Source organism: Manihot esculenta, chromosome 6 (assembly GCF_001659605.2).
Source record: "Manihot esculenta cultivar AM560-2 chromosome 6, M.esculenta_v8, whole genome shotgun sequence".
NCBI lineage: Eukaryota > Viridiplantae > Streptophyta > Magnoliopsida > Malpighiales > Euphorbiaceae > Manihot > Manihot esculenta.
In genome coordinates, this window is record NC_035166.2 from 26,562,533 (window position 1) to 26,705,798 (window position 143,266).

The 143,266-nt window shown below is 39.0% G+C and overlaps 9 protein-coding genes across 18 annotated transcripts; 5 read left to right on the plus strand and 4 right to left on the minus strand.

The window, feature by feature from the left end:
- Window positions 1–27,347: 27,347 nt before the first annotated feature.
- On the minus strand, window positions 27,348–31,768 carry LOC110617456 (protein YLS7). 2 transcript variants are annotated; one of them, XM_021760228.2, is made up of 4 exons: window positions 31,505–31,768; window positions 30,233–31,071; window positions 28,903–29,177; window positions 27,348–28,483 (listed from the first exon to the last, which is right to left on the minus strand). In XM_021760228.2, the coding sequence occupies exons 2-4, from the start codon at window positions 30,816–30,818 to the stop codon at window positions 27,674–27,676; spliced, it is 1,671 nt and encodes a 556-aa protein (XP_021615920.1). In that variant the 5' UTR covers window positions 30,819–31,071; window positions 31,505–31,768; the 3' UTR covers window positions 27,348–27,673. The 2 variants fall into 2 exon arrangements, with proteins under 2 accessions (XP_021615920.1, XP_021615919.1); XM_021760227.2 differs by having other exon boundaries at window positions 31,395–31,767.
- A 1,964-nt stretch (window positions 31,769–33,732) lies between these two features.
- Window positions 33,733–37,594, plus strand: LOC110618094 (ATP-dependent Clp protease ATP-binding subunit CLPT1, chloroplastic). The gene is made up of 6 exons (XM_021761140.2): window positions 33,733–34,066; window positions 34,167–34,193; window positions 34,282–34,391; window positions 35,823–36,002; window positions 36,832–36,959; window positions 37,032–37,594. Exons 1-6 carry the CDS (start codon window positions 33,861–33,863, stop codon window positions 37,062–37,064), a joined length of 684 nt encoding a protein of 227 aa, XP_021616832.1. The 5' UTR covers window positions 33,733–33,860; the 3' UTR covers window positions 37,065–37,594.
- A 2,982-nt stretch (window positions 37,595–40,576) lies between these two features.
- LOC110617284 (cleavage and polyadenylation specificity factor subunit 1) lies at window positions 40,577–58,356 on the plus strand. Of its 4 annotated transcripts, XM_021759978.2 has the most exons (26): window positions 40,577–41,180; window positions 41,413–41,559; window positions 41,706–41,859; window positions 42,359–42,494; window positions 43,511–43,656; window positions 43,970–44,065; window positions 44,188–44,240; window positions 45,415–45,546; window positions 46,433–46,484; window positions 46,581–46,700; window positions 46,847–46,981; window positions 48,078–48,206; window positions 48,501–48,578; window positions 49,868–50,008; window positions 50,438–50,532; window positions 50,916–51,112; window positions 52,402–53,183; window positions 53,339–53,419; window positions 53,541–53,606; window positions 53,695–53,772; window positions 54,208–54,438; window positions 54,683–54,814; window positions 54,989–55,165; window positions 55,607–55,792; window positions 56,463–56,845; window positions 57,749–58,356. In XM_021759978.2, the coding sequence occupies exons 1-26, from the start codon at window positions 40,858–40,860 to the stop codon at window positions 57,861–57,863; spliced, it is 4,365 nt and encodes a 1,454-aa protein (XP_021615670.1). In that variant the 5' UTR covers window positions 40,577–40,857; the 3' UTR covers window positions 57,864–58,356. The 4 variants fall into 4 exon arrangements, with proteins under 4 accessions (XP_021615670.1, XP_043813335.1, XP_043813334.1 ...); XM_043957400.1 differs by lacking the exon at window positions 56,463–56,845 and having other exon boundaries at window positions 57,749–57,891; XM_043957399.1 differs by lacking the exons at window positions 56,463–56,845; window positions 57,749–58,356 and adding an exon at window positions 56,357–56,460.
- Window positions 58,357–64,646: 6,290 nt separating this feature from the next.
- On the plus strand, window positions 64,647–66,346 carry LOC110616772 (protein PSK SIMULATOR 1). The gene has a single exon (XM_021759254.2). It carries the CDS (start codon window positions 64,879–64,881, stop codon window positions 66,283–66,285), a length of 1,407 nt encoding a protein of 468 aa, XP_021614946.1. The 5' UTR covers window positions 64,647–64,878; the 3' UTR covers window positions 66,286–66,346.
- Window positions 66,347–68,916: 2,570 nt separating this feature from the next.
- LOC110617640 (probable aminotransferase ACS12) lies at window positions 68,917–73,599 on the minus strand. Of its 5 annotated transcripts, XR_006351049.1 has the most exons (7): window positions 72,733–73,599; window positions 72,511–72,645; window positions 71,710–71,870; window positions 70,388–71,609; window positions 69,810–70,082; window positions 69,285–69,546; window positions 68,917–69,216 (listed from the first exon to the last, which is right to left on the minus strand). XR_006351049.1 is itself a non-coding variant. In XM_021760567.2 (4 exons), the coding sequence occupies exons 1-4, from the start codon at window positions 73,183–73,185 to the stop codon at window positions 70,754–70,756; spliced, it is 1,605 nt and encodes a 534-aa protein (XP_021616259.1). In that variant the 5' UTR covers window positions 73,186–73,599; the 3' UTR covers window positions 70,266–70,753. The 5 variants fall into 5 exon arrangements, 1 of the variants encoding a protein (XP_021616259.1); XR_006351050.1 differs by having other exon boundaries at window positions 68,917–69,507; XR_002488408.2 differs by having other exon boundaries at window positions 68,917–69,546.
- Window positions 69,296–70,667, plus strand: LOC110617641. Its single transcript, XM_021760568.2, has 2 exons — window positions 69,296–70,114; window positions 70,362–70,667. Exons 1-2 carry the CDS (start codon window positions 69,296–69,298, stop codon window positions 70,467–70,469), a joined length of 927 nt encoding a protein of 308 aa, XP_021616260.1. The 3' UTR covers window positions 70,470–70,667.
- A 3,684-nt stretch (window positions 73,600–77,283) lies between the features above and the next one.
- Window positions 77,284–79,669, plus strand: LOC110618208. The gene is made up of 7 exons (XM_043957796.1): window positions 77,284–77,443; window positions 77,731–77,883; window positions 78,271–78,409; window positions 78,515–78,617; window positions 78,929–78,982; window positions 79,175–79,272; window positions 79,405–79,669. Exons 1-7 carry the CDS (start codon window positions 77,284–77,286, stop codon window positions 79,496–79,498), a joined length of 801 nt encoding a protein of 266 aa, XP_043813731.1. The 3' UTR covers window positions 79,499–79,669.
- A 5,225-nt stretch (window positions 79,670–84,894) lies between these two features.
- On the minus strand, window positions 84,895–91,651 carry LOC110616736 (LRR receptor-like serine/threonine-protein kinase ERL1). Of its 2 annotated transcripts, none has more exons than XM_043957208.1 (27): window positions 91,235–91,651; window positions 90,577–90,715; window positions 90,422–90,493; window positions 90,223–90,294; window positions 90,038–90,109; window positions 89,860–89,931; window positions 89,711–89,782; window positions 89,524–89,595; window positions 89,311–89,382; window positions 89,147–89,215; window positions 88,945–89,016; window positions 88,784–88,855; window positions 88,636–88,707; window positions 88,486–88,557; window positions 88,341–88,412; window positions 88,178–88,249; window positions 87,999–88,070; window positions 87,852–87,923; window positions 87,697–87,768; window positions 87,507–87,578; window positions 87,354–87,425; window positions 87,182–87,253; window positions 87,017–87,090; window positions 86,780–86,911; window positions 86,365–86,703; window positions 85,660–86,045; window positions 84,895–85,536 (listed from the first exon to the last, which is right to left on the minus strand). In XM_043957208.1, exons 1-27 carry the CDS (start codon window positions 91,443–91,445, stop codon window positions 85,177–85,179), a joined length of 3,078 nt encoding a protein of 1,025 aa, XP_043813143.1. In that variant the 5' UTR covers window positions 91,446–91,651; the 3' UTR covers window positions 84,895–85,176. The 2 variants fall into 2 exon arrangements, with proteins under 2 accessions (XP_043813143.1, XP_021614905.1); XM_021759213.2 differs by having other exon boundaries at window positions 85,675–86,045; window positions 91,235–91,645.
- A 3,932-nt stretch (window positions 91,652–95,583) lies between these two features.
- On the minus strand, window positions 95,584–99,038 carry LOC110616471 (cysteine and histidine-rich domain-containing protein RAR1). Its single transcript, XM_021758837.2, has 6 exons — window positions 98,806–99,038; window positions 97,895–97,897; window positions 97,680–97,762; window positions 97,050–97,210; window positions 95,996–96,201; window positions 95,584–95,898 (listed from the first exon to the last, which is right to left on the minus strand). The coding sequence occupies exons 1-6, from the start codon at window positions 98,905–98,907 to the stop codon at window positions 95,803–95,805; spliced, it is 651 nt and encodes a 216-aa protein (XP_021614529.1). The 5' UTR covers window positions 98,908–99,038; the 3' UTR covers window positions 95,584–95,802.
- Window positions 99,039–143,266: the final 44,228 nt, after the last annotated feature.

Sequence of the window (143,266 nt, forward strand, 5' to 3'; positions counted from 1 at the left end):
AGAATTTAAGTAAAAAAAAAAAAAAAGACAAGTATCATATAAAACTCTTTGACTCTAATATTCTTTGAGTGATTGGATATCCGAAAGATTGGCACCAATAGTGTTTCCAAGAGATACATGATATAGAAAAACAATCCGTGATTCCATTGGCAAAGAGAGCATCGAGAGTCCAACATGTAAAAACTAACAAGCACACAATCAACCATTAAAAAAAAAGCAACAAGAGAAGAAGAAAGAGAAAACAAAGAGAATTCTCGCAAAAGCCGCATATGGGGAGAAAAACCCACTCTTTGGGTAAGGGATCGGACTATCCCTTACCTAATTCGAGTAAGATACAGTTGAACACAGTTGGCAAACATTATGGACAATTACTGTAGAAAAAGGAAAAAGAGAGAGAGGAGAAAAGAGCTCTCGAGCTCGAGAAAGAAAATTTACGCGTGAATAAACATTATTTTGTACCAAATGACCCAAATACTGTTAAGTTTGCATTAAATTGCAATTTACATTTGTTAGAGTTGCAAAACTACTGATACTAATAACTGGTAATAGGAAAATATACAAGTGTATGTTATAACAATTGTCAAAGACACAAAGCTTACTACATCATATAATTAGAAGCCTTAGGTAGAAGTTGTTACTTCCCTCCCAATGACAAGGGAGAAGGAGAAGGGGAAAGGAAAGGACGGAAGGATGAGATTCAATAGTTGATGCTCCCCATTTATGTCGCTAAAACACATTTGCAAGTCCAAACTAAACAAGTAGATGAAAAGACTTGTTAAAGTGTGAACATAATTTGCACATAATTAAAAAATATTACATAATTATAGACTAATTGATACTAACTAATTGATATGTGATTCTTATGAGTTGCCTTAATAAGATCTTATAATATGTACATAAATACACTTACTTCAATAGAGAAAATACACACAATATGTAACGCCCCGGAAATCCGGACCGCTACCGGCGCTAGGATTCAGGTCGGCTTAAGGCCGCCGGAACCCGTAGCAAGCCTACATACATCCTGTTTACCTGTTTAATCCCATACATGATCAACAAACATACATAAGAATTAAAAACTTTTCTTTTTCTTCATACACCAAACTCAACCTGTGCATGCACTGTATTCATCATATACATAAACATTAATCCCTCTGTGGGATCTCATCAAAGCCTCAAGGGCTATACATCATATGGTGAGTTGGTTTACATCAATATCAAAACACAAGATCATGTACATACCAAGGGATTAACATATACTATGGTCAAGCACAACTCTATCCTCAACAACATAATTACATTCTTATCATTTGTCATGTCCACATACTCTAGCTATTACATACATATGACTTTTCTCTTCTTTTCTTCTCTATCAATCCCGTACCTGCAAACCTGGGGGTTAGGGGAGAGGGGTGAGCTAAAAGCCCAGTGAGCAGAAACTAAAAACATTATATTAAAATTCATGCTTTCATGGAATGCATCATATCACAAACAATTCACATCAAGGGTGAACCTGTCACCAATTAGTCCCAACATAGTCTCGTGCCAGGCCGTAGCATGGGGTCCTGGTCTTCCTGTCATAACATATATAAAGCCTCGTGCCAGGCCGTAGCATGGGGTCCTGGTCTTCCTGTCATACATACATAAAGTCTCGTGCCAGGCCGTAGCATGGGGTCCTGGTCTTCCTGTTATATCATATATTAAGTCTCGTGGACTAATTGGATCATACAGCATTCACCCACAACCACAAAATAAAATGCAATGCGACATATTCGTGAACTAATGCAATCAGCCTATTACATGTCATCATGATGCATGAAACATGCTCAGAACATTTAATTGCTTGATTTAAAACATTAAGCTTGTTTCCACTCACCTCTGGCTAGCTCTGACCAGACACTGAAGCAGCTCACTCACTGCTGGGGTCCTCGGTTCCTCGGGTCCGAACCTACACAGGTGGACTCCAATGAGGGACCAAACATATATAAACACAACTCTAATATATCCCCAAAAACCCCCTAAAACATCATGAAAACATCACAGAAAATATGCATGAAATGGCTGAACAGGGCACCTTCGGCGGCACCTTCGGCGGCCGAAAGCCCCAGACAGAGACGAAACTCAGCTAGGTTCGGCGGCACCTTCAGCGGCCGAAAGTGCCAGACAGAGACGAAAGTCTCTTTTCGGGGGCACCTTCGGCAGCCGAAAGCTGCCTCCACAAGGGGGGTTCGGCGGCCGAAACTCCCTTCGGCTGCCGAACCTGGTTTCTGCCAAACGGCAGAAACTTGGTTCGAATGAACCTCCTGCCTCCCAAAACCATAAATCATGCATATTTCTCAACTAAAACACACATACAAGTTCCTAGGGGCCTCAAACATGCATATACCCCATCTACAACACTTCATTCACACACAAACAAGCTACATTGCTCAAAAATCACAACTTAAACCCATAAACCTACACATGAACTAAACATGCCTTTAATCCCCAAAGATCTTCATAAAACTTGTGTCAAGCATAAAAAGAGTTCAAGATCGACCCTTACCTCTTGAAGATCGAGAGTAGAGGCGATCTAACTTGGAGTTGGAAGAGATTTAGCTCCTTGGGTCTCCAAGCTCAAAACTTGCTCAAAACTCGATTCAAAAGCTTAAAAACTTCAAAGCAAGATGAAAACTTGTTAAAACCATGAAAGATCTAGAGGAAACACTCAAGATCGAGGGAGGAACGGTGGAGACTCACCTTGGCCGACAATGGGAGAGAAAAAGCTCGCCCGTGCGGACCAAGGGGACCCTTTTATAGTGGCTGGCCAGGCCACGTTCGGGGGCCGAATGTGCCTCCGCATCCATGCAATGTTCGGCGGCCGAACATAAGGTTCGGCGGCCGAACCTGCACCTCCCTCACTTAGACTTTCGGGGGCCTAACGTGCCTCCCAAAGTCCATGCATGTTCGGCGGCCGAAAGTGAGTTTCGGCGGCCGAACCTGGGTTTTTCCTTAAAGAATTTTCATGCAAAAACTTATTTAAAATCATACTTAAAACATTAAAATACATGAAAACATTTTATAAAAACATGCTTTTACCCTTCTAGAGGTTTCCGACACCCAAATTCCACCGGACGGTAGGAATTCCGATACCGGAGTCTAGCCGGGTATTACATTCTCCCCCCCTTAAGAACATTCGTCCCCGAATGTTCCTCAACTAGTACATGCATAGCGAAACAAACATAACATACACACATATAGCACATGGAACACATCTCAACTAACCTTAGAAGAGGTGGGGGTACTGCTGGAGCATGGACTCCCGGGTCTCCCAAGTGCATTCTTCCAAATTGTGGTGGTTCCAAAGGACTTTCACCATCGGGATTTCCTTGTTCCTCAACTTTCTGATCTGAGTGTCAAGAATCCGCACTGGCTGTTCAACATAAGTGAGATCCTCTTGGATCTCCACATCAGGCTCGCTAAGAACCTTGCCCGGATCTGACACGAACTTCCTCAACATGGAAACATGGAAAACCGGATGGATTCTCTCCATAGAAGCAGGCAAGTCCAGCTTGTACGATACATTCCCAATCCTTTGCAGGACTTCAAAGGGTCCAATGTACCGCGGAGCTAGCTTACCCTTCTTACCAAATCGAACCACCCCTTTCATCGGAGACACCTTGAGCAATACTAGATCCCCCTCCTGAAACTCTACCTGTTTCCTGCGGATGTCTGCATAACTTTTCTGCCTGCTGGTGGCAGTCTTTATCCTTTCTCTGATAATGGGCACCACCCTGCTGGTGATCTCAACAAGCTCAGGCCCTGCTAAGGACCTCTCTCCAACCTCTTCCCAGCAAACGGGTGACCTGCACTTCCTCCCATACAAAGCTTCATATGGAGCCATCCCTATGCTAGCATGATAGCTGTTATTGTAGGCAAACTCCACCAAAGGTAGATGTTGCTTCCAAGAACCGCCAAAATCTAGCACACACATTCTGAGCATATCTTCTATGGTCTGGATGGTCCTCTCTGACTGTCCGTCTGTCTGTGGATGGAAGGCAGTGCTAAAATCCAACCTAGTACCCATAGCACTCTGCAGACTCCGCCAAAACCTGGAGGTAAACTGGGGCCCTCTATCTGACACTATAGATACCGGGACCCCATGTAGTCTGACAATCTCCTCAACATACACCTGCGCTAACTTATCCACAGAGTAGTTGCTCCTAACTGGAATGAAGTGAGCAGATTTGGTGAGTCTGTCCATAATCACCCATATGGAGTCTAGTCTGTTGGATGTTGCCGGTAACCCCACTACAAAGTCCATAGCTATGTTCTCCCATTTCCATTCTGGAATAGGTAGCGGGTTAAGCATTCCAGCCGGCTTCTGATGTTCCAGCTTCACCCTCTGACATATTTCGCAGGCTGACACGAATTGTGCCACTTCCCTCTTCATAGCTGGCCACCAATAAACCTTCTTTAGATCTTGATACATCTTGGTGGCTCCAGGGTGAATGCTGTATCTTGCATTATGAGCCTCTCTCATAATGTCTCCTTTAAGCCCGATGTCATCTGGTACACATAGTCTGTTCCTATAGCGGAGGATCCCCTTATCATCGAATCTGAACTCACTATCTTTGCCTGACTGAACAGTCCTGGCAATCTTCACTAACTCTGGGTCCTCGTGCTGTTTCTGAGCCACCTGCTCCAGAAACACGGGGGTTACTTTCATCTGTGCAATCAAAGCACCTGTACCAGACAACTCCATCTGTAGACCCTCCTCAATGAACTTATAAAATTCCTTCACCACCGGTCTCCTCTCTGCCGTGATGTGGGATAGACTGCCAAGTGATTTCCGGCTTAAGGCATCAGCTACTACATTAGCCTTACCCGGATGGTACTGTATCTTACAATCATAGTCACTGAGCAGTTCTACCCATCTCCTCTGCCTCAAGTTCAAATCTCTCTGACTCAAGATGTGCTGCAGGCTCTTATGATCTGTGAAGATCTCACATTTTACCCCATAGAGGTAATGCCTCCACATCTTGAGGGCAAAGATAACTGCTGCCATCTCCAGATCGTGTGTGGGGTAATTCATCTCATGCCTCTTTAGCTGTCTAGAAGCATAAGCGATCACCCTACCATTCTGCATCAACACACAACCCAAGCCTACTCTGGATGCATCACAGAATACTGTGAAGTCCTCATTGCTGGTTGGCAGAGCTAACACTGGTGCTGAAGTCAACCTCTTCTTGAGCTCCTCAAAGCTTTCTTCACATCGATCGGTCCACTCGAACCTCTGATTCTTTCTGGTCAATCTGGTTAAAGGAGCTGCAATTTTGGAGAAGTCCTGTACGAACCTCCTGTAATAACCAGCCAAACCCAAGAAACTTCTGATCTCTGTCACTGAGGTGGGTCTGGGCCAGTTAGTCACAGCCTCTACTTTCTTGGGGTCTACCTCTATTCCATTCTCTGACACTATATGCCCCAAGAATGATATGCTCCTTAACCAGAACTCACACTTGGAGAACTTGGCATACAAGCCATGTTCCCTCAAGGTCTGCAAAACTATCCTCAGATGATGGGCATGCTCCTCTGCATTCCTGGAATACACTAGGATATCATCTATGAAGACAATAACGAAGTGATCCAGGTATGGTCTGAATATTCTGTTCATGAGGTCCATGAATGCTGCAGGGGCGTTGGTTAACCCAAACGGCATTACAAGGAACTCATAGTGCCCATATCTGGTCCTGAAGGCCGTCTTTGGCACGTCCTCCTCTCTGATTCTCAACTGATGGTACCCGGATCTCAGATCTATTTTGGAGAAACAACCCGCTCCTGCTAGCTGGTCGAATAGATCGTCGATCCTTGGCAATAGGTACTTATTCTTGATGGTGACTTTGTTCAACTGCCTGTAGTCGATACAAAGCCTGAGGGATCCATCCTTTTTCTTCACAAAGAGTACTGGAGCACCCCAAGGTGAGGTACTCGGTCGGATGAAACCCTTGTCTACCAGTTCCTGCAACTGTTCTTTTAACTCTTTCATCTCGGCTGGTGCCATCCTGTAGGGAGGGATAGAGATCGGTCTGGTACCAGGCATTAACTCAATTTCGAACTCTATCTCCCTAGCAGGTGGTAACCCTGGCAGCTCGTCTGGGAAAACATCTAAGAACTCACTCACCACAGGCACTGAGGCGGGCTCTCTAACATGACTATCCAACTCCCTCACATGAGCCAAAAACCCCTGACATCCCCTCCTAAGCAACCTACGAGCCTGAAGAGCTGATATCAGTCCTCTAGGTGTACCCCTCTTGTCTCCTCTGAAGACGACCTCTGACCCATCCTGACATCTGAACTTAACTACCTTGTCCCTGCAGTCCAAGGTAGCACCATGGGTAGATAGCCAATCCATCCCTAGAATGACGTCAAAGTCTGTCAAATCTAGAACCACAAGGTCGGCGGACAAGCATCTTCCCTCTATAAAAACTGGACTACACTGGCAGACTGACTCTGCAACTGACGGGTCACACTTGGGTCCACTGACCCATAGGGGACACTCTAACCCAGAGACCATCAACCCTAACCTCTGAACGGCTCTCGGTGCAATAAAAGAGTGAGATGCACCCGGGTCCATTAATGCATACACATCAGAACACCCAATGATGAGATTACCTGACACCACGGTGTTGGATGTGTTAGCCTCCTGCTGTGTCATGGTGAAGATCCGTGCTGGAGCTGATGGACCTTCACCTCTGAATCCTGCTGAGGAAGAAGCTGACCCTCTCCCTCTGCCTCTGCCACTGGCCTGTGTAGCAGCTGGAGCTACTGGCTGTGCCACACTTCCTGAAGCTGTCTGCTGTGTCTGTGCCGTAGGAACTGCTTTAGGACATTGCCATGACATATGCCCCTCTTGCCCACATCTGTAGCAGGTCGTTGTCCCAAACCGGCATAAACCCCTGTGTGGCCTACCACACTTCGCACAAGCTGCATTATCTGCCCCAGAACTAGAACCACTGCCAAATCCCAGACTAGACTTGACCTTGTTCCAGAACTTATTCTTCTTACCCTTGGGCTTACCCCATCTCTTACTGCCTGAAGCTGCTGCACTCAAGGTAGAGGGATCTAACCTTCCCCCACCCGGAGTTTTAGAACCAGAAGCTTGTGCCACTGTCTGTTTGACTGTCCCCTGAACGATGGCACTAGCCTCCATTCTCCTAGCCATGTCTACTATGGCGTGAAAACTCTCTCTATCTGCTGACTGTACCAAGGAGGAATACCTGGGATGGAGCTTCATGATATACCTCCTCGACTTCTTCTGGTCTGTGCTAAGGTCTTGCCCAGCAAAAGGCAGCAACTCCATAAACCTGTCAGTATATTCGTCTACACTCATGTCATCGGTTTGCCTCAACTGCTCGAATTCTATCATCTTTAATTCCCTTGAACTATCAGGGAAAGCCCATCCTGCAAATTCATTAGCGAACTCCTCCCACGATAGGCTATCCACCCTCGGCTTCACATAGTTTTTGAACCACTCACGGGCCTTTTTGCATTTCAAGGTGAAACCAGCCATCTGAATGGCTCTACTATCATCAGCTCCGATCTCCTCTGTGATCATCTTGACCTTCTCCAAATATACGAACGGGTCATCACCTGACTCAAACTGGGGAGCACCCAACTTCATGTAATCTGTCATTTTAGCCTTACTTCCCCCAGATGAGCTAGGCTGAGGTATCTGGGTATCTGGGCATGTAGGTGCTGGTGGTGGTGGAGGTACAGCATCCCCCGGAGTGGGGTTTGCTGGATTTGGATAGTATGGTGGAGGTGGGTACACTGGGTACTGTGGATATGGTGGGTAGTATGGTGGGTATGGCATCTGTGTGGGGTAGGGGTTAAAACTAGGGTAATCCGATGTACCTCCCATCGAATACCCGGGATTTTGGGTGTAGGGCGGATAGTGAGGTGGCTGAACAAATCCCGAGGCCTGAGTGCCTCCTTGGGATTCTCCCATACCCTCTTCTGACATACTGACGCCCAAACTGCCATCCCTCCTTTGATCAACATCCATCTGATCCCCCATATCCTCTGACATACCTCCCTGCACTGTTCCTCTGACTGATCTGCTTCTTCCCAGATCTAAAGACCTTCTAGGGTCTCTCACTGCTCGGTCCCTGTTGGACCTACTTGACATTGCCCTAGGCAATGTTGAAGGACGGGCATCAATGCCCTCGTCCTGAGGTGGTATTCCAGTCAATCGTGCAGATCGACGGGTTCCTCTCATCCTGTTTTCTGAGAAACAGTAAACATCACATAAACATTAGCATTAAATGGTTCATGTCGGCAAGCATGAACCTCACAGCTACATTACACACATAGCATATCATCATGGCATATCATACAATCATAGCAAGACAGGACTCTACATCCTATCCTAGTGGACATGATTTTTGCCTATTGTGCTTGACCTTCTATAACTTCTATGAGCCCGACACTCTAGGTCCGACCATATGAACCTAGGGCTCTGATACCACTCTGTAACGCCCCGGAAATCCGGACCTCTACCGGCGCTAGGATTCAGGTCGGCTTAAGGCCGCCGGAACCCGTAGCAAGCCTACATACATCCTGTTTACCTGTTTAATCCCATACATGATCAACAAACATACATAAGAATTAAAAACTTTTCTTTTTCTTCATACACCAAACTCAACCTGTGCATGCACTGTATTCATCATATACATAAACATTAATCCCTCTGTGGGATCTCATCAAAGCCTCAAGGGCTATACATCATATGGTGAGTTGGTTTACATCAATATCAAAACACAAGATCATGTACATACCAAGGGATTAACATATACTATGGTCAAGCACAACTCTATCCTCAACAACATAATTACATTCTTATCATTTGTCATGTCCACATACTCTAGCTATTACATACATATGACTTTTCTCTTCTTTTCTTCTCTATCAATCCCGTACCTGCAAACCTGGGGGTTAGGGGAGAGGGGTGAGCTAAAAGCCCAGTGAGCAGAAACTAAAAACATTATATTAAAATTCATGCTTTCATGGAATGCATCATATCACAAACAATTCACATCAAGGGTGAACCTGTCACCAATTAGTCCCAACATAGTCTCGTGCCAGGCCGTAGCATGGGGTCCTGGTCTTCCTGTCATAACATACATAAAGTCTCGTGCCAGGCCGTAGCATGGGGTCCTGGTCTTCCTGTCATAACATATATAAAGCCTCGTGCCAGGCCGTAGCATGGGGTCCTGGTCTTCCTGTCATACATACATAAAGTCTCGTGCCAGGCCGTAGCATGGGGTCCTGGTCTTCCTGTTATATCATATATTAAGTCTCGTGGACTAATTGGATCATACAGCATTCACCCACAACCACAAAATAAAATGCAATGCGACATATTCGTGAACTAATGCAATCAGCCTATTACATGTCATCATGATGCATGAAACATGCTCAGAACATTTAATTGCTTGATTTAAAACATTAAGCTTGTTTCCATTCACCTCTGGCTAGCTCTGACCAGACACTGAAGCAGCTCACTCACTGCTGGGGTCCTCGGTTCCTCGGGTCCGAACCTACACAGGTGGACTCCAATGAGGGACCAAACATATATAAACACAACTCTAATATATCCCCCAAAAACCCCCTAAAACATCATGAAAACATCACAGAAAATATGCATGAAATGGCTGAACAGGGCACCTTCGGCGGCACCTTCGGCGGCCGAAAGCCCCAGACAGAGACGAAACTCAGCTAGGTTCGGCGGCACCTTCGGCGGCCGAAAGTGCCAGACAGAGACGAAAGTCTCTTTTCGGGGGCACCTTCGGCAGCCGAAAGCTGCCTCCACAAGGGGGGTTCGGCGGCCGAAACTCCCTTCGGCTGCCGAACCTGGTTTCTGCCAAACGGCAGAAACTTGGTTCGAATGAACCTCCTGCCTCCCAAAACCATAAATCATGCATATTTCTCAACTAAAACACACATACAAGTTCCTAGGGGCCTCAAACATGCATATACCCCATCTACAACACTTCATTCACACACAAACAAGCTACATTGCTCAAAAATCACAACTTAAACCCATAAACCTACACATGAACTAAACATGCCTTTAATCCCCAAAGATCTTCATAAAACTTGTGTCAAGCATAAAAAGAGTTCAAGATCGACCCTTACCTCTTGAAGATCGAGAGTAGAGGCGATCTAACTTGGAGTTGGAAGAGATTTAGCTCCTTGGGTCTCCAAGCTCAAAACTTGCTCAAAACTCGATTCAAAAGCTTAAAAACTTCAAAGCAAGATGAAAACTTGTTAAAACCATGAAAGATCTAGAGGAAACACTCAAGATCGAGGGAGGAACGGTGGAGACTCACCTTGGCCGACAATGGGAGAGAAAAAGCTCGCCCGTGCGGACCAAGGGGACCCTTTTATAGTGGCTGGCCAGGCCACGTTCGGGGGCCGAATGTGCCTCCGCATCCATGCAATGTTCGGCGGCCGAACATAAGGTTCGGCGGCCGAACCTGCACCTCCCTCACTTAGACTTTCGGGGGCCTAACGTGCCTCCCAAAGTCCATGCATGTTCGGCGGCCGAAAGTGAGTTTCGGCGGCCGAACCTGGGTTTTTCCTTAAAGAATTTTCATGCAAAAACTTATTTAAAATCATACTTAAAACATTAAAATACATGAAAACATTTTATAAAAACATGCTTTTACCCTTCTAGAGGTTTCCGACACCCAAATTCCACCGGACGGTAGGAATTCCGATACCGGAGTCTAGCCGGGTATTACACAATATTGCCCAATTGTTCCTTGTCTTGTTACATGGTATTAGAGTCTCTTGGCTTATTTTGAAATTTTATTTTCTGGTTTGTTTTGAAATTTTATTTTTTGGGTCTCCTTAGAGAAGAAGGTTGTCCTATTTGAATCACCTCTTCCGGTGATTATATCATCTCACCACCACCACCCCAGGAAGAAATGCATGTGCATTTTTGGCCGATCCTCAAAGACGGGTGATCGGACAGCAAGCGAATGGGTCTCACGTACCGTTTGTTAATTCTGCTGCAAATTTCACATGCCAGCGAGTGGAGGCGCATGGAATGTTTGTTGGACCTCCCGTTTTATCTTCTACATCTGCCTCAACATTTTCAGCCATCCTTTGGTGCTTTTTTTGTCATTGGACTTTGCTAGTTAAATGTTCTACCTTTCAGGTATTGGTACAACACCATTTTTGGTTTTTTATTTTTTTGTGTTGTGCTAGCTATTGTTTGAAGGCAGGTATTGTGCATTGTTTGGATCTGAACATTTGATCATTTGTGTGATACTCTTCTTGTTGTGAATCTTAATATAGATATAAGTAGTAAGTCTTATATTACTATAATCATCCTATTGCCTACTACAAAACATAGATTGAAAGGGTTCACTTCTATACCTACTATTGTTGAGGCAGGTAAACTTGCCTTATCTCCTCTTCACACAAATGGATAATTGATTTTGATGTCACAAATCACATGACAGATAATTCTCATACTTTTGCCAATTTTCGATCTCATAAAACACAATTCCTATTATTATAATTGATAGATAAACCTATAATGTTGAGGGGTATGGGACTGTTAAACCTACTTCTTCTATTACCCTATTATATGTGCAAAGTTTACCTAATATTGCTTTTAATTTAATCTCCGTGAGTAAACTTATCAAAGACCTAAATTGTTATGTCTCTTTTTTTTTATCATAGTCTCATTTAGGATCTTGTGACGAAGCAAATTATTGGTAAAAGACACATATCAGGGTGTCTCTATATTTTGGATATATGAGTATCTCAGTCTGTTGCCTACTCTAGTGTCATATTTCCATTCAAAGCACATTGTCAATTGGAACATCTTTCTTTACCGATTTTGAAGAAGCTATACCATCAATTCATGTGGTATCTTCACTAGAGGGTGAGTCATGTCATCATCAAAGCTCTTTAAGTCCTAAAGTCAACAAACAAGTTGAGTATCCTTTTGAATTAGTTCATTCGGATGTTTAGAGACCATGTTCGGTTGGGTCTAAAATTGGATTCAGATATTTTGTCATTTTTGTGGATTAACTCTCTAGAATGACTTGGATTTATTTTATAAAACATTGTTCAGAAATGTTTTCTCATTTCTATGCCTTTTATGCTTAAATTAAGACTCAATTTAATGTTTCTGTATAAATTTTGCGAAGTGACAATGCTAAATAATATATGTCAGATTCATTTCAGGATTATATGACTCAACATGGTATTCTTCACCAATCATTATGGTAGATATACTCGCTCAAAATAGGGTAGCTGAAAGGAAGAATCGACATCTCCTTAAAACTGCTCGAACTTTATTGTTTCTAATGCAAGTTCCTAAGAAATTACAGTTGATGTTGTCTTTACTGCATGCTTCCTCATTACCACATGCCCTTCACAGTACTAAATAGTAATATTCCTTATAATGTCCTCTTTCCTAAGAAGTCATTATTTCCTCTGAAAACACGACTTTTTGGCAGCACTTGTTATGTTTGAAATGTTAGACCTCATTTGACTAAATGTAATACCCGGCTAGACCCCGGCATTGGAATTCCTACGTTCCGACGGATATCTCCGTTGGAATCCGGGATTTAAGGATGTCGGAGCCTTCCCTAAGGGTATAAGAGAGGTTTTTATCCTCACCTCCCCTTATGTTTAAAGCATGTTTTAAAGGGTTTAAGTGAGTTGTATGGCTTGGTTTTGGGTGTAACCATGAGTTGTGCATATGTTGATCATATGTGATTTGATGATGTTTGAGGTTACTTGTGGGGTTTGAGCTAGTGTTTAGGCCCCTATATGCATGAGATATGATATGTGCTAGTTGTGGAAAGTTGGCATGCGTGAGATGGGTTTTTTTAGGTTTGTGGAGGCTGTTTGCATAAAGTAGAGCAGGGTTCTGCCTTACTGGCAAACCCAGTTTCAGCCGTCGAAGGAAGGTTCGGCCGCTGAACATGCCGCCGAAGGTTAGTGACTTTCGACTCTGGAAGGTCTTTCAGCCCCCGAACCTACCGCCGAAAGACCCCTGTCCAGCCTTCCTTTACCCATTTTTCCATGCATGCTTATGATGTTTTAGAGGGATTTTGGGGAGATGTTCAGAGTCATGTTAGAGTATGTTTGGTTCTCATTTGAGTCCACCTGTGTAGGTACGGACTCGAAGAACCAAGGAGGCCCACAGAGTTAGAGTTACAGAGACTGTTACAGCAGTTGTCTGAGGTGAGTAGAACAGAACTATATTTTTAAGTTAATGAATGTTTCAGCATGATTCATGCATCATAAATGCCATGTTTATGATAGGATGTATTGCATTGCATTAGTATTCACAAAGATGTTGCATTGCATTATTTGCTGTTGATGTGGATGGACCAAGGCGACCCCAATAGCCCAAGATCTGTCATATACTGTACGACCTGTGTGAGCTCCTTAGGGGGCCGGGCATTAAGCTTAGGTAAGTCCTGTGTGAGCTCCTTAGGGGGCCGGGCACTATGAGATGTGATGAAAGTCCTGTGTGAGCTCCTTTGGGGGTCAGGCACCGACAGAGGGAGTTTTGAGGTCATGTCCAATCCGTTATGTGAAATGTTTGTGCTGTGGCGCATGTCATGATAGCATGGTTTAAATGTTTTATTATTCTACTCACTGGGCTTTAGTAGCTCACCCTTCTCCCTAACCCCCATGTTTTCAGGGCCTTAGAGAAAAGACAAGAACGGCAAGGGTAAAAGCATATGTAATAGTATAGAATAGTGGACATGATGTATAGTACAGAGTTAAGGTAATGTATAGAAAATGTTGTAACAGTTACGTACAGTATAGAGTATAGACTTGTGCTTGGCCCTAACGTAAGTTTATCCCTTTTTGTACATATTATGTTTTATGTTTTATGATGCATGATGATGAGAATTAAGCTTGGTGTATAAGTATGACCCAACTGAAGCATTGGATGAGGGCTCCAGTAAGGGGTTTTATGTTTACAGGAACTGTATGGTACCACAGTAGGTATCACTCTCAGAGTGCATGCAGTATATGTAAAGTCCAAGCTTAGTATTGTGAAAAAGTTCAAAATTTTATGGAAATGTTTGATCATGTATGGGATTTATCAGGTACACAGAGTTCAGGATAGGCTTGCTACGGGTCCTGGCAGCCTTAAGCCGATCTGGATCCTAGCGCCGGTAGCGGTTCGGGCCGTTACAGAGGGGTATCGAATTTCGGGCTGTTACACTAAACTTGATCCTAAAGCTTTAAAATATATCTTTTTGGATATTCTCGTCTTTAGAAGGGGTATCAGTGTTACTCTCCAGAACTCAACAAGTATCTGGTCTCAACACATATAGCCTTTTCCGAGCAAATTCATTTTTATCCTGTTATACAAACCACTACTAGTCAAGAGGAGGACAATAAGTGGCTCATCTATAGAATCACATTTAATGGTGGAAACTCCTCAAATGTGCCTTCTGCTGCACCATTTGATGGTGACATTCCTCCTAGTATTTAATCTCCTGTTAAATTATCAGTTATTTAAGTTTATTATCACAGACTAGTACCTAATGATATATGTCCTGCACCAGAATCTTTTTTGTCATCGGATCCACCACCGAGTGATTTTGACCTTCCCATTAATTTTCGTAAAGGTAAATGACAGTGTAAGTCTACCTATTTTGTTGCTAACTTTCTTTCTTATGATCACATATCTCCTTCTTCTATCTCCTTAATTATCTCTCTAGATTTCATTTTTTCACCTAAAACAGTTAAAGAGGCCCTGACCCATTCTGGATGACGTGATGCAATGTTTGAGGAGATTAAGGCTCTAGATGAAAATCATAATTGGAAATTAGATGATTTACCCTCTACCATCAAAGTCAATCCAAATGATTTCGTAGCGAGACTTAAGACCCTTCTGTTGTCCCTTGAGGCAACCCAAGAGGGGGGGTGAATTGGGTTTATAAAAATTTAAAGGCAAAGACAAGGAATTAGAAGAGAATAGGGAAAAGAAAAATCAACACAATGATTTATAGAGGTTCAGCTATCCAAGCCTACGTCCTCTCCTCAAGTCCACCTTGAGAGTTCAACTCCACTATCAAATCTTCTTTGGGTGAAGATCAAAACCCTTACAATCTTAGAGCAAGCCTTTGCTCTTTACAAATCTCCTTTTTCACTCAAGAGCAATACTTTGCTCAATGCCACACTCACAACAATAGAATCTCTCAACAACCTTTACTTACTCAGAAAAGCCAACCAATTACAACTCAAAACAAGCTTTCAAGAAATTAATGCTTTGGCTCAAGGTTTTGAGAGAGAGAGAATGAAAAATGCTATAATCTCAATAAATATTTGCTTAGATGGTTGTTGTTACCCCTTAACATCAAAAGCAAGTTGTATTTATGGTTCTATCATAAATATGGCCGTTGGGGATGCATTAAATGCAAATAGAGCCGTTTATGTTCAGAAATAACCGTTATACCGTGCCCAGAAAAACTCAGGTTTGGCGGCCTAAGCTTAGAGTTCGGCGGCCGAACCATTTGAGGTGAAGAAACTATTCCTTTAAAAAAGAACTTTCGGCGGCCTAAAGTCAGAGTTCGGCGGCCGAACTTGGGTGACTTTCGTCTCTGTTCCTCTCTTTTGGAAGCCGAACTTTAGGCTTCGGAGGCAGACCCAAAACACACTTTCGGCGGCCGAAGGTTAAATGTTCGGCTGCCGAAAGTGTGGGACTTTCGTCTCTGTCCCTCACTTTCGGAAGCCGAAGGTTACACTTTGGGAGCTGGTTGAAAAACCCACTTTCGGCGGCCGAAAGTCAATGTTCGGCGGCCGAACATAGGGGACTTTCGTTTCTGTCCCTGACTTTCGGAAGCCGAAGGTTGTGTTTAGGGGGCACAAAAAATCCTTCTTTAAAACTTTGAAAAATCATAACTTAGGCTACAAAAATCCATTTTTCAATCCTATATTTTTAGAACTTTCATTTTGATGAAAAATAATTTCAAAATCACTTCTTTTGGAAAATTTCATTTTGATCCCTGAAAGTCAAGTACTTAGAAAAATTGGCCATATCTAAAAGAACTTTTAGAAAAGAAAGAACCTTGAGCCATCACAATCAATTACTTGAAATTCACAATGAATAGAATATAACAAAGCATAAACAAAAATAATTTCTTATCCCTTTCTTGTGGTATGCTTCCATATTAGGCACTTTTCACTTTTGTGACAGAAGCAATTTCATTTATTTCAATAGGGGACCTGCAAGCTCAATACAAACACCTTTAAAGATAATTAGTAGCACACCAATTTGTTTATTAATCATCAAAACAAGGATTAGGACATTTAGGTCCAACAATCTCCCCCTTTTTAATGATGACAAACAATTGGTAAACAGTAGGATAATAATCATAAGTGTAGTGTGTGTATTTGAAAAATTTCTCCCCCTTAATGTGCTCCCCCTGTCAAAAATACTTTATGCCATATTTAAAAAGTGAGAAGGCACATAAGGGAGGTTTTGACTCAATGCAATGCTATGAGATGTGATGGATCCTATATGAATGAATGAGTCCCAATAAAAATGCATCTCAAATGAAGGAGCTGTAAATACACACAATATCCACAATCCAAGTGAGAGAAAAATATTTAATCCAAAAGAGTCAAACAAAAAAAGTCAATATCCATAAAAATCATCAAATATGTACATAAGTAATATTATCTCTCCCCCTTTTGACATCATAAAAAAAAATACCACAATATCAAAAGGAAAAGAACAAAAACAACTAGAGAAACAACAAAAAAAAATCACTGAGGAGGCTGAGGAGGTGGCACTCCAGATGACTACTGAAGGAAGTGTAAAATCTGACTCTGCTGCTCGATCATGGTCTGCTGCTGGTCTGTAAGTCGTGCTAACTGCTGCTCCATCTGAGTCTGGCGATCAGACATCTGAGCAACCTGCAACTCCAAGCGACCCATGGCATCATACAGATCAGATGCAGTCCGAGAAGATGTACCCGGCTCGGTGGACCGCCCGGTACTAGTATCGCCTCTGGGAGCTCGCTCTGTCTCAAGGTCAGCAGGAGAAACATCATCTGACTCCTCATTAGAATCATCATGTGGCTGTGCTGCTTCGTGTGCTGCTCTGCGGGCTGCAAAATCTCTCCTAGAATTATAAAATTCATCGCCTCTTCTAACCAGACCCATATGGTGGAGGGTAGCCTCAGTGTAGGGGATGTACTCACTAGACAATGGTAAGGCAGACTCTGTGCCAGGGTCAACCCCTAGGGCTCGGAGAAGAAGAGTAAGATGACGACCAAAAGGAAGACAGCCCCTACTCAGCCTGAGGGAGTCAGCTATAGTGTGAATCATGATATGGGGAAGGTTAAGAGCACGACCCTCTAGCAGGCAGGATACTACAAACATGTCAGAGTAGGTGAGAGCAGTCCTATGACCCGCTCTAGGGAGAACCTCATATGTGACAATGTGGTGAACAACTTTAGGGAGGGTGGTGAGGTCACAGGCCATAAGCCTAGAGGGTGCCTCACGGTCTGCGTCTCCTGTAATGACCCTAGTCTGGTGAAGGGAAGAGACCTCACCAGTGATCCACTTATGAGTGGTAGAGACAACAGCCCCAGAATTGGGGATACCTAGGTGACGAGCAATGATGTCAGGAGTGAGGTAAACTCTCTGACCATTTACAAAACTGACTAGGTGAGGGGGAGTGTGACGGGTGAAGGTGTGTAGGTTTGCATAGAACTCCCTAACAATCCTAGGGTGGGTGTCTGATGGAGTGATAAGAAGGTGCTCCCATCCCTGGACAATGAAGGGCTCTAGGAAACCCTGAGTACGAAAAAGCCGAATGCTGTTGGGATGAACTGTTCTCCCAGGATGAACAAACCTGAGAGAAAAAGGCTGAAAAGCAGGATCACCCTCTCTGACTACAGGAAACTCAAAGGGTGGAGAGGCAGAAGGGTCTGGGGAGGGAGACCTAGGAGGCTGCCTACTAGACTGACCTCTAAAGTATGGGTGTCTACGGGCTGTGGATTTTCTACCCATTTAACCCAAACAACAGCTACAGAGGCATATGAACAAAAAAGAAAAACAAGATTAACTATAAGCAACAAAGCACAAGACAGCCACAAGACTCAGCCCATAAACAAATAACCCAGCTAACATAATAGAAAGAAAAACAAACCAAACAAATAACCCAGCTAACATGTATAATAAAGATAGCAAAAAAAAGGTATATATATACCCAGCTAATCAGAGATCAACAACAAAAAATAGGCAGAGTATATGTATATAACCAGCTACTTGTTGTTCAGCTAACAGAGAGCAACAAAACAGAGAAAAAATAGGCAGTTTAAAAAAAATAAACATAGCTATCAATAACCCAGCTAATCAGTTACTGCAAAAAAAAAGCCTACATTCAAAACCAAAAAAAAATTCTGATGCTTCATAATATGCAGAACTAAAAAAAAATTGTAAACCAAACAAACCAAATAACCCAACCCAGCTAACAACAGCATATATATATAAAAAAATATACTCAGCAGATTCTAAATACCCATATCAACAAAACATAATAAAATCACAACCCTAAAGATCAAATCAACAGAAAAAAAATAAACAAAAATAAAGAAAAATAGAAAGAGAAAAACAAAACTTACCCAAATGAAAAAGTTCGAAATGGGTTCCGTGGGAAGAAACGAAGCTGATTTTTGGTGTTTCAGAAAGAAAAACAGAGTAAAAATGGAAGTTTTTGAGGAAAATGGGGCTCAAAACAGGTGATTTGGGAGAGGGAGACGAAGGGAGCTACGGGGGAGAGAGAGAAAGCTTCGGCGAGAGGGAAAGGACGCGCGAGGAAGATGATGAGCTGTCGCGGGGGGTTTTTAAGGGACGCGCAGTTTTGGCGGCCGAACTAATCTTCGGCGGCCGAAACTGGGCAGATTTAGGAGGCCGAACTTAAACTTCGGCGGCCGAACTTCACAATGTTCGGCGGCCGAAAAAGAGAAAAGAAAAAAGACAGAAAATATCCCGCTTTTCATATTGCCCTTGAAATTGAAGGTTAGGGGGCCGAAAGTGCCTCCGAACCTGGAATTTTTGGGCTTCCCCTCCCCTTTTTTTTTATTTTTTAAGAAAAATTAAAACTATATCAAACAATTTTGACATGCTTTCAAAAAGATACAAAAAAAAAAAAAAAAAAAAAAAACACTCAACAACCACCATCTAGCATTCCCAATTCCCTTTTAATGAAGTTAAATCTTTCTTCATTTAAAGGTTTAGTGAAAATATCAGCTAGTTGGTTGTTTGTATCCACAAACTCAAGAACAACATCACCATTTAACACATGATCACGAATGAAATGATGTCTAATGTCAATATGCTTAGTTCTAGAATGTTGAATGGGATTCTTGGTTAGATTGATTGCACTTGTATTATCACATTTAATAGGAATGTGATCAAGAGATACTTCAAAATCTCTTAATTGTTGTTTAATCCAAAGGATTTGACTACAACAAAGACCCGCCGCCACATATTCGGCTTCGGCGGTTGATAGTGCAACCGAATTTTGTTTCTTGCTACACCAAGAAACAAGAGATTGTCTTAGAAGTTGACAAGTACCCGAGGTACTCTTCCTATCAAGAATGCTTCCGGCAAAGTCGGCATCCGAGTAGGAATATAAACTAAAGGATGAACTTCTAGGATAAGGATTTGACTACAACAAAGACCCGCCGCCACATATTCGGCTTCGGCGGTTGATAGTGCAACCGAATTTTGTTTCTTGCTACACCAAGAAACAAGAGATTGTCCTAGAAGTTGACAAGTACCCGAGGTACTCTTCCTATCAAGAATGCTTCCGGCAAAGTCGGCATCCGAGTAGGAACATAAACTAAAGGATGAACTTCTAGGATACCATAACCCCAAATGCAATGTGCCATGTAAATATCTAAGAATGCGTTTAACGACATGCAAATGAGACTCTTTAGGACATGATTGAAAACGTGCACATAAACATACGGAAAACATGATATCCGGTCTAGATGCGGTGAGATATAAAAGGCTTCCGATCATACCTCTATAGAGCTTTTCATCAATAGGCTTACCCTTTTCATCATTGTCAAGCTTGGTGTTTGTGCTCATTGGAGTTCTACTTGGCTTGCTATTCTCCATTCCAAACCTTTTGATTAGCTCCTTTGTGTATTTGGCTTGGTTGATGAAGATGCCATCCTTAGCTTGTTTGATTTGAAGCCCAAGGAAGAATTTGAGTTCTCCCATCATGCTCATCTCAAACTCACTTTTCATAACTTTTGAAAACTCTTCACACAAACACATATTAGTAGCACCAAATATAATATCATCAACATATATTTGCACTACAAGGATGTCATTTCCATGATTTTTGACAAAAAGAGTTGTATCCACTTTGCCTTTTGAAAAACCATTTTGCAAAAGAAAATTACTTAGTCTTTCATACCAAGCTCTAGGAGCTTGTTTTAAACCATATAAAGCTTTAGACAATTTAAAAACATGATTTGGAAAGTCATGATTTTCAAACCCCGGAGGTTGCTCAACATAAACCTCCTCCTCAATAAAACCATTTAAAAAGGCACTTTTCACATCCATTTGAAAGAGATTAAAATTCATGTATGATGCATATGCAAGCAAGATTCTAATGGCTTCGATTCTAGCTACGGGGGCAAAAGTTTCATCATAGTCTATGCCCTCCTCTTGGTTATAGCCTTTAGCTACCAACCTGGCTTTGTTTCTAATGATATTGCCATCTTCATCAAGCTTATTTCTAAACACCCATTTGGTGCCTATAGTGGGGTGATGTTTTGGTCTAGACACTAAGGTCCAAACCTTGTTCCTTTCAAATTGGTTGAGTTCTTCTTGCATAGCAAGAACCCAACTCTCATCACCAATAGCCTCATCTATAGATTTAGGCTCTATATGAGATATGAATGCAATATTATTACATACATGTCTAAGAGAGGATCTAGTAGTTACCCCTTGTGATGTATCACCAATTATTTGATCCTTGGGGTGATCCTTCTTGTAGGCCCAATCCTTTGGCAAGTCATGTTAGACTCCTTGACTTTGTGTAATTTGCATTTGTTGCTCTTGAAGTCCAACTTCATCTTCCTTTGCCTCTATTGAATCCTCCTTGGGTTGACTTTGATCTCCATGAGGTTGAGGATCTTCAATGGTCAACTCATCAAGGTTACCTACAAGATCATCATCACAAGATACCTCCTTTCTAGGAGCAAAGGGATTAGATTCATCAAAAACAACATGCATTGACTCTTCAACTATCAAGGTTCTTTTATTGAATACTCTATATGATTTACTAGATATAGAGTATCCTAAGAATATACCTTCATCGGTTTTGGAATCAAATTTGCCTAGATTATCCTTATTGTTTAATATGAAGCATTTACAACCAAAAACTCTAAAATAACTAACTCTAGGTTTCCTTCCATTCCAAAGCTCATAAGGAGTTTTATTTAAGAGAGGTCTAATTAAAACTCTATTTGAAACATAACAAGCCGTATTTATGGCTTCCGCCCAAAAATAAGTAGGTAAATTATACTCTCTTAACATAGTCCTCCCTATATCTAAAAGAGTTCTATTTTTTCTTTCAACAACACCATTTTGTTGGGGAGTCCTAGGAGATGAAAAATTATGAGTGATCCCTAACTTATTGCAAAAAGTTTCAAATTTTTCATTTTCAAATTCTCTACCATGATCACTCCTTATAGAAGAAATTTGAAAACCCTTTTCATTTTGAACTTTCTTTGTAAAACTTTTAAAAGTATAAAAACAATCATCCTTATGAGCAAGGAACACAACCCAAGTATACCTAGAGTAGTCATCAACTATTACAAACCCATAATGCATGCCACCAAGACTAGCTACTCTAGTTGGACCAAATAAATCCATATGCAAGAGTTGCAAAGGTCTAGAAGAGATTACCTTATTAATAGCTTTAAAGGAACTCTTAACTTGCTTACCCATTTGACATGCATCACATACTTTGTCCTTTTCATATTTGATCTTTGGAAGACCATCAACTAGCTCATCTCTGCTCAAATTTTTGATGAGATCTATGCTAGCATGAGAAAGCCTTCTATGCCAAATCCAAGAGTTATCACTAATAGACACAAAGCACTTCAAATCTAGGTTAGTCATAGCTTGTAAGTCAATAAGATAAATATTTTCAACTCTTTCACCAACAAACAATATTTTGTTATCCGACATTCTAGAAACAAAACATGATTTTGGTTCAAAGATAACTCTACAACCTTTATCACATAATTGACTTACACTTAATAAATTATGCTTCAAACCATCAACTAAGAGAACTTTATCAAGAATAGGAGAGTTTTCCTTACCAACTTTACCTATACCAACAATTTTACCTTTTCCATTGTCTCCAAAGGTTACTTGTCCACTTCCGTCTTTCTTTTCAAGAGAGATGAAGTGACTTGAATTTCCGGTCATGTGCCTTGAACATCCACTATCTAGATACCATTTGCTTTCAATTTTTGAGGATTTCAAGCACACCTAAAAGAAAGAATTCAAACACTTTTAGGTACCCAAATGTACTTGGGTCCTTGGGGGTTAGTCATTCCACTATCCAATTTCCATATGCTACCATATCCAAGATGCAATTTTCTAATAGAGCACTTATAGTTGGTATGACCAAACTTGCCACAATAGTGACAATGACCATTGAACCTTCTTACTCTAGGTCCATAGGTGAGTGAGTGTGTTTGAGTTCTCATGTGGCCATTTCTCCTTTGCTTATTAAAAGCATGTGAGCAAGAGATATGATTAGAGTGGTGATTTTGTGAACTAGAAGTGTGTGTTCTATAATGATCATTTCTCTTATATGCAAATTGCCTAGGTGTGTGTCTTATATGAGTGTTGTAACTAGTGAATTGGTGTACATGTGCATTCCTTGTAGGTGCATTCCTCATAAACATATTGCTACTAGAAACTTTAGGCACATTTCCATTTGAGCTAGAAACCGTAGGTTCATGTGAGTTAGTAGCTTTAACAAAAACGGTTTTAGAAAAGTTTGCTTGAGTTGATTTATCATAGCCAAGGCCATACTTGATGCTAGGAGACCTTTGAGAGTCTAAAATTTCATCAAGTTTGTCCTTGCCTTTTAAAAATTTTGAAAGAGAATTTTTCAACTCAAGGATTTCATTTTTCAAATTTTTATTTTCTAGTGAGAGCTCATCTAAGGATTTTTGTAAAGAATCATTTGAGGGTAAAGGTTCCTTAGGTGAGTTCTCACTTTCCTTTTTAAAGCTAGCTAACTCACATTTCAAAATTTTATTTTTCCTATGACTCTTTTCAAGCTCATCATTCATCAATTTTAAAGCACCTACAAGTTCATCATATGAAAACTCAACATCATCATCATTTAAAGTAAATTCATTAAGAGTAGTTACCTCATCGGAGCTTTCCTCTAGAGCCATGAAGCACATGTTGGCAATTTCATCACCATCCTCCTCTTCTTCGGTATCACTTGACTCATCCCATGTTGCTTTGAAGGCCTTCTTCTTGAACTTCTTGATAGGCTTCTTCAACTTGGGACAATCCACTTTGTAGTGACCCGGCTTATTACATTCATAGCAAATGACTACTTCCTTTTTGCTTGATTCACCCTTTTCCTTTCTAAAATTCTTCCTTGAGATGAACCTTTTATTTTGGAGAAGCAACTTCCTTATTCTCCTAGTTACCAAAGCCAATTCTTCCTCACTTATCTCTTCTTCTTCCTCACTAGTATCTTCGGAGGCTACCCTTAGAGAAATGTTCTTTTTCATCTTGCTAGGTTCCTCCACTTGCTCTCTCTTTAGAGTCATCTCATAGTCAATGAGATTCCCCAAGAGTTCATCCAATTGCACTTTGGTCAAGTCTTTGGCATCCTTTAAGGAAGTTACCTTTGGTAGCCATTCTTTAGGTAGACATCTAAGGATTTTCTTCACCAACTCTTCATTTGTGAATGTCTTCCCAAGAGATTTCATCCCTCCAATGATCTTAATGAACCTATCATACATTTGACTAATAGTTTCATCGGATTTCATCTTGAACAACTCATATTGATAGATGAGGGATTCCATCTTGTTTTCCTTGACTTGATTGGTACCTTCATGAGTGACAACCAAAGCATCCCAAATTTCCTTGGCGGTGGACTTCATGCATACTTTGTTGTACTCACTTCTACTAAGGGCACAAAACAAGATGTGAATGGCTTTGTCATTGAGGGCTACCCTTCTCTTCTCTAGCTCACTCCATTCACTCTTAGGTTTTTGCTCTTGATTTCCATCAATGAATCTTGTGGGAAAGAAAGGACCATTCTCTACAATGTCCCACAAATCAACTCCTTCCGATTTAAGAAAATAATACATTCTATTTTTCCAATATAGAAAGTCATTTCCATCAAAGAAAGGTGGTCTCACAACCGATTGACCTTCTTGAGAATTGAGGGCTGCCATTTGATCTTTACTCCAAGATAATTATATCTTCAATATAGGGAGACTTAGCTCTGATACCACTTGTTGTCCCTTGAGGCAACCCAAGAGGGGGGGTGAATTGGGTTTATAAAAATTTAAAGGCAAAGACAAGGAATTAGAAGAGAATAGGGAAAAGAAAAATCAACACAATGATTTATAGAGGTTCAGCTATCCAAGCCTACGTCCTCTCCTCAAGTCCACCTTGAGAGTTCAACTCCACTATCAAATTTTCTTTGGGTGAAGATCAAAACCCTTACAATCTTAGAGCAAGCCTTTGCTCTTTACAAATCTCCTTTTTCACTCAAGAGCAATACTTTGCTCAATGCCACACTCACAACAATAGAATCTCTCAACAACCTTTACTTACTCAGAAAAGCTAACCAATTACAACTCAAAATAAGCTTTCAAGAAATTAATGCTTTGGCTCAAGGTTTTGAGAGAGAGAGAATGAAAAATGTTGTAATCTCAATAAATATTTGCTTAGATGGTTGTTGTTACCCCTTAACATCAAAAGCAAGTTGTATTTATAGTTCTATCATAAATATGGCCGTTGGGGATGCATTAAATGCAAATAGAGCCGTTTATGTTCAGAAATAACCGTTATACCGTGCCCAGAAAAACTCAGGTTCGGCGGCCTAAGCTTAGAGTTCGGCGGTCGAACCATTTGAGGTGAAGAAACTATTCCTTTAAAAAAGAACTTTCGGCGGCCTAAAGTCAGAGTTCGGCGGCCGAACTTGGGTGACTTTTGTCTCTGTTCCTCTCTTTCGGAAGCCGAACTTTAGGCTTCGGAGGCAGACCCAAAACACACTTTCGGCGGCCGAAGGTTAAATGTTCGGCGGCCGAAAGTGTGGGACTTTCGTCTCTGTCCCTTACTTTCGGAAGCCGAAGGTTACACTTTGGGGGATGGTTGAAAAACCCACTTTCGGCGGCCGAAAGTCAATGTTCGGCGGCCGAACATAGGGGACTTTCGTTTCTGTCCCTGACTTTCGGAAGCCGAAGGTTGTGTTTAGGGGGCACAAAAAATCCTTCTTTAAAACTTTGAAAAATCATAACTTAGGCTACAAAAATCCATTTTTCAATCCTATATTTTTAGAACTTTCATTTTGATGAAAAATAATTTCAAAATCACTTCTTTTGGAAAATTTCATTTTGATCCCTGAAAGTCAAGTACTTAGAAAAATTGGCCATATCTAAAAGAACTTTTAGAAAAGAAAGAACCTTGAGCCATCACAATCAATTACTTGAAATTCACAATGAATAGAATATAACAAAGCATAAACAAAAATAATTTCTTATCCATTTCTTATGGTATGCTTCCATATTAGGCACTTTTCACTTTTGTGACAGAAGCAATTTCATTTATTTCAATAGGGGACCTGTAAGCTCAATACAAACACCTTTAAAGATAATTAGTAGCACACCAATTTGTTTATTAATCATCAAAACAAGGATTAGGACATTTAGGTCCAACACCTTCTTATCACTAAAGGCTATATACAAACCTATGGCATTGACTATTCTGGCACTTTTCTCTTGTGGCTAAAATGGCCTTAGTTCGCTTGTTCATCTCCCTAACTATTTCTCAACATTGGCCTTTACACCATAAGATATTAAGAATGCATTTTTACATGGTTACCTTCAAGAGGATATGTATATGGAATAATAACCTAGATCTGTTGTTGAAGGAGAGTATGAAAATATTTGCCATTTGAAGAAATCTTTGTATGGTTTGAAGCAAAGTTTCCATGTATAATTTGGCAAGTTCAGTAAAATTGTTCAAGAAATTGGGTTGAAAAAAAGCAAGTGTGACTATTTAGTTTTCTATAGAAGTTCAGATATTGGTATTCTTCTCGTTATTGTGTATTAATGACATTGTTATTACAGTGAATTATAGTACATGAATTTCTTCTCCCAAATCCTTTTTGCTTGCAAGTTTTCATACCAAAAACTTAGGTTAGCTTAAATATTTATTTGGAGTCAAAGTCTTAAGGAGTTAAAAATAATTTTTCTTGTCTCAAAGGAAGTATATCCTTAACTTACTTATTGAAACTGAAAAGTTAGAAGCTAAACCTTATAGTATCCAAAGAGGTACAGGAGGTCGGTTGGAAAACTAAACTATATTGTGGTGATGACTCATCCATGTATTGTTTTTGCAGTAAGCGTTGTAAGCCAGTTCAGGTCTGCAGTTGAGTGTTTTTCAGATGTTGATTGGACAGCATCCAAAAGTGATAGAAGGTCAATTCACTAATGTGTATTTATTGGAGGAAACCTAATGTATTGAACAAGTAAGAAGCAAAATGTAATATTCAGATCCAGTGCCAAGTTAAAATACAGGATCATGATTCAATCCCCTTGTGAGATTTTATGGATATATCATCTACTTAAAAAAATTGATTTAGATGTTAATTAAGCTGCTTTTCACATGGTTTCTAACCCAATATATCAAAAACGGACTAAGTATATTGAATTTGATTGCCATTTCATTTGTAAGAAAGTTTAAAAAAAAATTAATTTCCACTGATTATATAAAGATAAGGGAGCAACTAGTTATACGAAAATAAGAGAACAACGAGATAATCTACCCACCAAAATATTAAATAAATCTCAAATATAATATTTTTCTAATAAATTGGACATAATAAATATCTGGAGAGTAATAGAATGTGAATATAATTTATATATAATTAAAGGAGATTACATAATAATTGATACTAATTGATTAATAAAAAATTCTTATAAGTTGCTTTAATAAGACTTGTAATATATATATAAACAGAAAATACACAGTTGAGTTATTCCTTAGTAACTCTGAACAACAAATAAGGAAAACTCAAAAACAACAAAACTTCTCATTAATTATTTGTCATCGCGTTACAAACAAATAGCTCTACAAGTAAATACGAATCCACTCTGGATCATAGAACATAATGGAGCCTTATAAGCCTTACAATACCCCATATCCTGATCAATTCCAAAGCCATTTCATCTATATTTCCCTCTCAAAGAACTAGGCTAACCCTGATCCTACAGTAAATTGGATCTCACTGAAAAATTATCCTACAACAAATTGAATCTCACTGAACAAATCATCTTCCAGTCTGAAGCACATGCATGCAAGCTGTCTGGCAATAGAAAAAACAATAATCTCACAGGGAAGTGCTTCGATTGCCCTCAAATTCCCTTCTTATAATTTCAAGGACAAATTCATTCCATGTATCAACAGGGCCTGGCATGCACCAGTGTAAGCAATCCTGTGGTGGGGGCCTTCCATCTGGTCCACGTTTTGTGATTTTATTTGGATCAAGACTCCGGTATGGACCAGGATGCCCATCATGGCGATAACTGAAAGGTTCAGTGATATCCATCAACCTCAACTTTGACTTATTTGTTGCCTTCTTAATTGCGCGATCAAAAGCTGTTACCTGTTTTTTGTGCATTACATCTGTAAAGCCATTTTCCACCAACTCTCCGAGAGCAAGAGGTTTCACCTTTCCAGTGCATGACCCCCCAGTATTCCAGGCTCCACCTTCGTAATGATCAGGTGAAAAAGAACGCAAAATGGTCAGCCCATTGTAATTTGGATGGGTAACAATGGATGTAAGAATTGTCTCTGTAGATATTCCAAATGCTTCAATATTGTTGATCTTCATTGAACGAGACTTGTCTGGCCACCACAGCTGTCCTCCCACAATTTCATTGTTCAAGATATAGACAGATTGCTTGGCAAACCAATGGCCAGAAGAAAGAACTATCACATCATAACTTGGGATGAACTCCATGAAATCCTCATCTGGAGCATCAAGGTGGAGCTTGACAATGCCTTCTGGAGCAAAGTCAAAAGGTTCTGATGTTTTATGCACAAGCCAAGACGACCATATTCGTACTATCATAGTAGATGTTGACTTGAAGAAATATCGCTGCATTCGTTTGTTCCCACGGTTTTTGGGAACTTCTACCTGAATATATTTCAGAAATCCCTTTATAAGTTCGATATCCCAAACTGGCATGAGCAAAAAAAATGCACGCTAATTTTTTTTCTCCATTGATATGTAAGAAGCATTTCATTTCATAGGAACGTCAACTAATCAAACTTATCAATTTTTATCCTTTCTTTTTTAAAAAGAGACATTTTAGCGAAGAAGGGCAACAAAGTTTAATAATCAGGAATATCTCCAATTGGCATTGCTGCAAAATTGTGGAAATTCCCACCTCATGCCCCACACTTACCATTAAAACTAGGAGACATATTTTCAGTCATATACAGAAACTCAGTTCACAAATATAAAATATTCCTAAATCAAGATAAATACCCACACCCCTAATATGAGACAAACATTACCAATGGAGCAACATCACAGGAAATAAGTGTACTTGCCTGCCAGAGAAGGCACAACATTGATTCCATCTGGTTTCGGGCAACAGAATCGCCAATGAAAGCTAGGGTCTTCCCTCTCATCAATTCCAAAAACTTCTTGGCATCAAATCGTGGAAGTTGACACTCAGAGGGTTTCCAACGCCAATTCTCATAATCCTTGTCAGGTCTTCCATTCCCCTGGCAGTTCTGCATCTGCGTAAGGACAGGGCATGTGTTGTTTGTATAGGATGGTCCCTGAGAATCAAAGAACCAAGTTCCATGGTACAGATCACAACCTACAGATTAACAATTGAAAGAACAAATTAGAATCTCAAATGATAAAGAACTAGAATGAAAAAGAGAATAACTCGGCGTAAACTTTCTATATACAAAAAAAATTTCAGAAGAAATAATTTTTATCTGAACTTTTTTTTTTGCATAGAAATTGAAAAAATGAAGCCATTTTTTTTCTATTCAGTTCTATACCTTTGACATCTATGAAGCAAAAATCTTTATGGTGGACATGCTTTGATGCGGTTGACAAAGTAAAACAAGCCCAGGATATGACAATACATTGTTTTGTTCTTCAGGCATTAATTTTAATGCAGCAGATAATTCAAGGACTGCTAATTGCTATTTGAAAAAACAGCTCTCACTCACAGGTTGTCAAAATTTTAGCAGGCCCCAGGAAAAGGGTACATGGCATGAAGAAGAATGCATATGCTACACCAAAGAAGATGGCATATAGAAAGCAAAAGGCTTAAACAGATGGCTAGTATACTTTATTAATATGTGATACATGATAGCAGTACTTTCATCATCCTTTAATGCTTCGCGCAGTCCCCATCCCTTGCCTGGTTTTTAAAGTAGCACGTGAGAGTTGAGACTTCGCATTTTGCAGGAGGTCAACACCATTAAGCCTCAAGTCCATTGAACTTACAAGTACAACTCTATTTGTTATTAAAAGTTTATATATTTTGATACCATTGTCAAAGTATGTTCAATACATAAGTATGACAACTGATAGAAAATCTACCCATTACCAAAAGAAAGGGGGAAAAAAAAAATCCCCCCCTCTGCGCTGAAAAAAGGTATTCCACTTGTGAAGAAGAGGGAAAAAACATATAATAATGAAACAACCCGATTCCACCATTGGACAGTCAATGAAGTATTAGCTGGAAAATCAATGCAAGGCAGTTAGAAAAATAAATCATATCAGCAAATAAACATAGAGAGACTCCACCACGCATGTAAACATAATCAGCCAATTTTTAAAATTTCTAAAAAAATGCTCCAATAACAAATATAGATATTACTATAAGATAGCATTAGATTTATAACAAGATGGTACCAGAATCATCTGAACTGATCGGGGTTGCATTGCTGGACACATCCGATAAAGCTGGCTTAGCCTCTGATTTGGAATCTGAAGAAGAAATACCGGGGCTAGTTTGATCTGATCTTTTATCTACAGTACCAGAATTATTAGACACAACATTTCCTTCAGCACCAGAAGCAACTGAACTGCCCTTCTCCCTGACCCCCTCTTCTTGTCTGGCATTGGCATTGGCATTGGGAATTTGTAGATCAGATTCCAACGTCCTACTATTCTTATCTATGCCATTAATACCACTAGAATTAACACCAGTAGAACTAATGGGTACTCCTAAACCAAGTCCAGAAGAGGACTCACTATTGATCACATCTAAAGTACTGTGGAGGCTTTCATTCCCAGGAAAGACGGGCAACGCCAATTTATTTGAGTTATCAACACCATAAAAATACCCACGGACAGTGGAGCCAATGGGGTAAGAAACCAGAAGCAAAGAACCAAGAACCAAGAAAATGGCAAGGCCTCCAACTGAGGCTGCCATAGAAGAAAGTGATCGCGGTAATGCGACCAATCCCGGAACACCCTTTGGTGAATCCAGATTCATGGCTTTCCAAATCAGGTATAATCTATAATGGACATGCGGTTTATGAAAAGTTCAAACGAAGTAACTAATCTTCATACTTATTGTTTTCATAGTTGCAACCACCTTCTAAAAAATGATCGCCAAAACCACCAAATCACACAGTACTTAAATAGAATAAGGCTTCCAAAACTAGACTAGCAGCTGCAAAAAAAGGAGTCGCAGCAGCTTTAATCCTCAATTCAACGATCAAACACAAGAAATCGCCTCCAGTAGCCTGAGAAAGCAAAATAACACGGCGTTTAACGAACAAAAACAGAATTCAATACAGCATTTAATGGGAAAAAAGGTAAGAAGAAGCAGAAGAAGAAGAAAATCACTATAAATCGTTATAAGGAAAAATACTTGAGCGACAATTATCAAAGGGAATAGAATCTGATGTCACATATCAAATCCTAATACACAGAATTCTACACACGTAATCCAAACAAATCCTTCAAATACGCTTTCAATAAGTTATTCAATTACCCAACGTCCAAATCACTACACATGGAACAAACAACAACCCTTCTTTTTTCTTTTTGGGTAAAAAAGAATTACCTTTCACTAAAAAAAAAGGTGAGATTAAATGCTGAAATGAAGCTCGATAATCTTTGAAGAACGAATTTAAAATCCCAAGAAGAAAAGAAAATTCAAACGGAGAAGTTGACCTGCTACTGATAGATTTCCGGACTTGGTCGAAGCAAAAACGGAGACTTGTTGTTTTATGATGTGCAGGTGTTATTGGAGTATAGCTAAAGAAAGAGGAAGGATCTTGGATCGGGAGAAGGAGTAATTTTAATTATTGATGAATGACATAGAATTCTGAGAAAAATTATGCGAGATTGCGTGAATGATGGAGAGTTTCAATCCTGCTCTACTCCTTCTGCATCTCACTTCTTTTCTTGCCTTTAATCTTCAAGTTGAGAGTGGGAGAAAGCGTGGGCGGCGTACTCTTTACAATTACTAAAGTGCCCCGGGTTTGGCTTTCCACTTTTTCTTTTTGTTTTTTGAATTTTTATTATTTTTTGTGTGTATTGGTTCTTATGTTCACTGCACCGCCACCCTGCTTGTGCCCGTCTCCACTGTCCAAATGAAGAAATGAAGTAAATTAGCTCAAGTCTCAACTACTCCGATTCCTTACTCTTGTTTTTTTCTTTTCTTTTTAATGCACTCCGATCCCTTACTTGTCTGTCTGTCTTCCCTTTTTTTAATTTTTTTTTTTAATTCTTATCCGAATATGAGAGCGTTTTTATTTGAAACAAGAGTGAAATATATATTTAATAGTTTATTTTGATTAAATTTTAAATTAATTTCGCCGAAGTTTCCAACGTTAGACAGCGATATTTGATTTAAATTGAAAAAATCGATCGAATCGAATTAATTTTAAAATTTAATTTAATTTTTTATTTAATTTAATTCGATTTGATTTTTAATTTTAAAAATTTTAATTTTTTCTGTTCGATTCAATTTTGATAAAAAAATAATAAAAAAAACCGAACCGAACCGAATAGTGATAAAAATATATTATTTTCAATAATAATCTAAAGAAATTAAATTATACTAAAATTAAAATATTTTAATTAAATTTTAAAATATTAAAAATAAAGTATAAAAAATAAAAAAAAATTAAAAATTGAAAGATCAAACAGAATCGAATTGAACCGAATCAGACCGGTTCGATTCGATTCGATTTTTGATCAAAATTAATTCGATTTAATTTTTATAAATACTAAAATTTTGATTTTCAGTTTATTCGATTTGATTCAATTTTAAATCAAACTGACCAAATGAGCAACCCTATCCAACACTGTGTTTAGGACATTTTTTTAAAAGAGGAAAAAAGGAAATTAAAAAATAAAAAATTATTTTTTGTTTAGATGTTAAAAAAATAAAATCACTTTTTAAATAACAAAATACTTATTTTGCTACTTGTTTTTATAATTAAAATAAATAAATAATTTTAATTATTTACTATTTAATTGAGAAAATTATTTATGAGGCATACAAACTATTTCTTTTTTTATTTTTCACTTTTTTATTTTCTTTACTTTTTCAAATTAGGTGAAATTTAAATCAAATTGTATAATGAAAAATCATATAACTGAATTTAACTTTTTTTCTTTTTTTTTCATCTGAGGACTTTCACTAATAAAAAATATCCTTTTATTTTATAATTTTTATTCATTTTTTTCTTTTAATTATTTTAAAAGTATTATTTATTTTTTATATTATAATAATATATAAATAGACTATTATAATTTATTTAATTTTATTTTTAAAAAGTTTATTAATATATTTCTTAATATTTAATAAAATTTAATATTTTTTAAAATAGATATACTTACAAAATTTATTTTTTAATATATAAAAAATAAAATGATAAAAATTATGAAATAAATAAAATATAAATAAAATTTTTTTTCTTATACTATGTAATTAATAAATAATTAACATTATAAATAATGAAAAAACACCAGAGTTAAAGATAAGCACTGGAGAGCGTGTTAAAAAGAAAAGAAATGGCTGTCATGTCAGGCAACAGTGACGGTAAAGGTGCTGGAAGTTCAAAGTTACCGCGTGGTAAGAAAAAAAATGATAAAATAAAAACAAAAACATCCTTCAATGACCACTGTCGTTGAGCGTCGTGAACCGTGCAACTTGTTTCTCTGAAACTGTGCAGCGTGGCTGTCAGAGCGGGACCCACGCAGCAGCTACAGCGCACAAGTGAGGACCCAGATCATTTCTGGATCCACTGGCCCAGTTCTTTCCAGTGGCCTGCTGTACTGGTTGGGCTCGTCATCTTTGAATGAGTCCCAGGGCCTCCCACTAAAAGGCCCGGAAACTTGTGAAGGGCCAGCCAATTTTCCTTTGACGCGGCGTACATCATCCCTTTGAACGCAGCTGTAGCCTCTACTTCTGCTTCAACAAAACTGCGAGGGGAAGGGGGAGAACAAAACCCGCCCATAAAGCCAATCCCGTAAAACCCCAAATCAACTTACTGATAAAAGCCTCAGGTACTTGCTAATGGCAAGTCAGACTTTCTCATTTCTCCCAATTTCACTTCCCCCCTCCCAGATTTGCAACGAAAAACCACAGCACTCTTCGTTGATACTTCCATTGAGTTCCTTTTACGGTAACAAAATTGTTATTAGTAAATCCAATTTGAGCAATTTCGTTCTCAAGAGTCATGGCTCGACGGTTGCCACAGTGTTGTCAAGTCTCCCGACTAAGTGAGTCTCGATTCTGCTCTGTGTGTGTTTGTTGTTTGTTTTCTGATGATTGGGGTTAAGAAATTTAACTTTATTCTTTATTTTTAATTTTTCTTTGTAGGAAACACCCTTCAGAGAAGATCCCAAAGTGCGTTGTCTGAACACTTAGTCATTTGGTTATGTATTTGTGAAGCTTGGTTAGTGGTTTGATTAAATAACTATTTGTGAATGATTAGATGGTCGGCGAGGGCGATAAGGTCGTTTGGTTTGGGGAGATTGGAGGCCAGGAAGCTCAAGTATCCAAATACTGGAACTGAAGCGCTTCTAATGGGGATTCTGATTGAGGGTTAGTAACACTTTCTTAGTGATTAACTACCATTTTTGTAGCTATCTGTGCTAAACTAATCGGGGGAGTGGAGAGTAGAATTCTCCTTTTTTTTTTTTTTTTTTTTTTCTTTTTCAAGCTATGATGTTCTCCAAACTAAACGCATATTGCTGAAGTGAAGTGTGACTTGACCATCATTGTTTTGTGGCTTCCAAACTTATTCCACTTCAGTAATGGGAAATGATAATTAAGCTATTCTCATTTTGTGAAATTGGGATATCTCTGGGATATCTCTCTAACAATATTCAGCATCTAATACCTAGTGAAAGGATGAAACAGTTGTCATAAATACCTTGCCAGTCGAGAGAAGGCCAATATGAGTACTCTATGGTTAAGTAACATAAACATAATGGTTATGATGCCTCAGAAACTTGGAATAGAATTGAAATCTTTTAATTCTAGATGCATTTATCTTCAATAACTCAATGTTGACTAGATATATAAAGTTACGTTTTGGAAAATATGGCATGTACATAAAGTTTTAGAGATAAAGTTGAATATGGTTTGAAACGGATATAGTTAAATATTTTAATTTTGGTGTAAATGTGGATGATTAGTATAAGTTTTTGTGTTGAGATTAATGAAATGTTATGAAGTGTTTGATCTGAATTGAAATTGTGTTGATGTTGAAAGAAGTTTGGGGGTTAAGGTTGAAATTGATAGAAGTGTGATATTACTTTTCACATGTGGTATTAAGTCCATATTTTAGGCGAAACTCTGTCGGATTTTTGGTTAAAAAATCCATGATTTACATGATATAAAATAAAGGAAAAATAAGAGAATTGTTACAGAATGTAATGTCTCCGACTCAGTTAATTAAATAACCGGGTAGGGGTGTTACAAGATATGCTATTAACATTATTGAATCCCGCATCGGTTCGGTTTGAGATGAGACAGGGATAGGGGTAATGTGCGTCTTATAAGGTATTGGGCAATAAGGGGGAGTTAGGTTTGATTCAAATTTAATATAATATTAGAGCCTTCTAGCCAATGCCAATGTTGGGTCTCTCATAAGTATTTCACACTTCAGTTTAGTTCTGAATGTAAGGGGTGTGTTGAATTTCATATTGGTTTGGAATAGGAGTATTGTGCCCTTATAAGGGTATTGGGCAATCCTCAGTTAGCTTTTGGATGAGTTAGGCTGCCCAAATTTAACAACCATGGATTTGTCATGTGTACTTTTAGACGTCTTTTGTGTTTACTTTGATTTTAATTTGATTTGCTTATACGCTGAATGTTTTACCATTAGCTAGATTTTAAAAATCCATCTAACTTAGTTATTGACAAAGTAAGATTTACTTTGTAACAAAGTTAGCTATAGAAACTCCCATATTCTTAATGTTTTATATCTCCTTAAAAGTTTTTATTGAAACTTTAGATGTTCATTTGCAGGAACAAGTCCAGCTGCAAAGTTTCTAAGGGCTAATGGGATCACTTTTCTCAAGGTCCGTGAAGAAACTGTAAACTTGCTTGGGAAATCTGACTTGTATTATTTCAGCCCTGAGCATCCCCCATTGACTGACCAGGCTCAGAGAGCCCTTGATTGGGCTGTTGATGAGAAACTAAAGTCGGGTGTGTTATAATTTCTTCAATATCTTGACTGTGAAACTTCTGATAGTCTGTTTCTTACATATCTTGCAATGCGTATGTGCACGAAATTAGTTGCAGAAAGGGGATCCTGATTTTTGAAATCTAATTTGACTGGAAATATGTAGTTTTTGATGTAGATAAAATGTTATTTAAAATGTAATCTTGAGTTTTTAGGAACAGAAAATTGCTCCATCACGCACTTGAATCGGTTGATATATGTATTTTGGATCCTTTAGAGGTTTCATGACCCCCTGTTCAATCATGTTTAGCATTTTCAATTTATGGACACGATGTTTATGGAAAATATTGTGAGGCTTGGGTGAAATATTGAATGTAAATACAAAATAAATTATTAATTGTGGGATTATCATAATAGGAGATGGAGATTCCCTATAATTTGTGTTTGCTTTTTGAGTTTCTGGGTCACAATTGCATAGATCAAGTAACTCTTAAGTTAATTTGTATTGCATGCAAGTCAAGGGTCTTTCAAATTTCCTTTTTCCCATTTTGTCCAACAATTTCTCCAGACTGGTTCATGCAAAATCTTTTACTGGGTGTTTTAAATTTATTCAATTGTCTAATCTCTGTATTGTGTGCTAGTGGTATGTTGTTTTGGATGATACTATTGATGTTTTTCAGCTTCCCTTCATTTTTCCCCTTAGCTTTTCTACATTAAAGAGTCGGCATGAGCGTACTTATGGTGACTCAGATACCTTATGCATGATGTGTTGATGCTGCATGTGCAAACATTTAATTCTTAATGTTTGCATCTTTTGTATCTTGTTACATTGTTCTGTTGTGTAAATGACAGGTGATGGTGGAGAAATAACCACTGCTCATATTCTTCTTGGGATTTGGTCAGAAATAGAATCTGCAGGTCACAGGATTTTGGCAACCCTAGGTTTTAATGATGAAAAAGCCAAAGAGCTTGCTAAATCTGTAAGTTGAAAACATGTAATCTTGCCACAGCCTTTTCAGCATTTCTACTTATGTACGACTTCATGCATGCAGATGAATGAAGATGTTGTCTTGAGCTCAAAGTGAGGAGGTAAGAAGATTTTCTGCAATATCTGGCTTGCTGATCCAAAAACCTTAACCTGCATGGCTTTCGACAAGATTTTCTTAATTCTTGGAGCAAGTTTGTACCTAGGGAGCTTGTTCCATTTTGGGGGTTTGTTTCAAATTCTCAAGCCAAATGCGTCTCAGCTGGAGATGTTGAAATTTGCATCTCTATTACAGGGAATTTTGTGAATCCAAATTCTCTGGCAGTTTCTGCAATGACGGATTTTCTTGCTGATTCACTCTGATTTATTGCTTTTGTTTCAAATAAGTATTCGTGTTACTTTGTTGGTCATACCAAAGTAAGTTGACCAGCGGAGTTTTATTTTAAAAACATGATTTGGTCCCACACAAACGCATAAACTACATTGTTGGAGTCATCTTTAACGTGATTTCCTTTGAAGTCATGCTAGGGCTAAGCAAGAGAATGTGCACAATGCAAATGCTTCATGGTCAATGTTAAAACAGCACTTTTTAAGTCTTGAAATTATCAATTTCAGCACTGCATTTGTGGCTGTTCCATGTCTTGAAATATGGCCACTCAAATTGGAAGACGGAGCCATAATTACCTGTGGTTTGGTAGATATATCCGATCATGACACCACAACAGCCTCCAGAGTTATATATACTTTGTTCCAACTATACCAATGGATGCCATTATATGAACGCTCTTCTGCCGAGAATTAACACCGGCTACTGATGGATCGAACATTTCAAGTAGGAAAAAAAGGATGCTCGTGAATCTAGCTTTTCCAATTTCTTTTGAGGAGAACAAGAGAATCTGCAAGACTAATAATTGAGAAGAAACATCAATGGTTAACATGATGAAGGGCAGGCACAAAATTGCAGATAAGTTGATAAAGCTGTTTGATGCAAGGAGTCTCAATTATAACTCAAACAACAATACCGAAACATCCTTAATCCCAACTTTTGTTGTCAACCAGCATCAGCGCTTATAAAGCTACATGCTGTAAATGCTCCCTGGCTCTGTTCAGTCACTTTCTCTTTTCTACATAATCATATTTAAATTTCATTATATATGAAATTCAGTTCTCATGGAACTTTAGGCTCCATTGAACTTCTTGTGGTTTTTATGGCGATTCGCATCAAATTAAACCTGCTTTGGGAAGCATTTTGTGATTGTATCCATTCAAATAATGACTAGAGTGAGAAACCTTAAATTTTAATTTTGTTATCTTTATAAAAGCCACATCTTGAAAATAGTTTCACAACTCTTGATACGTGGCATAGCTTGTCCTTTTATTTAATCTTAATTTATTATTTACAAGTATTTTTAAATTTTAAATATTAAAATATTATCTCGTACAAAATACAACGATCCTTCTACTATAAATATGTATCCAATTATATAAATTACTATTTAAAAATAATTCATCGACATTTAAAACAAAATTATAATTAATAAATAATTTTATTATTAATAAAGTTCACATTGGAATTTTAGAATATAAAATATCGAAATATTGAAATTACTAAAACAAATTAATAAATAGCACACCCGACGCACAGTTAAAATAATTTTTTAATTAATATTTATTATTGAAAAGTGTTTTTAATTTTAGATATCTATATATAAATTTATTGATATTACCCAATTCAATTTAAAATTTTAATTTTATACCTTCTTCATCCATTTTGCATACCATAATGTTATATTTTCTAAGAAACCAAAATCCCAACTATGTTTAGCCGCGTAATTCAATGGTTAAAATTCTGTTTATTTGCAATACAAATAATTTGTATTTGAAAAAATATGAAAATTTTTTTTTTCATTGAAAATATGTTTTAAAATAACTTAGTTTTTATAATTTAATTTTAATTTAAAAAATATATTAATAATTTATATATAAAAAGTTTGATAAGATTTTTAAAATGTGGAAATAATGAAATTTTTTTAATAATAAAAATATTTTTTATTATTTAATTTTTTTAAGGGCTATAACTACAAAAAAAATAAACATATTTTTGAAATCATATTTTTTATAAAACAAATAAAATCTCAAAATACACATTTTACAAAAATCTCAAAATACACCATTTAGCGATGAATTGATTTGATTCAAAACTAAAAATTAAATTTTAAAAATTATAAAAATTAAATCAAATTGATATAATTAATTCAATCCAATTAAATCAAACCAATTTTTAGAAAAACTTACTATTTAGTATTTGAGTATTACTATTATTAACAAGTAAGTTTTTGCATTTTTAAAAATGTATTAAATCGTTCTTATTTTTTTTTTATCAATGAAATAGTTTTTTTTTTCTTAAAAATAGATAAAAATGAGAGAGAAAAATTTTAAAATTTAATTTTGGTATCAAATAAAACTCCTTATTTAGTTATTGGATATTACTATTATTAACAAGTCAATATCTATATTTTTATAATTAGAAATATATTAAAACGTACTTATTTTTTTTTATATCTATTAAAATGTCCTTATCATTTTTTTTCCGTCAATAAAATAGTTCATTCTTATTTTATTCCTCCTCAAAAAGAAAAAAAAAGAAAAAGAAGACGATAATGATGAATGAGAAAAAAAAAATAACAAGAAAAAAAATCAGAAGAATCACTTTCTACTCTTAAAAAAAAGAATAAAAAGAAAAATTAAAAACTAATAAAATTCAGAAACTAAATTATAAATTTTTTTTTATTTAAAATTGGTTCACTTTTCAATTCCTAAATTTTCTATAACTCTTTTGAGAACTCCTTGTTTTCTTCCTATTTATTTCAAGCTAAACAAGATATTTTTTTTTTTCATTTTATTGCATTTTCATATTAAACACAAATTAAATTAAAGGAAAAAAAAAGCACAAACAGAGTACAATCAACACAATAGAAATATAAATATATCTTTATGACAACTAGAGGTCGCTTGGCGTGGCACTGCTGCTACGCCACTGGAGTCACCTGTTGTTGCGCCATTGTTGGCTGCTGGAGGTCGCCTAGAGTCGTGTCTTAATTGTTATGCTGAAGCTGCACCATTTGCAATGCTAGAACTATTGCAACTTATGTTGCATCTTTTCTTGATTCATGTATTTGATCACAGCAATGGAGAGTAGATAAAGGATACAGAGGTGGAGATGGAGGCAACGCAAAGAAAGTAAATAAATAGCTAATGAATATAAAATGTAGAAATTGATAGCTGAGATTTACTGAAAATAAGTGATTAGAATTAAAAATTGCAAAAAACACTTCAAAAAAAAAAAATTACAGGTGAATGCTACTATTAAGACGTTAGACTTTTAAGTTTGATAGTAAGTTGCTTATTATTAAGTCACAAAAGAAAATTATATTATATGTTGCTTGAAATAAATTTATACAGCAATTTAGTTTTAATTAAATTTCAAACTCTAAAATTGAATTAAATTCAATAAAATTAAATATTTTCGATCAATTTTTTTATTTAAATTGAATAGACGCGTGTATGTATATATGTATAAAATCGCAACGGTTAACTCAGGGTCGACTTCAGTTCCCAACCCAAAAAAAAAAAAAAAAATTCCGAACCGTAATTCACCCAAGTGTATGTCCACGTTGTCGTTGTCTTCCCCACTGCTTATTCATTTCCTCCCGCCAAACACAGACTCAGGCCTTGAACTCTATCTTCAGTTCTTCACTCTCCCAAAAGCTCTACTCTCCTCTTTCTCTCTACTCTAACCATCTTCTACTTTTCTTTGGTTCTCTATTTTCTCCACTCTCCCCTATTCCCTCTTGTTCCAGTTTCAAACCCTAGAATCCCAAATCATCGCCACAATGAGCTTTGCGGCCTACAAGATGATGCACTGGCCCACCGGCATCGAGAACTGTGCCTCCGGCTTCATCACTCATTGTCGCGCGGACCTTGCCCCTCAAGTTCCTTCTATGCAGTCCGACGATCTCGAGTCTGAATGGCCGGCGAAGCGAGGAATAGGTCCCGTTCCCAACCTCATTGTCACCGCCGGTAATGTTCTTGAAGTTTATGTGATTAGAGTTCAAGAAGAGGGCACTAGAGAATCCCGAAATTCTCGCGAACCGAAGCGGGGAGGGGTAATGGATGGGGTCTCTGGTGCTTCGCTCGAGCTTGTTTGCCACTACAGGTTTGCTCCAACTAATCTACACGTGGATGTGTAAATCAATCGTTTTTGCTCAACTTCGTCTTGCATTGTAACTGCACTCACTTCAACTTTCAGTATCATTTTTTACTCTCACACATTGCACAATACAGTTTAGCATTTTGCTAGACCCCCAGTTTATTTTAGTTTAACTCGGTAACAATAGAGTTGATTAAATTGATGATCCGTCCCTTGATTGTTTGAATTACTTTTGAAGGTTGCATGGTAACGTGGAGTCAATGGCTGTACTGCCTATAGAAGGTGGCGATGGTTCTAGAAGAAGAGACTCTATTATCTTGTCATTTAAAGATGCAAAGATTTCAGTTCTTGAGTTTGATGATTCAATACATGGACTCCGTACTAGGTGAAGTATAAGAGAAACACCCTTGAATATGTGGCTTTCAATTGGATATTCTATGCCCTGGGTAGATTGTTTAATATGAATGAATATGTTTACTTCATGTTTTCTTAAATCATGTATTTATTTATAGATGTGGATTCCCTTTTCAGTTCTATGCACTGTTTTGAAGGTCCAGAGTGGCTTCATTTGAAAAGAGGTAGAGAATCTTTTGCAAGAGGCCCATCTGTAAAGGTTGATCCTCAAGGCAGATGTGGTGGTGTTCTTGTTTATGATCTACAGATGATAATACTTAAGGCTGCCCAGGTGACTTTTGCTTTATACTGAAAATAACATTATCAAAAATTGATAACTGGATGTTGCTTTGATGTATACGTCATAAAGCTAGAACTTTAAGTTCTTCATGTGTCCTTATGTATGACAGTGACTTGAATCCAATTTTTACTAATATGTGAAGGTCAAAGAAGTTAAAGAGGTGATCAACTTCCTATTAGTGTTTCACTATCAGAAATGCCTTCCTATCACTAACATTGCTTATCAAAAGCAGAATGATAACTGGATTTTAATATACTAAAATGTTAAAAGCAATACTCTCAATGTCAATATAAATATAGTGCACAATTGAACAATTTTGTGAAACCAGCAGTAAAAATAGATAGTTAATATCTTTATTAAGAGACAGCATCACTTATTTTGCTGAAAAATAAAATGTGATTGGCTTTCTCAGTAATGATACCCATGTTACAAATTTGATCTTTTTTTCCCTTTGTCATGAAAGTTTTGACTTTAGAATTTTCGTTGTTAGGCTGCTGCTGGTTTGGTTGGAGATGATGATGCTCTTGGTTCTGGAGGTGCTATCTCTACTCGAGTCCAATCATCTTACATTATCAATCTACGAGATCTGGACATGAAGCATGTAAAAGATTTTATATTTGTACATGGTAAGTCTGATTAATGTGTGAGTTTGGATTATAGATAAAAATTTGAAAGGGATGACAAGTTTATGATTGTTTACAAAGGTTCATATAAGTGTGTTTGTATCTGTGTGTGCTTGTGAGTGAGGGTATGAATGTCAGGACTGTTGCATTATGTAGCGGTAAGGATTTTGGATTTGCAACTGCAAGAGTGAGAAGTGCAAAGATGGTTAAGGATAGAACTATTATGTCAAAATTCTTCTTCTTAGACTCCATGTTGGTGGGACCAAAATAACGCAATGACCTTTAATGGCATTGTGAAAATGCCCATAAAAATATGTATCAGAAATTTGCTCTTAGCCCTTAGATCAGGGAGCAGAGGGTTGAAAATTGAGATGCAGTTGGAAACTTGGAATAGATCACTGGTTCTATTCCTACTAAAAGAAAACAATAGCCTTAACAAATGAAAGGTCATCCTTTTTCTAATTTTCTGGGATTGCTTTTGTTTGCTTGGGTATGTCTATCTCTATAACTAATTTGATATTAAAGAGGTCATTGTGCATAGGAACAAAGTGAAACTCATGGAATTGTTTAAAGGTTTTAGATGGTTTTGGTGTCCATTGTTTTGAATTTTTTTTTTCAAAAAAATTATTATTTTCAGCATGTAAACAGCCATAAAGTAGGGGTAAGACTGCAATACATCTATCTTCCCTAGAGCCCACAAAAGTGATGCTTCCTACCTTGGGTCACCTTTTTTTTTTTTTATTAGTTTCAGAAAAAGCCAGGCATTCTTTGATCATACATAGAATGGTAGATATGCTTGACATTGTAATTTGAGCTCTTAAGGAGGTATCACTTAATTGTTGACAACTTGTATTTATATGTGTGAAATATATATTCCAATCCACATTCTTCTATCCTTATTAGCAGGGTTTTTGTATTGGTCCATGCTCCTGTTTCCAGATATTATTTTCGTGTGGTATCACTTGTGTAATCTAATTGGCAGTGTGACCTTTTCATTAAAATAATGTTGCAACGTGTAGAATATATTGAGCCTGTGGTGGTTATCCTTCACGAGCGCGAGCTTACTTGGGCTGGGCGTGTCTCATGGAAGCATCATACTTGTATGATTTCTGCTCTTAGTATCAGCACAACTTTGAAGCAGCCTACCCTCATATGGTCAGTTGTGGTATGTTACTAACTAAAAAGAACATATCTGAAGAATACTTGTAATATTTCTGAAAGGTCTTAAATTTTTGACAGGATCTTAAGTCCTAAAATGTGGTAAGTGAAGTTAGGTTATATTGGTTATATTATTAGACATGTAGGAAATTAATTAATGTTAAATATCAAAGTGTCAAGTTTGATAGTGTAACTGTCATGAATCCTTCTCATACTTGGTAAGTAATAAACTCTCTCCCACATAGTAGTAATGATCATCCTATTCTTTTGTGTGGTTTGCAAAAGTTGTTCTTATTTCCCGTTTGTGTTTCTTTGGTCAGAATCTTCCACATGATGCTTACAAGTTGCTTGCAGTGCCATCACCAATTGGTGGTGTTCTTGTTATTTGTACAAACACCATCCACTATCACAGCGAGGTAGGCTTCTTTCATTGCAGTTACACTTAAATTGCAACAGGAGTTTCTGGTTATCTATTGATTGATTTTGTTTTCCTCCCCACCTATTTGTGCAATAATACATTATTCTCTTGTTTGTACAGTCAGCCACTTGTGCATTGTCCCTGAACAACTATGCTGTTTCTATTGATAGCAGGTCCATTTCTCTCTCATGCACTTATGTACACTAAAACACAGCCACACCCTATGCTTTATCCCTTGGAACAAACAACATTCTTATAGGAAGTAATGGACCTTATTTGTCAAAGGTTCAAAGTAGATTTATTTTTTAGTATAATGATTAAAAAATGGATTCTTCATGTATAACTTCACTTAGTTGTTAACGGGGTATTACATATTAGCCAATATGCATTGGATTTTTGAAGGTTTGATTTGAGATTTTCGCTACTCCAGTACTCCTATGATTTGAAATCAATGATGAACCACTGTTACAACCTGTTTTGTTACTGGGTAAAGACCAGCAGAGGAGGGAAGTTAAAAGAGAGGGGATTGGGGGTATACTTGGATCATATATTTAATTGTGGTAGCAGCGCCACTTTTGCAGGTATGGTAATAGGCATGTAATGGCCATAATGTGATGGCAATGGCTTATCAGTGCACAATTTTTTTTTTGAAAAATTTGTAAAATTCATGAAATGAATAGATCTTTAAAGAACTAAATAATAAGCACGAATACATCAAATATAGATTTTAAGTCCATCATTAGCATAAATCAATTTAGAACTAAAAAAAATTATGCAAATAGTAAAGAACTAACCTTATTACCTCCAACTAATATGAGTGTATAGGTGGCTATTTGATATTATTTCCAATTACTTATGTATTTTACTAAAACTAATTTCTAAACTTAGTTGTGCAAACTAATGCGTCATTGCAGTAATTTCTTAAAAAATATCTAGCATAAAACTCAATTTTCTTCAGTAAATAAGCAAAAAGTGCTAAAAACAAAGAAAAATATCTGACCATTTGCAAAATATTGATGTATTTGCTTTCCTCTAATTCAAATAAACCTTCACTAATTGATGATTTAAGCTCGAGAAGTGAAAGATTTGTAAAACGATAGAAAAGCTTAGATGAAAAGTTTATAGAAAGTGAGAAGCAGAAGAGGAAACCCCTAAAAAATAGAATTCTACATGAGTAACAACCATTAGTTGAATTTGGTTAACAGCTGTTACCCATTAAGTAATTGCCATTGGAATTAATTATTCTTTTTCTGTGTGTGCGCGTGCATAGAATTTAAAGGTGTACCCATGACTTGGATAGAAGGGACAGAGACATTGGATTGACTGTTACTTTTTTCATTTTTGCAGTCAAGAGTTGCCAAGAGCAAGTTTCAGTGTTGAACTTGATGCTGCAAAGGCAACTTGGTTATCAAATGATGTTGCCTTGCTGTCAACAAAAAATGGGGAACTTTTGTTACTGACCCTTGTTTATGATGGAAGGTAGGTGTGCTTTCTTTGAATATATGTGCAAAGATTCTTATGTCTTTTCAGCTGAAGCGTAAGAGCTACTTGTTACTGTACTATTTTTCCTATGATTAGTAATTTAATGCACTACTATACAATTATTAAGGTTACTTGATGTATTAGTTTTAGAAGTAAGCAAAGGTATGGATCGGGTAATTATTACATTTACAAACTTCAAGATTGATGAGATGGATTTTGATTCTTACCAAAACTTAGGATTTAGTTTTGGGTTAACTGTTGCTCTTCAGTGCTACATGGATCTATTTGTAAATCTAGAATGAGAATAATTGACCTGATATACATGGAAGGGATGAGAAGGTACTTATTTGGTCAGGTTTGAAAATTTTGCTGGGTATAACATTTTAAACCAGTTGCTTCATTATGTGTAATGTTATTATGTGAAGTTGTTGTTTTTTTTTAAAAGTTCTTGATACCTTATTCAGTTGTCTCAACTGACATGAGATTTTAGAAGTTATTTCTCTTCTTTGCTTATCTTGCTATACAGTTGTTAGAAATTGTAACCAACAATCATTTTTAAATTAGTCAACTCTTCCATTGAGAAGAATGGAGTATAAAACAAGTTGTCCATTGGGACATTGATTTGGTCCATTTTTTTATTTTAAAATTTAATACCATGGAGAAAACAAGATGATGTTAAAAACAGCCTATTTTTCTCAACTACTCCTGTCTTCTGCAAAGGGGAAAGGGTTAAAAAACATTCATTATTTAAAAACACATTCATTGTCATTGCTTGAATTGGTGAGTTAATAAATATGAAAGTCTCTGTGTAGTTGTGGGAATGGGTGAATTTCACTGTGGATATCTCATGTATTGACTTTTGTGCTCTTCCTCTCCTGTGAAGGGTTGTGCAGAGGCTTGATCTTTCCAAGTCTAGAGCATCAGTTCTTACTTCGGTTAGTTATTACTGTTAGACTTCATGTTCAATTACTTTTTGCTTGGCATCTGTTTGTTATGCTGATTCAGTGGACAATTTTCTGAGCTTCCTGTAGGACATTACTACAATTGGGAGTTCATTATTTTTTCTGGGCAGTCGTCTGGGAGACAGTTTGCTTGTGCAGTTTACTTATGGTTTGGGATCTTCAATGATTTCATCTGGTTTAAAGGAAGAGGTACTATATTCTAAGGCATCCAAATTTTCTTTTGTTAAAGTGATATGTTTAGCATTTTCTGCTTCTGAGGTTATGAAGTTCAGAATAATTGTTCAATGATTTTGGTGATCCTTTTTCTATGAATTCTGGGAAATATGTTGCTACAGGTTGGAGATATTGAAGGTGATGTACCTACTGCAAAGCGATTGAAGAGGTCACCTTCGGATGGTTTGCAAGATATGGTTAGTGGGGAGGAGCTTTCTTTGTATGGTTCGACTGGCAACAATACAGAATCAACGCAGGTTGTTGAAGTTTATCTTTAATGTTTGTGTACATATAGAATCTTATTGAAAAGGAGGAATGGGAGTAATTTATCCAGGAAGAGGGGCTGTAAAACCTAAACCAATACAAAGCGAAGTACCCATGACTGTACCACTCTGATCATCGATGTATTTTGATTTAGATAATGTCTAACCACACTTATATTTTTATTTACTTGGTAAGCATATAGTGTCGTTCCCAGTATTAGTCTCCATTGGGTAGGATGATTATCCATGTGCCTTCTGAGAGAAATGCTTAATTAATGGGAGTTAGAAACCACCTTAATTTTCTAGCCTTTTCTGCATGATGGTGGTGGATATGAATACGGATTATAGATTTAGATGAATGAAATCACAAGAAGCTGCTTTAAAAACAAGGCCATTGTTATGGTTTCCTGGAAGTTGGTATAAACAAATTTAGAGATATGAAACTTCCCAGGTTTCTTTCTTCTGTTGTTTTGGAGGTTTGCTTTTGAATTTTGGTGATAGGTAGCTTCTCTCTAATAGGGATATGGTTATTCTGCATTTTTTGGAAATAGAATTTTGGGAGCTAACATTTCCAGTTATTGGCTAGTGGGGATTGGAATGAAGAAGAGTAAGAGGAGCAGTTTGTTGCAGGGTTAAGATAGAAAACTTATTTTTTATAAAAAGGTTCCTCCCACTTTTTTTGGTTAGTTTGAGGGAAGACTTGTTGAGAGAGAGGAACCATCTCCAGTTTTAGTTATTGGTGGTTTAGAACCATTGGTTTAGTACTTTGTTTTGTCTCCATTTTATAATGATGTTTTGTTCAATTTCCTCTCCTATAGGATAATTTCCTTTCTTTAGTACTTTGTTTATTCTCCTTTTTTGCTCTCTTCAACAAAATTATTCTTCACTTGTATGACCTTATATGCATTATGCACATTTGAATATTATCATGCTTATGATGAAAACTGCTGTCTTACTTCTGTAGCTGAAATTTTTTTATTTATCATGTCATCATTGTTGTATTTTAACAGCTATCTAATAATTATATTCCCACTTGTGCTTTTCCTAGTAACAGTTGCCTTTTTCCCCCTGTTTACCTCCATTGTTGCAGAAAACTTTCTCATTTGCTGTGAGGGATTCACTGATCAATGTTGGTCCTTTGAAAGACTTATCCTATGGTTTAAGGGTTAACGCTGATGCAAATGCATCTGGAATTGCTAAACAAAGCAACTATGAACTGGTTAGTTAGGCATGCTATATTGCTATTTAGCCGTGCTATATTGCTATTTTGTTTAGTTCTACATGTTAATATTCAAAAGTTCTTCATAAATTAAGGAAACTGAACCATGGTAGTAAAATTACCATAGGTTTTGACTCAAAAGTGTTTGCTGGCCTCCTCTTGTGGGTTTGGGTCATGCTATGTGCTCATGTTACTTATTCAGATTTGACCTCTGGCAAATTGCTTCTATGTTTCAGGCTGCAAGAAAATGTGGATTCTGAAAATTTATATTTCTTATGTTGTTTGGTACTTCAGGTATGCTGCTCTGGGCATGGAAAAAATGGTGCTCTCTGTGTTCTTCGGCAGTCAATTCGCCCAGAAATGATTACAGAGGTTTGTCATGATAAGTTTGTGCATATTGATATCCTTCCTTATCCTTTCATAGTGAATTGCATAAAAATTATTGTCATCATATTTATCATGAATTTACTTATTAATATCTTAATATCATCATTATAGCCATCAAATCAGTCATAGTCTTAAAGCATTATTCTAGCCTCAGGGAGACTTTTACAGAAGTACTGGTATAATATTTGGCTTTCGTTCTTGCAATTTGTTCCTACTGAAGAAGGGAAGAACAAGTAAGAATTGAAGAATATACTCTTTTTTTGCATTTGGACATATTGCTACCTGTAATCTCTAGATATATCATTATGCTCTTTTGGCATATAAAAGATCTCACTGCTGTGAGAGATTGCTTGAAAGCAATTTCAAGCTTGTTTTTCTGTGTTTCCTCCATGATTAACTCTCCTTTAAGTTCTCAAGTTTATGATGTGAAGCCCAAGTGAAGTGGGAATTCAAAAATGAAATGCCACTTACTATTCATAACTTGGAACTTGGGGTCAGGTTCATGCATAAAGTAGAACTTGCGTTTTAAGAAGTTGTGATGCAATCATGCAACACTAAGTTCAAACCAACACCACAATAACTCCCTGAAACTTCACATTCTGATAAAACTTTCATGTTATAAGTTGCATCTGCCTTTCGAAAAGAGGTCACTAACATGGGAAACAGCAAAATTTTTATATCACCAAATTGTGATGTATGGAAGTTTGAGATCAGCACTCTACCTCTTCTTTACATTTAGTAGCTATCAAAATAAGAATTCATATAACTTCATCACTTAGTATCTGGTAACCCTCCCTTACATGAGGTCAACATCTGTAAATTGCAACTGATCTAGGCACAATAGTTTATATTGTGGGATATAGTTTTGTCAATTGTTGGAATTGGTTTTTTTATCACTATTTTTACCGTGCCTTTGCGAATGAATAAAACATCATTTTGTTCTCATGAGGATTGGTGGTTTAATATGGTTGAACTTTTAGCAAAGCCTGTTTCTAATGTTGCTTGTTTTTGTTTTCTCTCCCTTCTTAAGTACCTTTACTTTTGTCCTTCAGTTGGGAATTTATAATTTAACTTGTTTACTTTTCCTTCAGTAGTTTCTTGTTCACATGGGTAACAACATGATGCACAAACATTTCACATATTGCTAGTCTTTATGCATGATTGCTTTTATTGATGAAATTGTTACCTGCATAATTTTACATTACTACATTGTTAATCTTTCATGTCTTTGGAGTTGTTCTTTATTATAAGCATCCCTATTCTTCAAACTGCAGGTTGACCTTCCTGGCTGTAGAGGAATTTGGACTGTTTACCATAAAACTGCACGTGGCCATAGTGTTGATACATCTAGAATGGCTGCAGTTGATGATGAATATCATGCATATTTGATCATAAGCATGGAGAATCGCACTATGGTATTCTCCTTCACTTTTATTTGCAGAATTTTTTTCTGAAAATTTTGGTGACTGTTTTTGCTTCGGCTATTTATGTTGTCTTTGGTGTTTACTTTTTGGCTATGAGATGGATGTGTGCAAGGCATGAAGAAAAAGGAAAGTATTTTTTTTATGTACTTTTTGGTACTTCTATAAACAGCTGTTGTCTCTTTAGTTCCCTTTTGGGTATCCTTGGAAAAAGATCCATGACTAAGATGATTATAGTCATATAAGGTCCAGTTTTTGTGCTTGCTCTGTCTTTGTTCCATATTTTCATTTGAATAATACTTGCTATCATTATTGCCTGAGACAATTTGATTAATTTGTTCTTAGTTTTGCAGTCTATGCCTCAATGGCTAGCATGATGTAATTGGCTTTTGCAATGATTTGATGGTTCCTTATGATGGATAGGTGCTTGAAACTGCTGATCATTTGACAGAAGTCACTGAAAGTGTGGACTACTTCGTACAAGGACGAACAATTGCTGCAGGCAATTTGTTTGGAAGGTTAGCTGTACCTATTTTTGGTTGCTTGAATTTATTCTTTATGGAGCTTGCTTATTGGACTGCTGTTTTTGTTATCTCTTCATTTAGTTTATAAATTGTAGTGGTCCAACTGTCGATTCAGTCTGTTAAAACTAAAAGTTTTATTTATGTACCTTTTCAATTAATTTTTCTTTGCTTCTTGTACTCTACAGAGTACAGACTGGTTTATTTTGTTGGTATGTAACTGGTTTTATATGTCTATATATATTCTGTCTGTTTAATATGAGATTTACATTTGTGCGAATTGTGTTTTACTGTGGCATTATGCTATCTCTTCAATGTGTAAACTAATGAAACATGAAATTCTATATCTTCAACCATTGCCCCCTCTTCTTTTTCCTCAGGCGTCGAGTTGTCCAAGTCTATGAACGCGGTGCTCGAATTCTAGATGGTTCTTTTATGACCCAGGATTTAAGCTTTGGAGCCTCAAACTCTGAATCTGGTTCTGGTTCTGACAGTTCAACAGTTTTGTCCGTTTCTATTGCAGATCCATATGTGTTAATCAGAATGACTGATGGGAGTATTCGGCTTCTTGTTGGAGGTATGTTTTTCATGAATAACCTTTTGACGTGCATGACAAGTATACTGATCTTCTCATCATTTATACTCTTTCCAAGTCAACTTGCTTTTCCTGTGCCTTAGTAATGATGATTGGATCCTCATAACTTGTTGCTTGGTGGCACCCTTATGGTTTGAACTGGCAATTGTAGCTTGAAGAGGTTAGGTTCAAATCCCATTAGCATGAGGAGTTTGGAGAGTTCCCGATAGATGAGGGAGCTTTATCCTTTGATATATGGCCTGTAATAGGCATTCCTATATAACAAAAATAATAAAACATCCTTGAAACTTTTCTTTCTAATTCTCATTCTGATGCACTTGCTTTAATGAAGGCGTAAAGCTTTTTATCTCAAAATAGATCTTCATATTATCTGCAGTTCTGCTCAAACTATAGGAATGATTTAAAACCAATTACTTTTATTCTCCCGTCATAGTTTGGTCCATCTTTTGCTGGGTTTACTTGCTAGCCAGAATACCTGGTTTGTTTGTCTGACAATTCTCATGATGGTATACTGGCTGATAATGTCTTGCTGGTAACAAAGGTATATCAATCATGAAATATTAAAATTGTAATTGATGTTTGGTGCTTTTTTATACAGGAAATATTATTTTAGATTTGTCTGGTGTGTTGTTCACAGTTAATCATCTCCTATTGATGGTTGATCTGATGGCCTCTATGAATGTATCATTGATGCTTCATTATCAGTGGTCTCTTATTTTAGCCCTCTACAATGTTTTCCTTTACAGTGTTTCTGTGTGGTTAAAGGTCTTGTATGGAGGAATCTGGATTTAAGTTTGAGGTCATCTAACGTTTCATTATGATCGTGTATATCTTACCACTTTGATGTTTTTGTATTAAAGTTTGAGTTGGTTTCCATAAGAATCATAATATGCCCTTGACATGGTCATTGACAATTTCTAAGTTTTGAAAATCAGGGGTAATTTATACTGTATAACATTCCTGCAAAAGTGGGAGTCTTTCCGCTCCTTTCTATTCAAAAAATATAGTGAATGATATTCTCTGTCCAACTGCAACTCCTTCCTTCACTCGTGCCTTTTCCTTCACCCTTTCCCTTTTAAGACAGTCCTTGCGATTGCACACGCTATGTGTTTTCCGACCTTGTTCGCATGTGGTACAGCCATTTGTGTTGCTCTTCTGTTTGGGCCTTGGCGGCTTGCTGTTATTGTAATTGTCCACATTGTTTTTCCTGTTCTCTTTGTCTGCTAACATTTCCTTTCTCTCATTCTGGGATTTTAACTCTGAAAAAACAGATCCTTCTACTTGCATGGTTTCCATAAATACTCCATCTGCCTTTGAAAACTCGAAGAAATCAATATCTGCCTGCACACTTTATCATGATAAAGGACCAGAGCCTTGGCTCCGAAAGGCGAGTACAGATGCATGGCTTTCTACTGGCATTAGCGAGGCCATAGATGGTGCTGATGGTGGCCCACATGATCAAGGAGATATATATTGTATTCTTTGTTATGCAACTGGTGCACTTGAAATATTTGATGTGCCCAATTTCAATTCTGTGTTCTCAGTTGATAAATTTGTCTCTGGAAAAAACCATCTTGTTGATACGTATGTGCGGGAAACATCCAAAGATTCACAGCAAAACAAAACTTCTGAAGAAGTGGCTGGCCTAGGCAGGAAAGAAAGTACTCATAACATGAAGGTTGTGGAGTTGGCTATGCAGATATCACCTGGCCAACACTGTCGCCCATTTCTTTTTGGTATATTGTCAGATGGGACAATCCTTTGTTACCATGCTTACCTGTTTGAAGTTCCAGATGGTACTTCTAAAATAGAGGATTCTATTTCTACACAAAATTCTGTTGGCCCAGGCGTCATTAGTTCTTCAAGGCTTCGAAATTTGCGATTTGTTCGTGTCCCCTTGGATAGTTACACAAGGGAGGAAACACCAAGTGAGAGCTCATGCCAAAGGATTACCATTTTCAAGAACATCAATGGTTATCAAGGGTTTTTCCTCTCTGGATCGAGACCAGCTTGGTTTATGGTGTTTAGAGAGCGAATACGAGTTCATCCACAGGTCAGAAGTTTGTTTTACCATGCAATGAGTTGAATTTGACCCTTCTGATATTTAAGCGTTATGGCATGAAACAAGCATGCAATTTATTAAATGCCTTCCATGCTATTGTTTAATCTCAACTACTTCTGTATGATGCTTTATGTTCTTGTTTGCAGTTATGTGATGGCTCTATTGTTGCATTCACTGTTCTTCACAATGTGAATTGCAATCATGGGTTTATTTATGTTACTTCTCAGGTTGGAATTAGATTGATTTTTTTTTTTAAATCTCTCTCTCTCTCTTTATTATTTTGGTGCAAGAGTATAGTTACATGGTTCAGCTATGATGGAGGTTCATTTCCGTGTTGCTATCTCATAGGGCAATTTGAAGATTTGTCAACTGCCATCTGTCTCAAGTTATGACAACTATTGGCCAGTGCAAAAGGTCCTCCTTGTCTCCATCCATTCCTTTTATCTTATTTATTTACTGGTAGTCATCCGTTTACTCATCAAAAGTTATCTCTGTTGGTTAGGTTCCACTGAAGGGAACACCACATCAAGTGACCTATTTTGCAGAGAAGAACTTATACCCACTTATAGTTTCTGTTCCTGTGAGTGTCTTCTCTAGAAGCAGCAATTTGTTTCTAGTGCCTGCTGCCATGTCTTTTGCATGTCTTCTATTAAAGCTTCTGTTGGGGCTCTGAATAACACTTCCTTTTTGATATGCATCTTTTTTAGTCATCAAATTTTAGTCGCCTATTTTTGTAGATTGTGCTATTGACTACTATATCTCTGGGTTTCTCACCCTGAGCCATTTTTTTTACTGTATTATTTGTCAACATATTGGATGCAGTTTCCTAAGTTTGCACTGTTCCAGAAGTAAGTTGTTCATCACCTCAAACATCTAAATGATACTGTGTACAGTCACCAATTTAATTTAATGTCAGTAGCAAATTTGTTGATTTATTTATTTGTGTGGCTTATGTAACATTTTTCTTTATGATGCATACCCTGGAACAGTAATGTGGTCTCTATATTCTTTGCAGGTTCACAAGCCAGTGAATCAAGTTCTCTCATCACTGGTTGATCAAGAAGTTAGCCATCAGATTGAGAATCATAATTTAAGTTCTGATGAACTACATCGAACCTATAGTGTAGAAGAATTTGAGGTTCGGATCTTGGAACCAGAGAGATCTGGTGGCCCTTGGCAAACTAAGGCGACAATCCCAATGCAAAGTTCTGAAAGTGCACTTACTGTGCGAGTAGTTACACTGTTTGTATGTATTCTCGTTCATAATTCCAACTATTCCTTTGCTCTAGCTTGTAGGTGGGATGGTAAAGTTATGGATTATCCCTTTGGTCGTTTGTCTCTAAGTTGATGTTTTAAGAAATTGAGACTTAAGCTCTCTTGCTTGTTTGGCTATATTTCTTTTCTTAAATACATGAAAATGTTTCTGTAATCTATCTCTCTCTCCCTATTGTGTGTAGTTCACCTTTTACTTAAGTAGAACTTCATTGCAGAACACAACCACAAAGGAGAATGAAACGCTTTTAGCCATTGGGACTGCTTATGTGCAAGGGGAGGATGTTGCAGCAAGAGGGCGTGTGCTTCTGTTTTCTGTTGGGAAAAATCCAGATAATTCCCAAGTTTTGGTACTTTTCAGATTGTTCAGTCCTTTACTCTCAAAAGTCAAACCCTTTTCCTTTTTTCCCTTAAACCCAACTACCAAAGCACTGCACAAGTTTCAACATTCACTCAAATATTTCTTCTTTGTTCTTGCTAATATTTGTATACTTCACTACTAATTTCGTCCCTTTGCTTTCCAGGTTTCAGAAGTCTATTCTAAGGAATTGAAAGGTGCTATATCTGCTTTGGCCTCGCTACAAGGTCATCTGTTGATAGCTTCTGGTCCTAAAATTATTTTACACAAGTGGACTGGTACAGAGTTGAATGGTGTTGCTTTTTTTGATGCTCCACCATTATATGTTGTGAGCTTAAATATTGTGAGTGCTTCTGAAATCATCTCTCTTGTTATGACTAATAAGATAGATGCTCGTCCATTGAAGTATGAGATAATATGGTCTGTAGTTCTGCTGGCTTCATTTTTGTCAGCATGTTTTGTCAAAAAGAAAATTATTTGGATTAAAAATGATATATTATTTTGATCAAAGTGGTTGGAAAACCTAGTGCAGAGCGGTATCTTAAATCTTGTCGAATGTTCAGTTGTTCCTATTAACCATACATTCTTGGTTTGATTGTGAAATTTTAACATTAGTTTTTAGTTTAAAGTAATTTCTTTTTATAATTATGGTATATCGCATAGATGTTGTATAACGTATTTATGGCTTCTTTTTTGTTAAATGTAATAATCTAAACCTTCTTTACTGTATTTGTTTTTTCCAACTTAACAATGTAGCATATTAATGCTCTTCGAGTTGTTGCAGGTTAAGAATTTTATCCTCCTGGGTGATGTTCACAAAAGCATATACTTTCTTAGTTGGAAGGAGCAGGGAGCTCAACTTAGCTTATTGGCAAAGGATTTTGGTTCACTTGATTGTTTCGCAACAGAGTTTTTGATTGATGGAAGTACACTTAGCCTTGTGGTGTCAGACGAACAAAAGAATGCTCAGGTCAGTCAGTAACTTCTTTATGTGGTGCATTTGTTCACATGTCAGTAGACATTGGTTGACAGCTAGCTTTCTTTATTGGATTTTCTTCTTCCCTCTCTCTTTTTTTTTTCGGCCCTTGTGTCGGGCACCGCGGGGTGGGTGGCGGGAGGAAGGCTTGTGATGTCTTCTTAAATAAAAAATTAGACTTTCCATTGGACAATGCAGGAATACTCCTTTCTTTTTGCCCCAGTGAAGGTGGTAATACTGCCATAAATTTGATGTGAAGTTACTGAGTAATGCGAACTACCTTAGTTGAGGTGCCAAGTGCCCATATAATATCTGTGCACTTTCCTCACCCTTTCTGGTTGGTATTTTTCATCGGACAAAGATCTTTTAGTTCTGACTCATAATCCTTCAAATTACTTGAATCATGCAAGAGGCTCTCCAACCATAATCAACACTAGGAAAAATCAGGAAATAATAATGAGTCTTCTAGTTAAATTATTCTCTTTCTCCATCGTAGGCTGTGCACAGAAATTTAAAACTGTCCTTTTTTATAACGATGAGTTAGAATGCTGAATTCAGGTGATGAAGTATAATATAGTGCTTTTAAGTTGACATAGAGAAAGTGGTGGGGCAGATTTGGTTTTAGCTCATCTCTGAATAGTGAATACTGCATGTGTGAGAACAGATATTCTATTATGCACCAAAGATGTCAGAGAGCTGGAAAGGACAGAAACTGCTTTCAAGGGCTGAATTTCATGTTGGTGCCCATGTGACTAAGTTCATACGTTTACAAATGCTTTCTACATCTGACCGAAGCGGTACTGCACCGGGCTCTGATAAGACCAATCGCTTTGCTTTATTGTTTGGTACTCTTGATGGCAGCATAGGCTGTATTGCCCCTCTCGATGAGCTCACTTTCCGGAGGTTGCAATCACTACAGAAAAAATTGGTCGATGCTGTTCCCCATGTTGCTGGTCTAAACCCAAGATCATTCCGCCAGTTTCGGGAAAATGGAAGGGTTCACCGGCCTGGCCCAGAAAGCATAGTAGACTGTGAGCTGCTTTCTCAGTAAGTTCTTGTTCCTAGAAATTTATGGACTACTGTGACATAATTAATCTCAGTTAGGTCTTCAAGGTCTCAAATCTTAAATATTTGCAAGAAAATAATAATTTCTTCTAAATATTTGGTAATCACCCTTTAAATACATTTCTCCTTTTTATGCAACTCCAGAGAATTGATCTTACCTATTGCCTGTTAATAATTAGCTATAATTCCAACATACTTTTCATTGTTATTTTTAAAGATAATGACACCCAACGCTAGTTGTTTACAAATGCTTTTAAAATGTTACTATGTCAACTTCTGAATTTTGCAAACTTTTGCGATTGAGGACTTCTTAAAATCTTTTCCCTGAGCAGTATCTAAAGGAACTGTTATCAAGTAGAAAAGTGAGTGTTCACTTTTTAAAGATAGCAAAAATCAATATATTTGAAATAAAAGAATTCAATTCGTTTTTAACTTTAAAAAAATTAAATTAAAAGAAATTAAAATCATGCAAGTACTCATTTGAATTTGTTTCTTACGAAATGAATCCTTTCAGACAGAAGGCTATACTAACTAGTAATCAAAACATGAATAGAAAGAATTTTAGAAATAAAAGGAGAGGGGAGGGGCGGCTGTGGAAGAGGGTAACGAAGTACCAACTAAAGGCTAGAGTTGGAATTGTAACATAAATCATAGGATTTGAGTTGCAGTAATCTCCAAAGTGTCGAATATTATGTGTAATAATTTATTATTTTTGTCATGATGCTTTAAGATCTTGTAGTCTGACATTTCTTTAAATTGGAGAATCGGTATGCATTTTTTGGAATTTGTGTACTACAGATTCAATTCTATTGAATAGTGTTTGAATGTCAACATATTATCATCACTTCTCACTGGAGAATATATGCATATGATTCCTCTTTGCAGTTATGAGATGCTTCCATTGGAAGAACAACTTGAGATTGCTCAGCAGGTTGGAACAACCCGTGCACAAATTTTATCAAATTTGAATGACCTTTCTCTGGGGACAAGTTTTTCGTGATTCCAGCTGATCTACCAGCAATTCATTAGAGGACTATCGAGGCCCGAACATGTTGTAAAGGCGGGGATGAATCAACGGCCTGAGGCTTTTATAAGGCCATTAATTTATGTTCTTGTGCTGCCGTGCAATCCATGACTCCGGTCCAAAGCTGCATTGGGATCCCCCCTTGAAAATCCCCGCGAGGACTAGTTCGGGGTAGCAGCCTTTATATATTTGTTATATATTATTGCTCTGCGGAAAGGGCCGATTAGATCAGCTACTTTGAGAGCTTTTTAGCTGCAAATATATCAAAAGAATATAAGCTGCGTAAAGTTGTCTAACATCAAGTACATGATAGACTAGGCTGTAAAATTTTTTTTTTTTATTTTATTTTTCTGAGAAAGATATTTCATGTATTGCAAATTCTAAAATATTCTTGGAAGGCTGGGTTAGACGTATGGATGTGGCAACCTAAATGCTTCTGGATTGACAATTCGATTGCCTTGGCTTTGAATTTCGATTCCTACTGAGATGATTTAGTCCTTTTGCAACCCATTTAATTTGTTTTCTTGGGCTAATATGTGTATTTCTTTTTTAAATAAAAACGTCTTAAATTTAATTTTTTGATTGACCACTAATTGTTGTGTTGGGGCGCAAGAGCTTCGATTATCTAGACTTTATCACCTAATTGCAGTTTCTCATTATCTAATAAAAATAGTTGACATTGCTTGGGTTACTCCAGTTTAAATCCCGAGGCAACATTTTCAGTTAAAACTTGAGTTTTGTAGCCGATAAATTAGTGTGACATGATCTTATCTGATGGTCTTGATGGGGACATTGCAACACTAAATAATAATGATAATGGGTCACCAACTGTTAATTAGTATGAAACTCAGGGGTAACTATCAACTTTCAATGATGATTAAATGCTAAAACTATAGTTTCCTTCAAATACACCTTAATTCCTGTTGACGATTCTTCACAAATGGGTACTGACTAATGACCCACGATCAACTCCTGTCATGTTATCATCTTTCATGGTTGTTCGGTGGAAACCCATCAACACTAAATTAGTCAAACCAACAAATTGAATTAATCATGTCATCAAACTCCCTAACCTTCTAATATACAATACCAACTTTGGTCTTAGCCTAGTTAAAGAACATCAATGGCTGAGATTCCTCGTTTGCAATTTATTTCCAATCAGCAAGTGCCACGTAGGACTCACGAGAAGCAACCACCAAAATCACAAAATTTTCAATTTTCAACAGATGCCGTTGGATAATTGGATGAATGCTAAGTGGCCAAGATTGTTGAGGTTGCAGTTTCATGAAAAATGTCAAATATATATATATATATTATGTTAGGTATGGCATGATAAATTGAGCGTTTTCAGATAACGCAATCATCACTTATTCAGAATCTAAAATTATAATCCGTCGAGTCCATGTGTGACCTCAATCATCACATTATTTAGTTTCGATTCTTTTGGATATGTCAATTTCAAACAAACATTTTATTTTTATTTGATTTAACCTTCAAAATCTCCTAATTATAACCTTTTTTTTTATATAAACAAAACTATTAAATTTCTAAATTTTTAAGTGAAATAGAAAGAGTCAAAACATATATATCAAGTCATGTGTACACATAAACATTAAATAATTACATTTTGTTTATAAAAAATTAGATATTAAAATTCACTTAAAAAAATTAGAAATTAAGAGCTAAATGTTACATGACCAATGTTTATTTAAAATAAAAAAATCTGTGTTTAGTATTATTATTATTATTATCTAAATTTACAAGATCGAAGCAGTTAAAGTAATAAAGAAGTATATAGTAGAGAAAGATCCGACTATCATGATGCCTATAAAAAAAATGAATTATAAATCATGATGAATAAATATGGTGTTTCTCGTGTTCAATGCCATAGAGATTTGAATTATTCACCCAACCCCTTCTTTTATTATTATGACTATCCTTTGACAAAGAAAAGTAAAAAAGTAAAAATAAAAATGTTTTGAAGAAAATAGAAATGGGCCTGGGCCTAACGCCCCCACGTGGGTGTCATAGTATAATTTGGTCTACCACGTACGTAGTACAATGATGATGACACACGTGGGCATAATTCATCAATAGCCATAGCCATACATAGGCACCCAAAGCTTAAGACCTAATTTGAAAAAAAAAAAAAAGAAAAAAAGAAAAAAATCCCAATTCCCACCTCTTTCTCTATTAAGAGTTTTTTTTTTTGAAGTGTTTTCTTTTTCAAGGCTTGGGCTTGGCTTTGGGACCAATTTCTTCCAAGGAATGTCTAGCAAAAGTGGAACACTTCCCCTTCATTTCTGATGAAAGATAGTGCATATTATGTCTGCCCCTCTCATGCGCAATACTTCAATTTTGGTTTCTTTATTATTTATATTTGGTTAATACCTTTTTTCTTTTTTGGAATTAACAGAGTCACCCATTTAAGATTGTCCAAATTTTCAAAACCACTTAATAGTGGGATCTCAGTAATGCTCATTGATCGATGTCCCCATCAACTTCTTCCTTGTTGAAAAAGAAGTTAGCCTTTCATTTTTCTTTTACCTTCTTCTTCAATTGCCTTCTGGAATTCTCCTCATGGGGCCAAAACCTTCGTGATGCATTATCATGAGTCAACTCGTTTGGCTTTTGCTAGTTAGAGAAGTCTTATGACATCAACTCAATTCCAATTGAATCACCCAATTAATTAAATTTCATTTGAAGTCAAATGTAGATAAAAAATATCCAAAAGGGGGAAAAAGTTATTACTAGTCATAACATAATCTGAATTCTTCTTGCCCTCCTTTTCTTCTTTGCTTTTTATTTTTAATTTTTTCCTTCCTTCTAAGGGTAGAAGGGGCATGATCAATGTTTTTTCTTTCTAAGCTTTTTCAAGGCAAGTAAAGTGACAACACATTGATAAAGAAAAGGGTGTTTCCATTGTACATTGTTTCTTCTATATGCATATATACATAATGGTTTTGACATTCATGAGATCATCATTTCTTTAAATTAATTTATTTTAAAAATTAGAATATTAGATCACTTTGTTTGGGATCCTATGGTTTGTTTAAATAATTGATTGGATTTTCATTTTAATGATATATTTGGAATCAACTTACAAAGTTAGTTATAATTTACAAATTTAATTCACCAAATAGATATTAGATAATTAAATTATAGATCCTTTAATTTCTTAAAAAGGGCATACAAATAGATACCTAATTAACATGAAATGGGTACATTTGGGTTAATATAAAATATAAATTTCTCACCAAAAGAATGAAGCTTTTTCATGAGTTGACTTGAAAATATAGCATTTCATGAAAGAAAGAATTCAGCTTTGACCCCTAAATATGGATGAGAATGGTCTTCATACAACACTACCCATAATTAAACCTAACCTCATGCCTCTAACTATACATATACAGTGATGATGCCAATTTTCACCAACACTTTCCACATAAAGTCCAGTATTATGTGGATGATTGCATCACTCCCCTATTCCATTAAAATGGAATTTTCCCTCTCTCTCTCTCACCCTTCAACTATAGTTACCCAATTCTCTCGATCTTTTGTTAACATGTTTATCTCCTACATATTCTATATTTGGCATACCGTGTACCCATATCCGTATTATGACTGGAGAGTACCACCATTTAGATAATTATGCTTTCAACTCCTCAGGGCTCATCATGGTTCATGCTTGATTGAGTGCTTGCTAGGCTGCGTGTGCGTAGCACTCTAAAGCTAGCCAGCATGCTCGCTTGCTAGCACCTGTAGGAGTCAGATTCACCCGCATGGACTAACCCCATTGATTGGTTCCATTCAGATATTAAACATAAAATATTCTCTCACCCATATCAAGCTTTACTATTCTATTGGCGTAAATAAGAATTTTCTTGACCAAATTGATGTAAATGGTATTCAAATTTGAAGATGAGATCACATATATCCAGTTAAATTGGAATTTTTAATTAATTGTCTAAGTAAATATGCTTAAATAAAGATACATAAAATAGGTCAATTCACCGATTTGATCCTGTATCCATGAACCAATAATGTATTAAGATATATATATTTTGGCAGCTATGGAATCAAGAATCTTCTTAGCATTTGAAAATCAAGTCTAGAATAGAATGGTACATTGTACCTGCAGAAAAAGACATGCTAATTAATACCTTAATTTATTATTTTTTTAATTATATCCAAATCTCAACTTTTGTTTAAGCAGCTAATTAAATTGTTTTGACTTGAACTGGATCAATCAAAAAACAAACCTAATCTACGTTTATAGAAACGAAAAAGGATGATGCTCAAAAATACAACTAAAATCACTGAATCTGATTACTTTTGATATAAATAGTCATTAATGGGATCACAAATGTCCAGATTTGAACACACAGTGCCAAAGCCAAGTATATGGGGGAGGCTTCTTTTACCAAAGATTCTTCATCTTGAAGGGTTGGTTCTCTTATCCATGCAAACAAAACAAGCATATTAATTATCAAAAAATCTCTTGAATCAATCGCTGCAAATCCCTGTGCCTCTGCCCACACCACAACTACGATCGCAAAACTAAACGAATTAGTATAAAAATAATACCACAGAAACACAGACCAAAATGGCTTAGAAGTGCTCCCTAATTAATTAATTAAGAAATTAATTAGAGTAAAACAATAGATTAACTCTCTCTCCCTCCCCCACACCACTAGGCCTCCTTGATAAATTCTTGTGGTGTCATTATTACTTTATAGACGTGAAGGGTTTAGTGACAGAAAGCATGAGAATAAACAAAGGCAAATTGGGTGTGGAATGAGATAGAGAGTTGCCATACTCAATTGATTTAAAGGGCACATTCATCAAGATATGGAAATGTAGAGCAGCTGCTTATTCATGGTCCGACAAGTAAACAAAGGGCATCCTTTAATGCCCTTCCATTGGTAGGCAAAGGTTAAAAAAAAAATAAAAAAAGAAACAAACTTTATTTCCATAAATATCATAATAATAATAACAATTGGAAACCTCTCCCTCTCCCTCTCCTCTTCTAATTTTACTAATCCTCAAATGTCAGTCTCAAAAAATTTGTGCCTGCCCAACACTGAGCCATGTGGTGTGAATGAGTGATGCATGGTTGTGTAGAGCATAGTTTCCTCCACATTATTATTTGTAATTCTGCATGTGTAGACCCATCTCTGCCTTGTGTCCCCATTAGTCAAAATTGAACCCCTTTTAATTCCCCAATATGAACTTCAAGATCTATCGATGGTAGAGATTTTGATACAACTTGTCAAGTGGCCATTTCTGAATCCAAGCATTTAGAGATTTATGTACACATTAAAGCTGGTTTATTTCATGGGTTCTTTAATAATCAAAGTCTTAATCAATTTATTTTGAAAAGAAAGTGTGTATGTTTCTCATTAACTTTTTTCCTCTACTTTTGATGCATGACATGCCCAGCCCTGTAGCACATTTTATACAAACTAATCAGTAAAGGGTCCTATTATTGTGCACCAATGCCAGAAATTTGACTACAAGCAATGTTTGTTGAACATGGCCACTCAAAAACATTTGGCACATCTCCACAGCCAATGGTTTGTGGTCCAACTAACTGTGGATCTAGAAAACTTTATGAGTTAAAGTAATTATATATATACACACCACAAATAATTAATAAATTGGTTAGCATTTTTAATAAAAAAAAATTATCTAAAATTAATTGATGGGATTTTATGACTACCCACAATATTCTGTAAAAATATTTAATTTTTTTTAAAAAAAAATTAAAACCTCAATTAATTTTTTTTGTTAAATATAATTAAATGATATATATGAAATTAAACTAATATGACTAATCATGTCTGAACCAACAGAGAAGATCTAAGTTCGCCCATATGATATTTGATGTTGGAAGCCAACATTTAATCCTGCAATATCATTGAAGATCTAAGGCAATACTGCAATCACCATCTTTAAGAGTGGGAACTTGAGTACATTTCTCCATCTCAAAGTACATATATATACTCCACCCAAATTATTCCTTTCAAACATTTTCTTTTGCTACTATCAAAGGCTTCTTCCAAGCCTTCATTATTCTATAATTAAGCATTTCCCTAATCTTGAAAAAAAACCTATGACTTCCTTTTTTTTCTCTTTTCTTTCCTTCATATCTTTAAAAAAAAAACTTTGTTGGGTGATCAATAATTCATACAAAAACAAACATATAATCTATAGAAAAAGATAGCTTATAAAAGTTTAAAAGGAAAAAGCCAATAATGATATATGACCTTTTGCCCTTCAAATGTGCATGGAAAGAAATAGCATCTAAGGCGAGGAAAAGTGTTCCTCAGCATCCAAACACAATCCTTTTACCGACTGGGATAATGTTTTTTTCTTTGAATAAGACTGGGATAATGTTGATTTGCATAAATTTAAGCAAATTTCTGAAATTGCACTCAAATGTACCATTTAATTACTAAAAAAAATATATTACAATTTCAATAGATTTTATTATGATTTTAGATAGCATCCGTTATAATTTTTAAATAATATAATATTGAAGCTTACTTTAAATCATATATATATAAATAATAGAACCCAAATAAAATTCATATATTTACATTATATTTATAATTACCCTAAACTTATTTAGGTAAGTTTTTCATATATATATATATATAATCCATCAAGCACTATGAGTGCATGTGGATGTTGGTGTTACTATTTCATTTTTTTTGGGTTTTTTTTATTATTTATTATTTTGTTTTGTTCTTCTTATTGTTGTCAGGCTATTTGAGAGTGCTATTTGTATTGCTCTTCTCAACTCCAAGCTTTGCATTTTTCTTGCTCTTCTCTTTCATCCTTATCTCTCTGCAACTCCACTCTTCAATTATTTCTCCCTCTGTTTCCTCTAGATTTCTCTCGTTTCCTTACTTCCAACCACCAAATCAACTCTAATACTCACCACCCACTTGAATTTCTTGAACGTAATTGCAGTTAAAGACTCGACATGGCTCTTGAAACTTGGCTTATAAAAGTGAAAACTGCAATATCCCACAGCTTCGATTCAGTCATAACCTCTGCGCCCATACCAAAAACTTCGACGAAGTCCACCGTCGGAGTTTTAGCTTTTGAGATCGCCGGTCTTATGTCCAAGCTCTTCCATTTATGGCAATCCCTCTCCGATGAGAACATAATTCGCTTGCGAAATGAATCCATCTCCATCGAAGGAGTTCAAAAGATTGTCTCCAACCATGAGTCTTTCCTTCTCGGCCTCGCGTGCGCAGAAATGGTTGAGAATCTAAGGCTTGTTGCTAAAGCGGTCTCTAGATTGAGCAAAAGATGTGAAGATTCCAATTTGTGCCGTTTTGAACGTCTCTTCGATGAGTTTGCCAACTATGGCCGCGATCCTAATTGCTGGGTCTTCAGTTGCAAAGAAATGGAAGTTAAGAACAAGAAGATGGACAGGTACGTGACCATCACAGCCACGCTATACAAAGAAATGGAGGAGCTATCCATACTGGAGAATGGATTAAGGAAGGTCTTGCAGTGTAGTGAACATGAGTCAACAATGAAAGAGCAGAAGATTGTGGATCTTCAGCAGAAGATTTTCTGGCAGAGACAAGAGGTCAAGTATCTGAAAGAGAGGTCCCTCTGGAAGCGAAGCTTCGATGGTGTTCTCTCGATGCTTGTGAGGTCTATTTTCACTGTTTTAGCAAGGATAAAGGTAGTATTTGGCATAAGTCATGGGCACCCAACTTCTCTACCGCGCAGTCTCTCAGCGTCTGCAACTGTCCACCCAACTGAAAACCCTAGTACTTGTAGCTTTGTGTCAGGGCCATTAAAGAGCCCAAACCTTGAAGGAAATAAATATTTGGCTAATGGGTTCTTCGAGTCAAATTCCAAGCTCCTAAAGCCACCGGAAACCACACTTGGTGCGGCAGCTTTAGCTCTACACTACGCGAATCTGATTATAGTCATGGAGAAGATGATCAAGTCACCGCAACTAGTTGGTGTGAATGCAAGAGATGATCTCTATTCCATGCTACCAAACAGTATCAGGTCTTCGCTAAGGGCTAGATTGAAAGGTGTGGGATTCTCGGCTAGCGATCCAGTTCTCGCCGGAGAATGGCGAGACGCTTTGGGGAGGATACTAGGATGGTTATCACCTTTAGCACATAATATGATCAGATGGCAAAGTGAAAGGAGCTTTGAGCAGCAAAATTTGTTGCCAAAAACCAATGTTCTTCTCTTGCAAACGCTGTTCTTTGCTAACAAAGAGAAGACAGAAGCTGCCATTACAGAACTTTTGGTGGGTTTGAATTATATATGGAGGTTCGAAAGGGAGATGACTGCTAATGCCTTACTTGAATGCGCCAACTTCAACGGACTCTTGAATTCACAGAGTTCCAGCTAGGAATAATGTTTTCTTTTCTTCTTCTTCTTCTTCTTTTTTTTTTTTTTCTAAATTTTTGTTTCCAAGATTAATCATGTTTGATCTTTAGATTGAACTGGGTTTCAGATCTTTGAGGGATTGTTTTCATCCTGATCTGTATATGGCAATATAGATGTTTATGTACATGATATGATTTCAGTAATCTTTCATTTTCAAGCAATGCTCAAGTTTTCAAATCATATAATTATATGCAGCCATGTGAAAACATTTCTTTGAATATTATTGAATACTAATATAATTGAACAGAATCAAGATTCTGTTTGAAGTTGTGTGGTTGGTTATGGAGTTTATGAATTTCTAATTTTCCATGGAAATGCTTTTTCTGATATAAAGTCATTTACTAACCTACATAGAGAAGCAGTTCAATATATCAATTCTCAATGGGCCCTCCAAATACATTAGATTTGAGGTCACACTACTCTATGATCACATAGGAATCTTTTCAATTAGCACCAATCTATCATCATGCGAAGATAGACTTTCTCCAATACCCAAATAAAAGAATAAAGGGAAAATTATTATTTAGTATTTATAATATGAAACAATTTATTAATTAGTTTATTAATTTTAAAAAATATATTAAAATATTTTTGAAAGTTAAAAAATTATATTAATTAATTTTTTTATTAATTTTAATCATTAAAAAATATTTATAATATAAAGAAATTAATTAGTAAATTTTTAAAAAATATTAAAAAATAATTAATAAATTTTTTAAAATTATAGTGATTAAATAATAAAATATATAACAAAAAATTTAAGAGAAAAATTAATTAATAGATTTTTTTAAGATGTCAAAAATATTTTAATATATTTTTTTAAATTTAAAAAATTATCTAATAAATTTTCACACACTATAAAAACCAAACAGTAATTTTTTCATGCAAATTTCTTAGTAAGACGAGAAATTTCGTTGTTTAACATATATATTGGACGGATCTACTCCGTCCGGTCGGAATTTAATCTTTTTTTTTTTTTCACTCTATCTCCTTTTGATTTTGTTTGAGGCGTAAATGAAGAGCTCACCTCACCTCACCTCATAACTCATTCAATGATTATTTATTTTTTTTATTAAAAATTTAATTTATTTTATAAATTCAAATATATAAAACGTTATAATTTTTAAATAAAAAATTTATATATATTATTCAAATTATATTTAAAGATATAAAAAAATTATATTTAAAATTTATATCTATAGCATGTTCTGTATATTTGCCAACAAAAAAAATTCCGGAAAGCCATGGAATGCGCGATTTCCGTCCCTTCCCATCCCGTTGACGTTTCTAAATTAATACAAAGATTAAACACCACACCTATCATCGCATTGTTTTTCTTCATTTGTTTATGGCTTTATTTCATTTGGGCTTACAGCTCATGTCTTCAAAAATGGTGCCTTCTAATTTTCTTTCCCTTTTTTTTTAAAAAAGGTCCCCACACTTCTCCCTTTTGCTTCACAGTCCCCACAATACTATTATCCTTTTCGGCCCACCTCAGATATATCCTTTCCAATATTATTATTATATAATAAGTTTTGGGCAATCAAAGCTGAACTGCTTTCAAAACAGGAGATCCAATTAGATAAATTATATATGAATTTAGAATATGATGAGGGAGGTCTTTATTAAACACCACGCCGAAAGTTTGGATATACATCCCATATGTGTGGCTAAGGTGGTCATCGGTTTTGGTCTAAGTCGATCTCAATTCAAAACTCAGGAGAAGTTGAAACCAAATCACATGGTCTCTCTTAATTTTGTTTTGGTTTGACCCAACTCTGATAAATTCAACAATTAACTTTTTTTAAAGGACTGCTTTCTAGCTCAAATGTTGGGTTCAACTCGATTTACTAGATCCATTTTAATCGGTTTTAATTTGAACTAAATCAATTATAATTTCAAGCTCGACTGTGGCGCGTCCATGTGTAGCATTTTGGGGGAAAATAACCAGCCTTACAAGGTGCCTAAACAGAATGGCGTGTGGTCCAAAGCTGGGACATTGACCCAACTGGGTAACACCAGTTAAAACGTTAAGTTTTAAATCTTCACAGCCTAAACCATCCAAGATAGACCAGTAGGTACCGATTACTTGACAGTACTCTGGAGTCCGGGCTTTTCAATATCGAGCAGAATATGTCGAACGTCATCCGATTTGCTTGGTTTTGGTGCTGATTAAGCCCTATTCTTTTGAATCATCAGCCCATCCGACCACCCTTTTCGCGGAATGGATCAAAGGAATATTGGAAATTTGTTGTCCATCAAGGGAAGGGCAGGCCCAGTTTCACGACGCCTAGAGGCCAAGGGTTATAATTTGTCTGTCTAAATACTCGTTGGGCCCTTGTTATGAAACTTGGGTATTACTCCCTTCCCATTCAATAAGGCTGGTGTCTTTACCTCCTCCTTGGCCTCTAAATTAGATAAATATAATATTTAACGAATGTGGTAATTAATTAAAATTTTGAGTTAATTACTTTAGTCCATTTTTTTAATCAAAATTTTTATTCTTTTCTGTCAAATAAACATTAGTTAACCTATCTTAGTATTGATAAGAGGAACCAGCTAGTACAAAATTTTAAAATGTTAACCTATCTTAGTATTGATAAGAGGAACCATCTAGTATAAATTTTTAAAATTAAAGGAACTAAATAATGTATATACATATATTATAATAGTAAGTGGGTCATTGCTCTATGGCCCAAATAAAAAAAACGCCGGGCATTGCTGAGTGGCGATTTTGGCCAAAACTCTTACCAAAACCATAAGGCAATAGTGTCTATGAAAGTAGAGAGAGCAGGTACGCCTAATCTCCTCTTTCCAAAACATGGTGCGGTTAGCAGGCAGAGTTTTAGTGACAAATCAACACACCTCTGTAACCATACTTCCGGCCATATATCTATATAAATATGTTAGAAAATGAACAGTTAAGGATGCAATACATGGAATGATCATAGCTTCTCATACCTATTCTCAGAATGGAAGAGAATGAAGTCGTAGAACCCTCGAAAAGAAGGCACATCAGGCAACCACCATCAATTCCATTTCTCTGGGAGGAAAGGCCAGGGGTAGCAAAGAAGGGCTGGAGACCTGTTGTTTCTTCAGTTACTGCTCTAGCTCTACCATCTCCAGTCAGGCTTGTTGCCTCTGTTCCTTTCAACTGGGAGGAAAAGCCTGGAAAGCCTCTATCCTGTTTCTCACAGTCATCAACAGAGTCGGCACTTATAACCTGGAAAGCCTCCGATCATCATAATGTTTACAATTTCAACAATGAGGAGAGTGGCGGCAACGACAATAACAGGAATAAAGAAAAAGGAACCTTTGACTTAAATCCTGAATCACACAGTTATGAAACTGATGATTCATTCAGCTCCGCACCCTCTCTCTTGGCAAATTGCCTGGTATTGTCATCAGCAGTTTCCACTACTGTACCAGTGCCAAAAACTTTCGCAAAAAATGACATCAATGACCAGTTAGAAAACCCTTCCTCACCTGCTTCTGACACTGAAAGCAGCACAAGCAGCAGCAGTTATGAAACCATTGCAAGCCTTACAGGGGCTTCTTTCTTGGAGTGTCTCTTTCCGCTATATCCACCCAATTCTGGTTTCCTTGGGAAGGTCTCCTACTCCAAAAACAGCTCCCACACGCCTCCAGAGCTAAAGAGCAGCACTTTTGATCATGAAAGTGACACTAATGTCGTGACAAAGAGGCCACCAACACTAGGAGAATTGATAATGATGAGCCGGAGGAGTTACCAGAGACAAGCTGTTCAAATGGGAAAACAGAATCTATCAATGGTATCTCTCATTTTTGTGCTCCCCTTTTTGTGCCATTAATGCTGCAGACTAATTTCTGATATAATACTATGGCTAAACAACTAAGGATAGAAATAGAAAAGCCAATGAAAGCAAAGAGCAAATATATTTTAAACCATCTTCTGGAAAAATCTTGAACTAAATAAAAAAATCATTTTATTATCAATCTGTTATTTTCTACAAGAAACTCAAAGCAACTTTCACTCTCACTTGATTACACCTGCGGCAGGAATTCTTAAATGGGAAAGCTTTCACCTGCTGTGTCTTTGGTACTGGCATCAAAATGATTGAAGGATTGCAGAGGAAGAGGCATCATCCAAAATTGAAGCTAATATAGCAAAGTGTTGCGGTTCAGAATCACCCTGCATTCAGTTTTCTCCATGAAGCTTTCCTACCAATTTGTTAGAGCTTTCCACTTCCAATTGAAAGGATATACTCATTATATAACTTCCCCGATGTAACCACATGTTGAATTCTTATTTCTCATAAATGTGAACTTAAGTTTCTCATCAACTCAGCAGCTCGAAATTCTCCATGTAGATTGTTGAAGAAGTGCTCTCTTATATAGCAATGCTATAGGGAATTAAGGCTGAAAAAAAGTTTCCTATTCAAGGTTATAATTCAACCAGTAGATTTACGAGATTCTGCAACTTTGCGGATCCGTTCTATGACTACAGGAATATCTTCTTCAGTTAAAGTAGTAAAACAGCAACGGAACCACCCTGGTTCTATGCAGTGGCAGGCTGAACCAGGAGTTACATTGATCTTAGCAATATTCAACAGCTTATCCCACAAGTCAAGTTCCCCTTTCTCACTGTAAGAGGGGATTAGTTTACCCATATCAGCCCAACAGTATAAGCCAGCACTACTTTGCATATACTTGATTCCTAATTGCGTCAAACCTTCAACAAATAACTCGTACATTTTTCTAATCCTCATCTTATTGGTATTGATATATTCTGTAATGAATCTTGCATCTGAAAGCATTGAAACTAGCAGCCTCTGGCTTGGAGCAGAAATAGAAGAAAATCTAGTCAACCTTTTAGCGGCAGTCAAGACATTTTCGTTGTATGAATAGATAGCCCCAACCCTAAACCCTGGAAGAGAAAGATCTTTTGAGAGACCATATATTATATGAACCCTGTTCTTGTCAAAATCTTCTTCCTCGAGAATTTGTGCCATGCTCACAAATTCACCATCTCCATACAGAGACCCAGCAAATATTTCATCAGAAATAATGTGGATGTTCTTCTTTTGGGCAAAGTTTAGTATATCAGAAAGTGTTTCGCGAGGCAGTAAATTGCCAACAGGATTTGAAGGGTTAGAAATCAATATGCCACGAACTTTCGATCCTCTTTTTCTAGCCTGATTGTAAGCTTGTTCAAGAGCAGTGACACTCAATATGAAATTGTCAGTGCTGCGGCAGTGAACAGGTACTAGCTCCACACCTGTTCGCCATCTCATATCTCTGTCAAATCTGCAGATTGCTTTCCTAATTAACTTCAAGAATTAATTTTAAATAAAAGCTAAATTTACTAATTACTTCATCACTGGGTTAGAAAAAAATAAATTTATACCCAGGGTAATATGGCGTTGGAACAAGAAATGCATTTCCATGGTCTGCCAAGCAGAAACATAAAATCTCAACTGCAGGAGTTGCACCTGCAGTTAATACCATCTGTGATGCATCAAATGAGACTGCTCTTCCCACAACCTGAGACATGAAATTTGCCATAGCCTGCAAAATCCAGAATGTATACAACAAATCATTGAAAAAACAACAGCATAAACATATTTCTATCAACCAGGTTTATGTGCATAGCAACAACATTCATAATAAGGCAATTTACTGCAGTTTAAAATGATAAACAAACAAAAATCACACGGAAAAGTTCAAAATCAAAGAACCTAGGATTCTCAAGCCAAGTGAAGAGATTGCGAAAGAATAAATTTATTTTCACCACCAGTGGTACACAAACTATTAAGACAAGACAATACCCAAAAACTAATAACCCAGTTCCCTATATCAATTAACACACCTACTGAATAGTCTCTAGAAGCAAATAGCAAAACACACCTCTACAAACACTGATATTGGCACTGAAGTTTTATTTTCAACTGACGAAATTTGATGCCAATAATATGCTCTTTAGATTAACCAACAAAAAACAGGATTATCAACGACCAGATGACTTCAATTAACCTGGAATCCACGTTATAGTGGCAGCAAGAACTTCGAGTTCTCCTCAAACAACAAAATCAATTAATCAACCTCGCTCATTGGAGCAAAAGGCTAGCGAATACAGGATTGGCAGAACAAGCAGCTAAACTTATAACCGCAAGCATAAATCAGAATTGAAAAGATTACTCCGCCTTACCACTTTCAACTCTATCAGTCCATCGAACGGCTGGTATGTCGCGATACCATTAATGTTCATCTCAACACCGTCTGTCCCCAGTATAGAATCCCTCAGATGCTTCGCCATCCAGTTCTCGATCAAATCTAGACACAACTAAAACCACCGAAAACAGCCAATTAACCCAAACAACATAATGCAAAATATTAACAAAGTCAAAATAAAAAGAGAACCAAAACTCACTCTGTTCTCAGACAACCCAAGCTGAATAATCCCATTCGGATTACTCGTTCTATCATACGGATTCCCCGAAACCTTATCCAGCCCAATATAGTAGGGGGAATCATTAGGCTTCGCAATGGACATCGCCCGGGTCGATATAGATGCCCGACCAGAGCCAAACGAACCCCGGCTCGATAAGTTGGACCGCGAAGACGTCCTGGGGATCTGCGCAAGGTCTGGAGATGAAGCGGAAGGCGACGGAGGGTTCGAAGAGGGATTGGCAGAACGATGTCGTTTCAGGTATACATGGAAAAAGTAGACGAGAGCGCAAGGTATTAGAGAACCTAATATCAGGCCTCCTCTGCCTTGAACTACACCTTGAAGTGGCACTATAAGTCTCATTCCAGTGGCTCCGGTGGGTTTCCGGGGTCGATGCTCTTCTTCAGATAGGGCATGGAATTGTGTAAGTGTCATTGATTTGGCGGATGGAGCCGCCGGGATTGAAGGCCTCGTGAGGTCCGTGAGGTGAAGCTTGTAGAAAGTTTGCTTGCTTGGGGGGTTAAGAGAAAGGGGGGGGGAGGGGTTGATTATTCGGTGCTTCCAAAGTACTATTTTAGAATTTGCCGGAGAGAAGATTTGAGGGTTTTGTGAGCCGTTGATCGAATGAGAGATTTGGATTTTTTTTTTTTTTTTCAATTTTAATTGCTGAGCTTAGTGACTGGTTTGGTGGTAATTAGCAAAATGATAATGTCCCGAGTATGAACAAAGTTTCATTCTCTCTTCTTTTGTGTTTTGTACAGGAAAATATTCCCGCGGCTACGACAAGCGGGGGCAACACAAAAGAGGATAAAAGCATAAAACAAAGGTTGGGATGTTGCTTTTGCTGCTCCCCTGGCTTTGCGGGAAGAAAGAAAAGAAAAATGTTTTATATTTAATTTCAACATTATATTTATTAAAATAATTTTAATTTTAATTTTATTAAAATAATTTTAATTTTAATTTTAATTTTAATTTTTTTACTGGAGTTTAATTAATTCAATTAAAAAAATTTTGAGTTATTTTTATTTATTTTTAAAATTAAAATATTAATTTTTTTATTAACTTAAATACAAAATTAGAAAGGAACTAAATTGAACACCTCTCATAGCACAACATAATAATATTAAATATGAAGCGAAATATATGCCCTAAATCGGTGATGCAAAATATTATGATTTTTAATAATAATAATTAAATAAATAATATAGGGATATTTGCCCATCCCATTCCCATATATTATTTTCTCGCCTCGAATTTCTATGTACATCAGGATAAAGGCCAGGCATTTTGTTTTGGGGCCTAATATATTCATCCCCGGTGAGTATCTATTGTGGGCTAACCATCCCAACTTTAGGCCTGTGCTGAACTGCAAGAAATGCCGATAGTAAATGTACTGGCAAAACGTACAAGTTCAGAGTCGCAGCCTGCAGGAGGAAATGCCAAATTGCCAATGCCGTTGAATGATAATAGGCCATGAATTTTTTGTTTTTTCCTTTTTTCTTTTTTCTTTTTTCTTTTTTCTTTTTTCTTTTTTCTTTTTTCTTTTTTCTTTTTCTTTTGCAAAGTGAAATTTGGATAATGGAGAAAGTGGAACAGTATCAGACCTGATTACAGCAGAGAATTAAGCCCCACTATTTCCTAGAACCCAAAAAATTACAATGCGTAAATTAGCCTCTAGAATCAAAAAAGAAATTAAGCTGTCGACCTGGAAACAAAATCTCAACAAAACAAAGAGGCACGCGCTTCTACCGCCACCCAACTATTTTCGCCAACCTCACTATTGGAAGACATCAAAGCCTAAGGGTTGAGCATGGTGGAGCTCCATAAACAAATGCCGAGGCTGAGAGACTAACTGAAACTTTGGGGATCGAGGCAAAATTTGCGGGTCAGCTGCCAAAACTTTGGTTGGCTTATAGACTCCATGGATACGTCCATCGAAAAGCAATAGAGCTACCTCTTGGTGAAAAAACCGAAGGCAATCTCCATAGCAACGATCAGAAAGAGCAGGTCAAGACATGTACTCTCTCTCGATGATAGACACTCACAAATTAAGGAAGTCTTCTCCAAGCATTTCTACATATAAATTTTAAGACCTACAAACTAGAAAACGACATAAAAGAAAGAGCAAACAAAAACACAAACAGATCATCTCATAACAATCCTCACTGATTATGAGCATAGATCAATAAAAACAAAGGTCGAAAAACTTATTTACGCTCGATATTATAATAAAAATTTATTGTATTTAATAATAAATTAAAACAATAAAAAATTATTCACAATAAAACATTATATCTTTCATAAATTAAAGATCAATAAATTATTGATATTATAATAAAAATTTATTGTATTTAATAATTAAAAAATTATTGTATTTTTTATTTTAATAATAAATATAATATTAAAAATATATTTATAAAAATTAAATAATAATCCTATAAAAAGATGTTTAGATAATAAAAATAAATCACTGTAATATATATATATATATATATATATATATATATATATATATATATATATATATATATATATAAAAGTCTATAATAAAATATTATGTATTTTTTTACTATTTTATTATAGTATTAATTTATTGATTTGATAATTTTTTAAAATCATATTTAATATAATCTAATTAACAAATGTTATATATTTTTGTTTGTCTAATATGAATAATTATATAAATAAATATATATAAGTCCATAATAAAATATTATGTAAATTTGTTTTTCCTATTTCACTATAGTATTAGTTTATTGATTTGATAATTTTTTAAAATCATATTTAATATAATCTAATTAATATATATTTTTATTTCTCTTATATGAATAATTATATAAAATAAATATATAATCGATTAAAATTATTATAAAAAATATTAATTGTAATAAAGTGTAAAATAATTAAAGAATTAATAATATAAAATTTTATTAAATTAAAATTTTATTCATTTTAAATAATTTATAAAAAAAATAAATAGATATAAATAATTAAGGTATAATAAAAAATAAAATATATAATTTGTGTAATACATTTAGGCATTAAAAATTTTGAACAACCACATTATTAAATCTAAATTATTATAATTTATCATATTAAGTATTGTGATGATTTTAGTTTCTTTCCTTTCTTTATATAATTTTTATAGATTTTATTTTATATAAAATTCAGAACATAATTTTCTTGACACGATTCTATTTTTTTTTATTTTCAATTGGCTTATATTTTGAATTTTTTTTTATTTTATTTCTATCTATCAATCTCACCGTTTGACAGTCAACTAAAATAGATAGAAACTGAATGAGAAATATTCAAGTGTTGGATTCTTTAATTCAAGTGATTCTTTGATTCAAGTGATTCTTTAATTCAAGTGATTTTTCTCTCCACTACCACTACTATTATTATCACCACTATCTATCACTATTGCTTAATAAAAAAATAATTCTTGAAATAAAATCTATTATCGAATATTAATAATATATAATAGTAAATATTAAAATTTTTAATTTTTTAATATAATTAAATTTCTTGATGCATAATTTTATATTTGATTAAGATTTGAGATCTTTAAATCTTTTATTCTAAAATTAAAAATCATACATATTAGTTGGATTTATAATTTTTCATACTTATATTTTTATTTTATAGCAATAAATTATATATTTAATTAATAATTTTTTATATTATATTAAATTTTAAAAAATAAAATAAAATATTATAATTTATTCTCTATTAACCAATAATTTTAAATTTAAAATTTGAAAGAGAAAATATTAGGAGTAAATTCATAAAAATATATATATATATATATATTATTTTATAAAATAATTTTATATTATTCTATATAATAGTAGTTTTTGCGCGGATATACACCACTAGTAGGAACAAAAACCAAACACTCTTAACCCGCCAGTTCAACAGTTCCCACAGCAAAGTCCAACTCGCCACCGAACCTATAAAACGTCCATTCTCTGCTCTGTTCTGTTTTTCCCCTCCCTTTCAACCGTATTTGTATCCAACGTAATTATCGCTGCTCACTTCCACAAAAATCGTTTCTCCGCCTAGAAATTAGGGTGTTTCGGTCCTTCTCCATATCCTTCTCTCATTTTCCTGGAAAGTTTTGGGAGGGAGAGAGGGTTAGTGGACTTGCGAGCCGCATCATTACAACTTTCCCTCACGCTTTCCCGAGAAAGTTAGGGAGGGAAGAAGGAAGAGAGAAGAGGGGAAGAAATTGAGAATAAAAAAAATGATGAATCCATAAACGATACCTTACATTTTCTGTAAGCTCAACGGAGACAATAAGGAAAGTGAAGGAATCAACTCATGTTCATAATACTTTTCCCTGGTTTTATCCTCTGAAGCCAAAAACGTAATATTCATTTTCGAGAAAGAAACAGGTGCATAGGAATCGAATATACATTAGCTTCATCAGATGAAGGAATTCGGCAAATTCTGACGCTTGGTTGTGTGAAATGCAGTTTTAAGGACCTTATAATTTCTTCAGAGAAGGAGCAACAAGTTATGGATTTCGACATGGATGCATTATTTATTGAGTCGTTTTTCTCTGAGGTTGTCGATATTGATTACGAGTTTGATGCAGCTAAGTACTACGATTTCACGCGGCCTGAAACCGTTTTCGAGGCTCAAGAAGCTGAGCGCTGGTTTGAAATCACAGGATATTATCCTCCCTCACGTAAGATTCTGTCATTGATATTAGCTGTGTCCGATCAAAGCTCTTTTCTTAAAATACTTTGGATTTGCTTGCTTCTGAATCTGGTTTCTTAGGCAATGAAATGGAAGATTACGAGTGCCGTTTTTAAAGAATAAAAGTACTTGTGAGAAGTGAAAAATAGTTGAAAATTGCTTCTTTTGCGCACTTTCTCTTGCTTTCGTGTGTTGCTGGTGAAATAAATTATGAAACTCGTGATAATTGACTGCTTTCCAAATGCCAACTAATTGTATTTCGGCATATAATTTCAGCTCTAAAGGTAAAGCCGAGTTGGGAACTAAGCATTCCAGTACAAAGCGGAAATTCCTCTTCTATTTGCAAAGCTACTGAGAACACCAATCCCACCAGCGGAGACTTGTCTACTAGTATGGACTTTGAGACAACTTCAGCGGATAATAAATCAAGTACACATTTAGCTTTATAGATTTTTTTTTTCTTTTTTTAGCCATTTTAATTAATGATGAGAACATGTTTGCGTCTTCTGTCACCCACCCTCTAAAAAATGATATAGATTGAATTTTGGCAGAGTAAGCATATGGGCCCTTAGGTTTTCCAACTGTACGACATGACAGTTGGAATTTTTCAGTCTGATCTTTTTGGTTTTCATAGACGGTCATAACCCCCCATGTTATGCATTTTCTTGATCTGTTTAGCATCAGGTGATGCGTACACACTGAGATCAAATGATTATCATTGAATTTATTTTATGAATGATGCGTAATTATGTTACCATTTTATTCTTTAATTCATCCATTAATCTTCATCTAGTTCATGACCATCAATTACTGCAGGACCAGAATCATATAATGAAGCCACATCCTCAACTAAGTCACCTGCATTAAAAAATTCAAATTTCATGAATCCTACGACAAGTCAGTTGGCCAAGCAAAATCGCCCTCCACAGATTCACTGTGACCGATTACTTAGACAGTATTTATTATTTCCTTGAGTATCAATGTGATTAGTGATAGTCAGTATTTAACTATTTATCTTCAAGTTAGTAACTTCTTTTGCTTTTCTTAATCAAATTTATAGGTCTCAGAAGTCAGTAAAATTTGAAGAGTGTTCACAGAGTTCGTCTATGACTGGAACCCAAGCAACCAAAAAGCAAAAGCTCGATGCTAGTTATTCATGGAAGGTGCATTAAAATTTTTTCCTTCAGTATTATGGCGGCTTTGATTTATTAATGCTTTCTGTAGTAATCATGAATCGTGTCTCTTCATACATATGTTGTATCTTTGAAATTGATACTGATCAGTACTTGTTTTATTTTATTTTTTTGTTTTATTTTTGCTTTTGCAAATCAACATTTTAGTGGTAAAACATGTAGAGTTTCTGGGCACTCTCTCCTGAGCTCCCCATTTCTGTATTTTATAACGCAGTAGCTATAATCATTAACCAATTGCAATAATCAAAGCCTCAGTAATACTGATTGATTTTGCTATGCAGCTTGCTCTTTTGAAGCATCGAGAACTTCTTTTACAAAAGGCACGACCTAAAAAGGTCAGATATATGCCCTGAGAAGTACTCACTTGTGGCTAGATTCAAACTTTAATTTGAAGACATAGTATTGATTTTCCATGAGAAGTATTCAACAATTTCCCAAGTGCAGAGTTCTGCTTGCTGAATCATCGGCTAAACTTTTATTATCCTTGTTTTCTGCAAATTTCGTGCCGACTTTGATTGATGTTGCAGGTTGGACAAATTGACTTTCATACTACATTTGCGAAACCAAAGGCGACAATTGCCAGAGAACCTAATTTGGAAACAGCTTGTAGAGCAGAAAGTCGCAGGTAGCGTTCATTTCTTCAATTCTCATGTTATCTACCTTTTGTTTTAGTCATACTTTACATAGGAGTCTTGAAGCCTTGAACCCTGCAATATGTCTAATTTGCTCTTGGTTTATTACATGGCTCAATTTTCAGGTCCAAGACTAATTTGGAGTCGATTCAAACTGCAAAATCTACTTGTAACTTCAGAGCAAGACCCTTGAATAGAAAAGTTTGTACTTTCAGTTAGAATTGAGTTTTCTTCCTTCTTTCTTTCTCTAAATTCTGTGGAAATTCAAGTTTCAAAAAGAACTGTGTGTACGTAGAAGGTGTGATTTTGGATCTGTTCTAAATGTCTTTGGGCTTGACAGATTCTTGAGGCTCCTTTATTTCCCCTCCCAAAAAAGAGCAATAAACAGCTGCCAGAATTTCAAGTAATTAGTAAAGATGCATCATGTGCTTTTTAGGTGTTATTTTTCTGTAAGTGTCTCGGGTCATTGAAGTAAGTATACCACGCTTGTTTTTTCATGGTCCACGCTTCCTTTTTCATGGCTTTTTTAGGTGTTTCATTTGAGGACATCAGAGAGGGCTGTGCAACATGCATCTGCCATTGTAAGTGAAGAAGCAAATGTCAACATCCAACATTTGACAGTTTTGAGCTAAATTGGTATTGAGATGTTTTACATCGTTCAAAGCTAATCATTTTCCTTTTTACAGGCTGCAAATGCACCAAACTCTGGCCCTATTCCACAGAATGAAACCAGAAGCTCTACAAGGTAACAGTTCTTGGATTGATTGCCTACGCTAATGTTAAAGTTCTTGTCAATATCCTTTCTAGTATTACTTTCAGTAAGTTGTTTGGTACCTCTTTACCCAGTAAAACAATCAAAGGATAGAAAGAACTCAAACATCAAATTACACCATCCCCACCCACCCACCGGGAAAAAAGAGGTCCTATACCTGTGTAAAATTAATCGTAATTCATTTGGTGGTACCCATTTTTTTTTATATTAATTATGTATGATAAGGTTGTACAAGATTTTGTTACTTAAAAACAGGTCACATTGCTTTTGAACAGATTAACCCCTGTTGCAGCATTGAAGGAGAAATTGGAAACATTTGATAAATTTAAAGATTGCTGTCTTAAGAAAAAGGTGATATGAAAGTCATGTTTGGCCTATTATAGTTTACCGTGTTAGTGATTATTAAGTACTGGAACTATATTTGAACTCTACAGATAATCTCAAAACGGTATTTGTGTCATCCATCCTATGCTCCCTCATTATTTGATTATTTGGATTGCTTTGTTACCATGCTTTTTATTCTTCCTAGGAATGTAATTTCCCAAATGATAGAAGGTTCCCAAATGAGCCACCAGTAGAAGCATTTAGTAAGGTTTGACTGATGATCTTTTGATGAATTTTTCAAGCAACAAATTTCAGAACAGATTAACACTCTCCCCTTCCTTACTTTGTTATGCTTTTCTTTGAAATGCTATCCAGCTCTCCCTAACATCTAAAGTCGACTCTAATGTGAACTCTCGGTCAAAATCCCACTGGATGCTAAGGTTAGTTCCTTGAAACTTCTGCTTTGTAGTGCTCCAAAATTTTCAATAGCTATACTTTACATTATTATTAATATGCAAACACTTCAATTAACTGAATTGAGGGCTCAAAGGAGAATGCACCAGGTTCTCTTCATCCAGGACATGAGGTAAGATGGTTTGTCCCCATTTATGTTTAATGCATGGTTATTTCATTCACATGGTTTTTAAACTCTTGGCAGTAGCGAATAATAGTCCAATGACATCCTTATAATAGATGAAGAATGTTGCCAAATTACAAAGGCTTAGTGGTAATCATTTTCAATGTGGAAGCGACAGGACGTTACCTTCAATGTTTCCACAAATCAACAGGTAGCATTACATCCCAATTATTTTTGTTCTTACTTCTCACAAAACAACAGGCAGCATTAGATCCCAATTATCTTGGCCTTCAAGCACCTCATATACTAGGCCGTACTTAACTAATTGAAAGGCTGTCCCTTTTATACCTCTGCTAATCTGATTTACAGTTGCAAAGAAGTTTCAACATGAAGAAAATTAGGTGGAAAAAAGGTTCAGCTAAAATATTGACCACGGTTCATATAAGTCAATTTGCATTTTTTGTGCAAAATAACCCTCCACATTTAGGCTTGCACAAACCTATTTTCTGGCTGAAATAAGGATATTTTTAAAAAAAAATCATTCAATATTAGTTTTATAATGTTAACTATTAAATACTATTTATTATTTGAAAAAAAAAAAAGAGAAAAACTACATCTAATAATCAACCTATTGAACCTTTTATTCTTCTTCAAACCATAACCCAAGATCCTAGTTCCGTATTCAACCACTTCCGCTGCTATTTCTTTGTCTTATTTGTAAATTCTTTACCACCATTAATTCAGATCCCGGATCTAACTCCCTTTACGCGTTGCTTCTCCCTTTCAAATCGATGGTGTAGCTGGATGAAACCGAAGCACTTTGCATGGCGAGAAATCTTCTTCTTTGCTTGATCAAAATGAGACGCAATTGCCAGGAAGAAACCCCTTGGCAATTATTTACTGAAATATGCCCTGTTAACTATAAGCTATTATGATTGCGTTCGCAGTGTCGAGAATCAAGTTTTGCAGTCAATAGCTGTCCGTCGTGGGAAAATTTTCCATTTCTTCAGTTTATATGATTCCTTGCTAATTGCCATTTTGAGAAATGTCACAGTTACCTTTTTACAAAGCAAATACAGCAAAGTTCAATATCGTTTTCTCGGATTTCTATTCTTCGATTTGAAATTTTTCTCTTCCTTTGTTTTTGTTTTAAGAGCAAATCATTATCATTCCCTGAAGTTTAATAAAATTAATTAAAATATTCCTTCATTTTTATAATTTCATCAAAAAATTCTTACAAAGCAATTCCACCGTTAATCATTTAAATATAATTTAGTCAAACATTTAAATTACCCTTAATACCCTCAAAAGGTACAAATAAAAAAGGAAAAAACTCTAGTATTCTTCTATGATATCAATGACGCTCTCTCTCAAATATCATACAAGCTTTATCTCTCTGTATGTCTAACTTGAAGTGGGAGTGAGCAACTACTACTTCTACATGATTTAACACATATAAAAAAACTCCATAAAGGACCCCCAAAACATCGTCTTCAGTGTTTGTTGGAAGATCTGCCTATGATAAAATACAAGAATGAGATTCATCTCTCCTGAGGAACCAGTAAATCCATCTGCCAATCTTCCATAATTTCATACGCAAGGCTATGAAATTTTGTAGCATAGAAGCACATCCCTGTCATGCTTAACTTGTTGATCATTACATTCAAATATCACATAAACAACATATAATAGAAAAAAAAATTCTAGATCATTAAAAAATTATTAAAAAATACTTATTTTTACAGTCAAACTACAAGAAATAAATAAGGTATGCAATACAATAAAATATGAGTGCTTATTATCTAACAATGACTATAGATATGCATTAAATTCATGGAATGAAATATATAATTTTCGGTAAAAATCGACTAGTATAAAAATAAGAGGGCTCTGACGTTAATAGATATTTACAGAATTTTGGTGATCTATGCACCTATTTTTTGAAAATGTCTCTTTGTTGTTTTTAACTTAAACAAGGAGAATAATCTATAGTATTTTATTTTAGATTCAACAAATACTTTTTAAATGAGCATGTCATCAAGTAGGATTGTGCCTAAGAGTAACTTCATAATTCTAAAATCACTAGGAACATGAAAATGTAGGGCAAAGCCCACTAAAAGGAAAATATCAAAATTATTTTATCTATAAAAGGATAGCAAAAGCCAACATTTGACCAACCTAACTAGAAGTGGAGCCTAATAATAGCACTGTTAAAATGAAAAAAAAATAATAAAATAAAAAATAGCAAACACTAGATGAAGTTGCACATAAGAAATATCAACTTGATAATAATTCTAGGCTCACCACAACAACACAATGGAATTTTACAGTAGAGCCTATTGCTTTTTTACGGGCTGCATCCTTTTAAACAAAATGAATGATTAATTCATGAAAAGGAAGTTTAAATTCATTATTGTTCATTTTAAACATATTTTTCTGTGATTATTTTATGTTCCATCTTAATTATGCCGAACTATATTATTTATGAAATTAAATGAATTTCAAGGAAGCTAATCACATTTAGAAAATAAATATAACAATATTTAAGATAATACTAATTTTTCCTCATAAGATTTGCATGTGGAACACATCAGAATCCAGAGCTAATGATTTTGAATAAATTAAATATAAATGGGTGAGTGCATAAAAATTAAGTTTTGAGATCAAGTATGATGTGAAAAAGCTATTCACGTGTATTAGTTGGGTATTGAAAATTTTCAGATTAGAGCTACTACGAGTGAGAAATACACTGACATGTCCTAAACAGACATCTAGTAGCCATGGAGTGTGTAAGAGTATCATTGAGATCAATAGAACCAGAGATTTTTGGATAAAAAACCAAGAGATGTATAAGATTAGATTTGCATTATAATAGACCTCATAATTGTTAGGACCCTTCTCATTGTAAAGAGAAATATATAATAGAGACAAAAGTTGATGCAAATACAATCAAATAATTATAATGATCTAATTGTTATTGAGGATTAGTATTGCATCATCCCCTAACTCTTTTAGAGAGCAGGAGAAGAGGAGTACTTAAAAGGGACTTTTTTTTTCTTTTTTTTTTTTTCTTCCCTAATTTGATTTGGATTTTTATTTTAATCGAGGGTATTTAAGTATTTTCATCACCAACAGTAAAATTATTACTAAATGAATGGATGATCTTACTTATTAAATTTTAATGTAATTTTAAAAATGAAAGGATATTTTAGTTAATAAGATTGTACTTCAAGGACACAGTAGTAATTTACCCTTTAATTAAAAACAATTAATAACTTTTAATAACTAAAATAAAAATAGATATTATTATTATTAAAATAAAATATTTTAGCAAGTCTTGATTGGTTGAGTTTGCTTACATCATAGCATACTTGAGAAAACTTAAATTGCACTTTTTGACGTACATTTAACATCTTATTTTAATGGCATATCGTTGATGGTTAATTGTCACAGAAGCCTGGAAATACGCCTGTGGCGACGCAGAACAAGTCCTGGCCATCCTCCGCATTGTTGATTTTTCCGTAATTTTGTACGAGTTCTATAGAAATAAAGATGCCCATCCAAAACTTATTTGGCTCTAAGTAAAATGTCGCAATTGATCGACAGAGTTTTGGAGATTTAGTGTTCTGTAAATATCATGTACTTAAAAACTTTTCATGGACTTTTAGGTCTTTCCTGGTTCCTACATTTATATTCCGTTTTCTCGAGGTCCATCCAGCCGTTAAGATGCGCACATTGACCAAACGCAGTGTTGAAGTTGAGTCGCATGCACATAGGCTTGTGTGTGAATTGAATAGTTATATTCGTATGAAAGTGTTATTAAAAAAAATTAAATCAATAAATAAATTATTTATATTTAATGTTTAACTAACAATTTTATTTCGATGAAAAAAGTTCCACCAAAATTTCGTCCTTCAAACTCGGCAATTTGTATACGGCAGCTTTAAACAAAAAGGTTATATTACCCTTGCGAGGAAGTACTATAATTTGCATAGAAGGGCTAGGGTTGTACACCACAAATAATAAAAGTCCATTTGAAGGTTTTCAAAACAACAAACCCACATTGTACCCAAGCGCTTCTAATTTCAAAAATTAGTCAATCGTCCCAGAGCAAGTCAAAAAGCAAAACCCCCACGCATCCGTTAAATCTTTGAGGTCATAGGCACCAAAAAAAAAATAATAATAAATCAGGGATTTTCGCCACCCTCATCTTAGACAAGTAAATTATAGCGTGTTCTTGGATATTACTTCACGGAAGCGAACAAACCATTGTGCATCAGAAGAGTTGTTTTCCTGTTGAGCTGGGAGATCAAGTTTTTGCTTCTGCTGTCCTTGGTCAATCAAAAACTTTGAATAGTCGATGCGCTTTGGTGGAGCTGGACAAGGTTTAGCAAGAGGCGCCGGAATAAAGGAATCCAAAACCCTCACGACTTCATGCATGGTTGGTCTTTCAGAAGGATACCGTTTTGTGCACAACAGAGCGAGCTGGAAAGTCTTCCTCACATGATTTAAATCCATGCATGTGACTGAAACTTCTTGATCAACAACCTCCATCACTGTATTATTGTCTGCTTTGGATAGTATCTGAAACAAAAACACAAAAAAAAAGAATGTAGTTATAGGTAACTTCAAAGGTAATAGTGCTTGTTGTTTGAATACCACCCTACGCTTGAGTTGCAAAACAAATACAACTCAACTACTCCTAACCTTTGTGTTACTCACCAGCTGATGCAAATTAGAATGATTATCCACAGCTTTCTTCCCAGTTAGAAGCTCCAAAAGAACAATGCCGAAGCTATAAACATCTGATTTTTCATTTAGCCGAGATGTGTGGGCATATTCTGGGTCAATGTAGCCGATTGTCCCTACAACATAGGTTGAGGCATGCGTTTTTGCTGTTGGAATGCTCTTTGCAATTCCAAAATCAGATAGATGAGCCTCAAAATTTTCATCCAGTAGGATATTTGAGGACTTGACGTCCCTGTGGACAATTCTTGGGTTACAATCATGGTGAAGATAGGCAAGTCCTTGTGCAACTCCAACAGCTATCTTCAGGCGTGTTTCCCAGTCCAACTTTACCTTTTTGGATGGCCCTGTTGAGAAAACACAGGTGCACAAATTTATGACATTGGCAAGAAAGCATAAAAACATTTAAGAAATTATAACTTGGTAGAGGTACATATTTTACACATAATAGACAACACTACAATAACTGGCCTCCAATAATTACGCAACAGTAAGCTTGGATGGGCTTTGACCAATAATTAGGGGTCGAATGCAGGGCACTTAAATTGCTTTTCCCATAATGCCTTGCATAGAAAGCATTATGAAAGATACCAATCAAATTGCACAAGTAATTTATATTTCCAAAAATAAAAAAGCAAAAACTAATGGAAGTTGAACTTGACTAACCATGAAGGAGATCCCATAAAGAACCATTTTCCATGTAGTCATAGAAAAGAAGGTTTCCATATGGAGAGAGGGCATAGCCATGCAAACTAACAATGTTTCTATGTCTTATGCTGCCAATGGTCTCAAGTTCAGTTTCAAATTCAAGCATGTTGTATGGGTACTGATTGTAGAGTCTCTTAATTGCAATTGATCTAGCATTTTTCAGCACACACTTGTACACTGTGCTTGATGCGCCATATCCAATGATGTACTTCTCACTTAAATTCTCAGTATTTCTCATTATGTCATCAAAGGTGTGAATAGCCATGTCCATGTGAAGAACAACAAGTTTGGGTGGACCTGGAAATTAAAGAAACTGACTGTCAGGATTAGGGAAAAGGAAGAATACAGTGAAAACAAATAGATGGGAGCATGCCTTGCATATTTTTTTGAGATCCCTTCATTAATTGCTTCTGCTGGTTAGATTTGTAGATTGCAACTGTGACCATGGACAGTAAAGTGATGAAGCCCAGCGTCAAGCAGATGACTGCAGCTCTGGAAAAAATTGCTGGACGCAAAAGATTTTGAAAAATTATTTTGCACCCTTGCCCAACAAAAAAAACTATCAAGGGAGAAAAAAGTTGGACTGTCAGATTACTGGTCAAGTTTTTACCTCTAGACTTGGGTTCGTATGGGCCACAAATAGATCCCAACCAGTTGCCACACAACAATGGATTTCCAATGAAGCTGGCAAAGCAAAACATTATAATTAAACCAGGAAATCCAGAAGAATAACTAATAAATTCTCAAATAAGAATAGGCATTACTCTCCTAGTACCTTAGTGGTGGAAACCGTGAAAAGTTTCTGATAGGAGGTACAACCCCTGATAAGTTGTTGTAGGAGAAATTCCTGACACACAAAAACTTGTTATTGGGGAATACACCACTCTTTGGGAGAGAACATGTAAAGGATGCAGCAAGGTAACTAGAGAAAGGCAACTATCACATACAGATTAACAAGACTGAAACAATTGGTGAGTTGATCAGGGATCTCTCCCTTTAAGTTGTTGTTGTTCAGGATCCTGCCACGCTCTTTTGTCAATGCAATGGTACTAAGCATTACAATAAATATAAAACGAAGGAGTCATGTACTTCAAACTTACAGAGAAAAAAGGTTTTGCAACTGACCCAACTCTGCAGGGATGCTACCAGTAACATTGTTGAATGACATATCACTGGAAGCACAAGCAAACATCATCAGGACTATAAAACAAAAATTCTTTTTAAAAGAGGGGAGTGGGTGGGGCATGGGACATGATTCATCCTGCCATATATTTTCAATAAAAAGCTTACATGATCTGTATACTTCTAAGATTCCCGAATTCAGCTGGCAATGACCCATCAAGGTGATTCCTGCTTAAGTTCCTGAGTGATTACACATCAGGTAAAAGTTAAATACCATCAAATACATTATAAAAAAAGGTGCAAGAATAATGAAATTGACTTACAAGGTAAGAAGGTGCTCCAGGTCGCCAACAGAAGCTGGAACTGGTCCAGAGAAGCTATTGCCAGATAGATCCCTAAGAAATATGATATGAGAAAATGTTATAAAAAAAATGCAACCTAGGACAATCTGTATCAACGAAAGAACTTACAATGTGTCAAGATTGATAATATGCCCGAGCTCCACCGGAATCCTTCCCTTAAAATTGTTTGATGAAAGATTTCTGTAGGTTTGAAAGATAGTAGGATTCATCTGACAAACTTTTTTAAAAAAAAAGAGAAAGGCACATGCAATTGATAACAAAAAAAAAATTTGGCCATATGAACTTACAGGTAAGTCAAACTCTCGAGATTCCTGAAGCCCAAAGGTATAGTCCCATTTAAGCGATTACCATGAACATTGCTAAAGAGGAAATGCAACAAGAATAATTATATTTCAAGGCATAAACATACTGCATAACAACATGAAAACTATTTAAAACTGGAAATCCTACAATTGGTTCAAAGCAGTACAAAAACTGATGTTATGTGGGATGGGCCCTTCCAGGTCATTGTTAGCAAGATTCCTGCAACATAAAATAACCAATAAATATCATTTGAAGGCATAGTAAGCATGTAAATAAAGCTAAAAAACCTCACAATTCAAACAACTGCTTCAGCCTCCCAAGTTCAGGAGGAATGCTGCCAACAAAATGGTTGTCATTCAATTGCCTGAAAAGTGGTCAGAGATGAGGAAAATAACACTTGTGTGTTTAGATATACTAATAAATGTTATAAATAGTATCATACAGGTAGCTGAGTTTGGACATATTGCCAAGTTCGGGAGGGATTGGTCCAGTAAGCTTGTTTCCATACAGGTATCTAGATCACAAAACAATCAAATTATCCAACAATATAATATGCTGCAAGAAACATTTTTCCTGCACACAAAACTCACAGTTTTCCAGTATATGATAGATTGCCCAGTATTGGTGGGATTGGCCCAACTAGCTCATTTTCACTCAAGTCCCTGGGGAAAAAGGATAGCAGTAAAGGAACATTCTCTGACATCATAAAACAAAGCTTCCTAACGCTAACATTATAGAACAATGCACTTACAGAACAGCAAGGGCCTGCATTAAACCAATCACTTCAGGAATCTTCCCTGTTAGCATGTTTCCTTGAAGTGACCTAGAAAAAGAAGACAAACTGCTTATTTATCTTGCTAATATTTAGTCGCGAAAACATAAATTTCCATCATCAACAAAGATCCTTTCTAGCGTACAAAATTATTGAATGTTCGAATAATAGAAACACTCACAGAGTAGCTACTTGCAGAAAGCCTATATTATATGGTATCTCCCCAGTGATCTGATTGTACGACAAGTCCCTTTATTTATCCAATAAAAAATTATCATTAACAGCACTTGCACACTAATAATTGACCATTAATATTTCAAAGCTTCTAAATGGCACGGATCATACAATATTTCAAAGCTTGTACAGTTGCCAATGCTGTCAGGGATTGTGCCGGTGAGGTTATTGCCCCTCACATCGCTGGGAAAAAAAAAAAAAGAATACCAGGAATTTTAACCATTAACCGGCAATCAGGGAGCACAAAACGAAGGGAACACAAATTGAAAAAGCTTCTTTTCCTTATTTTCTGTGGAACAAGTCGAAAACAGTCAAGATACTTACAAATACCACAAACCAGTCAACTGACACATGTCCCATGACAATGTTCCCGTCAATGAATTCCCCCGAAGCCCACTGTAATATTTCACATCCGCATCAGTGTTAAACATTTTGTAAATAGATTAAACCAAAGAAATAACAGTAACAACTATGGCTAAGGCGTATTTAAACAAGCTGCCCATATACTTACAGGTACTGCAATACCTCATTCCAGTAGAGTAATCTCGGTATCTCACCAATAAGCAGGTTCCGAGCAAGGTCGCTGAAAGGATCAAATCAACAAGAAAAATGTAAGTGATGATCAATTCTTAGAATGGATAATTTTAGCAGAGAACTCACAGAGTTTTTAGGTTGGGTATCTGGGTCAAGGTAGCTGGAATAGGACCACTAAGCTTGTTGTTCTTCAAATTCCTGCATTAAACGACATTTATCTCCCCACGGTTAGTATTACAAAGGACCAAGTAGATTAATGCAACAAGGAAATATTAGGGAGGTATATACAAGCAATAATACTCACAAGAATTCAAGTTGCTTGAGCTTCGATATAGAAAAGGGTATATCTCCGCAGAGAAAATTGTCGGACAAATCCCTGCGTTTTCACATTGAAACACACCGGTGAACTTGATCAAATGATTTAAGAAAAGACACGCAAAACTCTACTGAACAAAGAATCTAAAAAGAATTGGGAAGATTAGTGATTACAGGTGGAAGAGAGAAGCACAGTTGCCAATCTCATCTGGGATTTGACCCGATAACTTGTTTCCCTGAAAGTCTCTGCCGTACATAAGGAACAACCATTAAACAGATCTCACATCATCTCTAGTGGCTGATACTGTAAATAGTGCAAAACTATATATATATATATACTATACAAAAATAGATATACAGAGAGAAAACATACATGGATTGCAACTTGCTCAAGTCTCCAATGGCAGGAGATATTTCCCCACCCAGGTTCAAATTTGACAAATTCCTTCACGACCAGCGCAAAAACGAGTTAATGGAAACCAAACTGTATGAAATGAGAGTGAGGAGAAAGATTTCAAAAAAGCTTACAAGGAAACCACGGAGTAGCTGCCATTGTCACAGAAAACACCACGCCAAGAACAGAAATCTGCGTTGTGCACATCGTCCCAGTCGAGAAGCAAGTTAACTACATTGCTAAATGATGCCTTTATCGACATCAAAGCCTTCCCTACATTCACAATTTGCCCCTCTTATATTTCCACTATCAGCTTACTCAAATTAAAGACTAGCACAGAAGGATATGAAACCCGCAAAATTGACAGTGGCATTAGACTGTAATTGGCGCAAGAAACAAATGCCACCGAAAGGAAAATGACCATGAAAAAAAAAATGCATGTGAAAACAAGCCACAAATAGCATTAGCATCTCATCCATGGGCTCTGAAAAAAGCTATTCTCGTCTTCGTTTTTTTTTTCTAGCATCCTCCACATGGCTCACTTTCAAAACGAAAACGATTTCTCCATTCCATGCAGAGCAAAAGAACAAATAAGCGAAATGTCATAGTGAAGCACCATTTTCAAGGCTTGTTTAAGGTTTTCAGGCAAGCAAAAATCAAAAGCTTAGTATCCAAATATGGAATGCCAAAGAAGACCCAGCCTAACACAAAGCCACGTCAAATAGAAAAAAAAAAAAAAAAAAAAAGGAGGGTGACTTGAAACCAAAGTGATAATGAAAAGAGATAGGAAACCTTCATCGTTGAGCGGTGAAGCTAGAGGGAAGAACAGCAAAAACACCACAGTTTTGAAACAGTTAAAAATCACTGGCATTTTTTTCTTCGCTCTCCTCCCTACTTCGTCCATTATCAGAAAATCCAGAACAAAACTACGCACTACAAGAAACAGAGACTGAGCTAGAGCAACGAAGCGAAAGCAAACAGAGAAGCTACGGTTGAGAAGCATAAGATGAGCTTGACTCTACTGCCATTCTCTAAGAGAGAGCACAGCCCAGGCGCTTGGCGTGAACTATAAGGAAGGAGTTAAAACGGAGGCTTTATGAAGAGAGAGAGAAGGACAGCGTTAAACGGCGGTGAGTAGACGTTAGTGGCTGACTGAGGAAATTTGATTTGACAATCAGAGAGAGAAAACGCGGCCGTCATTCGTACTACCGCTTCCCAAAGTGGTTACAATTTTCGACAGATATAATCTTCTGGGATCTCGCCCACGCTCTCGCCTAAGAGCGTGCCACCCTTCATTTTATATATTTATAATAATTTTATTCTAATAAATTGAGTGTGGACAAAAAATTTCCATGCGTGGTGCCTGGTTGAGCTTCTCACGATTCAGTTGAAGCTTCGTTTAGATAAAAATAAGGGGGTAAAAATATGGCTGAAAAATAAAATTGTTATTATTTTAATATTTGGATGTTAAAGAGATGACATTTTTATTCAAAAATATGAAATAATTTGGCTATAATTTTTTTTTTCATATATTACCAGTCTACTACGACTGTTGACTGGGTCGTCTCATGCATGCAATGCTAGAAAAAAGAAAGCTTTCCATTTGATTTGTATATTAATCCTTTAAATAGGCTTTGCCTTTTAAAAAAGCGAAACGACTTTAGGAAGATTGTGGTTGGAAAAAAAATAATTAAGAAAAGAAAATGACAGGAAATGCAGGAGGAGGCAGAGGGCGCAGAGGCAGCGTCTGCAAAAACTGGTGGAATCAGCACTTGGGCAATAAACAGGTTTGCTTCGTATAAAGCTGCCCTTTGCTCCTCCGTTTTTATAACTTTGCTTTTGTTTTTTCTTTGTACACCTTTATAATGTATTGCCAATTTTATGCCTCTGTTGTTTTCTTTCGTCTTTCAACTTTCAACCCTAGCCATCTGATTTTCCATATATGTTTGCTTAATTTTCTGTCTTCCTGGATTGTATCATCTTTAGGCCCGGGGACGGACCGACAGCAAATTAAAAATATATTTATAAATTATATAACATATTAAATAATAATAATAATAAATGGGCAAATAATTTTCTCATAAGTACACTTTAAATATAATTATTTTTAACAAAGATAAAAACCAACCAGCCTTCCATTCTCTCTCTTCATTGTCTCCTTCTGCCAATAGCTACAACCAACAATCTAAGCTTTATTTAGTTCAAATAACTTACTTTCTTCAAAACTTATTTCTCTAATTTTTTGCAATAATTCAATTTTTTTTTTTTATTTTTTTATTTAAATTGAAAAAATTCACTTTCTTTTAATTTAAAATTTGATTATTTTAAAAGACATATATTTTTATAAGATTTTATAATAATTTATTTAATTTTTTTATTAAAGTGAAAATAATAAAATTTAAAAAAGTAAATTAAAAAATACTAATTAAATAAATATAATTTTAACACTTTTTAGAAATTTAAAATTTGAGAGTTAAATTTGTCTCAATAAAACAAGACTCAAATTGGAGGTATGATAACTCTTTTTTGTCGAAGAAGGCGCGATAACTCAAGAACATTCAAAGCGGCAAAGAACAACTAGCTGCAAGGAAGGAGAACAAAAAAAAAAAGAGAGGGAGAGGCAACAATATTAAAGGGTGATTCTTCATACTGAGCATGTTCAAATTTTTCGACATCCAACTTTCTTCCTTTAGCTTTTATTTCCAACCAGCCTCACCATTTATGAACACCGGCCACCATTAAAGGATATAAGAACAGTGAAACTATGGGTATTCAGCAACTTTGGAGAGCTATTACAGGTGTTCTTGTTAATTATCACGCATAATTATGGACACTTAATTAGTTTTTCTTTTCTTTTCCAACCAATTTTATTACTTAGAACTCACTTAGAGGATATAAAAAATAAGTTTTTAAATATCTTTTTCGCTCTATGATAACTAATATTAATATTAAAAAAATTATTAATGAAAGAAAAAATCTATACATCAGTAAAAAATTTTCATTTTTCATTGATTAAGTGAACAAATAAATCTATATACCTAGTGGGTGATAAAAATTTTATAACCGATATCTCTAACTACATAAAAATGTCTTACAACTAATTGTCACCCTATTTTTAATAAGACTTCACTAAAATATCATGACATTAGGAAGTGTAAAGCAAATATTCAAATAAAGCATAAAAAATAATTAAAAAAAAACTTATTGAAAGAGTTTCACCGTGTAAGATTCTGGCTATTCCCACGAACACCCATAGGAAAGAATAGGAAAAAAAATAAAATATTGCAGAGATACAACTGCCAAGTTGATGTAACTGCTGCAATGAGAATGTAGGCCCGTTTAGGCTATAGTATTAGGTAGTTATGGTTTAGTTCATGAGTTGAAATCATATGACTGATTTTATTTAAAATTTGACTTGATAAGTTATTATCAGTTTGTAACATTGAATAAATTTATAAGTCTGAAAAAAAATTGAATGGAGAAGTCTATCGATTTAAATTATTCAAAAAATGTTTTGTATATTAATTAAATTATATTTATATATTATGGTTAAATCATATATTATATAAAAAAATTGAAAAATTAAATTCGTATGTCAATCCAATAGAAACTAAAGAGGCGACTAGATTATAGTTTCAAATAATGAGCCTTACGAAAATGGGAAAGAAACAAAAGTTTAAGATATAGTTTTCAATCTCCATCTAAACAAACACAGAGAGAAAAGAAAAGCTTGAACTGCTTTGTTTAATCGTGTCAGTCCAGAGTTTTATTCTGGGTGGTTAGCTATTTTTAAGCTAATCAATAATATTTCAGTTTTATTCTACAAAAATGGCAATAGTAATTAATTCATAGTAATTTATTGAAGAAGAAAATTTCATTTATCATGTGTTAGCATATGATTCTATAAAGCTTTTATCGAATAAAGCAAATAACTTTATTGTGATTATTAAAAGATAATGTTGGCTGCTTTAGAAGCAATGATCACAGCACAGTGGAAGGCGTTGATCAGTGACTTTTCAGTCCTATATAGGTGGCGGAGGCTGCCATGTATCCGGCCTATACAAAGGGGACCAAGCGTCTACACCCTATGAAAATGACGCCTGGCTCAATCTGATTACAAATTCACAGTCGGGGGTTCCGGCGGCTTCTTCGCCGGTGGTATTCATCGGTTTGTGTTGTACCCATGTTGGCCCACGGAGAGTATTGGTTTAATTATAATAAAAACAAAGACTGGTATTGTAATGATTGTAGGATTCTGGCTCTGTTTTTCTTTGGAACAAATATCTGCCACGTCGACTGCCAGAGTTCAAGTTCCAATACCATTTGCCTCTACCCGGTAATGTAGTTTGTTTAGAAATTGGAAATCTTTTGGTTGCGTAATTCAGCTCCTTTGAGATTAAACAAAAATTTGTGCAAGACTTTAAAATCCCTTTTTTTTTTTTTGTATAATTTTGTTAATAATTAGATTAATTTAATGAAGCGGGGGAAGCAAATGCAAAGGAATGGATGGAAATAGAAGGATAAAAGTGGGACCCAGCCCAAGAGTGTAGTTGGGTAGAAAAATAAAGAGGGAAATTGATTACACCCATCATAGGACTCGTGAGGCCTATCCTAAAGTGGTTACTGTGTTTTGTCCTTTCTGCGTTTATTATTTTCGATTTGATGTGTATTTAATTATGACAATTGCCGCCCTTCTCTTACAAAAACCCAACAATTTTAAAGCTTGATCTGAGGAGAGTCACCATAGAACCTTCATGTCTTCTTTTAGTACTTAGGACTTCTGATATGCATGTGATTGGGTCAAAATGAGTCTTTAAATCTAAATTAATGTCTGACGAACTTTAGATAGATTAAAAAAAAAGGAAATTTTAATAAATTCTCCTTAATTGGTTAACGAAATAAATATCTATTTTTAAAACAAAAAGAAATTTAGTTTTTTTAGATAAAGGTTATGAATTCCCGAGTCTTATGATACATCGACAACTGTTTCAATACTTCAGTAATTATTGTTAAAATGAAGTGCATTACTTTTATTAAACCCTACTCTCAGCTGTAAATTATGTCAACATCTGAGTGTGAGATGAGAATCTCAAATCGAAGAACATCAAAATCAAACCATATAAAAACGTGGAACATCGAACTGGAACAAAAGTAGCAACTTTTTAATGGCCAGGTTCCTTCACCAAAAGCAGGAGTTCAAAACAGTTTTCAAGGTGAAAGACATGAGAAAATGGAGATCAAAAGAAAAGCCCACTAGAAGAAAGTTTAATGCTAGTGGAACAGCCAGATAGGAAAATATATCGTCAGAACAAAATTTTCAAATACAAGGAATAGCAAAGGTGTACTTCATCTTGCGAAGCTTAAGACGCTGGATCAGCATTGTGCCATCCCTTGGTACAAGGTGGAATGCTCATGAATTCATCAAACTCCTTTACATGGATATCACAACACTTCCACTGCCATATCATATGCAAATAAGAAAAAAATATACGGATGATCATTAAAGGAATCGATACTATAACAGACTGAAGAGTAAGATGCAGCAAAACATACCCCTCTCAACCGATCATGAAAAATAGCAGGCCCTGGATGGTAACAACAGGCAGTTTCATGATTATCTTTTTCTTTGAAAGTTTTACCACAACCCCGATTCCTGCAAGTTTGGGGCTCATTTATGTCAATTACCTTCTTGGGAGGTGCAGAGGACCCTTGCGTACCCACATTGCTTCTAGCAAGTGGAGCTTGCTTTGCTTGGGAACCTAAAATGGATAATCAGAGCTTTAGCTTCAAAAGCAATCATACTTGAAATAAAAATGGAGAAGCTGAAAGAATGGCAGTTAAAAAAAATATATATCAAAAGATCATTAAAAAAAATTGATGAAACCTGCAATCTTATGCTAACATGACGGAAAATAGAATCCAATCAATGGAATATGCTAACATGACGGAAAATAGAATCCAATTAATGGAATATGCTAACAAAATTCACTTTTTCCTTATTTAGCTTGTTAAACTTGTAACCATGTGCATGTATACCACTCTGAGAAGCCCGGTTCTTATATTTCCTTCATTCTGATAACATTTAGGATGCATAATTTCCACCAAAGAACCTTACAAAAAAGGGGGACAAAGGCTCCATTTGTTTCATGAAAATATTCTCTACAAACATTTTTCTCAATTTTTGGTGTCCAAGTCTTAGACCTGAAAAATATTCTAGTGGCAAAGGGAAAATATACCATTTTCAGGGAGAATTGACTTCTTGTTTTCAGAGTCATAGTTCATTTTCCATACTTTCACAAGGCCATGAAAAGGAAATAACTTATTAGGAAAAAAAATAAACACATACTCCAATACAGACTGCCATATCTCTGGTCATTAATGTCAGCAAGCAACAACCATAAATTACGCTTCCATGTAACTAAGGACTCTGTTTGCAGAGGCATCAATGTTGTTGGTAATTAATATTGCACACAGTACATTCAGTGTTGTTCACAATCAATGGTCTAACGCATAAGGACTTCCCCCCACTTCTTTTCCATTGAAATCTCAATATTCACATCAAAACATGTTAATCCTTCTAAGGAAAGGAGCATTGAGATGAAATTACCATGATCTGAGCAAAAAAATCCCTGCTTGCACCTAGGACAAGATTCCTTAGAGGACAAGTTGGTTGTGGTAGCTGCAGTGGGAGGAGGAATTGGCTTCTTTGGACTTGCAGTAACCTTTGCTAACACAGGTTTCTCGGTTGTGTGTTTACCTGTCTTACATCTTCATCAGAGAAGAAAGACTGAGGAACTACTATCCCAAACAGATAAATATATAGTCAACTTAAAATATTAGTCTTGATCAATATGGATTTAGGATTACAATTTACATTTTACAAGGGGCCAAAAATAGGATCAACAAACTAAAGTGTTCTTATTCCTCAATCGATAGGATTAGTCTAAAAGAAAAGGAAATTCTCTTAACAGTATCAAAAGCAGCATATTTTCAATTAAGCATCTATAATCAATAGAACAAAAACCACAACTCAAATCAACATGCAAATACAAGCTTATTGATTTGATTCTTCTTCAATGCAAATACAAGCTTATGGATTCTAAATCATTTCTACTTACAGTTTAAAAATCAAATGCCAAAAATTTTACTCAAATCAAAGTAAAGGAAAGGAAGAGAGAAAAATGGAGAGAGAGAGAAAACGAAGGGAAGGAAAAGAGAGAGATAAACAGACACATACCCAGGAATTTCTAAAAATAAGGTGAAATCATGACTTCTTTTCTTGCAACAACTCCATTCTTTCATTCCATCATGAAATATAGGCTGGAAAATGCATTCAAGAAAAGTGACAACAGCACATCAAAATTAGTGACAGAAGGAAGATTTAACGATGAAAAGGAACCGGAACTTCTGTTTGAAAAGAACTAAATAATCAGACTAAAGATTTTGACTTACTCCCTGACAACACGTAGGTGCAGCAGCAGCGATGCATGGCCCAACAATGTAAATTGAAAAGAAGCTAATTAGCATAATCCACAATACATTATATTCACTATTTAATTACAAGAGTAAATAGAAGCATAATGCAAGTAATTGCTTATATGGCAGCAGTGTTAATTGTTAACACATGAAAATAAAATTTGAAGACTTACAAAACAAAATGAGGGAAATGTCGGTGATTGTGCTGGAAACTTAGATTGATGTAAAAAAACCGTTTCAACAATTAATAACGGAAAAGACAGAACCTCCTACACAGTTCAAAGTGCACCGCTGCATAGTATAATATATTATATATAGAGAACCTCAACTCACAAACGGTTGAACAAATAGTGCATCGTAATCTTTCAGAATGAGTCTCTTGTAATCTAAGCTTTTAAATGTCCAAATATTTCTCAGTGTTTTCTGCCGTGCTATTTGAGGAACCTAACTCACATGTCCCATTGGGAGATTTCTTCGCTGGACAACTTAGTCCATGCAAAAGGGAAATGACAGATATTACCAACATCATCTCAAATTCTCAATAGCTAGATGTTATGCATCGATTACAAAGTTGATAAAAATGGCCAGCTACCAACTAGATAGAGAAGAGAGAGCCATAAAAATTGATCTCTACTTGTTAATTAGAAGGCAACTAAAAAACGATAATTCTTGCCTAATTAGGCGATGTGGGAACTAAAACATGGACAGCCAAAATAATGAACATAATAGCCGAGGATGAGATCTATCTAACAGAACTTTGCTATAAACATAGGAAGTCCTAATTGAAACAGAATAATCCGTGACTCATCAATTATCAACTATCTGAAGCTCCACAACAATTTCAATGATCTCCAGAAAAAGAGAAGAAAATGCAATAAAATTCATACCGCATCATGATATTGACAGGAACCTTCGGGATTATCGTCTTCGGTGAAGGTGGCGTTGCAGCCGATTCGGTGGCAACGGAGCTTAACAACCTCCTGCTCCATTCTCTTCGTCTCTCAAGTCGCAGTCGATGTTAGAAGACCGCGACGACTAATAGAATCTGATGCTGAACGCAGTTTATCTTATGCAAGTTTGGGCGGCGTTTAGAAATGGAACCGATTCTTCTTTTACAAGGGGTCCAACTGGCCTAGTCAGAAAACTTTCAACATCATAATTCAATCCTCGCGGATCAATTAACGGCCTTTTTTTGTGATCCTTGAAACCACTATGTAAGCCCAGCCAAAACTGGATTCCGGCAAGGGGCCAAGCCCGAGCGCAAGACCATGACACAGCTGGACTGCCACTTAAACCTGTGCATTAGTTTTCTGAATGAATCAAAACAGAAAATTCATATACACCATCTCAATAAAATTTTGATACGTAATTAAAAATTAAAAGAATATTTTATTTAAAATATAATATAACTTACATATTAATTTAAAATTTTAATTTTTATTAATTAAATATATAAATCAATTTATATATTCAAATGTGTAAAAATTTTCTGATCAAAACAAATGAAAATATTAACAAATTTGACATGCGATGAAAAACTATGTTAAGACAAATGGTGTTTGCAATTAAAACGACGTATAGTTCAACAGTGAAGACACATTGACTAGAAATAAAACACTATATAAAGCATGTTGTCACGTCCATAATTCTTGGGAATGTGCAACACCATGCTGGGGAAGATGTTGCCGTGAAGATTGGGTGGGGAGTTGCTCGAAGGGCCATTGTGTGTGGGATCGCCATTCCTGCACACTCTGGTCGGGGGCTAGAGCCGCTTCCCTGATGAGTCCAAGGTAGGGCGAAATCGGTCAGCATGGCAAGACTCCTCGATAGGCTGAACTTGGCAGGCTGTAACCTCATTGGGGTCTGTTCAAGTGCCACATAGGTGCAATGCTCAAATGCGTCCTGTGACACATGGTATCAGAGCGAAGGTGGGCTTCCGTATGGCATGCATTGCCATCCCGCCTGAAGATCCTGGAAGAATAGAGGAGAAGAGGAGTTGTCTTTCCTGATGTGGGGAACCAGCAGAGTGATTGCGCGTAGTTAAGTTGAGCTTCCTTGGTGGAGGGAAGCAAGGATTGATGTTGCGCATACCGAGGTGCTATATCGGACTCACTAAGGGAAGGTGGTGTCCAGAGCAAATATTGCGGGGCAACTATGTGAGTGAGGATAGGGTTCCTCGGGTGCATCAAAGGGTGGGGCAAAGCATGTGAAGTTTGCGTTTCGACTGGATAGGAACGTCCCCTCTGCCTCGTTGTGCTCGTAGCTTGGGTGGAGGAGCGTCACTTCGAAGAAACGATGCTGGGATTAAAGTGCTTAATTGCAGACATGCTCGAGGGCGAGCATGGATTGAGTGGAGGAGAATTGTCACGTCCATAATTCTTGGGGATGTGCAACAGCATGCTGGGGAAGATGTTGCCGTGAAGATTGGGTGGGGAGTTGCTCGAAGGGCCATTGTGTGTGGGATCGCCATTCCTGCACAATCTGGTCGGGGGCTAGAGTCGCTTCTCTGATGAGCCCAAGGCAGGGTGAAACCAGTGAGTACAACAGGACTCCTTGATAGGCTGAACTTGGCAGGCTGTAACCTCGTTGGGGTCTGTCCAAGTGCCACATAGGGGCAAGACTCCTTGATAGGCTGAACTTAGCAGGCTGTAACCTCGTTGGGATCTGTCCAAGTGCCACATAGGCGCAATGCTCAAATGTGTGACAGTGTCCTCTGTTCACAAACCAGCAAAATGACATGTCTGCTGATTGACGACATGTCGTAGAATGTTCACATGGTGACAAATGCTGTTTGTGAAAGATGCCATAGAGAATTGACGCAGCCGATCTCGACATCATACACAACTTATTGAGAGAGCGTCCTCTGCACAACAATTTTCAACCCTGAACCTGATAAACCTTCACCACCGCCAACTTCTTTCAAATATTTGGATTGGAGCTACTCAACTCGGAAAGACTGAGGAAGACTCATCCCCATTTCAATAGCAACAATTGCGAGTTCTTTAGGTGCTGGTTTTTGTTTCAGTAAATCGAGAGTCCAAGGAATCAAGTCAACCTCTCATTCTGCTGCCAGATCAAAATGCATGGTAGCGATGATACTAAGAGCTCAAGCTCAAGTTATCAACCCTGAAATTGGAAAGAACGAGAAGGTGGTGGACTCCGTTGTTGTCAGCTGAGCTTTCTAAGCCCCTCACAGCTTATTGCAGATCTGATTGGATTATGATATTGTGAATTCATTTTGGAAGATCCCAGTAAGAAATCGTAATTTCTGATCTTTATCTTGCATATAGACAATATAGACATATCTTTTCCCCTCTAAAAATGCATAGTAATGTGCTGGCTTAAGGAGCTATAAGCGTAGCAAAAGACATAAGAGACGTATCTGATCAGCAAATGGTCTGGTACTTGCGTTTATGCTTATTGAATTCTCACATATCTGACTTTGATGCCGGCAATTTGGAGGTGAATGTGAAAGAAAATCACATAATTTTTACAAATATAAGATGAACTTTGGTGAAGTAACATTGATGATGTGGTATTTATATCCCAAAGTTCTTGCCAAGTTAACATTTCCTGGCAGTCGCCGGTTTTTTCTATTTGAAGCCTGAACTTCCAAACTATCTTTTCCAGACAAAGTCTTACATGCCTGAGAGAAACTAATAAAATAATTCAACTTGGTAAATGTTCGACGTTACAATATTCATGTAATGGGAATGTACATATGCTATTTGGTCTCTCTGTTTTTGCCTAGTAGAAAATTTGATAACTTGCATTGGGTGTATGCTGGATGTTGGAGGTCGAAACTTTCCCCATGGAGCCACTTACAGCACAACAAGCTACTGGTGATAATGTTGGGCCTTGGCTTTTGACACAGCAGAAAGAATAAATACATTATCCTTTTTTTTTCCATTGTTGATTGACATGTAAAACATTGACTCTGGAAAATCCTAGTGTTGTTTTGTGATGGTGTCAGCTCACTTCCTTTGCACTAGGCGGAGTTCTCTACTTTCCTGTTGCAAGTCCACCATTATGTAAACTGATCTGTACCGAGACAATATTATTTTTTTGTTTGTTGTGACTGTGTTGTGTGTTGGCTTATTGTGATTGCTTGCCTTAACTATCTAGATGTAGCACTCACTTCTTCTCTAAAGAGGAGGCATAAGACTGGTTGAATGATTTTCTGGACCATATAGATATTGAATCTCTAAGTTATAAGGTTTAATGGAGATTATCTTACATGTCTTCAGCAATGAACTTAGAATGTCTTAACAAGTTCTTCACTTCTGTGAACAAGTATGGGAGGAAGTCATAGAAAATTCACGGTCATTATGTCAATTTGAAGTTCAGTCATCCCATGTTTTTCAAGTCTCTATCTTTGGAAGAGTAAATAAGCATACAGATGTATTTCAATCTGGGATATTCTTTCTAAAATTAAAAGGTTGTATTTTCTTGGATTCTTTTGTATTAATGCAATATTGTTAAAAAGCACGGCGAGAATTTAAGATAAATAATGCATTATATATTTGGGCTTCCAGAACAAAGCATTTTTAACAACTGCCTGGGTTGTAATCTATGCTCATCAAACTTAAGATTAAACAAGAAAAGTCATACGATGGATGGAACTTACGTAAATGATGCAGCATTACCATAACTAGTGGCTCCTTATGATCGATTTAAATTTAAACGACTTGTAAATCGACTCCTAGTTGTGTGTCAATGATGCAGCATTACCATAAGTAGTGGCTCCTTGTGATAGAAATAAATTTAAACGACTTGTAAATCGACTCCTAGTTGTGTGGGAGTAATGGCATGAGAAGATGAAGATGAATGAGTTTGATCACTTGAAATTGATGGTATGTAAGAGTTACTTATTGATGACCGCTGGATTTCTTCACCCCGGTCTAAGGCCAGGCCCATGAATACAGCTTATAATCTGAAGGCTTCTAAATCTCCCCCAAGAGCCAGGTCCAGCCCATGCAGCCATAGGACCGGGTTCCATCTAGATTCCTCAATCATGTCGGCCCAGACTTTTCGGTCCAGTAATCAGGCCTTCTCTAGGCTCAGCCTTAACCCTATCTTCCAGCCCGGCCCGGGAGAAGGAAAATGGCCAGCCCATCCGGCTGGTAGGTCCACCCGCATGCGTGCCAGAGGAGAATTAAATGGCCATTACGCATGTAGCAAGAATCTGATATTCTCGTACGTCCATATCTGTATGGCAGAGACACGTGGCCCAATGACGGAAACTTCGTTATACGTCACTAGCAGACAAAAGGAAAGGAATAAAAGGAGAAACACCCTCCTCACAGACTAAGCTTTTGCTAAGTTTGCAGAACCCTTGTAAAACCCTGTTTTCTGGATCTCAGATCATCAATTGGTGCCGTCTATGGGAACGAAAGAGATCTTTTCATCACCGGAGTTCCATTCTTACAATACCCACTGAGATCCACAATGGCCAACCACAACGAAAACAACCTTGTCAGCACCCCGAATGACCTGAGCTCTGCTCAGGAGGGACAACAGTTCTCTTTTTCTAGTCTCGCAACCCCAAACAACCAAACACCAATCCCTTTCAACCCCTCGCCAAGCTTGGCAGGCAATGCGCCTGGAGCTGCTCTATCCAACCAGGACCTTCAAACCATGGCCCTCCAACTACAAAATACCGCTCACTGGTTAGGACAGATGATGCAACAAAGGGGCCTCAACACCCCGGTGAATGTGTTGCCAGTGGTAGAAGAACCCAGAACCAATGAACCTCGCCAACCTACCCTCAATCCTCCTCAAACAACCAGTCGAGAAACAGGAGAGAGAAGCAGGAGAGCTAGTGGAGAAGTAGAGCTAGAAGCCAGAGTTCACGGAAGGAGGGTGAGAGAGTTGATTGAAAACGATGAGGCCGACAGTTACTCTGACGGGGCGACCAGGAGAACGGAAAGTGAGGCATGGGAGGAGGAGTGCCGCCTGGAGAAAAGGCCCAGACAGGAGGAGGAGAGTGTAGATCAAAAGCTGCAGAAGCTGAGAGAGCAGCTCCTGGCCGAGTTGGGGACGAAGGATCAAAATCAAGCTCTCCTGCTGACCAAGCATAATTTAGCCATGTTTTTAATATATTATTTACTGTTTATTTACACATTTTTCTAGCTTAAATTGTGTTTTTGTTATGTTTTTGTAGAAAAGGAAGAAATTGAAGAGTTGGAGAAAAAGTGCAGAAAATGACAGCAAATATGATTTGCCTAGTGATTTGCCCAAATCACTCGAAGAAACTGGGCAAATCACTTGCAGCGACAGAGACAGAAACTGGACTGAATCCCAGAGAGCGATTTGCCCAGTGATTTGCCCAAATCACTCGCAGAAACTGGGCAAATCACCTTGACAGCAGAACTTGACAGCAAAGGCGGGAAAACAGCTGGAAACCGAATTTTGAGTTTTCAGAAGTCCAAATCCAACTCAATCACTACCAAATCAATTCCAAGAGCCACGAAAGAGTCTCTCACTTAAGGAATTCCAGTTGCAATTAAATTCAACATCAAAAGAGGAATCACAAGCCAAATTAAAAAGGGATTTCAAAACCCTAGAAGGAGAGATTTCTTCAACTATAAAAGGGCAACCTCCAAACCAGCAAAGGCATCTTCTGCTGAGGAATTGAACTCGCCAGAAACTCTCCAGCATCTTCCCTTTTTCTTTTCTTTTCATCTTTTTGTGTATTTAGTCCACCATGAGTGGCTAAACTCTTTCTTTTCTAGTTGAAGTTGGTGAATTTCAGATTTTGTGATGAATTGGGAGATTTAAATCTCCATTGTTAAACTTCTATTTAATTTCAATATTTATGCAATTTGAGCTTTCCATAAATATTACTTTGCTTTTAGAATCAATAAGGGCCCATTGCTTTTAAATTGCTTAAGTAATATTGTTTGAATGATTTAGGTCCGTAATTGCTTAAATTGTTTAAACTCACATTTAATCAAGTTGCATGATCTAAACTTGACCACGCGGTTGGCAAGGTTAGAATTAAGTTTCTCTAAGTCTTAATGCAGTTAACAGTTGTTCGATGCTATAATGCCCCAAGGACGTTCCTTGGCAACTTGTTAACTAGTGTTTGATTAGCGAACGTTTCCTAATCAAACTAGAACTAAGGAGGAATTTGGATTGTGAAAAGCGTCTTCCACATCCAAAACTAATTTATTGGAATAAATAGGAGTGTTAAAGAATCAATGATCAATTCTAAACAATCTGAAATAGATCCATACTTCAACTAGAAGCTTTTCATCCATTGATTTACTCATCTTTACATTATTGCTTTCTTTTGCTACTTAGTTTTAACTCCTCAAATCAAACCCCCCTCTTTTAATTACTTGTTATTTACTTGACCTAGTCACTATTAGGAAAATCATTGGTGTCAATTCCCTGTGGTTCGACCCTATTGCCACTATCTACAAGTTTATTGTTGATTGTTTAATAGGTTTATTTTTTACGGTTTCGACAACCGCCTATCAAAAATTGGCGCCGTTGCCGGGGACTTGATTTAAACTAACGTATTTTCCCTTTATGACCAGGTCTGGCCGTAAAGACACTCTTCTTTACGACCCGGAGATTGAAAAGACTGCCAAGAGCTTAAGGAAGCAAGCAAATTTGAGGAACCAAGCCTCAAAACCATCTTCATCAACAACTCCACCTCACAGACCACCTACTGCCTCTGCTGAAGAAATTTCTGCACCAGCAGAAACTTCCACCACCGCACCTGCTACAGCAGAATTTTTACCAGAAACTGAATTTCTGGTCATGGCAGAAAATCCAGCAATGGCAGCACCACCTGCTGCACATGTAGAAGCTGAAAATCAAGCAAGAAACGTGCCCATCCAAGCACCACAGCCACGGGAAAGAACCCTCGGAGAGTTAGCTGAACCAGCAGGAGATCAAGCACCCTTATGCATTGAATATCCCCTATTGACAGCACCATTCGAGCTGAGGACAGGTCTGATTCATCTCCTTCCTAAATTCAGAGGCCTAGAAAATGAAGATCCTCACAAGCATTTGAAGGCATTCCACGTTGTGTGCTCAACTATGAGACCTCAAGGCATTCCAGAAGATGATATCAAGCTTAGAGCCTTCCCTTTTTCCCTTGAAGACTATGCCAAAGAATGGCTATTCTACTTGCCACTCGGATCCATCACATCATGGGCTGATATGGTAAGAGCATTCTTGAGAAAATTCTTTCCAACCTCAAAAGCCATAGGCATCCGTCGAGAAATAAGTGGCATAAAGCAAAAGCACTCTGAAGGCTTGTATGAGTATTGGGAGAGGTTCAAAAAGTTGTGCACAAGCTGCCCTCGGCATGATATTTCTGACCAATCTCTCATTGAGTACTTCTATGGAGGTTTGCTACCCTCAGAGAGAAAATTTATTGACGCAGCCTGTGGAGGAACAATTGAAAAAAAATCACCTCTGTAACGACCCGGAAATCCGACCCGTTACCGGCGCTAGGATCCAGATCGGCTTAAGGCCGCCGGGACCCGTAGCAAGCCTACATACCTCCTGTAAACCTGTGGAATCCCATACATAGCAACATATACATGATCTGTAAAAAATTTTCTTTTCTCTTATCCAAGCAAAACCTGTGCATGCACAAAATCATACATAAACCCCACACTGGAGTCCTCATCAAATACTCCAATGGGGTATTGTCATCATACATATCAGCTTGGATAATCATGGTCATTAATATCATTACTCATTAAATACTCTGTACATAATGGGGATTCACACACCTCTAGGTCAAGCACTACTATAATCCTCAATACATCATCAAAATCATGAATTACATTACATGGTCATACATACTCATTACATCATGTTCATGTCCACTACTATCTATTACAACATACATGACTTGACTTCACTCTAGCCGACTTCTTGATCTCTCCTGAACCTGCAACTCTGGGGATAAAGGGAGTGGGGTGAGCTACTAGAGCCCAGTGAGCAGAAACTAAAAACATTTGTTTTAATTCCTCCATTTTTAGGTATATTATTATTCATTTTATTATTATTATTATCATATAACTTTTTCTTATTCATGCTTTCATGTATGCGCCATAACACAAACATTTCACAACAAGGATGAACTTGTCACCAGTTAGCCCCAATCTTTCTTACTTATACATGCCGGGGGCGTAGAGCCGTAGCAGGCACACCCGGACTTCCATAATCAATCATAGTGCCAGGGGCGTAGAGCCGTAGCAGGCACACCTGGACTCACATAGGCTATCATGACATACGAGGGCTAATGGATCATTCAACATTCATCCACATCAACAACAAAGTATGCAATGCAACATATTCGTGAATTCTAATGCAAACAACCTAATATTGCATGGCATAATGATGCATGGGCAATGCTTTATGATCCATTCATTTATTCATTTACTTTAAAGCTTAAGGGGTTGTTCCACTCACTTGGTAACTGAAGCTTTAACAACGAACTCTGAACGACTATCTCACAACCGGGGGTCTCGGTTCCTCGGGTCCGAACCTACACAGGTGGACTCAAATGAGGCACCAAACATATATGAACATGACTCTATAATACTCCCCAAAAACCCCCTAAAACAACCTGAAAACATCACATGAAAACATGCAAGAAATGGCTGAACAGGGCACTTTCGGCGGCACCTTCGGCGGCCGAAAGTCCTGGACAGAGACGAAACTCATGTAGGTTCGGCGGCACCTTCGGCGGCCGAAAGTGCCAGACAGAGACGAAAGTCTCTTTTCGGGGGCAACTTCGGCAGCCGAAAGGCCTGCCTCCCCAGCCATGTTCGGCTGCCGAAAGTACCTTCGGCTGCCGAACCTGGTTTCTGCCAAAGGGCAGAAACTTGACTCCCTTAGCACATTTCGCCTCCAAACCTTCCAAACATGCATATTGTTCAACCAAAGCATGCATACAAGTTCCTAGGGGCCTCAAACATGTATATACCCCATCTACAACACTTCAATCACACACAATCAAGCTACATTGTTCAAAAAGTCATCAAAAACCCATAGGTTTAACATATACCCTAACATGCATTCTACCCCTTAAAACTTCATAAAACTTGTTTAAATCATACATTGAGCTTAAGATCGGCTCTTACCTCTTGAAGATCGAGGGTTGAGGAGATCTAAACTTGGAGATGGGAGAAGTTCCAACTTTTGGTCTCCAAGCTCCAAAACTCGTTCTAAGCTCAAAGATCTTCAAAACCAAAGTTATAAACTTGTAAAGATCATGGAAAAAGGAAGGAAAAACTCAAGATTGGGGAAGGATGGCGGAATGCTCACCTTGGCCGAAATAGGGAGAAAAAGCTCGCCCATTTTCGGCTAAGGGACCCTTTTATAGTGGCTGGCCAGACCACGTTCGGGGGCCGAATGTGCCTCCGCATCCATGCAAATGTTCGGCGGTCGAACATGAGGTTCGGCGGCCGAACCTTGACTTCCCTCACTCATGCTTTCGGGGGCCTAACGTGCCTCCAAAACGCATGCATGTTCGGCGGCCGAACTTGACTTTCGGCGGCCGAACCTGGGTTTTCCTCCAAGGACTTTTCATGCAAAAACTCATTTAATTTCTTACTTAAAAACATGAAATACATGAAAACATTTCATAAAATCATAGTTTTACCCTTCTAGAGGTTTCCGACAACCGAGATTCCACCGGACGGTAGGAATCCCGATACCGGAGTCTAGCCGGGTATTACAACCTCGTGAGATGAGGGACTTAATTTCCTCCATGGCTGCAGCTTCTCAACAATTTGGGGACCAAGAGCTGCCAACAAGGAATGTAAATGAGGTGAGTAATTCCATTCTATCATCCCAACTTTCTGAACTCACCAATGCTGTTCGTAGCCTTGTTGTGAGTCAAACCCAACAAGTCCAGCAGATTCAGCAGCCCAAGACATGTGGAATATGTACCAACAACCACCCAACTGATCTATGTCCTTCCCTTCAAGAGGAGGACCAGCAAGTCAATACTGTTGGAGGTTTCAATGGGCAAAGAAGGTATGATCCCTATTCTAATACTTATAATCCAGGTTGGAGGGACCATCCAAATTTCAGTTATGCAAGGGGAAATCAATATCCAAGCTACCAGCAAAGGAATCAAGCTCAAGCTCCACCTCAGAATCCCAATGCATCTCTTGAAGAGATTGTGAAAAATTTGGCAAATACTGTGCAGAATCTTGAGAAACAAATGGGGCAAATGGCTTCATCCTTGAACAAAATTGAATCTCAAGGAAAGCTACCTTCCCAAACTGAGATAAATCCAAGACAAAATGTTAGCGCCATCACATTAAGGAGTGGAAAGGAGTTGCAAGACAATAGGGCTGAAAAATTGCAAAAACAGGGCATGGAAGAAATTCTGCCAGAAAGTGATCAGGGCAGTGATTTGCCCAGTTCACTAGTAGAAACTGACCCGATCGCTGGGCAAACTGAGATGTCCAGCACTGATTTGCCCAGTCATTTGCCCAAATCACTGGGCAAATCACCCACAGACCAGGCAGAATCCAGTCAAGGGCAGAAACAGCTACCAGCTGAGAAATTCAAGGTACCTCCTCCTTTTCCCAAAAGATTTGCAAGATCTCAAAAAGAAAAAGAGGAAAAAGAGATACTTGAGACCTTTCGCAAAGTGGAAATCAACATACCCCTACTTGATGCTGTAAAGCAAATACCAAGGTATGCTAAATTTCTCAAAGAGCTATGCACCAATAGGAGGAAACTTGCTGAACATAAAAAGGTAAGTGTGGGGGAATGTGTCTCAGCTGTCATTCAAAGGAAACTTCCCACCAAATGCAAGGATAGAGGAATGTTTGCCATTTCATGCAAGATAGGCAATGTGGGGATAAAGAAAGCCATGTGTGACCTTGGAGCTTCAATTAATGTTACCCTTTCTATTTTTAACTTGTTAAATGTAGGTACACTCAAGGGCACCAGCATTGTGATCCAACTGGCTGACCGATCCATTGTCCACCCCAAGGGAGTGCTTGAAGATGTGTTGGTGCAAGTGGACCAACTAGTCTTCCCAGCTGATTTTTATGTGATTGACATGGAGGAGGATAAGGGCAACATCACCTCTGATATCTTACTTGGGAGACCATTCTTGAGCACAGCAAGAACAAAAATTGATGTGCATGATGGCACATTGACCATGGAGTTTGAAGGGGAAATTATAAAATTTAATGTTTATGATGCCATGAAATTCCCCAATGATGTTTCTCCTGTTTATGGCCTTGATGTTATTGATGATTTAAGTCAAGAAATTTTTGATTTTGATTAAGAAAACTTACTTTATGAAGGTCTTTGCAGGAGAGAAGAAGTGGACAGCAACACCAAGACAGACCAGATGGAGTACTGTTCACAGCTGGTTACAGGTGATTTGACCAGTGATTTGCCCAGTAAATTGGGCAAATCGCCCAAAATCAGTGAGCAGACAGACTTAACAGAAGGTGATTTGCCCAACAATTTGCCCAAATCACTGGGCAAATCAGACAGCAAGCAGACAGGAAACCAGCAGACAGCAGATACACCAGATCTGAAACCCTTGCCTAGCCACCTCAAATATGCCTACTTGGGAGCTGGAAATACACTTCCAGTAATTATTTCCAACCAGCTCAGCCAAGAAGAAGAAGAAAAGCTCCTTGATGTGTTAAGGAAGCACAAAAAAGCAATTAGGTGGACCTTGGAGGACATAAAAGGCACTTCAAGACCATTCGGTGGAGGCTCAAGACAGGATGCAGCACATGGAAAGCATGTTGCAGCTGCTGGTTCAACACTTTCTGCCCCACCACCATGACAGTCAGTGATTTGACCAGTGATTTGCCCAAATCACTGGCCAAATCACCCACAGGCCAGGAAGTCCTTTTCCCTTTTCTTCTTAATTTTTTATATACATGCTTACACATTGAGGACAATGTTTGTCATAGGTGTGGGGGTATTGTTAGGTTACTGTTGCATTGATTCCATCATCTATTTGTTTCTTTTTGTTTCTTTTTGTTTCTTTTTGCATTGTTCTTACCCCTTTTTGCACACACCAGAATTTTTTTTTCTTTTTGTTTCTTTTTGTTTTTTTTTTCTTTTCTTTTTGCATTATTCTTACCCCTTTTTGCACACACCAAATTTTTTTTTTTTCTTCTTCACACTTTTTGCACACACACACAGAATTTTATAGCTAATTGCTCTACTCAACATAGATAACAAGGTTGAAAGAGTGCCCTTATCTCATGACCCCATTGATTTGCCACCCCTTTAAGCCTAAATTGAATCATTCACAGTATGTTACCTTTACTTAAGGAGTTTTCCTCTTGAATTGAATCCTTAAATGTGCTAAGGTCAAGGGAAATAAAAAATACAAATACATGCAAACACAAAGTTAGTGTAACTCCCTATGAGCTGATTTGCCCAAATTATCATGAAAAACCAGCACAAAGCACAAATCACAAACTTGTTCCAATGGTCTAAGACTATGAACTGAGCCTAATAGCCACTTGGAGAAGTAACTGACTGAGTAACCGGGGGTGTATCACCCATGTACACAATCGCGTAAAAAGGTCAGTGACTTTTTCAAGCAAATAAGTTTCGATGGTCTAGACTATGAACAGAGCTAGTAGCCACTTGAACAAGTGACTAACTGAGTAACCGGGGGTGTATCACCCATGTACACAATCGCGTAAAAAGGTTAGTGACTTTTTCAGGCAAGGATAAGAATAAGTGCTGCTAAAAATAAAAAGAAAGAGAGAAGAAAAGGGGCAAGTCACTCCTAGGGGTTGCATTAAAACTAACATAAAGGAATAAGCATGATTGATTCAAAAACCTTTCTCTTGACCATGGTAGGTGAAAGGAAACAAGGAAAGGAGAGGATGACCTTAGTGCATGTACTCTATACTGTGATAATTCAGATTAGGAGTCTAGGGGGGCTGATTAAGTGGTACTTATGCTCTAAGGAAAAAGGGGCTTGATTGGCTAAGTTATTTGTTGCTTGAGGACAAGCAAAAAGCTAGGTGTGGGGGTATTTGACCAAGCATAATTTAGCCATGTTTTTAATATATTATTTACTGTTTATTTACACATTTTTCTAGCTTAAATTGTGTTTTTGTTATGTTTTTGTAGAAAAGGAAGAAATTGAAGAGTTGGATAAAAAGTGCAGAAAATGACAACAAATATGATTTGCCCAGTGATTTGCCCAAATCACTAGAAGAAACTGGGCAAATCACTTGCAGCGACAGAGACAGAAACTGGACTGAATCCCAGAGAGCGATTTGCCCAGTGATTTGCCCAAATCACTCGCAGAAACTGGGCAAATCACCTTGACAGCAGAACTTGACAGCAAAGGCGGGAAAACAGCTGGAAACCGAATTTTGAGTTTTCAGAAGTCCAAATCCAACTCAATCACTACCAAATCAATTCCAAGAGCCACGAAAGAGTCTCTCACTTAAGGAATTCCAGTTGCAATTAAATTCAACATCAAAAGAGGAATCACAAGCCAAATTAAAAAGGGATTTCAAAACCCTAGAAGGAGAGATTTCTTCAACTATAAAAGGGCAACCTCCAAACCAGCAAAGGCATCTTCTGCTGAGGAATTGAACTCGCCAGAAACTCTCCAGCATCTTCCCTTTTTCTTTTCTTTTCATCTTTTTGTGTATTTAGTCCACCATGAGTGGCTAAACTCTTTCTTTTCTAGTTGAAGTTGGTGAATTTCAGATTTTGTGATGAATTGGGAGATTTAAATCTCCATTGTTAAACTTCTATTTAATTTCAATATTTATGCAATTTGAGCTTTCCATAAATATTACTTTGCTTTTAGAATCAATAAGGGCCCATTGCTTTTAAATTGCTTAAGTAATATTGTTTGAATGATTTAGGTCCGTAATTGCTTAAATTGTTTAAACTCACATTTAATCAAGTTGCATGATCTAAACTTGACCACGCGGTTGGCAAGGTTAGAATTAAGTTTCTCTAAGTCTTAATGCAGTTAACAGTTGTTCGATGCTATAATGCCCCAAGGACGTTCCTTGGCAACTTGTTAACTAGTGTTTGATTAGCGAACGTTTCCTAATCAAACTAGAACTAAGGAGGAATTTGGATTGTGAAAAGCGTCTTCCACATCCAAAACTAATTTATTGGAATAAATAGGAGTGTTAAAGAATCAATGATCAATTCTAAACAATCTGAAATAGATCCATACTTCAACTAGAAGCTTTTCATCCATTGATTTACTCATCTTTACATTATTGCTTTCTTTTGCTACTTAGTTTTAACTCCTCAAATCAAACCCCCCTCTTTTAATTACTTGTTATTTACTTGACCTAGTCACTATTAGGAAAATCATTGGTGTCAATTCCCTGTGGTTCGACCCTATTGCCACTATCTACAAGTTTATTGTTGATTGTTTAATAGGTTTATTTTTGACGGCTTCGACAACCGCCTATCACCTGCCCACCTCTTCACCTTTCTCGAAGTGGGTGCAGCAGGAGACCATTCCCAAGAAATTTATGATGCCTCCTATGGCAGCATACGACGGAGCTGGCAACCCAATGGAGCACGTCCTCAACTACAAGACTTTCATGGAGTTGCAGACTCTATCGGATGCCTTGATGTGCAAGGTATTCCCTACAACACTGACAGGGCCAGCGCGGGCGTGGTTTAACAGCCTGGAGGCGGGGAGCATCAGGAGTTTCGGGGATCTGGCCAACGCCTTCATCAGCCGGTTCATAGCCGGAGTGCCAGCAGAGAGGAAGACCAGTTACCTGGAGACGGTCAGGCAGAGGAAGGATGAATCGCTGAGGGAGTATGTGGCCCGTTTCAACACGGAGGCCCTACAGATCTCCGAGCTGGATGAGAGCCGAGCGGTAGAGGCCATGCAGAAAGGGACGACCTCGCCCGAGTTCTTTGGCTCGTTAAGCAGGAAACCCTCGACCTCATTAGCAGAGCTCATGAAGAGGGCAGAAAAATACATAAGGCATGATGATGCCTTGATGACGAGCAGATTTGCCAAGGGGGCAGAAGACAGAGGAAAAGCCCCCGAGGAAAGGAGGTCGGAGAGGCATGAGAAGAAGCAGGGCAAGAAACCTGAGCCCTACAGGCAGCCTTGGGATTGGAGAGACCAAAGACCTTTTCCTCCTCGGATTCCAGAGCAAAGGCTGTTCCCCTCACATATTCCGGAGAACCTGACCCCGCTTAACGCCTCCAGAGCCGAGGTGCTCATGGCAGTGCAGGATAAGGAGTTCCTTCAGTGGCCCAGGCTCATGAGAGCAGAGCCAAACCAGCGAGATCCTGACAAATACTGTCAGTTTCATCGTACTCACGGCCATGACACCAATAACTATTTTCAACTGATCACTGAGATCGAAAGGCTGATCAAGAGGGGTCACTTGCGGAACTTCGTGAAGAAGCCAGAAGGAGAAAGGCCTCGGCCGAATCCAACAGCACAAGCACCCAGGAGGACGGGAGCGGGACCGGTAAATGATGGCTCTAGTGGGACCATCAACATGATTGTGGGAGGAACTTGAGGTCGGATGAGTCGAAAGGGGAAGAAGAGAGGCCGTGATGGGGAAAGCAACAGTGCCGAGGTTATGCAAGTGGTCGAACACTCTCCAATGACTATCACCTTCTCTCCGGAGGATGTTCAGGGTGTTCAGATGCCTCACGCCGACGCTTTGGTTATTGAAGCCATCATCCACAACTACCGAGTTAAGAAGATCTTGGTGGATGATGGGAGCAAGGTGAATCTGCTGCCGTATCGGGTTTTCCAGCAGATGGGAATTCCCGAGGAGCAATTAGTCCGGGACCAGGCCCCAGTGAAAGGGATCGAAGGAATCCCAGTGCTGGTGGAGGGGAAGGTAAAGCTGGCTCTCACTTTAGGAGAGGCACCAAGGACTCGCACTTATTATGCGGTGTTCTTAGTGGTCAAACTCCCATTGAGCTACAACGCAATCCTGGGGAGACCTGTGCTGTTTGACTTTGAGGCCGTAACCAGCATCAGATATCTAGCTATGAAGTTCCCAACAGAGGCAGGAGTGGGGGTAGTTAGAGGAAGTCAGAAGGAGGCGAGAGCAGTGTATCTGGCCACGGTATCAGAGCCGAGCTCGGCAGCAGAAAGACTTGACTCAGAAGTCCTGGAAGTTAGGGATGAGAAAAAAGAGGCCAGAACAAAGCCGGTCGGAGAGCTGAAAACTTTTCCTCTATCAGAAACCGAGGCGGATAAGGTCTTCAGTCTTAACGCCGGCCTGACTGAGGAGCAGAAAACTGAAGTCATGGCCCTGATTCGAGGTCACGCGTCAAGCTTCGCCTGGAAGCCTTCTGACATGCCCGGGATTGACCCCGAGGTGATGACGCACAAGCTAAATGTCCTCCTTGAAGCTAGACCGGTGAAGCAGAAGAAGAGGGTGGTAGGAAGGGAGAAGCAACAAGCCACCAGGGAGGAGGTACGGAAGTTAGAAGAGGCAGGCTTTATCAGGGAAGTCATGTAGCCGCAGTGGTTAGCAAATCCTATATTAGTCAAAAAAGCCAATGACAAATATAGGATGTGCATAGATTTTACTAACCTGAATCAGGCCTGTTCTAAAGATTGTTATCCCCTCCCTGATATTAATAAAATGGTCGATTCCACGACCGGTTTTGATTACATTTCATCTTTGGATGCAATGTCTGGTTATCATCAAATTCCAATAGACAGGTCGGACGAAGAAAAGACCTCATTCATAACAGAAGATGGGACTTACTGCTATAAATCCATGCCTTTCGGGCTAAAGAATGCCGGGGCAACATACCAAAGACTAATGAACAAAATCTTCAAAGATCAGATCGGCAGAAATGTGGAAGTATATGTGGATGATATGGTGGTGAAGAGCCCGACCTTCCATCAACACTTGGTAGATCTCAGGGAGGTTGTAATACCCAGCTAGAGTCCGGCATTGGAATTCTACTTTTTGGTGGAATTCAGGATGTTGGTATTCTCTAGAAGGGAAGAATAATATTTTTCTAACGTAGTTTAGAATGTTTTAATGTTTTAAAGCTGAACAGGAATGAGTTTTTGAGAGAAAAGCACTAAGGAAGAAAAGCCAGGTTTGGCCGCCGAAGGTGAGGTTCGGCCGCCGAAGGTGAGGTTCGACCGCCGAACATGCATGGCTTTCGGTTTCACGATAGGCCGCTGAAGGTGGTCTGGCCAGCCACCTATAAAAGGCCCTCAGTCGGTTGAAAGGATAAGGATTGCCTTTTTCTTTCACTTTTAGAGGTGAGACCTTGTCTTCCTTAGGTATGCTTCATGTTTTCATCAAATCTTGCAAAGGTTTGATTGGTTTTCATGTTCTTTTGAAGGTTTTGAACTATCAACTCAAGTTTTGAAGTTTGGAGAGTTTGAAGGAGAGTTGCTCCATATCTCCACGTTAGGATCGTTCATCTTCTTGATTTTAAGAGGTAAGTAAAGATCCTGATCTTATTTTTATTGATTTCTGGAAGTTTTATGGAGTTTGTGGAATGAATAGGGTAAAGAGTGAGTTTTTGGTGTTTTGTTGATAAAAGCATGTTTAGGTGTTATGCTTTGTTGTTTGTTGGGGTTTTAGGTAGTTTTTGACCCCTTTGTGCATATACTTGAGTATATGTATGTTGAGGAGTTGAGATGTTTGAGTTTGAGGAAGTTTGGTGTAGTTTGGCATGAAGCAGAGCAAGGTTCTGCCTTACTAATGAACCCAGCTTCGACCGCCGAAGAATGGTTCGGCCGCCGAATGTGCTGTGGAGGTGGCTTCGGTTGCCTAAGCTTGCCCCCGAGAGTTTGGACTTTTGGCTCTGGAGGGGAGTTTCGGCCGCCGAAGGTGCTGCCGAAGGTTATGGACTTTCGTCTCTGGAGTGCCTTTCAGCCCCCGAAACCTACCCCCGAAAGGGTTCGGCTGCCGAAAGTAGAGATTCGGCCGCCGAAGGTGCATGAGTTTCGGCTCTGGAGAGGACTTTCAGCCGCCGAACCTACCGCCGAAAGTGCCCTGTCCAGCTTTCCTTTGCATGCTTTGCATGTTTGTTTTAGGGTGTTTACGGGGATTCTTGGAGAGTTTTATAGAGTTGTTTTTTAGCTAGTTTGGTCCCTTATTTGAGTCCATCTGTGTAGGCACAGACCAGAGGAACCAAAGGGAGCAGCAGTGAGTACTGCTTCAGAGTTTGCAGAGTCAGTCCAGAGATAGCCAGAGGTGAGTGGAACTAATCTTAAGTCTTTTAAATGAGAAATTGAATGCTTTTCGCATATGTCATGCACCATGATTATGCCACAGGTTGATGGCATTAGAATCCATGAATATATTGCATTGCATACTTATTTGTTGATGTGGGTGGATGCTGAATGATCCAAGTAGTCTCCGAGGAAAGACCAGGTGCCCATTCTACGCCCTGGCAGGTATAGGAAAGACCAGGTGCCCAGTCTATGCCCTGGCACAATGGTAAGTACAGGTGTTATATACATGTATAGCTATACTTGACAGGAAGACCAGGTGCCCATTCTACGCCCTGGCACGGAAAGGATACTGGGACTATTTGGTGACAGGTTTACCCTTGATGTGAAATGTTTGTGATATGATGCATTCCATAAGATCATGTTTTTGATGACCTGTTTTATTGTTCTACTCACTAGGCTATAGAGCTCATCCCACTCCCTTAACCCCAGTTTTGCAGGATCAGTGTACAGGGGAAGTTCAACAGGGTACAAGAAGAGAAAAGAATTTTGTAATAGTCTAGTGTGGACATGTAATGTAAAAGAGATGTAACAGTTGTATATACAGTTAGACTTGTGCTTGACTTAATTAGTTTGTTTATCTTTTGTATACATGGTCTGTTTTATGTATATGTCCAGTTGATGAGTATGGATGACCAGGTTTAACATATACTGTGTGGACTCAGCTAGAGTTTTGATGAGTACTCTGGCAAGGGAGTCTGTGTACAGAGATAGTGCATGCACAGGTTGAGCCTTGGTTCAGAGAAAAGTTTTTAGTTTCACAGAAAATATATGATCATGTATGGGATTTACAAGTACACAGGGAATATATCAGGCTTGCTACGGGTTCTGGCGACCTTAAGTCGACCTGAATCCTAGCGCCGGTGGTGGTCCGCTTTTCGGGTCGTTACAAAGGTATTGAAGGTGCTGGAGCAGTACAGAATGAAGCTAAACCCGGCTAAATGCGCTTTCTTCATTAAAGGAGGGAAGTTCCTGGGGTATATGGTGAGTGGAAAAGGCATTGAGCCCAACCCAGAGAAAGTAGAAGCTATCCTGAATATGCCAGAGCCTACCTGTGTGAGGGATGTCCAGAGACTTACTGGGAGAGTGGTGGCGCTCAATCGGTTCATGTCGAGGTCGGCGGAGAGATGCTTGCCATTCTTTAAGAAGTTGAGGAAAGTGCCGAACTTCGAATGGACCGAGGATTGCCGAAAAGCTTTCCAAGAGCTCAAAAGCTATCTCAGCTCGCCTCATGTGCTTAGCAATCCACTGGAAGGGGAAGAGTTCCTAATCTACTTGTCAGCCTCAGAGTAAGCAGTCAGTGCAGTGTTGGTGAGAGTAAAGGAGGGAGAGCAGAAACCAGTGTTTTACGTCAGTAAGGTGCTTAAGGATGCTGAGATTAGGTACCTGAACATCGAGAAGATGGCATATGCTCTACTACTGGCAGTTCAGAAGTTTAGGGTCTATCCGGAAAGCCATCAGGGGGTAGTAATGACAGATCAGCCGTTGAAGAAGATTCTCCACAGGCCGGAAACCTCAGGTCAAATGTTGGCTTGGTCTGTTGAGATTAGCCCTTACTGTTTGGAGTACCGACCTCACACCACCATAAAATCTCAAGCCCTTGCTGACTTCATAGCGGAGTGCTCATTCAATGAAGAACGGGGAGAGTCATCTTTAGAAGCGTTAGGAAATGAGAGAGAAGGGGAGCCCTCCCAAGAATTCAGCTGGAGGCTGTATGTAGACGGGACATCAGACGCTGGGGGCAGTGGTGCAGGAATAGTGTTAAAGGGACCTGGAGAATTCAAGGTTTGTTACGCCCTACGCCTGGAATTTAAGGCCTCTAATAATGTGGCAGAGTATGAGGCCTTAATAAATGGAATGCTGGTAGCAATGGAGGTAGGGGCAACCGACCTCGAGGTAAACAGTGATTCTCAGCTGGTAATCAATCAGATAACAGGGGCATATCAGGCTAGAGACCCTACCATGCAGAATTACCTAGCAAAGGTAAAAGCCATAGAAGCCGAGATCATGGGTCTCGGGATCACTGTGAGGTACCAGAGAATACCACGGGAGGAGAATGAGGAGGCAAACCTGCTCAGTAGATTGTCCAAAGAAGAGCTAGAGCAGCTCCCGGATGAAGTGTACATACAGTACATCAGCACACCTGCTTTTAATAAAGCGACCACCGTATTGCAGATAGAGCAGGGCCAGAGCTGGATGACCCCCTACCTGGAGTACTTGGAGAAGGGAAAACTTCCTGAAGACAAGGATGAAGCAAAAAAGATAGCTGCCCGAGCTGCTAATTACCAAGCAGTTCGAGGAACTTTGTACAGAAGGGGGAAATCCAGCCCGTGGCTCCGATGTGTGAGCCCTGACGAGGCAATAAAAGTGATGGAGGAGATACATCGAGGGATGTGTGGGGCTCATGAAGGAGCAGGGACGCTGGCGAATAAGATATTCAGGCAGGGGTACTACTGGCCCACTGTTAAAAGGGAGGCAGAAGAATTTGTCCGCAGATGCGATGTGTGCCAGAGGTTTGCTAATGCCATCAATGTCCCAGCCACTCCTCAGTCCAGTATATCCAGCCCGTGGCCGTTCTCACAGTGGGGAATAGACATCCTGGGATCCTTTCCCAAGACCACGGGGCAGAAGAAATTTATAGTAGTGGCTATGGAGTACTTCTCGAAATGGCCAGAGGCAGAGGCAATCCCCACAATCACGGCCCGCAAGATGATAGACTTCATATGGGGCAACATCATCTGCAGGTTTGGAATACCGAGGGTACTCATCTCAGATAACGGCAGACAATTCGACTGCAGTGCCTTCAGAGCGTTCACATGCCTACAACATCCAGCACTTAAAGAGGTACTTCCCCTGACGTATCGAATTGAAGACATGCAGGGAAACCCTGAGCCCCATGCCTGGAATATCCAGCACTTAAAGAGGTACTTCCCCTAAGGATGTCATCAAATGTAAGAAGGCCGATTGTGTAACGACCCGGAAATCCGACCCGTTACCGGCGCTAGGATCCAGATCGGCTTAAGGCCGCCGGGACCCGTAGCAAGCCTACATACCTCCTGTAAACCTGTGGAATCCCACACATAACAACATATACATGATCTATAAATTTTTTTTTTTCTTTTCTCTTATCCAAGCAAAACCTGTGCATGCACAAAATCATACATAAACCCCACACTGGAGTCCTCATCAAATACTCCAATGGGGTATCATCATCATACATATCAGCTTGGATAATCATGGTCATTAACATCATTACTCATTAAATACTCTGTACATAATGGGGATTCACACACCTCTAGGTCAAGCACTACTATAATCCTCAATACATCGTCAAATCATTCATTACATTACATGGTCATAATTACTCATTACATCATATTCATGTCCACTACTATCTATTACAACATACATGACTCGACTTCACTCTAGCCGACTTCCCGATCTATCCTGTACCTGCAACTCTGGGGATAAAGGGAGTGGGGTGAGCTACTAGAGCCCAGTGAGCAGAATAATAAAACATCAATTTAAATCATGCTTTCATGTGTGCGCCATAACACAAACATTTCACAACAAGGATGAACTTGTCACCATTTAGCCCCTATCTTTCTTACTTATACATGCCGGGGGCGTAGAGCCGTAGCAGGCACACCCGGACTTCCATAATTTGTCATAGTGCCAGGGGCGTAGAGCCGTAGCAGGCACACCTGGACTCACATAGGCTATCATGACATACAAGGGCTAATGGATCATTCAACATTCATCCACATCAACAACAAAGTATGCAATGCAACATATTCGTGAATTCTAATGCAAACAACCTAATATATCTCATGGCATTCATGATGCGTGAATCATGCTAAAACATTTCGTTATTTTGCTTTAAAACTTAAAGTTTATTCCACTCACCTCTGGCTAGCTCTGAAGAGACTCTGAAGCAGCTGGCTCACTGCTGGGGGTCTCGGTTCCTCGGGTCCGAACCTACACAGGTGGACTCAAATGAGGGACCAAACATACATGAATATGACTCTAAAATACTCCCCAAAAACCCCCTAAAACATCCTGAAAACATCACATGAAAACATGTAAGAAATGGCTGAACAGGGCACTTTCGGCGGCAGGTTCGGCGGCCGAAAGTCCCTCTGCAGCCGAAAGTCATGCAGGTTCGGCGGCACTTTCGGCGGCCGAACCTCCCAGACAGAGACGAAACTTGAGTTTCGGGGGCAGGCTTCGGCAGCCGAAACTGCCTCCACAAGGGGGTTCGGCGGCCGAAAGTCACTTCGGCGGCCGAACCTGAGTTTCTGCCGAAGGGCAGAAACTTGGCTCCCTTGTGTCCACAGCCTCCAAAACGCCTCAAAACATGCATAAACTTGTTTCTACACATGCATACACATCATACATCACACCTAGGGGTCTCAAACTATAATATACCCCAACTACAACACTTCAAACAACACATTTCCAACATACATTGTTCAAATCACAACATAAACCCATAAACCTAACAACAAGCCTAATCATGCATTCTACCCCATCAACTTGCATAAAACCTTCATAAAACATAAAAGAAGCATAGATCGAAGCTTACCTCTTGAAGATCTAGAGGAAGAACGACCCTAGCTTGGAAAATGGAGGGATTTAGCTCCAAGACTTCCAAGCTCCAAACTTGCTTAAAATACTCAAAAACTTTTGTGGAACCTTAAAACTCAAAGAAAATGGTGGGGATTGAAGGAAAAACACAAGATTTGGGAGAGGGAGGTCGGAAGCTCGCTGAGGTCGGAAATGGGAGAAAACTCTCCTATTTCGGCTAAGTGCCCCTTTTATAGGTGGCTGGCCAGGCCACGTTCGGGGGCCGAAGGTGCCTCCGCATGCATGCAAGGTTCGGCGGCCGAACTTGGAGTTCGGCGGCCGAACCTGCATTTCCCTCACTCAAAATTTTCGGGCGCCTAAAGTCCCTCCGAAAGCATGCATGTTCGGCGGCCGAACCTCAAAGTTCGGCGGCCGAACCTGGGTTTCCCTCCAAAGATTGTTCATGCAAAAACTCATTTAATTCTTACTTAAAAACATGAAATACATTAAAACATTTCATAAAATCATAGTTTTACCCTTCTAGAGGTTTCCGACAACCGAGATTCCACCGGACGGTAGGAATCCCGATACCGGAGTCTAGCCGGGTATTACATTCTCCCCCCCTTAAGAACATTCGTCCCCGAATGTTCCTCAACTAACACATGAAACATGGCATCAACATGGCATAAACATAACATACAGCGTAGCATACATACAGACACTCAAAACAACTAACACTCACCTCAAAACAGATGGGGGTATTGCTGGAGCATGGACTCCCGGGTCTCCCAGGTGCATTCCTCTAAGTTGTGGTGGTTCCAAAGGACCTTTACCATCGGGATTTCCTTGTTCCTCAACTTTCTGATCTGGGTGTCAAGAATCCGCACTGGCTGCTCTACATAGGTGAGATCCTCTTGGATCTCTACATCAGGCTCACTAAGAACCTTGCTCGGATCTGACACGTACTTCCGTAACAGAGAAACATGGAAAACCGGATGGATTCTCTCCATCGAAGCAGGCAAGTCTAGCTTGTACGACACATTACCGACCCTCTGAAGCACCTCGAAAGGACCGATGTACCGTGGAGCTAACTTACCCTTCTTCCCGAACCGAACCACTCCTTTCATAGGAGACACTTTGAGCAAAACCAAATCCCCCTCCTGAAACTCTAGCTGTCTTCTGCGGATATCTGCATAACTCTTCTGCCGACTAGCAGCAGTCTTGATCCTCTCTCTGATAATGGGTACCACCCTGCTGGTGATCTCTACTAACTCCGGACCCGCAAGAGTCCTCTCTCCTACTTCTTCCCAGCAAACAGGTGATCTGCACTTCCTTCCATATAAAGCTTCATATGGAGCCATCCCTATGCTAGCATGATAGCTGTTATTGTAGGCAAACTCCACCAAAGGTAGATGCTGCCTCCAAGAACCGCCAAAATCTAGCACACACATTCTGAGCATATCCTCTATTGTCTGGATGGTCCTCTCTGACTGTCCGTCTGTCTGTGGGTGGAAGGCAGTACTGAAGTCTAATCTGGTACCCATAGCGTTCTGCAGACTCCGCCAAAACCTGGAGGTGAACTGGGGCCCTCTATCTGACACTATAGATACCGGGACCCCATGCAGTCTGACAATCTCATCTACGTACACCTGCACCAACTTGTCCACAGAGTAACCACTCCTGACAGGGATGAAGTGAGCAGATTTGGTGAGTCTGTCCACAATCACCCATATGGAGTCCAATCTGTTGGACGTCACCGGTAACCCCACTACGAAGTCCATAGCTATGTTCTCCCATTTCCATTCTGGAATCGGTAGTGGATTCAACATTCCAGCCGGCTTCTGATGCTCTAGTTTCACCCTCTGACACACATCGCAGGCTGACACGAACAGTGCCACGTCCTTCTTCATAGCTGGCCACCAATACACTCTCTTCAGATCCTGATACATCTTGGTGGCTCCAGGGTGAACACTATACCTGTTATTATGGGCTTCCCCCATAATATCTCCCTTCAGACCAATGTCATCTGGCACACATAATCTGTTCCCGTAGCGGAGGATCCCCTTATCATCAAACTTGAACTCATTACTCTGGCCTGACTGAACCGTTCTGGCTATCCTGACCAACTCTGGGTCCTCATGCTGTTTCTGAGCTACCTGCTCCAGAAACACGGGTGTCACTCTCATCTGAGCCACTAAGGCACCTGTGCCAGACAACTCCAACTGTAATCCCTCACTCATAAGTCTGTGGAACTCCTTCACCATCGGCCTCCTCTCTGCTGAAATGTGGGATAGACTGCCGAGTGATTTCCGGCTTAGGGCGTCTGCCACAACATTCGCCTTACCCGGATGGTACTGAATCTTGCAATCATAGTCACTCAACAGCTCTACCCATCTCCTCTGCCTCATGTTCAGTTCTCTCTGACTCAGGATGTACTGCAGGCTCTTATGATCTGTGAAGATCTCACACTTTACCCCATAAAGGTAATGCCTCCACATCTTGAGTGCAAAGATCACTGCTGCCATCTCTAGGTCATGTGTGGGGTAATTCAGCTCATGCTTCTTCAGCTGCCTAGAAGCATAAGCGATCACCCTCTCATTCTGCATTAGCACACAACCCAGTCCCACACGGGACGCATCACAATATACTGAGAAGTCATCATCACTTTTTGGCAGAGCTAACACCGGTGCTGAAGTCAACCTCCTCTTAAGCTCCTCAAAGCTTTCCTCACACTGATCGGTCCATATGAACTTCTGATTCTTCTTTGTCAATTTGGTCATAGGAGCAGCAATCTTTGAGAAGTCCTGAACGAACCTCCTGTAGTAACCTGCTAAACCCAGAAAACTCTTGATCTCGGTCACTGTGGTGGGTCTAGGCCAGTTAGCTACAGCCTCTACCTTCTTGGGGTCTACTTCAATACCCTGTTCTGACACAATGTGCCCCAAGAATGAAATGCTCCTAAGCCAAAACTCACACTTGGAGAACTTGGCATACAAGCCATGCTCTCTCAAGGTCTGCAAAATTGTCCTCAGGTGATGGGCATGCTCCTCTGCATTTCTGGAATACACTAAGATATCATCTATGAAGACAATAACGAAGTGATCCAGATACTGACTGAATACTCTGTTCATGAGGTCCATGAATGCTGCAGGGGCGTTGGTCAACCCAAACGGCATCACAAGGAACTCATAGTGCCCATACCTGGTCCTGAAAGCTGTCTTCGGTACATCTTCATTCCTTACCCTCAACTGATGGTACCCTGATCTCAGATCTATTTTGGAGAAACAACCTGCTCCTGCTAGCTGGTCGAATAGATCGTCGATCCTCGGCAAAGGGTACTTGTTCTTGGTAGTGACCTTGTTCAACTGTCTGTAGTCGATACAAAGTCTGAGGGATCCATCCTTCTTCCTCACAAACAAAACCGGAGCACCCCAAGGTGAAGTACTCGGTCGGATGAAACCCTTATCTACCAGCTCTTGCAACTGTTCCTTCAGTTCTTTCAATTCAGCTGGTGCCATCCTGTAGGGAGGGATAGAGATCGGTCTGGTACTAGGCATTAACTCAATCTCGAACTCTATCTCCCTAGCAGGTGGTAACCCTGGCAGCTCATCTGGGAAAACATCTAAGAACTCACTCACCACAGGCACTGAGGCGGGCTCTCTGACATGACTATCTAACTCCCTCACATGAGCTAGAAACCCCTGACATCCCCTCCTAAGCAACCTACGAGCCTGAAGAGCTGAGATCAGACCTCTAGGTGTACCCCTCTTGTCTCCTCTGAAGACGACCTCTGACCCATCCTGATCTCTGAATCTGACTACCTTGTCTCTACAGTCCAAGGTAGCACCATGGGTCGATAACCAATCCATCCCTAGAATGACGTCAAAATCTGTCAAATCTAGAACCACAAGGTCGGCGGAAAGGCATCTTCCCTCTATGAAAACTGGACTACATTGGCAGACTGCCTCTGCCACTGACGGGTCACACTTGGGTCCACTGACCCATAGGGGACACTCTAACCCAGAGACCATCAATCCTACCCTCTCCACGACTCTCGGAGCAATAAAAGAATGAGATGCACCCGGGTCCATTAAGGCATACACATCAGAACAACCAATGATGAGATTACCTGCCACCACGGTGTTGGATGTGTTGGCCTCCTGCTGAGTCATAGTGAAGATCCGTGCCGGAGCTGATGGACCTTCACCTCTGTATCCTGCTGATGAAGAGGCTGACCCTCTCCCTCTGCCTCTGCCACTGGCCTGTGTTGCGGCTGGAGCTACTGGCTGTACCACACTGCCGGAGGCTGTCTGCTGAGACGGTGCTGCAAAGGCTGCTCTAGGACAATCTCGAGCCAAATGACCCGCTTGTCCGCATCTGAAACATGTGTTTGTCCCTGCCAGACATACTCCCTTGTGTGGTCTCCCACATCTCATACATGCTGTAACCTCTGCGCCAGAGCTTGAGCCACTGCCTAAACCCAGACCTGACTTGATCTTGTTCCAGAACTTATTCTTCTTAGATTTTCTGTGGCCTCTGTCCCACTTCTTACTGCCTGCAACTGCTGCACTTAGAGAAGAAGAGTCTAACCTTTCCTTACCTGGGGTCTTGGAACCAGAAGACTGTGCCACTGACTGTTTTACCTTCCCCTCAACGATGGCACAAGCCTCCATTCTCCTAGCCATATCCACTATGGCATGGAAACTCTCCCTCTCTGCTGACTGTATCAAAGAGGAATACCTGGAGTGCAGCCTCATAATATATCTACTTGACTTCTTTTGATCTGTGTCCAAATTCTGCCCAGCATATGGCAACAACTCCAGGAACCTGTCTGTGTACTCTTCCACACTCATCTGTTCAGTCTGCCTCAACTGTTCGAATTCTATCATCTTCTGCTCTCTAGAGCTCTCAGGGAAAGCCCATCCTGCAAACTCATTTGCGAACTCCTCCCAGGACATACTGTCCGCTCTCGGGTTCACATAGTTCTTAAACCAACCACGTGCCTTCTTGCACTCCAGTGTGAACCCAGCCATCTGAATGGCTCTACTGTCATCAGCCCCTATCTCATCTGTAATTGTCTTGACCCTGTTCAGATACTCAAATGGGTCATCGCCTGCTCTGTACTGAGGAGCACCCAACTTCATGTAGTCGGTCATCTTGACCTTGCTCCCTCCAGATGAGGTAGGTTTGGGTACTTGTGTTTCCGGGACAGTAGGTACTGGTGGTGGTGGAGGTGCAACATCCCCTGGGATAGGGTTTGCTGTACTGGTATAGGGAGGTGGAGGTGGGTACATGGGGTACTGAAAGTATGGTGGGTATGGCATATGTGGAGGATAAGGGCTAAAACTGGGGTTATCCGATGTACCTCCCATCGAATACCCTGGATGGTGTGAATAAAGTGGGTAGTGATGTGGCTGGACATAACTCGAGGCTTGAGTGCCTCCTTCTGATTCTCCCATACCTTCTTCCGGCATACTCACACCAAGACTGCCATCCCTCCTCTGATCTACCTCCATATCCTCAGACATTCCTCCCTGCACTGTTCCCCTTACTGATCTGCTTCTACCCAGATCCAAAGACCTTCTAGGGTCTCTAGCTACTCTATCTCTGTTGGACCTACTGGACATTGCTCTAGGCAATGCTGAAGGACGGGCATCAGCGCCCTCGTCCTGAGGTGGCACTCCAGTCAATCGTGCAGATCGACGAGTTCCTCTCATTCTATCTTCTGAAAAACAGCACACAGTATAAGCATTCATTAGCATCATATGGTTCATGTGGAAACACATGAACCCTCATCACATACATAGCATCACATCATAGCATTTATGCACATGCATATCATCATGGCATATCATATCATCATATAGACAGGACTCTACATCCTATCCTAGTGGACATGATTTTCCTAGTGTGCTTGACCTTCTAGAACATCTATGAGCCCGACACTCTAGGTCCGACCATATGAACCTAGGGCTCTGATACCACTCTGTAACGACCCGGAAATCCGACCCGTTACCGGCGCTAGGATCCAGATCGGCTTAAGGCCGCCGGGACCCGTAGCAAGCCTACATACCTCCTGTAAACCTGTGGAATCCCACACATAACAACATATACATGATCTATAAATTTTTTTTTTTCTTTTCTCTTATCCAAGCAAAACCTGTGCATGCACAAAATCATACATAAACCCCACACTGGAGTCCTCATCAAATACTCCAATGGGGTATCATCATCATACATATCAGCTTGGATAATCATGGTCATTAACATCATTACTCATTAAATACTCTGTACATAATGGGGATTCACACACCTCTAGGTCAAGCACTACTATAATCCTCAATACATCGTCAAATCATTCATTACATTACATGGTCATAATTACTCATTACATCATATTCATGTCCACTACTATCTATTACAACATACATGACTCGACTTCACTCTAGCCAACTTCCCGATCTATCCTGTACCTGCAACTCTGGGGATAAAGGGAGTGGGGTGAGCTACTAGAGCCCAGTGAGCAGAATAATAAAACATCAATTTAAATCATGCTTTCATGTGTGCGCCATAACACAAACATTTCACAACAAGGATGAACTTGTCACCATTTAGCCCCTATCTTTCTTACTTATACATGCCGGGGGCGTAGAGCCGTAGCAGGCACACCCGGACTTCCATAATTTGTCATAGTGCCAGGGGCGTAGAGCCGTAGCAGGCACACCTGGACTCACATAGGCTATCATGACATACAAGGGCTAATGGATCATTCAACATTCATCCACATCAACAACAAAGTATGCAATGCAACATATTCGTGAATTCTAATGCAAACAACCTAATATATCTCATGGCATTCATGATGCGTGAATCATGCTAAAACATTTCGTTATTTTGCTTTAAAACTTAAAGTTTATTCCACTCACCTCTGGCTAGCTCTGAAGAGACTCTGAAGCAGCTGGCTCACTGCTGGGGGTCTCGGTTCCTCGGGTCCGAACCTACACAGGTGGACTCAAATGAGGGACCAAACATACATGAATATGACTCTAAAATACTCCCCAAAAACCCCCTAAAACATCCTGAAAACATCACATGAAAACATGTAAGAAATGGCTGAACAGGGCACTTTCGGCGGCAGGTTCGGCGGCCGAAAGTCCCTCTGCAGCCGAAAGTCATGCAGGTTCGGCGGCACTTTCGGCGGCCGAACCTCCCAGACAGAGACGAAACTTGAGTTTCGGGGGCAGGCTTCGGCAGCCGAAACTGCCTCCACAAGGGGGTTCGGCGGCCGAAAGTCACTTCGGCGGCCGAACCTGAGTTTCTGCCGAAGGGCAGAAACTTGGCTCCCTTGTGTCCACAGCCTCCAAAACGCCTCAAAACATGCATAAACTTGTTTCTACACATGCATACACATCATACATCACACCTAGGGGTCTCAAACTATAATATACCCCAACTACAACACTTCAAACAACACATTTCCAACATACATTGTTCAAATCACAACATAAACCCATAAACCTAACAACAAGCCTAATCATGCATTCTACCCCATCAACTTGCATAAAACCTTCATAAAACATAAAAGAAGCATAGATCGAAGCTTACCTCTTGAAGATCTAGAGGAAGAACGACCCTAGCTTGGAAAATGGAGGGATTTAGCTCCAAGACTTCCAAGCTCCAAACTTGCTTAAAATACTCAAAAACTTTTGTGGAACCTTAAAACTCAAAGAAAATGGTGGGGATTGAAGGAAAAACACAAGATTTGGGAGAGGGAGGTCGGAAGCTCGCTGAGGTCGGAAATGGGAGAAAACTCTCCCATTTCGGCTAAGTGCCCCTTTTATAGGTGGCTGGCCAGGCCACGTTCGGGGGCCGAAGGTGCCTCCGCATGCATGCAAGGTTCGGCGGCCGAACTTGGAGTTCGGCGGCCGAACCTGCATTTCCCTCACTCAAAATTTTCGGGCGCCTAAAGTCCCTCCGAAAGCATGCATGTTCGGCGGCCGAACCTCAAAGTTCGGCGGCCGAACCTGGGTTTCCCTCCAAAGATTGTTCATGCAAAAACTCATTTAATTCTTACTTAAAAACATGAAATACATTAAAACATTTCATAAAATCATAGTTTTACCCTTCTAGAGGTTTCCGACAACCGAGATTCCACCGGACGGTAGGAATCCCGATACCGGAGTCTAGCCGGGTATTACAGATTGTATTTTAAAGCATGGCAATAAAATAGACGTTGTTATCGTCCAATTTCCTTTTTTGTCATAACTTACATTGCTTCCACTGAAAGAAACAGGAAGGAAAAATAAAACAGGCACCTTGAAGACCAGGATCCATAAGATCTCCTGGCACCTTGAAGACCAGGATCCCCAAGATCTCCTGGCGCCTTAAAGACCAGGATCCCCAAGATCTCCTGGCACTGCAAACCGAGCTGGGATGACAACCGGGATCCCCAAGATCTTCCGGCCTCAAAAAATTAGCTGAGAAGACCAAAGCAACATAAGGCCAAAAGTGCCGACCTGAAACGTGCAAACCTAGGCCCGGAAAACTAAATGAGAGAAGAGCAGAACTCATAAGGCTCAAAGACGAACTGAAAATCACAAGCCTCCCCCGATCCAAGAAAGAATCTGAAACATGAGCAGACGGCAGAGCTAAAAAACAAAAGGCCAGCCCTGCTTACCACATTAAAAGGTACATAATCTTACTTATCATTGTGATATGAAGGCTCTACACCTGAGCTTGCATCTTAATCAATTTTTAGGGATTTAACTCATGATGAAAATCTGACATGTTTGAGTCCTGCAGGAGATTAATTAAGCATTTTATCCTTAAGGCAGATCCAGGTTAGAAAGGACCTACAGATAAGAATGCCTTTGTAAAGTAGAAAAACTCATAAGTCAAAACAACATGGTCAATTCTGTGAGAAAACTACTGGGCGTAGCTTGAGTAACTTATTCTTAAGTCTTTTGAACTAAACAAGTCAGGCTTTAACAAATTATGCTTGTTGACGAAGCTGGAAAAATAAACAAGGACAAGAATGAAACAAGTATGAACATAAAACAAAAATAAAATTTCATTAAAGGTAAAAGAAGTTTTACAGTCTAATCATCTAAGATTATTGGAGGGAAAATTGTCCTTAAAGGACTTACATTCCTAGGTATTTCACTATTTACATTATTATTATCATCTACGTTGTTATTCTCTACACTATTGTCTAAGGGAGGTCCAGCACCCTCTTGCTCAGACCCCCCAACACCCACAAAGGGTACAATCTCCAGCCCTTGAGGTCCAGCATCTTCGGCAGTCCCGTCCTCCTCCTCTCCTGGCTCGGTATCCTCATTAGGGGGCCCAACTGAAGTGTGAGGAGTTCCTTTGGGCAGGGGCAGGTCATCCTCCCCGTAGAGTACGTCCTCACCATCAGAGTCCACCTCAGCAGCTCGGAGCTCTGTTAGTGGGGTGGAAGGAGCATGTCTGGCCTCTCTTAAACCTCGATTGAAACCAGACACGAACATGCAGAAGCCCTTTTGCCAAATAGCCAACTTCATTTCCTTAGAGGCTTTGTACTCCGCAAGTTGTGCCTGGCAGGCCTCAGCTATCTCTGCCTTCAACTCAGGAGAGTCCTTGTAAACTTGAAGACGAGTTTCACAGGCCTGTTCAATCTCCTTCTTCAGCTCGACCAACTCCTTGTATTCCTGCAGACGCTCCTCACATTCCAGCTGAACCCTATCTTCAGCTAGCTTAGCATCCTCAAGCAGGGCTGAGCACCTCTTCTTCAGAGCCTCGACCTCTTGGCTGAGATATTGATTTTGGAGTTTTGTTGTCTCAGCCTCCAAGGTCAGATCTTTAAAATTTCCAGCCTGCTTGGCCAGCTCCTGCTCGAGGACCACTATCGGAGCCAGGGCTTCCTCTTTCTGAGCCATCACGGCCTTATGTTGAGACTGGGCTGCCTCAGAATCAGCCTTCAAGGCCTCATACTGAACCTGGACCTCCTACCTTTGGCTCTGGGCCTCGTCCCTTTCTCGACGGACTTCATCCAGGGAGGACAGCTGCCTTAAAGCCTCGTTGCGTTGATCTTCTGCATCAGCAGTCCTCCCATCAGCCCTCTTGAGGGCCTCCAGGGTTGTATGCAGCTCAATCTGGAGGGACCTAGAGTTTTCCCGGACAGTGGCCAGATTGCTCCGGGCATCGCTGGTCGCGAATATGTTCTCCTCAAGACGTGCCTCTTCAATACGGCGGTCTACTGAGTCCCTAAGGGCGCGATTCCGGGCATCTATCTCCATGAACACACCCTGTAACGACCCGAAAATCGGACCGCTATCGGCGCTAGGATCCGGGTCGACTTAAGGCCGCCGGGACCCGTAGCAAGCCTAACATACATCCTGAAAACCTGATTAATCCCATACATGATCAACAACATACATAAAAATTTAAAACTTTTCATTCATTCATTCCTCATACACCAAACTCAACCTGTGCATGCACTAAACGTACTCATAATCATAAACTCGACCCCTCTGTGGGATCTCATCAATGCCCCAATGGGCGATACATCATAAGTTGAGTTGGTTAAACATAAACATCAATAGACATTAAGATCATGTATCAACAAGGGATTACAATAAACTATGGTCAAGCACACTTCTAAACCTCAATATCATTATACATAACATAACTATTTAACTTTACATCATCTTACAATTTATCATGTTCACTTTCTAACTATTACAAACATAAGACTTTACTCTTCCTGACTTCTCTGTCTAGCCCGTACCTGCAATCCTGGGGGATTAGGGAAAAGGGGTGAGCTACAAGAGCCTAGTGAGCAGAATAATAGAAAAACAACATTTAAAAATTTCATGCCATCATGTAATACAACACATCACAACAAATCACATCTCGGATGGTATTGTCACCAATAGTCCTCTACATTCCAAAGTGCCGGGACGTAGAATGGGTACAACCGGTCTTTCTCTTAACATAACATATCATAACATACCAATGTGCCAGGGACGTAGAATGGGTACAACCTGGACTTTCTCTTACATAGTGCCAGGGACGTAGAATGGGTACAACCTGGACTTCCTTACCATACCATGCCGTAGCATCATCATATCATATGACGACTGAAGGGTCATCCAATAACCAATCCACATCAACATCATAAATGCAATGCAACATATTCGTGGATTCTAATGCAAACAACCTATTTCATCACATGGCATTCATGATGCATGAACATGCTCAACTGTATAATTCATTTGCTTTAAAAACATAAGGTTTATTCTACTCACCTCTGGCCGAAGCTCTACTGACTCAGAAGCAGCTGAACTCACTGCTGGGGTCCTCGGTTCCTCGGGTCCGAACCTACACAGGTGGACTCAAATGAGGGACCAAACAACTAGAACATAACTCTAAAAATATCCCCCAAAAACCCCCTAAAACACCTTAAAACAATCATGCAAAAACATGCAAAGGAAGGCAGAACAGGGCAGGTTCGGCGGCACCTTCGGCGGCCGAAAGTCCCAGACAGAGACGAAAGTCTCTTTTCGGGGGCAACTTCGGCAGCCGAAAGGCCTGCCTCCCCAGCCATGTTCGGCGGCCGAAAGTGCCTTCGGCTGCCGAACCTGGTTTCTGCCAAAGGGCAGAAACTTGGCTCCTTTAAGCACATTTGCCTCCAAAACTTCCAATCATGCATTTAGCTCAACCAAAACATGCAAATATACATACATTGGCTCCTAGGGGCTTCAAACTAACTTAAACCCCAACTACAACACACAACAACAACACAAATCCAACATACATTGCTCAAAACATAACATTAACTCAAAAACCTAACTATGAGCTAAACATGCATTCTACCCCATAGATCTTGCATAAAACTTACTTTAAACATAAAATGAGCTTAAGATCGGCTCTTACCTCTTGAAGATCGAGAGAGAGACGTCCTAAACTCGGAGGTGGGAGATTTTGAGTTCTTGAACCTCAAAGCTCCAAAACTTGCTTTAAACTCGAAAATCTTCAAAACAACGTAAAAGCTTGTGAAAATCTTGAAAGATTTGAAGGAAAGAACTCAAGGATGGTGAGGAATGGCGGAAGGGCTCACCTTGGCCGAAAATGGGGAGAAAGCTCGCCCATTTCGGCTAAGGGGCTCTTTTATAGTGGCTGGTCAGGCCACATTCGGGAGCCGAACGTGCCCCCGCATGCATGCCATGTTCGACGGCCGAACTTGAGGTTCGGCGGCCGAACCTGGGCTTCCCTCACCTATGCCTTCGGGGGCCTAAGGCTCACCCGAAAAGCATGCATGTTCGGCGGCCGAACTTTGAGTTTCGGCGGCCAAACCTGAGTTTCCTCCAAGGTTGTTTTTATTCCAAAAACTCATTTCCTCTTTACTTAAAATCATTTAAAACATTAAAATATTTCATGAAAACATGGTTTTACCCTTCTAGAGGTCTCCGACATCCGAGATTCCACCGGACGGTAGGAATTCCGATATCGGGGTCTAGCCAGGTATTACATTCTCCCCCCTTAAGAACATTCGTCCCCGAATGTTCCTCAACTAGCACGTAGCATGGCATACACATAACATACACATGAAACATACAAGAACTAACCTTAGAAAAGATAAGGGTATTGCTGGAGCATGGACTCCCGTGTCTCCCAAGTGCACTCTTCCAAATTGTGGTGGTTCCATAGGACTTTCACCATCGGGATTTCCTTGTTTCTCAGCTTTCTGATCTGGGTGTCTATGATCCACACTGGCTGCTCAACATAGGTGAGATCCTCTTGGATCTCCACATCAGGCTCACTAAGAACCTTGCCCGGATCTGACACAAATTTCCTCAACATTGAAACATGGAAAACCGGATGGATTCTTGCCATTGAAGCAGGCAAATCTAGCTTGTACGACACATTCCCAATCTTCTGCAAGATTTCAAAGGGTCCGATGTATCGTGGGGCTAGTTTACCCTTCCTCCCAAAGCGAACCACTCCTTTCATTGGAGACACTTTGAGCAATACCAGATCCCCCTCTTGAAACTCTACCTGTCTTCTGCGGATGTCTGCATAACTCTTCTGTCTGCTTGCAGCAGTCTTGATTCTCTCTCTGATTATGGGTACCACCATGCTGGTGATCTCTACTAGCTCAGGCCCTACTAAGGCCTTCTCTCCAACTTCCTCCCAGCAAACAGGTGACCTGCACTTCCTTCCGTACAAAGCTTCATATGGAGCCATCCCGATGCTAGCATGATGGCTGTTATTGTAGGCAAACTCCACCAAAGGTAGATGCTGCCTCCAAGAACCGCCAAAGTCCAGCACACACATTCTAAGCATATCCTCGATAGTCTGGATGGTCCTTTCGGACTGTCCGTCTGTCTGGGGGTGGAAGGCAGTACTGAAATCCAACCTGGTACCCATGGCATTCTGCAGACTCCGCCAAAACCTGGAGGTGAACTGGGGCCCTCTATCCGACACTATTGAAACAGGAACCCCATGCAGCCTGACGATCTCCTCCATATATACCTGCGCCAACTTGTCCACAGAGTAGCCACTCCTGACAGGAATGAAGTGAGCAAATTTGGTGAGTCTGTCCACAATCACCCATATGGAGTCCACTCTGTTGGACGCCGCCGATAACCCCACTACGAAGTCCATAGCTATATTCTCCCATTTCCACTCTGGAATAGGTAGCGGGTTAAGCATTCCAGCCGGCTTCTGATGTTCCAGCTTCACCCTCTGACACACTTCGCAGGCTGACACAAACTCTGCCACTTCTTTCTTCATCGCTGGCCACCAATAAACCTTCTTCAGATCTTGATACATCTTGGTGGCTCCGGGGTGAACGTTGTATCTTGCATTATGAGCCTCTCTCATAATGTCTCCTTTTAGCCCTATGTCATCTGGTACACATAGTCGACTCCCATAGCGGAGGATCCCCTTGTTGTCAAATCTGAACTCACTGGCCTTGCCTGACTGAACAGTCCTGGCAATCTTCACTAACTCCGAGTCCTCATGCTGTTTTTGAGCCACTTGCTCCAGAAACACAGGTGTCACTCTCATCTGGGCCACTAAAGCACCGGTACCAGACAACTCCAACTGTAGACCTTCATCAATGAGCTTGTAAAACTCCTTCACCACTGGTCTCCTCTCTGCCGTGATGTGGGATAGACTGCCTAGTGACTTCCGGCTTAGGGCGTCTGCCACGACATTCGCCTTTCCCGGATGATACTGAATCTTGCAATCATAGTCACTCAGCAGCTCTACCCATCTCCTCTGTCTCAAGTTCAAATCTCTTTGACTCAGGATGTACTGCAGGCTCTTATGATCTGTAAAGATCTCACATTTTACCCCATAGAGGTAGTGCCTCCACATCTTGAGTGCAAAGATTACTGCTGCCATCTCAAGGTCATGTGTGGGGTAATTCAACTCATGCTTCTTCAGCTGCCTAGAAGCATAAGCAATCACCCTCTCATTCTGCATCAGTACACAACCTAGTCCCACACGGGACGCATCACAAAAGACTGCAAAGTCCTCATCACTAGATGGCAGAGCTAACACTGGTGCTGAAGTCAACCTCTTCTTAAGCTCTTCAAAACTCTCTTCGCACTGGTCGGTCCACAGAAACTTCTGATTCTTCCTGGTTAGTCTGGTCAGAGGAGCTGCTATTTTCGAGAAGTCCTGAACGAACCTCCTGTAGTAACCTGCCAAACCCAAGAAACTCCTGATCTCCGTCACTGAAGTGGGTCTAGGCCAGTTAGCCACAGTTTCTGTCTTCTTGGGGTCCACCTCAATCCCGTTCTCTGACACTACATGCCCCAAGAACGAAATGCTCCTCAGCCAGAACTCACATTTAGAGAACTTGGCATACAAGCCATGTTCCCTCAAGGTCTGCAAGACCAACCGCAGATGATGGGCATGTTCCTCTGCATTCCTGGAATACACTAAGATATCATCAATGAAGACAATAACGAAGTGATCCAGGTATTGGCTAAACACTCTATTCATGAGATCCATGAATGCTGCAGGGGCGTTGGTTAACCCGAACGGCATTACAAGGAACTCAAAATGCCCATATCTGGTCCTGAAGGCTGTCTTCGACACATCCTCATCCCTTATCCTTAGTTGATGGTACCCCGATCTCAGATCTATTTTGGAAAAACAACCTGCTCCAGCTAGCTAGTCAAATAGATCGTCGATCCTAGGCAACGGGTACTTATTCTTGGTAGTGACTTTGTTCAACTGCCTGTAGTCGATACAAAGTCTAAGGGATCCATCCTTCTTTCTCACGAATAAAATTGGTGCACCCCAAGGTGAAGTGCTCGGTCGGATGAAGCCCTTTTCTACCAACTCTTGCAACTGTTCCTTCAATTCTTTCAACTCAGCTGGAGCCATCCTGTAGGGAGGGATAGAGATCGGTCGGGTTCCAGGCATCAATTCTATCTCGAACTCTATCTCCCTAGCAGGTGGTAAACCTGGTAGCTCGTCTGGGAAGACGTCTAGAAACTCCCTAACCACTGGCACCGAGGCGGGCTCTCTAACCTGACTGCTAAGCTCTCTCACATGAGCCAAATACCCCTGACATCCCTTCCTAAGCAACCTACGAGCCTGAAGAGCTAATATCAGACCTCTAGGTGTACCCCTCCTGTCTCCCCTGAAGACAACCTCTAATCCATCCTGACCTCTGAACCTGACTACCTTGTCCCTGCAGTCCAAGGTAGCACCATGGGTAGATAACCAGTCCATCCCTAGAATGACGTCAAAATCTGTCAAATCTAGAACCACCAGGTCGGCGGACAAGCATCTTCCCTCGACAAACACAGGACTACACTGGCAGACTGACTCTGCCACTGATGGATCACACTTGGGTCCACTGACCCAGAGAGGACACTCTAACTCAGAGATCATCAACCCCAACCTCTGAACGGCTCTCAGAGCAATAAAAGAATGAGATGCACCAGAGTCCATCAAGGCATACACATCTGAACAACCAATGACTAAATTATCTGCCACCACGGTGTTAGATGCATCTGCCTCCTGCTGAGTCATTGTGAAGATCCGTGTTGGAGCTGATGGACCTTCACCTCTGAAACCCGCTGAAGAAGAGGCTGCCCCTCTCCCTCTGCCTCTGCCACTGGCCTGAGTCATGGCTGGAGCTGCTGGCTGAGCCACACTACCTGAAGCTGTCTGCTGAGACTGTGCTCCAAAAGCTGCCCTAGGACACTCCCGAGCCATGTGTCCCTCTTGCCCGCATCTGAAGCAGGCTGCTGTCCTAGCCCGACAAACTCCCCTGTGTAGCCTACCACACTTTGCACAAACTGCATTATCCGCGCCAGAGCTTGAGCCACTCCCTAGTCCCAGACTAGACTTGACCTTGTTCCAAAACTTGTTCTTCTTGGGCTTCCTAGTGGTGTTACTCCACTTTTTGCTACCTGAAGCTGCTGCGCTCAGAGAAGAAGAGCCTGGGGTCTTGGAACCAGAAGGCTGTGCCACTGACTGCTTAACTGCTCCCTGAACGATGGCACTGGCCTCCATTTTTTGGGCCATATCTACTATGGCGTGGAAGCTCTCCCTATCTGCTGATTGGATCAAGGAGGAATATCTAGAGTGGAGTTTCATGATATACCTCCTTGACCTTTTCTGGTCTGTGTCAAGATTTTGCCCTGCAAATGGCAACAGCTCCAAGAATCTGTCTGTGAACTCCTCTACACCCATCTCATCAGTCTGCCTCAACTGCTCAAACTCTATCATCTTCAGCTCCCTTGAACTATCTGGGAAAGCCCATCCTGCAAACTCGTTTGCAAACTCCTCCCAAGACATGCTGTCTACTCTGGGGTTCACATAATTCTTGAACCACTCTCGTGCCTTCTTACACTTAAGAGTGAACCCAGCCATCTGAATGGCTCAATTGTCATCAGCCCCAATCTCATCTGTGATCACCTTAACCCTTTCCAGATACACAAATGGGTCATCCCCTTTTTATACTGAGGAGCACCCAGTTTCATGTAGTCGGTCATCTTGACCTTGCTCCCACTGGCTGAGCTAGGTCTAGAAGGTTGAGTAGCTGGGGCTGCTGGTTCTGTAGGTGGTGGAGGTGGGGCAACATTTTCTGAGGTAGGGTTTGGACAATAAGGTGGGGGTGGATACATTGGGTATTGTGAATATGGTGGGTAGTAGGGTGGGTATGGCATCTGTGTGGGATAAGGGGTGAAGCTAGGGTAATCCGATGTACCTCCCATCGAATACCCGGGATTTTGTGAGAAGTGTGGGTAGTGGGGTGGCTGAACAAATCCCGAGGCCTGAGTGCCTCCTTGGGACGCTCCCATTCCCTCTTCTGACATGCTAACTCCCAGACTGCCATCCCTCCTCTGCTCTACATCCATATCATCCCCCATGTCCTCAGACGCTCCTCCCTGAACTGTTCCTCTGACTGATCTGCTTCTACCCAAATCCAAAGACCTTCTAGGGTCTCTTGCTACTCTTTCTCGGTTAGACCTACTAGACATTGCCCTAGGCAATGCTGGAGGACGGGCGCTCATGCCCTCATCCTCAGGTGGCACTCCAGTCAATCTTACTGATCGACGAGTTCCCCTCATTCTGTTTTCTGAAAGGCAGCACATAACAAGCAAACATTAGCATCATATGGTTCATGTGGGCACACATGAACCCTCATCACATACATCACATATCATTAATGCACATGCATATAATCATGGCATTTCACATCATCAAACAAGACAGGACTCCACATCCTATCCTAGTGGACATGATCTTCCTATTGTGCTTGACCTTCTATAACGTCTATGAGCCCGACACTCTAGGTCCGACCATATGAACCTAGGGCTCTGATACCATTCTGTAACGACCCAAAAATCGGACCGCTACCGGCGCTAGGATCCGGGTCGACTTAAGGCCGCCGGGACCTGTAGCAAGCCTAACATACATCCTGAAAACCTGATTAATCTCATACATGATCAACAACATACATAAAAATTTAAAACTTTTCTTTCATTCATTCCTCATACACCAAACTCAACCTGTGCATGCACTAAACGTACTCATAATCATAAACTAGACCCCTCTGTGGGATCTCATCAATGCCCCAATGGGCGATACATTATAAGTTGAGTTGGTTAAACATAAACATCAATAGACATTAAGATCATGTATCAACAAGGGATTACAATAAACTATGGTCAAGCACACTTCTAAACCTCAATATCATTATACATAACATAACTATTTAACTTTACATCATCGTACAATTTATCATGTCCACTTTCTAACTATTACAAACATAAGACTTTACTCTTCCTGACTTATCTATCTAGCCCGTACCTGCAATCCTGGGTAATTAGGGAAAAGGGGTGAGCTACAAGAGCCCAGTGAGCAGAATAATAGAAAAACAACATTTAAAAATTTCATGCCATCATGTAATGCAACACATCACAACAAATCACATCTCGGATGGTATTGTCACCAATAGTCCTCTACATTCCAAAGTGTCGGGACGTAGAATGGGTACAACCGGTCTTTCTCTTAACATAACATATCATAACATACCAATGTGCCAGGGACGTAGAATGGGTACAACCTGGACTTCCTTACCATACCATGCCGTAGTATCATCATATCATATGAGGACTAAAGGGTCATCCAATAACCAATCCACATCAACATCATAAATGCAATGCAACATATTCGTGGATTCTAATACAAACAACCTATTTCATCACATGGCATTCATGATGCATGAACATGCTCAACTGTATAATTCATTTGCTTTAAAAACATAAGGTTTATTCTACTCACCTCTGGCCGAAGCTCTACTGACTCAGAAGCAGCTGAACTCACTGCTGGGGTCCTCGGTTCCTCGGGTCCGAACCTACACAGGTGGACACAAATGAGGGACCAAACAACTAGAACATAACTCTAAAAATATCCCCCAAAAACCCCCTAAAACACCTCAAAATAATCATGCAAAAACATGCAAAGGAAGGCAGAACAGGGCAAGTTCGGCTGCACCTTCGGCGGCCGAAAGTCCCAGACAGAGACGAAAGTCTCTTTTCGGGGGCAACTTCGGCAGCCGAAAGGCCTGCCTCCCCAGCCATGTTCGGCGGCCGAAAGTGCCTTCGGCTGCCGAACCTGGTTTCTGCCAAAGGGCAGAAACTTGGCTCCTTTAAGCACATTTGCCTCCAAAACTTCCAATCATGCATTTAGCTCAACCAAAACATGCAAATATACATACATTGGCTCCTAGGGGCTTCAAACTAACTTAAACCCCAACTACAACACACAACAACAACACAAATCCAACATACATTGCTCAAAACATAACATTAACTCAAAAACCTAACTATGAGTTAAACATGCATTCTACCCCATAGATCTTGCATAAAACTTACTTTAAACATAAAATGAGCTTAAGATCGGCTCTTACCTCTTGAAGATCGAGAGAGAGACGTCCTAAACTCGGAGGTGGGAGATTTTGAGTTCTTGAACCTCAAAGCTCCAAAACTTGCTTTAAACTCGAAAATCTTCAAAACAACGTAAAAGCTTGTGAAAATCTTGAAAGATTTGAAGGAAAGAACTCAAGGATGGTGAGGAACGGCGGAAGGGCTCACCTTGGCCGAAAATGGGGAGAAAGCTCGCCCATTTCGGCTAAGGGGCTCTTTTATAGTGGCTGGCCAGGCCACATTCGGGAGCCGAACGTGCCCCCGCATGCATGTCATGTTCGGCGGCCGAACTTGAGGTTCGGCGGCCGAACCTGGGCTTCCCTCACCTATGCCTTCGGGGGCCTAAGGCTCACCCGAAAAGCATGCATGTTCGGCAGCCGAACTTTGAGTTTCGGCGGCCGAACCTGAGTTTCCTCCAAGGTTGTTTTTATTCCAAAAACTCATTTCCTCTTTACTTAAAATCATCAAAAACATTAAAATATTTCATGAAAACATGGTTTTACCCTTCTAGAGGTCTCCGACATCCGAGATTCCACCGGACGGTAGGAATTTCGATATCGGGGTCTAGCCGGGTATTACACACCCGTTGCCTGAGAAAAGAGAAAATGATTGGAGTCAGAGGGTAGAGGAAGCTAAGAGTTAAAAAAAAAAAAGAAAAAAAAAAGAGACAAACGAGAGTTACCATTAAGAGCATCTCCATGAGGGTGTCCCCCAGTTGATCCCTGGATCGAGCACGGAAGGCCACCTGCTCTCGGGTAGAGCTGGCCAAGAGACCGGAAAGAGCCAGTAGGCGAGGGTCCGAGGCCTCTGTGACCCTGCCGAACATCCGCTCCCGGATTAACTCAGCCACCACACTTGCCGGGGACTGATGAGTGATGTCCTCTGCGTTCAGTATGTCATTGTCTGGGGCAGACAGCAGAGGCACCACAGAAGCCTTCTCCTTTCCAATAGTAGGAAGGGCTGGAGCTGGCCTCCTTGAGGCCCGAGATCTCTTAGGGACGGGGGCAGGCGCTTCAGAAGGAGGAGGATGTTTACTCCCGACCTCCTCCGCTATAACCTCATCATTGGCCGGACCGGGCCCCTCTCCCCCAATAACAGGGGCAACCACAGTAGTGGCCCCCTGAGTATCTCTCCCTGCCGGGCTGGTCTCTCTCTCGCCCTTGGGAGCGCTGACATCGGCAGGGTGTGTCCCAGGCACCTCCTCAGAAATACCCCCAGGAGGCACAGCCAAATCCATTCTCGCCATTTCAACGTCCTCCACCGACCTAGCGCCGATCTAAGTAACCCCCTCCGACCTCGGAACTAAAACTCGCCTAGATTCTGGAGCCTGGGAAGATTGAGTGGCCGAACTCGATCTGTTGCGACTGGATGGCTTGGAAGATCTGGTACCTCGGGAGCTCGGCTTAGGAGCTTGGGAAGAAGCCGGAGCAGGAGGTCGGCTTACCGTCCTAGAAGAAATAACCCGGGCCACCTCCTCAGTAGCCTCTGACACACGTCGCCCAGCTCAGAGGGCGTCCAGCACAGCGTTCATGCTTTCTTGAGACAGAACTAAGTTCTTCGAGGGCTTAATGGTCCATCTCGGCGTCAGAGGCTACAAAAAATACAAAACCAGAACAGGTTAGCATAATCTCCAGTAGAAGTCACAAAGAAAAGGCAAAACAACTGGACAAGGCACAATACCCGCATCTTTGATATCCCTAAGATTAGATGCAAACATACACTTCTCGACATCGTACTTCTTGTCAACAGAAGTCAGTCGAAGGTACCCGACCTGTTCGGTAAGGCTCAGCTGGGGCAGGTCGTTGCAACCCAGAGAGACATCCTCCCAGTCAAGTTCTACCCGCCACGACCGACCGGAGTCTTTCTTCAACTCCGCCATGACAAAACCCTCTACCCAGCCCTTTATAGAATCCTTGTAGCCCGAGAAGATGGACAACCCTCCATGGGGGGCGAAGTAGTAAAAACACTGACTTGCCCTGACAAGGCGGAAAAAGGTCACGAACAGACGCGCCGTGGGCGTGAAGCCCCAGCTCAGGCAGATGGATTCAAAGGAACACATAAACAAGATAGAATTAGGGGACAGCATCCGGGGGGTTATCCCGAAATACTGAAAAACCT

Bases quoted from the DNA above. Each gene is read 5' to 3' on its own strand.
- LOC110617641 (XM_021760568.2), top strand. From the start codon at position 69,296: ATGGAAGAGAATGAAGTCGTAGAACCCTCGAAAAGAAGGCACATCAGG. The intron at 70,115-70,361 runs GTATCTCTCATT...CACCTGCGGCAG, and splicing joins GAAAACAGAATCTATCAATG to GAATTCTTAAATGGGAAAGC.
- LOC110617284 (XM_021759978.2), top strand. From the start codon at position 40,858: ATGAGCTTTGCGGCCTACAAGATGATGCACTGGCCCACCGGCATCGAG. The intron at 41,181-41,412 runs GTTTGCTCCAAC...TTACTTTTGAAG, and splicing joins GAGCTTGTTTGCCACTACAG to GTTGCATGGTAACGTGGAGT. The intron at 54,439-54,682 runs GTATGTATTCTC...ACTTCATTGCAG, and splicing joins TGCGAGTAGTTACACTGTTT to AACACAACCACAAAGGAGAA.
- LOC110618094 (XM_021761140.2), top strand. From the start codon at position 33,861: ATGGCAAGTCAGACTTTCTCATTTCTCCCAATTTCACTTCCCCCCTCC. The intron at 34,194-34,281 runs GTGCGTTGTCTG...GTGAATGATTAG, and splicing joins CCTTCAGAGAAGATCCCAAA to ATGGTCGGCGAGGGCGATAA. The intron at 36,003-36,831 runs GTGTGTTATAAT...TGTAAATGACAG, and splicing joins TGATGAGAAACTAAAGTCGG to GTGATGGTGGAGAAATAACC.
- LOC110617640 (XM_021760567.2), bottom strand. From the start codon at position 73,185: ATGACACTTACACAATTCCATGCCCTATCTGAAGAAGAGCATCGACCC. The intron at 72,646-72,732 runs GTGAGTTTTGGT...CGGTGGTTTTAG, and splicing joins TTGGGTTGTCTGAGAACAGA to TTGTGTCTAGATTTGATCGA. The intron at 71,610-71,709 runs GTATAAATTTAT...AGCAATCTGCAG, and splicing joins CCAACGCCATATTACCCTGG to ATTTGACAGAGATATGAGAT.
- LOC110616772 (XM_021759254.2), top strand. From the start codon at position 64,879: ATGGCTCTTGAAACTTGGCTTATAAAAGTGAAAACTGCAATATCCCAC.
- LOC110616736 (XM_043957208.1), bottom strand. From the start codon at position 91,445: ATGCTTCTCAACCGTAGCTTCTCTGTTTGCTTTCGCTTCGTTGCTCTA. The intron at 88,413-88,485 runs GTGAGGTTTTTT...TTTATGTTGCAG, and splicing joins CTGAAGCAGTTGTTTGAATT to GAATCTTGCTAACAATGACC. The intron at 88,250-88,340 runs GTAGGATTTCCA...TTTCCTCTTTAG, and splicing joins TGTACTGCTTTGAACCAATT to CAATGTTCATGGTAATCGCT.
- LOC110618208 (XM_043957796.1), top strand. From the start codon at position 77,284: ATGGATGCATTATTTATTGAGTCGTTTTTCTCTGAGGTTGTCGATATT. The intron at 78,983-79,174 runs GTCAGATATATG...TTGATGTTGCAG, and splicing joins AAAAGGCACGACCTAAAAAG to GTTGGACAAATTGACTTTCA. The intron at 79,273-79,404 runs GTAGCGTTCATT...CTCAATTTTCAG, and splicing joins TGTAGAGCAGAAAGTCGCAG to GTCCAAGACTAATTTGGAGT.
- LOC110617456 (XM_021760228.2), bottom strand. From the start codon at position 30,818: ATGAATCTGGATTCACCAAAGGGTGTTCCGGGATTGGTCGCATTACCG. The intron at 29,178-30,232 runs GTACCATCTTGT...GTTAATCTGTAG, and splicing joins GATCAGTTCAGATGATTCTG to GTTGTGATCTGTACCATGGA. The intron at 28,484-28,902 runs GCAAGTACACTT...AAATATATTCAG, and splicing joins TGTTGTGCCTTCTCTGGCAG to GTAGAAGTTCCCAAAAACCG.
- LOC110616471 (XM_021758837.2), bottom strand. From the start codon at position 98,907: ATGGAGCAGGAGGTTGTTAAGCTCCGTTGCCACCGAATCGGCTGCAAC. The intron at 97,211-97,679 runs GTATGTGTCTGT...TCTCTGATGAAG, and splicing joins TTATTTTTAGAAATTCCTGG to ATGTAAGACAGGTAAACACA. The intron at 95,899-95,995 runs GTATGTTTTGCT...ATGATATGGCAG, and splicing joins TTCATGATCGGTTGAGAGGG to TGGAAGTGTTGTGATATCCA.